We start from the raw sequence: 144,179 nt of genomic DNA on the forward strand, positions 1-144,179 counted from the left end.
TGAATACCTAGGAAGGCTTTATATTCCTGGCAGTGAGGTAAGAAGAATTTCAAAGAATGTGTTATCATAGGTAAGGAAGAAGGAACCTGGCCACATCCCTCCTCTCCAATATTGAGGTGGAGATCAAAGCAGGACCACCTTGGTTGTGAGGTAAAGAAACGCATACTCATAAAACATCTGAAGAAATCCATCTGCACAGTATGCACTCAACCTATCTGTATAAATTTCCCCTGCTTGTAGATATAGCCTGGCCCTCCAAATTGTCCTGACCGAGGAAAGAAGGTCCAAGCCCTCTCCATTGAATCCTCCAAGTTCTTTTTTTCTGAGATGGGTAAAAAATACACTGGGGCTTTTGCAGCCCTGGGTTTGAACAAGGAGGAAAAATTAGTTTGGGCTCACGTTTCAGAAGATTAAGTCTTTGTCTATTGGCCCTGTTACCCCCACGGAGTAGCAGAACATCATAGCAGGTAACACACACCAGAAGAAAACCGTTCACCTCATGGAGGCCAGGAACAAAGAGAGAGAGAGGAGCAGCTGGGGAACCAGCATCCTCTTCGAGGGCATGCTCCCAATGGCTTCACATTCTCTAACTGGGCCCCATTTCTTCAAGGTTCCACCAGCCCCAATAGCTCCACAGTCTGGTGAACAAGCCTTTTAGTGTATGGGCTGCTGGGGGACATTTAAGGTCCAACCTATAGCAACTTCTTTGTGTGAGTTCCCAAAACAAAGACCTTCTGTAACTTCAAGTGGCTCATGCAGGCTCCCTGATATCTCTGAACACTCTCCTGGTATGCGGTCTTGCATCCACTGTGGTGAGGTATTCTTTGGCCAAAGAGAGATGATGACTCGGAACACAGAAAATGTGTATATAGACAGGACCGATCCCAGGGAAAAAGCCGTACTCAGCTCCTTTTGTTGAGGTGTCCTGAATACTCTCTAGAGTCATCAAAGGTTAGCTAACTGGGTGTTCACTCTTTCCCTCTCTCATATATTCATAAAAGGGGAACTAGGTTAAAGGGAGCATTTAAACTGTTCTTAAAGATAAAATGGTTCATAAAGAGTAGCCTCTGGGGGAAGTGGAAAAAAAGAGGAACACAGCCTCTTCCTTGCCCCTTAACAAGAGTTTCTAGAGAGGGAGGTTATGGGAGGTTATGGGCCAATGGCATGTAAAGCAGTCTCGGTTCTCTATAAAGACAAGCTGGGAAACACCCTCTCCTACCTAATCTTGTGATAGCCTAAGTCACCCAGGAACAACTTTTACCCCAGCGAAAAGCATGGTGCCACCAGGGACTGCCACTTAGTGCCTTACCAATAGTTTTGGTACTAGGACACCCCCTCCCTTTAACACCCAGAAACCACCTCTGGACTGTGCATTTCCAGATTCCATATCAAGCTCACCAGATGCTTTCTTCACTTCAAAGGAGTGGCAACAGGTAGGGAGACTGTAACTCCAGTTGCTAACATGACAGATATCTATAGCAACTTTCAGATGTCACTTCATGCCTCCAACCACCCCTGTATATGTGCAAAGTCCAAAGTAACTGTAGATAACCAATCTTCAATGCAAATCCATGAAATGTTTTATTCCTTGAACCTCTTAAGAATACAACAACATAGTAGAGAGAACATTAAGAATGGTAGTGGAAAGAACATTAAGGATTCTGATCCTAACTTAACCTTTAGGTGACTCTGGAAAATTACCTATTTCTTGACTCTAAGTTTCTTCATCATAAAGCTGGTAAAGTTTTGCTTGTTCCAACTACTTGATAGCATTTTGTGATAGTCACATGGATAGCACAGACCACATTTCTTTGCAAAGTGTCAAATGCTGTATTAATGTTATTATTGGGCCAATTGCTATTTATTATTCTTTTTTTTTTCGTGTCAGATGGGTAATGTGCCCATATCATAACAAGGTTTAGAGGGAGGCACATCTCACACAAAAGCGTGAACACCTAATCATCACTCTTATGAACCAAAGGATCTATTATTCTTAATATCACAGGAGTATGTGACCTTTGTTGCTACATCCACCCCTACAGTTGCCAGTGACACTGTAAAATTCGTGGACATTCAATTAAACTAACTGTATCACAAAAAAAATATAGAGAATATATTGATTTTCAGGAACCTATAACTTCTAGGTTGATCTAAAATATGTCAAATAAAAAAATGCATTTTTCAGACATTTATTTTCCCTTGATGATATCATGCTATATCTAAAATATCAAGGATGATGTCTCAATCTAACCTTGGGTGATTCACTACTCCATTTTCTTGTTTAATCTTCAAAATAACAAGCAGATCTAATGGTATAAATTATGGTTATGGATTAACAGAAAATCATAAGGAAGTAAATCTTCCAGGCAGCAGGAATCGTTTCTAATTATCTAACCCACTCCATTCACCAACAGGCACTGAGAGTCATCTGAAAACCAGAAAAGGTAGAACACCCAGAATGCTTTTTCCTGTAGGTGATTTCTTCAGAATTCATAGACTTATCATACAAAGATTTTTGTTGTTTTTTTTTTAAAATAAACAAATTCCAGACAACCCAATTTCACTGGGCCTCAAGTGTTTTCCCTTCGTGCCTAGGCAAGCTGTAGACTGCAGAACCCACAATAGCTGCATAGGCTTTAAGTCACTCACAAGACAATAAGAACTCCTACTGCTGCCACTGTTGATTCTTCCACTCTGCCACTCCAAAAACTCACATAAATAACTACCACTTGTTGGAATTTTCTTTTTTAAAAATATATATATTTTTAGATGCTGATGAACTTTATTTTATTCATTTATTTATATGCGGTGCTGAGAATCAAACCCAGTGCCTCACACATGCCAGGTAAATGCTGTACCATTAAGACACAACCCCAGCCCCACTTGTTGGAATTTTTTATGTGCCTGTCATTATAATAGGCATCTTTTATTTATTATCTCTGATACTTAACAAGTGAAAAAGTTAACTGTAAGCATTGCCTGTGAAGAAACAGAAGTTTAGCCAATATAAGCAACACTTTTGAGGCTTCCTGGCTACGATAGAGTCAAAACCTGAGCCCATTGTGAATCCAATATGTGTGGTTCGTTTCACCATGATATAACACAATAATGACCACCTGAGCAAAATCTTCAAGTCAAAGTCTCTCCTATATTAAGTGATTCCAGATGGGTTACATGGTCCATGTGGTGTTTCTATTTATTTGCTGTTTAAAGAGATCACAGGGCTTGGCAGCTTGAGAGCCCAGGTTTTAGAGAACTGGGCAACTGGGTCTGTAAGTGTATTGACATTGATTAGGAAAGAGGTTAAGGAGTTTGCTGGTGCTTCCTCACAGGCTTCTACCCAGAACTGATCAGGAAGTTACACGATCAATATCAACAAATAGGGTGTATAAAGGGAACAATCTTTGCTGACCTAATAAGAACTGTCTCCTGCTTTACAGAATGTAACATCAATGGATGATTTTAGACTATATGATATTCACTCAAAAGGGAAAAAAAACGTATAGTTCAGATGTGTAATGGACAACATCACTGCAATAAAATTAATGTCATGTAAAGACATGAAGTTTACTTATTAGTTTTGGTATTGTCTCTGCTTTATCCAATGTCTAATAATTATAGTGAATATTTATTGAGCATTTATTACATGACAGGCATTTTGCATACTTGTGTTAATTAATCTACATACTGTACTTGTGAGAGCTGTAACCTAATCAATCCACCCTCGTTTGTTTGAATGAACAGACTGGATGGTAACTAAGGCAGGTGGGGAATGGTGGGGGGCAATGAGTCACTGGGGGCATGCCCTGGAAGGGTGCATCTGCCCCATGCTCCCATCCCCACTTCCTCCTGTCATGAGGTGACCAGCTTCCCTCCATCACTCCCTTCTGCCATAATGTTCTGTTTCACCTTGGTTCCAGAGCATTGGCCTCTGTCAACCATAGATTAAACTTCCAAAACCATGAGCCAAAATAAACTTTCCATCCTCTAAGTTATTCTTGTTGGGTATTTTGGTCACAGTGACACAGAGCTGACCAACACAGTACTTATCACATAGGTACTGCTTCATCTACAACATTGCACAGATATGGCTGTGTAATGGTCCAAGACCACCTGGTTTACGAGTGATAGGGGTTTGACCTTAATCTTTTGGTCTTTGAGTCCCACTACGGAGACACTCGACCTACCACGAGAGCAGGGCTGTATTGCCAGAAGTTCAGATTTTGGGGAGCAAAGGTGAGTGGAATACAAGTAGCTAATGACCTTGCAGTTTATGTCATTATATGGCCTTGAACAGGAATGACATTATTCTGATGTTTTAACAGGATTATTCTTGTTGCCATTTTGAAAACAGATTCAAGTGGAACAAGAACTGAAATCAAAGAGTAGTTAGAAAACTATGGCAAATCATCTACTCAAGAGAGGATTGTAGCTTTGACCAGGGTGGTAGCGAGCAGTTCTGAGAAGTCAAACTGAATTTGTTTTGAAAAGACAGTCAACAGGATTTTCTGGAGATTGGATATAGGAAATCATAGAAAGAATGACTTAATACATTTCATGTATGAAATGAAAAGCTATCAGTTTCTAAAATGTGGGAAATGTGAGAGAAATAGTGTAGTTAAGGTTTAGGAAATCCACACTAGGTCACATAAAGTTTGAGGTATCTTTAAAAACTCCAAGTGGACATGAGCCCAACATTCAGGGAAGAGGTGTGATGTGGACATTTAATTTGTGGGTGATCAGCACACATATAACAAAAAGCCCGCATGACAGTATGAGATCACCCAGGAGTGAATATAGAGAATAAACAGGAGTGGTCCAGAGACTGAGCCCTGGAAAATTCCAAAATTTATGTGGGTCAGGAAGAAAGAAAATGAGAACGAACCAGAAAAATGGACGGAAAGAGAACAGCCAGAGAACCAAAAAGAAAAGTCAAGAACTTTGGTATCCTGAGAGGCATGTGAAAGAAGATTTTCAAGTGCTTCAACTGAGAGCCGATTACATTACATAAATGCAATCAGCTACCTTTCAAAATAGTATTCCATTGATTATATCTTACATCCTTTTGAATAAACACCAGATAACTTAGTGGAAATTTTTGTACCAATATGTAACAGAACATAGATTTGGAAGGATTATAGGAAGTTATTTAAAAATTTTTGAAACTTCTTAAGCTAGAACTATCCGTATTTTTCACAGAGTCCATATCCCAAAAAGAAGTGTCAAGCTTCATCAAAGATGGGGAAGCCATTGATTATTACAAAAGAGATGTGAAACTATGACCTAAAGCAACGATTTTGTCACTTTATGGAAATAATGAGGAAATATTGCAGTTAAAGGGGAATCCCTCTATCATTTTTAGAGCTCAATGTTTCTACTTCATTTGAAATTACTTCTGTAAATCCCTACAGCCTATCTTCTATTACAATTATTTCAATAAATCTTCAAGTTGAAGGAAAGAACAAGACTATCAGTTTATCATTAGGAAATCTAGCAGACCATAAGTACTTACAACTTTTTGTTGAATACATGAATGAGTGTCATATTAGCAGGTAGTGAGGAATAAAGTGAAAGAATCAAGAAATACAGAAAGAAGGAGGGAAGGAAGGAAGGAAGGAAGGAAGGAAGGAAGGAAGGAAGGAAAGAAATGAATTTGTTCTATCAGTCCTTAGAATTAACAGTGCTCAGATCTATTTAGGAAACAATTTTCATAGCTTCACTATGGTTAAGGATACTTTCTTTCAGCTCTAAATATCTACCACATTTAACTAAAATATTTTTCACCTTCATTATCTTTTTGCCAGAAGAATTACTAAACACATGCTTGTTCCTTTGATATAAGAAGCATCGAGTGTTCCAAAAATCACAGTTTAAGATATAGCAGAAACCCCATTTAAGTTGCTCAAAGAAAATGGAGTTCATGGTGTCCTTCATCTGAAAGAATCAATGTAATTTTAGAAAATGATATTCTGCCCGCTATGTGCAAGGCAGTGTTCCAGAGACAGACACAAATAAAGCACAGCTTGATGCTCACAGAGTTCATAGTTTATGAGTAAAAAAGGGCAAGCCAAGCTTCAGAAATACCTTCTATGCAAGTGTGCACAAGTGCTATAAGATGTAAAAGATAAACAAGAGGGTGATTAGGACTGAGAGGATATGAAAAGCTCTATCCATTGAAAATGGACTTCGAATGATTGATTTTGAGGCAAATGAGAGCTAGGAAGTTATTCTAGGCAGAGGGAAGAGTTTGAGTAAGGGCATAGAGAAACATTTCTGGTATTGAAGGGACAATCAGCAACTTGGAGAAGAAAATCAGAGGAAGCCAGGCAGGGATAAGCAGCCATCCTCTTACCTAGTCATGGAGATAAGAAAATAGAAAATTATCAATGTACGACTTCAAAAATATATATAATTAACTCATCTATGGAGAACAAGTAAAGCAAGAAAGGATACTATGCTCTGTGGAAACACCCAGAAGAAGTCTCAGGGTTTTGTTATGTTTGTTGTTGTTGTTTTTGTTGTTTGAAATTTACAATTTGGAGATACCTAGAAGGTCCAGGCCTTTAGGAAAACAGGAATTAATCTACTTTTCACTGTTCTTCAGATTCGAGGGCTAAACCAACATAAGAAAAGGGAGGAAGAATCACATGATGAGCTGAAACATATACGGGTAATGACAGAATAAATAATTAGAGGAAGTCTGAAGAGAAATGAAACTTCAAGAGAGAAACCAAAGAAAAAATACATGTATACTGAATGCTTGCTAAATATATTATTACAGTTATTCAAGACATTTCAAGACTGAGTTTTCAAGTTAAGGATAAGCAACAAAAAGAGTATTTTACTATAATACTTTAATATTCAACATTGGAAATTTTCCAAAGCACAGGTTTTGTTTTAAAAGATTTTTATAATTTTAAGAAACTTTTTTGGATTTTATACCAATAAAATGAAATATGGAAGAATGTAGTAAAGGAAATCAAAGATCAGGGATCTAAATTTAAACTCTACTAATTCTTACACTTCCTTTTTGCAAAGTTACTGTAAAGAATGACCCATTTTCTATCTCAGCTGAGATGGAAATCCGTGGGATTTTATTTTAAAATGTACAACTAAATACTCAGCTTATCATTTAAAATAACAAGTAATAAAATAATATCATATAATAAACATGTTTTTTTCTGAGTTGTTTTAAAATTTTATTTTGTTTTTATTTTTTCCATATTTCTATTGGTGCATTATAATAGTTATAATGGTGGGATTCTTTGTAAGTTATTTATATAAGCACACAATATAACAATAAAATTTGGCCAATATCATTCCCCAGTGGAAATAGATTTTTTTATAATTTTTAAAATTTGTTCTAATTAGTTATACATGACAGTAGGACACATTTTGACACAACATCCATAAATGAAGTATAACTTCTCATTCTTTGGTTGTACATAATGTAGAATTACACCAGTCCTATAATCATATAGGGTGATAATGTCCTATTCATTCTACCATCATTCCTACCCCTATATCCACTCCCCTCCCTTCACTCTCCTCTGTCTAATCCAAAGTACCTCTATTCTTCCCTAGTCCCACCTCTTATTGTGAATTAGCATCCATATATCAGACAAAACATTTGGACTTTGGTTCTTCGGGATTGGTTTATTTCTCTTAGCATAATATTCTCCAGTTCCATCCATTTAGCAGTGAAAAACCATAATTTCATTCTTCTTTAAGGCTGAGTAATATTCCATTGTGTATATATACCACATTTTCTTTATCCATTTATCTGTTTAAGGGCACCTAGTTTTATTCCATAGTTTAGCTATTGTGAATTGTGCTGCTATAAACATTGATGTGGCTGTGTTCCATTATGTATAACATCAATAGTATCAATAACTTGTATTTCTTATATACTGACACATAGAAATCATCAATATTAACATTCTATTACCATAGAAATGAAAAATAACATATCACTCCATTTAAAAAAAATCTTATTTAAATTTCTAGATGTAATAGAAAAAGATGAAATAAACACAATAAATAGTTAAGAGCTAGTCTTAACTAAATAAACAGAATAGGAAAAATTATAGGTGCTAAAAACTATCCTTCTTGAGGAGGAATTGTTAGTAGTTCAAGAGACTAAGTTTAAGCCAAATGCAATTTTATTTTGTTATTTTTATTATCAACTATTTGATTACTGCTATAATTTGGATTTGGAAATTACTGATATAGTTTGGATCTCCCAAAGATCCATGTGTTAAAGTTTTGATTTCCAGCTCTTCTATTGAAAGATGTTGGAAACTTTAAGAGATGGGACCCAAGGGAAGGTCTGAGGTAGTTGTGGGTATACTACCTTCCAAGAGAACTGTGGGATTCTGGTCTCTTTCTCCCCTGCACCCACTTCTTGGCCACCAGGAGAGCAGTTTGATCTATCATATAGTCCTACCATGATGTACCACAAAAGGCCCAAAGCAATAGAACCAACTGATCATGGATTGAAACCTCTAGAAAATAAATATTTGTGAGTAAAAAAATAAACCTTTTATCTTCATAAGTTGATTATCTCAGGTATTTGTCAGGGAGATAAGAAGCTGACTGATACAAACCTGTAGAATTACAATTCATCCACCCGGAGTGAAATGCCAATTGGTAATCTTTGTGTTCTTTTTATATTTTTCATCAGGAAAAAAATATGGAAGGAAATTGTTCCTGGGAAGAGAGCAAGTAGTGTGTTGCAAAATGATCAGTGACTGAGATCAGCTCCATTCTTCCCTTTAGAAGCCACTTGACCTTGAGCCTGTCACTCAGATCTTCTGTGCTATGTTTTCCTGAACACTCATCTTCACTATTTTATAGGAGTCTTAGTAACTGCTGATAAAATTATTATGACACATGATAATAAGCCTTTGTCCAGAGCATCATGTGAGATATGTGATGGGATTTACAAGATTAAAACGAGTAAAATATGGAAATACACATTATAAATTGCAAACCATTGGCCAGGCATACTGGTGCACATGGGAAGTTGAGGCAGGATTGCAAGTTCAAGACCAGCCTATCCCAAAAGATAAAAATTTTAAAGGGCTGGCAATGTAACTCAGTATATGATTCCCCAGGTTCAATGCACAGTACTTCAAGATAAATATACAAGTAAATAAATAAATTGCAAAGTATTTATCCAGTTTCTGGTACATAGTTGATATTTATTTTATTAGTGAATAGAAAAAGAAATGTTTCCCCTTGGCTGAATATGGTGCTGCACACCTGTACTCCCAGTGCCTCAGGAGGCTGAGACAGGAGGATCAAGAGTTCAAAGCCAGCCTCAGCAACATTGAGGCACAAAGCAATTCAGTGAGACCCTGACTCTAAATAAAATACAAAATAGAGCTGGGGATGTGGCTCAGTGGTTGAGTACCTATGAGTTCAATCCCCAGTACCAAAAAAAAAAAAAAAAAAGAAAAGAAAAAGAAAGAAAAAAATACTTTTTATCAGTTCCTCAATAATACTAAACATTTTGAAGAACACACTCAAAACCTAAGTTATAAGTAGATACTATTTTTAAAGTATTATTATCCATAAAATACGTTATTTAATAAATGAAAAGTCACATAGAAATTAGCTTCTATTTAAAAAAAGAAAGTAACTTCGTTATTGCAAGTAACCCATTTGCATGAATAATAATCCATTGCATGATTAATAAAGCACAGATTTCCCAGCCAGGCTTTTGCTTCTACCCACCTCCCCTCAATTTGACTTTCTTATTTGTCTTGCCATTTAGATCATACACTTAGGTTAGGTATGATCTTATCTCCACAGAATGTCCTGCTAATATAATATCAAACCCACTGAGCACAGGATTGTAGTTACTTTTGTTTTTCCTCTCAGAGCTCAGGATGAGATGTGACATTTCCTCACCATCTTTCTCTGCTTCTGGTGGATTATTCTATCCCTGAGAGATAGTCCTTTGGGGGCAGGAGAGGATGAAATTCACTCTCACTCCCCACTTTGAGTTATGCCTGAAGACTTCTTCTCCCTAGGGACATTTTTCAGAAATTCAACCTTGCATCTTTTGTCCAGAGGGATTGGGTAACATGTTCTCTATATTCCTATGCTAGAATAAGACTGTCCCATTAAATAACTGAAGAGAAAGAAAACTTTTGTGACAAAATTAAAAATTATGTGTGAGGCCTTAAAGAAGACATAATTAAAATCTTTCCTCATTGATAAGTTCATTACAGATCACAGATGTTAAGAAAAATTCCTTTTACCAATGGAACATCTAGGTTTATCAAAAGTTACCATTATTATCATCATAGCTTAAGTACAGAATCTGATTAAGTTTTATGACTTTATTAGGCCAAAATTGAATTAGGGTGTTGCTGAGTTTTGATTATTCAAGTTTGCTTATGATTTAATTAGTTTCAAAGTGAATCACTGATGTATTTTCCTCTGGCAATGGCAGTAAGCGATATTAAGCATCTTTTATATTTTACATAATATATTTTTCTATTCTAAGTAAATATATGAAAGTATAATGTCCCCTTAGATGATTAAAATATATGCACATTTATATATTAATGCAAATATAGATATTAATGAATAAAATGAAGCACAGAGCAAAGGATTAGGGTTAGACCAGTAAGGAATTTATGAATGATAAGGGAAACCTTTGCTGGGTGGTAACCTAGGTAAGTAGTTTTAGATGTACACAGTACCTTTACTGTATTTATTTTTATGTGGTACTGAGGATCAAATTCAGTGCCTCACATGTGCCAGGCAAGTGCTCTGCCACTGAGCTACAACCCCAGCACTGGGTAAGTTGATTTTTTTAACCATATCTGCTTCCTCTAGCTTTAAAGACATATGAATCCTTCATTTGTGCCTTAGAATTACACAAAATAGTGAGATTCACTGTATTATTTTCACTAATGTAACATGACTTAATTTGGTTGATTTCATTACCCAGTTCTTCCCTTTTCCCTCCTGTTTCCTAAATCCCCATCCATACTCTACCTGTCTCCTTCCTATTTCCATGAAGTCCCTTTTTCTCCCTTTTTTCCTCTTTAGCTTTTACATGTAAGAGAGAACTTATGACCCTTGACTTTCAGGGTCTGGCATCTTTTCACTTAACATGATGTTCTCCAGTTCCATTCCTTTTCCTGCAAATGACAGAATTTTATCTTTACAGCTGAAGAAAATTCCACTGGGTATATATACCACATTTTCTTCATCTATTCATGATCACCTGGACTGGTTCCGTAACTTAGCTACTGTGAATTGCATTGCTATAAACATAGGTATGCACATATCGCTATAGTATTTTGACTTTAGTTCTTTGAGATGAATAATGAAGAGAGGGATAGATAGCTGGGTCATATAGTGGTTCCATTCCTAGTTTTCTGAGGATCTCTATACTGCTTTCAAGAGTGATTGTACTAGTCTGCAATCCCACCAAAAATATATGAGTAGACCTTTTTCTCCACATTTCCACCAGCATTTATTGTTATTTGTGTCCTTGATGACTGCCATTTTAACTGGAATCAGATGGATTGTCAGTGCAGTTTTGATTTGCATTTTCCTAATTGCTAAGGATGTTGATTGTTTTTTTTTTCATATATTTGTTGACCATCTGCATTTCTTCTTTTGAGAAATTCTATTTAGTTCATTTGTCCTTTTATTGATCACATGCATTTTCTGCACCTTATGAAGAATCACATTCAGAGTCCTTCCTATATAATTTCTCTCTACTAACAGTACCTCATATGAATTACCCTTCCTTTAAAATTCTATATGAGACTTAGAAAAATTTTTACATGAGGAAATACTCAGTAAATACTGTTGGTACAAGATTAAAGCAGGTTTCTTGTAAAAATCTCCATCTACCAATTCATAGAAAAGTTAATAATCTCCAATCATTCGGTTAGTTAAATGTGCCAATATCCAAGAAAGGCTGAAATTCAATAGAAATATATTTCTACCAAAAGCAGTGATTATTCATAAATGTGTTTGTTCCAGTTGCATTAGTTATTGAAATTATGCAATAAAAATTAAGTATTTTACAAGATAATTAGCCATGGATGCCAAAAGAAAGAAAAATGATTATTTTGAAAAAAAAAATCCTTTTGGAAAGATTTGTCAAAGGTAATGCAAGAATGTCAGTATGGATGTGACAACTCAAAGTGATTAGGGGAAAATAACCATTAAGAACTCAGATTTAATTCTCAGATTGTTTTACAAATATCTGTAAATCCATGGACACATTTAAAATAATTGAAACTGAAATTTATAGATGTGGTAATAGAGGTGTGGTTTATAAAAGCTTTAATAAATGCAACTCCAGTCACTTCAGGGAAAAAAGCTTTCACCAAAAGCTCTTAGTTTCAAACAAGATGTTTAGATTCATGTAACCATTACTGTACGATTCTTCACTGTGACCAACATTTTCATTTTTCCAATTATTACTGGATTGAATCAAATCAGGTATGTAGATTTTACTGTACCACCTTAGGACAATACGCAACACAAACAGTAAGTAATGTAATATGCATGTTTAAATTGTTTTAATTTAACCTCAAAATCTACAGTTATAATTTCCCTTATCATATATTTAGTCACATTACTAAGATGTCCCTGAAATGAGAGAGCAGCACAATACCCAAAGAAAATCTTTTCATTCCTATCACCTAAGGCCTGGGAAAAGAAAAGAACAGATTCCTACCTAGTCCATCTTCTATGCACAAAATCAGAAAACCTCCTTCCTGGCGAAGGTTAATAAATTTTCCCTCAGCAGATAATTGAATTACTAGAAACATATAAAGACTGAGAACTAATACTGCATGGATAAGGAACAAAGAAAAAACCTTGTAACTTGAAAGATAAATTCAGTAAAAAAGTCGATATTTCTTGGAAGATTAGGGAAACTAATATTCTAAAAGACATCTTACTCAATTTTTTTATAAGTAGACTCAACAGTCCATGAAAGGGGGCCTTATTTCACAGAGAAGAGCTGATGCTGTCAGAAAAACGGTGATTTCTCAACTTCCTCATATTGACTTAACTTGTTTTTCTGGATTCCACCTTGGGCTCTCCTTGGCGCCCAAGGAGGTCAGTTTGGAGCAAACAATTGTGTGTTTGCTGTTGACACAATAATCCAGGGTATGTGGTGATTTCTCAAAAGATAACTGGACCTGCCATTTCCTGGGTTTCACAGAAGCATCCTGACTTGGAGCGAGCTGCCATGACCAGCCAGTCCCAGGGAATCCACCAGCTCCTTCAGGCAGAGAAAAGGGCCAAGGACAAGTTAGAGGAAGCCAAGAAGAGTAAGTATTGCCAGTGAGGGGGTTTGTCACAAAATGGGTGAGGCTGTGGGAAGCAGGGACATGAGCATGGGCTTCCAGGTCAGGCCCACCTGAGTTTAAACCCTGGTTTACCATCCTCCCTGTGAAACCCAGGTTGTTCATTAAAACTTGTATTTTTATAGTGGGGATGAAGTTTCCTAATATAAATCCTTCTGAGAGGCCATGTGCTAAGTGGAAAAAAAAAATCACAGATTTTGAGGTTATGGAGATGTTGCTTAATGCCTGGGTTCACAGCTTCCTTCCTGCCACCACACCTTGCGTTTCCTCAATTTTGTGCAAAGGTGAAGAGATTGACAACTTCCATACTGAGTCTCCCTACTAGACAGCAAACGTGCAAAGTTTTTATCCTTTTTAAGCGTCAGTTTTCATTTCCATGAAATTGGGATCATAACAGTTTATAATTCATTGTTATCCCTCTCTTGATAGCTTTTGATTCTCAATATTTTATTATTATTATTATTATTTATTTATTTATTTATTTTTAGTATTAGAGATTGAACCTAGGGGCACTTAACCACAGAGCCACATCCCCAGCCCTTTTTATTTTTTTATTTTGAGACAGGGTCTCAAAGTTGCTTAGGACCTTACTAAGGCTGGTTTTGAACCTGCAGTTCTCCTGCCTCAGCTTCCCAAGCCACTGAGATTACAGACATGAGCCACCATGCCCTGCTGATTCCAAATATTTAAAAATATTTCCATTTTATTCTCATTTTCTATCCTTTTATGTAGTCATGTATCTACATATTCGCAAGTGAATGTCCTCAATAAACTTCAACTTTTTTCCTACTCTTTGATATTCACGAGGTGTTAATGTTACTCATATTTTGAAACAGAATTTATGATATGACCACAGCTATATTTTAAAAAGAGAAAATATGGTGCCAGGCTCCATGCTCAATATTTATCTTGTTTACTACTCACTATGACCTTTATTGCAAAAGGGGAAAGTGATGCTTTGAGAAATTATGCAATTTACCTAAGGTCACAGGGAGGGTAAGTGGTAGAGACAGCATTGGATGAGGTCTGATTCCTCAGTCAAGATATTAACCAATGCACTGTACGAATTTTATCCATTTTTATAATGAAAAAACTAACAATTTACAGATATACAGCTTGAATTAAGTTCCCTTAGGCCCAAATCTGTATTTTTTTCTACTATTCTATTTTACATCACTTCATTATTTACTTTATAATAATTTGTAGAGGCATTCATCTTCTTCATAATTGTTTTGCCCAACTCTTCCATTGGAGCCAAAGTTTGGGGAGGTAGGAATTATATCTTAAAATTGTTGCTTCTGTGACTCTTTTGGTGAATGTAGGGGTCAAATTAGAATAAAAGCTTATTTAATTACTAAAAAAAAAAAGCTTATTTAATTGTATTGAGCAAGTGGTGGGATAGTTCACTATGATGCAAGAGAGGCAGTCAGGAAGGAGACAGGCACTACTCTGTTCACTAGGGCTTTCACCCATGGTAAAATCTTTCCCTTTATGAAGATAAATTCATTATCTGAACTCTCAGCAATATAGACACCAACAGCACAAATAGAGAAGATTCCAGCTAGAGATGAGAGGAGAGGAGAGAAAAGGAAGGAGAAGGATAAAGAACACATGCTTTACCTACTTCCCAATTTCCTCTTCAACAACAAAAATACAAATCATTGCAAGATGATATGAATGCAGTAATTTTATAGAAAAAAAAAAAGCAGTTCCATACTGGCTGGTTGAAAAAAAAAATCTCCCCTACCTTTTGTTGAACTTTCTGTTAACCACATTTAAAATTTCCAGAGGAGAAGATTAAAATAAAGATGTGACAATTAGGTTCTTTGCTTCCTCATAGAGAAGAAAACATAGGACAATATCGAGCCCATATATCATCAATATTATTGTACAATTCAAATCGTTCTTGCCAGTTATTTTTTTCTCCTTTTTCAAATTCAGCAGAGAAATATTACTAACCACGTAGGTTGTTTGGGAGTGGGAGCCACTAAGGACAACATGGCTTCAACTTCACTTGAAGATAAAGCCAACCTTTCTCTTGCCTCTTGAGCATGTGCTCTCCTTGGGCAACCTCTTCTCAGATATCAGTATTAAAAATGCATAATATATTTCTTCTGTACAAAATGCTCATTTTATTTTCTAATACTTAAAGTACATGCAGGCTTTTTTTTTCTTAGTATACCATATCTTTGTTCATGAGTATTGAACCAATAACAAAGAATAACCCAGGCTTTAAAACCATCTTGGAGAATATTTTAACTTTCAACAATTAACTCATACACTGAGTTTCAGAGAATGTCAGTGGGTTATCTTTGCTTTATTACACAGGATTTAGCACAAATTCCACTGAATACAGTTTTCTTACACAGCCATTAACAGGCAGCAGTGTCTGGTCACAACAGCACCCATCCTACCTGACACCCCAAGCATGCTGTGGCAAAGGGTGTGTTGGTATGTTGTAACTTCCCTTACGTTTCAGTAGTTTTTGTTTTCATTCATTTATTTTATTCAATAAGAATTGACTGAGTGCCTTTCAAGTTTTGTGCCACCTTGATGTAAGCACTAATGTGTACCTGAAGATTCTTACTTAACTCTCTAGTGAAGATAAGTACCTAAGAGGCCGTTGATATAAGAAATGCATAATGACATGAGTGGTATGAGCAGTCATCGTTTTTACAAAATCATGTTTTTACTTTATTTTTTTCTATAAAAAGATTAATTAGAAAATCTGGTATATCAAGGCAGAAGAGAGATTCAGAATGAAGGTTAATAAGTCCCAATAGTGAAAACCACTGTAGAAGTTCTGTATCACTTTCTCTTTCTTACATTCATTTATTTGGAAGTCAGAAACTTAGGAGTCTGCTTGAGTAGGACTCATGAGTATGTATTTTAAAATGAAAAGAAATGCTTGGGAAGAGAAAAGAAAACCCACCCAAGGTAATTCAGGCAATTCATTGTTAATTGTTTTAGGAATAAAAGTCCAAGACAGACAAGGTGGCAATGTTTACATATTATGTTGCAAAAATATTAATATATTTCATTATTGAGATCTGTCTCAGATCCCAGTAAAGCTGTTACATAATACAATATAGAGTACAAACATTTTGCCTTAGGGAATACAGACAAGGGAATGTGGTGTGATGTTATCAGGAACTCTCCTGAAGGCCAAAGCCCATCAGGCCTGTAGAAACAGAATATGCCGGTTCCTGCTCTCAAGGCCCTCAATCGCCAGACACAGAGGCACTGAGAGGGAGGTAGACAGGGCTGTGGACAGGCTTGAAAGTCAGCATGGGAGGCATTACAGGAGAAGGAATGTTGGTTTAAGTTTAAAACCTGTTTCTTAACATAGGTTATTTAGCATTTTTGAACTTCAGCTTTCCTTTTTTAAAATAAATAAAAATACAAGCTATTATCAGTCTACCTAATAACCAAGATGTTTAAAGAATATGAAAATGTACATAAGATAGTGAATTTGAGTTCAAACTAAGTACGTGGAGATATTTAATATGTATTTTATATATATATATATATATATATATATATATATATATATATATATATATATATATATAGTTATAAATAATAACAACACAAGAGTAAGTAGAATAGAGAAATCTAGTTTCATTCTTTGTACCCTGGTCCTTTGTTTGGGGTCTATATTTCCTATTCCAAGGGAGTCCTTGACTATTTCCAGTAAGTTGACGAGAAAGGTTTAGATATTCATTTCTATTCACTGAATACAGACTAATTATATTTATTAGTTAAAATTCTCATATATATTTTTACGTGTGAAACAGCCTTAAAGCAGTTAGATGGAATCACAATAGGTTTGTACTGCTTTAAACAATCTTACTAGGAGTTAACATTTTTTTGCCCAATAAATTGTTCATTAATCAAAACATAAAAGTAGGCACGTTGCTCCAAGACAAGTTACATTTTTACAACAGAACATCATAGAGTTGCCCTGGAGGTCCATTGAACTGAAGATTGAACTGAGCCTTCAATCAGAATCATTTCACAAATTCACAGTATCGCCGTCCACACAAGGAAAAGAGACTGTGTTTCTGTGCAATATGTGACAATTTTGCTTTTAGTTGTGATCTTTTATGAAAGCTGCATGCATTGCAAACTTGGAAAACTGCAGCTCTGCATTAACACTGTTGGAAATGCTCAAATGCACGAGACTCAACATCACACGAAGGACCCATATTTCTTGAATCATTTCCTAACATGCACTGTACCCCTTCTCACAAATAAACACTCAAGTTGTCTCATTTAGAATCTGTAGAAAACAATGTCTGAATTTAACTAAAAAATTATAAATCGCATTATAGGATATGCTGTGTCAGCTAGTACAATAATGCAAAAAATAGTTTTATGGTATATACAATATCAACCACAAATAATTTTTTTCTTACATCTGCAAGTTACCTTTTGTTTCCAAATGTGCAGATATTCTGAATTATTTAAACAGGCACCTTGATTTAATAAATTCTTGACTCTGCAAGTGCATATTCTGGGTTCATGAAGACATGACTTTTAATAAACTAGTAAAATAAAAGTTGTTATATTAGAATTTCATGGCCTTGTCTTATATGTTTTGTAGGCCTGTAAATACTTCCTCTTTCTTTATAGTCTGTAGCTTAACAGGGTATTTGTAAGTATACTGAACTTTCATTTCTGTGAGTGGGTGATATTAAATTATAGACCATTTTTCTGAACTAATAGCATTTGGTTATATTTAATCCAAGAGCTACACAAAGCTACTCATTGTGATCTTTAATCAGGAAAATATAAGTAAAAGAAAAGCCAAGGAAAACATCAAGGAAGGGGATGTGAAAGGGAACTAGATTAGAGTCAGAAGAGAAACTCAGTGACAATCAACTTCACCAAAGGAGAGGTGGGCTTTCTTTTTATTTTTTCTTGTGACTTATTTCTTTTTACAGGGATTGTAATTGGTGAGAAAAATAATAGCATTCTTTGAATCTGGTTGGTTTTATGGTAATACTAATGATTCCCCCAAACCAAGAACATGTTCTTCCCCTTAAGTAGTAGGTGTTATTAGTAACAAATAGAAATCTCCAAGCATCCCCAAATAATCCTTTGCTTTCAGAGCAAATCAAGGTGGCCTCTGTTCTGATTGTCCTTATTTTTGTCAGGTGACACATTCATCCAGATACCTACCCTTTCTACTTTGTGAGAGTACCTGTCTTAGCCTCTGCTGTCTATCTGATGTTATCATCTCTGTGCTCCTCACTACTCTTTATGCATCTGTTTCCTAGGGCCACTGTAACAAATGACCACAAAGTGGTTGAGTTTAAACAACAGAAAGGTATTATCTTACTGTCCTGGAGACCAGAAGTCCCAAAGCGAGGTGCTATCAAGGTTGGAATCCTTCAGGCTGTGCTCAAAGAGTACTGCATGCCTCTGTCCCAGTGGGCACTCCTGGGATTGTATCTCTATCATTCTTTTGTCTGCCCCCACAATCATATGTCCTTTTTCACTGTGTGTCTGTTTAGTCTTTGAGTCCTTGTGTCCAAATCTCCCTCTCTTTACATGGACACCAGTCATTGAACTTAGGACCCACTTTAATCCAGTACAACCTCACCTTAACTTAATCACATCTTCATAGCTCTTATTCCCAAATAAGGTCATATTCACAAGTACCAGAGATTAGGACTCTGACACGTCATTTTTTGGGGGGGTAGGTGTAGCGAGGCAGGAGGTACAAAATTAAATTCACAATATCCTCTAAGTGTCAAGTTTATTTGGCCACATTGATTCCTTATCTTACTTTCTTTGCCCCCGTTAGTGGTTAAAAATTCCCAGATAAGTGCTTATATTCCCTATGCCTATAATCTTTTCATTCTATTTTCCTCTGAGCTTTTATTCCTACAATTCTACCATACCTCCTCTTGCCAAAATGAGCCATGTTTCTAAACCTGATGCATTCAATATCTCATTCACAATTAAATTCCTCTTTCATCTTTAAATTCTTCTTCCATTTGACTTCAGGACACTACATTCATGGTTGACTTCTGGATCTTCTCAGTCCCACTGAGAAGACCAGCACCCCACTGGGGACCTATTCTGTACATCTGCAGACACTCCGTAGGTGCTCTCATCCAATCCTCTGACTTTATAATCCTGACTCCATGTAGAGGATCCCAAATTTGATCGTTCCTGCCCCAGCTGCTTCTCTGATCTCGAAATTCAGATGAACATCAGCTTTTTCAAAATCACTACTGGATATTTGACATCTCAACAAAATTGTATCCTAGACTCCACCTCAAAATAAAATGTTGAGGTCATCACTAACTCATCTTTGTCTCTTACACTGATCAATCAACTCCTCCAACTCCAAAGAATGTATAATCCCTTCTTGTCAACTCTACTACAACTTACCTCCATGCTACTCCCTTAGCCCGAAATCTTTTCTACACCAGCCAAAAACTCCTTTGAAATCATGATCAGTATTATGTCGCACCTTAGCTAAGACTCCTTCATGAATTTAGTGTCTCAAAAGACACGCCTTGTGAGCTGTGAGCTGTGAGCGGCACCTGACCTGGCCCCACTACTAGTACTATGGTCATCTCCTAACACTAAACTGTCCTGTTTTCTTTGCCGTAGCAAAGAGGTGGTGTTTCTGCAATTCCTGGAACATGTCAAATGCCCTCCTACCATGGCCTCTGAACTTGCTGTTCTCTCCACCTTGAACGGGCTTCCCCTTCGTCTACCTGCATGACCATCTGTCTTTTTCCTTCAAGTCTCTGCTTTGCCTTTCATTTTATCTGAGGGAACTGATCTATCTAAATTAGGACCTATCACCATTTCTCTCTATTCCTTATGCTCCTTTATTCTGCATAGTACCCAACATCCTTGTCCTATTATGTATACATTGTCTATTTTCTATCTCTCTCCTGAATTGCATCCAAAAGGCAGATTCCATAACAACGGGAAGTCTGTGGGATTTCCATACATCCAGAAAAGTGTGTGGTACTTATTAGACATCTGAGAATGTTAATTGACTAAGTGGTCCATTTCAGATTTCTGTAGCATTTGATACCATTGGCTATAGGCTGCTTGGGTTGTTCTCTTCACGAGTTTAGCGTCTTTTTAATTTCTCTTCCTCTCTGCCTACTACTATCAGACTTCTCCTGAGGATCCACTTCCGTTTCTTGAACGTTGATATTCCCCCAATTTGAGACCTTATCCCTCTTTTCTCCTCATTCTTTATACTCTCCCTTAATTTCTGTCCAAATACCTTTGCTATGACTAGCACACACCCAAACCTGGATGACTGACATGTAAATCTTCCTCCATTGCAGTCCTTTCTCTAAATTCCAGACTTGTCTGTCCTGTTGGACTATGATTACCTCTCCTAGGATATCCCTGGGGAAGGCCTGAGGACTTTTCCTTAAACTCATGCCTCACTTATCATTTTCCTTCTTAACAAGAATTGAACCTGTTTTCCTAAGATTAAAAACTCATTAAATAACTAGTTCAGTTTCTTTTCTAATATTTCCAATAACTTATTATAAGAGATTATTAGCTCTGTTTTATAGATAAGAAAACAGACTCAAATTCTAAGTAACATGCTCCAAGTTACAAAGCTTATCATGTCCTGTTCTGGTGGTACCAAGTGTATAATTCTGACACATTTCTGAGAAAATAAATGAAATATCAGTTTTACCATCAGAAATGATTCCAAAAAAGCTTAGCAGCCCAAGCAATAGAGTTGCTTTCTCTGTGTCTTAGGGCTTGCATCTTGGGCCATGAAGTTCACTTGTCCAGTTCCAGAAAGAGCAGAGCCTATCTTTGAGCAAAAAGATCTTATCTTTGAGCATATGTGGAATTCAGCTTTAACTTGCCCCAAATTGATTTTCTAACTCTTTCTCCACAAAATACCTGAAAATCAGGTCAAGATTTCCCCTTTTTCTCTTCACAAAACAATTCTGTAGAATATATCTCAACCATGACTTGTTAAATGTAGATGTCCGCATAATAAGCTACATGTCTAAAAATGAATGAGGCTGAACTATTTAGACTGTCCTCAAATCTATCTTATAAAGGATCTTCTTGTCCTTTCGTAGTCTGTCCCTTCACTCTGTCCTTGCTGGTACATCTACTCAGTCTAGTGTTTCCTTCCTCAGAGATTTCTCCTAACCCCCTCCAACAGCCTCCTCACAGTCCCGTGATATGTGTCCGGGTGAATTTGTTTACATTGGGGGTTACTTTTTTAATGTAAGACATAGCATGACTATTGGAGTAGAGGCAAACCATGGACTCTCTATAGAATTTTAGTAGCATCGTTTCTATAAGCATTGTGATTTTTTAACTGCTCCAGAACAAGCAGAACAAAGGTTTATGTTTTAGCTTTTTTACAATTGCTTTTTGTAGGCAGTTTGCCATTTTGTTTTACAATTTTCCTCTTGGAAGCTGGAGCAGCATGCACACATTTCCAAAGTATGTGAAATTTATGTCATCTGGAAGCAAGGACCATGCATTGTGTACTTCTCCTCTGTTGTTCACTGTATACTTATATAGTAGGTGGTCAGTAAAATTGAAGTGAATAATGGAAGAATAAAGTAAAACCCTCCTTTCCTACACAACTATACAGCATTATTTTTAGCACTATTTAAAATCACAATGCATCAGATGAACACAATTTCTAAACCAAAAAATCAAGACACTCTGCTTGATAATCCTGTGTCTTTATAGGAATTTGGGGGATTATATATTCAATTATTTATATAGAAAATCTGACTCTCTCATATGGTTACCCCTGTATTTGAAACAAAGTGTACTGATATTAATTAAGAATATGAACCTCTTTTTGTCCACAGTCACCATGTTTTTGGTGCTTCAGAGTAAACAAGTACAATTTCAAAATTTCACCATCTTCCTACACAGAGCAAGAAGCAAGCTGGAGGTTAAGATGAGTGGATTTGACACTTGCATGTGCTTCACCTCTAACCAAGCTGTAGGCTTTAGACTTCTGTTTCTTCCACTGGAGTAAATCAGGTGTAGTACACACAGCCCCTTGCTCGGTGGCAGCTGCTGAGTCCACCCAGAAAACTACTGTGCCAGCAGCGATTTCCCTGTGGCTCTCCTATTTAATTGAATGAGAGCCAGCAGGTGACTGGTGCCATGACCTGGGAATCACAGACACACACTGAGCCTGTCACAGGGTGTTGGAGCTTATGTGCATGGTCTTAGTGGATCACAGGATCCTGCTCAGAGGAAGGGCATGCAGTGTGTGTCCCATTATTATTACTGTTATTGTTATTATTATTTTATCATTAATATGTGCTAAAGAGTATGACTTTGAAACCAATCGTTTTAGATATTATGCAACTAAACATAGTGATGGCATGTGTGATTTATTTTATAAAATATTTAGAGGCATTGCAACTCATTATTGCTATGAAAATGTTCATACATTACCATTTTATATTGTCCTGATGTTAAAAACAGTGATAAGAAAGTAGTCTGTGGATCAAGGAATCGGCTTCCCTACCAACACTTCTATTTGTTCTGTTCACAGAATCTCTGGGAATAGAATGTGTTTGGTTCCACAAAATGGTAAGAACCATAGAGAACAAAGGAATCCGAATACACAATATGAGCATTAGTTAACTAGGGAGAAGGTAGGCATTAATGTAGCAACCACTAAGCCTCAAACACCAGAAGAACATTCATTTTTACCAGATGAGGATTTTCAACACAGTAAAGAAAGTTAATTACCTATTCTAAGTGAGGTTTCACCAGTTCCATTCAAGGATGGTAGACATTAAAAAGGAACATTTCAATTTGCAAGTCAGTGCATCTATCCTTATTTCAAATACATACTCAGTGACTAGCAAAGCCACTCAAACCTAGCAGGGAAATTTAGCAACTGTCTACATTTGAATGCTACAAAGATATCAATAACATACACAGATGATAGACAAAAGTTGATATGAAGATTTTCTTCCGTGTTACTTAATAAGAACATATTATGTAGTTCAAAGTCTACACAATGTAACAGTTGACAAAAATTATAAACAAAATCTTGAGACATGATAAATCATACTAAATGGGCAAAAGAAGAAAGGCATTTTACTGAAATGGAAAGATAGGAGATGCAGAGAAAAAAAGAATTTTCATAAGGTTCCATTTCTCTACAAGTTTAATTATCACAAATCCTTAGTACCTAACCCCCTGAAGGTGGTGGGGTCATAGTAGCAATTAATATTACATTAGTTGTCCAAAACTTTGTGTGCTTAGCTGATTCTATTTGTCTCAAACTTTCATCTCATATGATGTCTGGTGGCTGAAGGCTGCTTAACGAAATGTCCTAACCATTAAAAACAATTGGTTTTACAACCACTTTCAAGTCCCCCTCAGAGAAAGCTACTACAAGAGAAAGAAAATCTACTTTGATGTGCTATGGGGTTTAATCAGACAGTCTAGATTAACAAATGGTAAGAAAAAAAAATCCCAATAAAATGTCTAAAAAAATTATAAGTCAGTTTGATAGAGCCTGAGTTGCATGTTTGTCGTGATTTTGGAGACCTGCCAGTAGCAAATAGGATCCAGTTGGTGTGGACTGAAGGATTCCTGGCAGCAAATCAGGACAGAAAATCTGACCAAATGATGTCTTTTCGAGTAAGTGACAGCCAAAAGCTGTTCTCTGGCTGTTACTGCTGTGAGTAAACGGGCGGATATTTTATTTAAACATGTAAGTGTGAAAGAAAGTTGTCATTGCCATGTTCTAAAGAATCCTATAGAAAAATAAGAAATTTTCAATATTATTTTTTTGCAATGAAGTTTGACATTCTAGGGGGGAGGAGTCTAAAAACATGGAGAAATCATCCATGTTTTAAAAAATCAAATTTGAAATCCCATGCATATCTAAAAGAAATATCATTTCTTCTACGCCACTGTGAACTTCCAGGAAAGGGGAAGAGACTGAAGCAAGCTAAGGAGGAGGCAATGGCTGAAGTGGACCAATACAGAATGCAGAGAGACCAGGAGTTTCGACTTAAACAGTCTAAGGTAAGCCAGGATGCCCACACTGATTTATGCTGCATAGAGGATAAGATATTAATATTCATAAGGCATAAGGAGGAACCTTAGGAGAACTATGCTGTGATTCGGCAGGTACAGTCTACACAAGGCTAAACACCAAATTAGATCTTAAACATTACAGAATTACCAAGTTTACCTTTTCAGTTTCAAGGTGTTTTAAATTTGTCAGACAATATGTCTCTGGATAGTTGTTGTCTGATGTTGACTATGTATTAAAAAAATCATAATCTCAAATATACAAATTGAAGGAACTAAAGTATCATTGCTACCACAGATTATTGACTGACACCATTTAAAAAAAAACTACAGAAAACATTTTGTTTCTTTAATGTTTACTAGTAAAATTAATTTTTAAGTTGCATGATAAGATATAGAATGAACTTGTCAAATAGAACATGCCCCTGCCACAGGAACTTTACACACCCCATGTTACTCCCTGTAATTCTAATCTTTTGACTCATTCATCTTTCTTTAATATGTGATCATGAACTTCCTTTCCTGATGACCTTATCTAAAATTATCTCTCTTTTAAAAGTAAAGGAAAGCAATACTCCATTACAGTCCATTCTTTTTCTTCATTGCATTTATCACTGTCTGATATATTAAGTATTTATACTTTTTTCTTACTGCCTGTCTTTCCTTCTCACTATAAGCACCAAAATAGCAGATTCGTTGTTTTATTCTCTGTTGTTTTCCTAGGTTTTAAAACAGTCTGCCTCCTAGTAGGCATGCAATAAACGTTAGTGGAAATAATGAATAACTAAATATTTCCTCTGTGGCTTTATCTTTCCCATTGGATCCTGTTATATTAAAATCTGATAAAATAATCATCCTTCATAACAACCAGCTTTGATTATCATATGTAGGATATCTCTGAAAAGATAGTTGTTATTTCTTTTTTTTTAAGTCATAACAAATCTGACCATAATTTCTGCAAGTGGTTGGATTAAACCTCTTGAAATACTATTTCTCCTGAAGAATCCTATCAGATGTAAATCTGGTTCAAGATTTGTTCACTGCTTTAGACAATAATTAAAACTCTTTCTTGCTCTCATAATTGGAGCTCCAAGCCAATTTTACAGCTAGTTGATCAAAAGCTCACATAGAAAAGTCATCATGTTTAAGCCTCTTGCTACTTCAAGCATAATGTAAAACCATTACTGCAGATCTTTCCTTGGCATGACCTCCATATGTCAGGCATATTGCTATTCCCATTAAATCTCGTCATCATTAACCCAGGGCAATTAGGAGGTCTGGGAGGAGACCCAAAAAAAACGGTTTTATGCCTGCTGTGGGTATTGTACCCTGATGTTTCTTTTTTGGTTGTTGCCTTTTAGCTTTTGTTAATACATATGTTTCTTCGAGTCTTCTTACTTATCAACACAGACAGGTTATTCAAATGTGGGTTATAGTTATATATCCACTGGTACCACTTTATTAATGACTTGTTTATCCCTTGCTCATCATTTCTACCTAATGTACCATCTACTCCTGAAGAGATATGGCATTGCTAAAAGGAAATATGGACTACAGAAAATTAAATCTATTGTTAACATAAGTAAAAGTCAGATAAGCTACGAATCCAAACAAAAGGCCCAAATAATGGTTTCCACAAGCACACAGAAGTCTTTTATATTTTTTACTTCTGAATTCATATCTTGAGAGCATTTTGTTTCCTTGAAGTAATAGAAAATTGAGAATCCCAAACTGTTTTTGCTTAAGATTGTGGGTCCTGAAGTTCTGCTATCCCTGAAACTGGAGCATTTGAACAATTGCTAAGGAAAGATACTCAGTGTTGAAAGATCTGACTGTCAGTATCAGTCATTAGGTTGGAAGTCTGTGCACATCACTCTCAAAGTTGAAGTTTTGAAAAGTAGAAAAAAGTCCTAACGTGTGGCACCTTTTGAACAAATGGATCATGACATGTTACAGAATGATCAACTTGTAATGTATATAGTGTCCCAAATGTTAACAAGATTCTGCAACAGGAACAACACAACACAGGTAATGAGTTCTCTGAAACATCTGGAGATTGGAGATATGGTCATTCTACTCTGCTTAACAAATATGTACCCAGAATAGGTAATAGTCTCACAACACTTAAGACATTGGATTTAGGAGAAAAAAAATGTTTTTCAATTCCTTAGAGTCCAAAATAAACCGGTAAATTTAGAAAGAAAAAAAGTTTGAATTGGGTAGAATTATTTTTAAACCCCTTAGTAAGGGGAATTTGGACCATGTGTGTCTGCTTCCTGTATACTCATTTATGAAAATATTATTTTGTAAAAGTTATTTAGTGTCTCAGAAACTGCATCTTCTCAAAATTATTTTCTTTGAACTGGAATGCTCTTGTTGCCTGGATTATAAACAGAAAAGGACTGGAGCTCAATAGCCTCAGTTGCATTTGATTTGAAGCTTAGGATCCAGAACAATGATGGGGGTTCCAGATGTTAGAACAGTCCAGCAACCCTGAGGAGGAAGTCATGATTAGTGGAGCTACTTAGATCATACCAGATGCACCTCTCCCCTTAACACAGAAGAGGAAAATGAGGAAATCCAGCTGTCTTGTCTTAATGAAACCACATTTAATAATACAAGGGGGAGAAATGAATGACAGTAGAGGGGGTAGAGAGAGAAGAGGGGAGGGGAGGGGAGGGGGGATAGTAGAGGATAGGAAAGGCAGCGGAATACAACAGACACTAGTATGGCAATATGTAAATCAATGGATGTGTAACTGATGTGATTCTGCAATTTGTATACGGGGTAAAAATGGGAGTTCATAACCCACTTGAATCAAAGTGTGAAATATGATATATCAAGAACTATGTAATGTTTTGAACAACCAACAATAAAAAATTAAAAAAAAAAGAAAGATCAAGTTCACAGGTAGATGAATTAAGAGTTGATTGTTTAGCTAAGATTGACTTTCAAAGTGTCTCAGTGCAGTTTTCCTTTAGAATAATAACTCTCCCTGCAAGATAAGGATTTGGTCCAATCACAACTCATGGCTGTATAAGAAACTAAGAGGATAGAGAACATGATGCAAAGTGCTAACAGCCAATTAAAGAGTAATTAGAAAGTTCTGTTCAACTGTGGCTAAATTGATAATTTGATTAAATAAACAAGCATATCTCAATTTGAAAGAATTTCAATTTATACCAAAATTCTCAATAGTGTATCTATTAGCCATATCTTTCTCCATAGGCATGTAAAAGCATTTGGGATGTATATTTCAGCTGTATCTTCCCAAGAATCAATGAAGGTCAGATAATGTATTTTAACAAAAATAAACCCAATAACCAGCTCTTTAAAAACTAGCCAAAGTGGGCTTACTGGTGCCTACCAATTTTGTTTTCTAGACTCGTAATTCAGAAAATAAGCAACAGGGGAGATGTGAGATCAGAATGGAAACTAGTACAAAACATGAGAAATGTGATGAGAAAACTTCTGAGCATAGTATCATGACTGTAAACTGGTTTGTGATTTGTACTGCGTGGTCATCAGTTAGAAGTGAAAAAATAACCTGTTATGCCATTTCCATAGCAGGAAAGTCCATCTTCACACTCATGGTCTTAGTGTTCTAGTCTGTCCTCTGGGGGAAAAAAATCTGGAAAAAGAATAGATAGTGTGTGTTCCATAGACCAATCATCAATAAATAGGTTACGGTTTATAAAACCACAAAATTTTAACATGACTATGGTGTGACAATTCCATCTCTTGTTTCCTAGATAATGGGTTCTCAGAGTAATGTCTCCTACGAAATTGAAGAACAAACACAGGGAAAGATTCAGGAACTGAATGGGAGCTACAACAAGTGTATGGAGGATGTGATTAAACAGCTCTTGATGATGGTCTGTGACATAAACCCAGAAATCCACATGAACTACAGAACCACCAACTGACGTACCTAAAACAGTTCCAAGGAGTGGTGTGTGGATGCCTCCTGCTTGCTGGTAGCTTCATGTTCGCATTAAGAAATTTAAAACATTGATCTTGTTTACTGAACATTTATAAAATTCAGTGTGCATGAATTCACAAATGGGCGCTTAATTTTAAAAAGTAAATAAAGCTATCATTTTATCTTTCCCGGTAATAGTCATTAAATGGTGTTGTCATTTAACTGGGAACAAGTCAAAAATGCAGAGTAACGTACTTTTGACATTGAAAGGAAACTGACTTTCAGGATGTCGCTTTTTAAAAAATGTCTTCTTTTATCAAAGCAGATAAGCTCTTGGGAGTGGTCATTAAAAACTAATTTTTAAGGGGAATATGACTCCTATACACATCTAAAATGAACATGTCAAGGATTTTAATTCACTAACCAATGAGGAAACCATAAAATGTTATCAGTAGTTAAAAAAAAAAGATTGCATAAAAAGAAGAGAGAAACAGATAGAGACATGGTAGATTATGCAGTTATCTTAGGAGAAATGGGTCCCGGAACTATTCCATTCACCTAATTTCAACTAGCCACATATTATTCTCTTTCAAGTATTTTTTTAAACAACAACAACAAAAAAATGACAAGTGACTCCTTACATAATGAGTTCATATACCATTAACTTATTCTCTCAGCAATAACTAAGCAAAATTCTGAAGTGCTAAGTACTTTGTTAGTTCGATGCATAACTCATCTCAGTCCTACTGTGGGGACAGTGTTATTGCCTGCCTGCTTAAAAATGGTAAGGAGTATAAGGAACTTTCCTGGAGATGCTTGGGGAACAGTGGCAGCCGGGAGCTTCACCCTGGCAAGGGAACTCCAGTGTCTACTCCCTTCTCTTCTCACCAAACTGCCTACCCAGAAAGTTCCTATATATACATCATTATAATCACAGATACTAAATGTCTTTGATTTTCAAATAATATATGGAGGCGAATTCTAATTCATTACAAACAAAAGTTAACTAGATTTAACCGTTATTGTTTTGCCACATATTTTAGTATTTCATACATAATCACTTTTATATTCACATTAGATAAATGGAAAAATATTGTAATTCCAGTTGTTTCCCTACTTTCCCTAAAAAAAGGAAAACCATTCAGGTCAGTTCAGTTTTATGTGGTAGACAGTGCACATTAAGTAAAGTTGTCTCCCCAAAATAGAACTGTCATGGGGGATTTCCACTTCAACACAGATTCTAAGAATTCAACTACTCCAGCCTGCAGACCTGAGATATTAGAAAACATGAGTAAAACAGCCCATGTAAAAGATATCAAATGAAAATAAAATTGTGAAAAATTCCTGAGCCTGCACAGGACATAGGATTATATTTTAGGTCCAAAACACTTTAGAAACACATTAAAGTCATTATAGGATTTTTCTCAGATATACAGTGGTGCCAAACCCCAAAAAAGAAATGAGAATTGGGTGTAATAGTGTATCTATTAGCCATATATGTCTCCATAGGCATGTAAAAGCATTTGGGATGTGTATTTCAGCTGTATCTTCCCAAGAACCAATGAAGGTCAGATAATGTATTTTAACAACAGGAAACCCAGTAACCCAATAAGAGTTCAAGCAAAACAGGGCAGACCTGTGACTGTTAAGACTGTCATCTGACCTTGCTGTGCCCAACCTCTGTGCATCCCTTTGGCAAATCCATAAACCTCCCCAGACCTCAGATTTTGTTTGGTGTTTTAATCTACAGAATGGTTTTGAACCAAGGGATCTCTATAGACCCTTTCATATTTAATTTGACATGCTAAATGGAATCAGTTTCAACGAGCAGTATTCATTATTTTTTCTTCACTATTAGAGTATCTGTTAATTTCTCAAAGAACTCATATCTATTCCGAATACTCTATTGTCAGCAGTATGTACTCCCTCCTAGACTCTCTGTTTTTCACTTATTTTTATATTCAAATATGGTTTCATATCATTACATAACTGAATGAGTCATCTTCCCAGAACTCTCACATTCTCATGGATGATAAAGTTGCCAAGTTGTACTTTCACATATAAAAAAGTTCTGAATTTCAGTGACAGGTCCTCTATTCATGAGAACTTCCTCAGTCACACCAAAAGGCCGACTTCTATGTACAATGTACTTATCCTAAAAGGTTTTGTCTGTTCATACAGGTCTTCACACAGAAATAAAATAATTTGAGTATGTTTTTATTTCTTCTCTACTCCTGTTTTTGCACAATCAGAAACTACAAAAAAAAAATCGCTGCATTAAGTTCTTAATTATTTCCATTGCACCTGAAAACAAAACATGCAATTTGCAGAACTGTAAAGGAATAGAAAGATTGCAATTTTTTTTCCTCTATATCAGCACATGCACACAAACCCAGGGACTGCCACCAGGGCATCCCCACTATTATTTTCTCAATGGAGAGAGACAGTGGGTAGTGTGGGCCAGAGTTTGCAAAGCTTCTACCTTTGGAATATTCCAGCTCAGGCCATCCTAGAAGAGCAAACCCCCAACATGTAAGGGCAGCATTACATAACCTTCAGCCGTAAAAAACCAGTGAGCAATTCAGAGACCTATTAACCACCCAGAAGATCCACAAACTCATCCAGTATGAGATTTATGAGGATGTGTTAGGAAGCAACAGCTGGGATGCCCTTTAGATCATGTTCTTTAAAAAAGAGAGGGTGATCAACCATCTTTATTGACTGATACTCAGAGTTCAAGTAAAACAAGGCAGACCTGTGACTGTTAAGAGTCGCATACTATTTGAATAGAGAATGCGGAGAGGGAGCAACCATAGATAACTATGAAACTATACAAATCATCAGAGAAATGGTGCCATAGCTTGAAGGAAATGTATCTGGCATGGTTTTGTTTGGAATAGGAACTATTAGAGCATATTCATATGCTTATTGAAATTCCACTGGAGGAAAAAAACTGATATGAAGATTAGAGAAGAGAGGTATTGCAGACGCAAAGGGACCGGGAGGAAAAGAAGCACAGGAATCAGATCCCCAGGGACAGAGCTGGCCTTGAATACAAACAGGCACTCCTACTAACAGGAAGACCACAGTGGGCATGGGTGACTAAGAAGTGGTTCTGTTGATTAACAGTAGGAAGATGAAGATTTTCCTACCTCATTACTCCGGTTTTCAAATTAAATATGAGAAAAATGATCAGCTGAGAATGAACAGGTTTTAGGAGACTTATCAAGACAAGCAAAAGGGTCAAATGGTCATTTTAGGAAGTGAGAAGATGATTATGCTAGTTAAGTGTAGTAGGATTGCCAAAGTGTTAAATGCCCAAATGAGACCTATTACCACACTTTGCTCTTGTGAAGGGTATGTCCAGGTGCAGGCAGGGAGAAGGCAGAGCCTGCTTCCACCTCCAACAAAGACCTGAGTTAGGCTCCTTGTCCTGCATCCTCTAGTTCTAAAATCGAGCTAGAATGTTTCTCAAAAGACCTACAAATTTATGTCCCTAAATTAAATTAAATATATATATATATATATATATATATATATATATATATGTGTGTGTGTGTGTGTGTGTACTGAAAATAAAACACTAAGAATAAAGAAATATAAGCACAGAAATAATTAAAATGTAATGATTCTGCTTTTTCAGCTTGAAATTTCATTACTGCTCATTTATAGGTCTCTCCTATTTCCTATTTTCCTAAACAAGTAAGTTTGCTACTCCTCACCGTCATTTTATCTGTTCTGAAGCCTCTTGTGCTACACCACTCAATATTCACTCCTCTTTATCTTCAGCCATCTCGAGGAATGCAACTGACATACTCAATGGTAGAAAACAGAAGGTTTTTCTTCTAAGGTCAGGTACAGACAAGATGTCCTTCTCAACACCTCTCTTCAACATAGTGCTAATAGTCCTAGCTACATCTTTAGGCAAGAGAAATAAATAAAACATCCAAACCAGAGAAGAAGACATAAAATTGCCTCTGTTTGCACATGATATGATCTTACATGTAGAAAATACTAATATCTATTTAATAAAAAAAGTCTCTCATAACTAATAAATTGAGCAAAATTGAAAAACAGAAAATCAACATATAAAACTCAATGGTGTTTCTGTAATCTAACAATGAATAATCCAAAAAGAATTGAGAAACAATTCTGTTTAAAATAGCATAAAATTAATAAAATATTTAGGAATAAACTTAACTAGCAAGGCAACATTTTCAACTTCTAACCAGCACAGAGTTAACAGGGAAATGCCCTAACACACTGTCATGAGCATTTGCTGAACAATTAAGAAGTCATAAATAAATAAAAATATATCCCTCATTCATGAGCTGGAAAGATTAATATTGCTCAAATGTCAGTAACTAACAAAGTGATCTACAGATTCAATGTAATCTCAACCAAAATCCCAATGGCATATTTTGAGAAATTGAAAAACCAATTCTAAAATCCACATGAAATCATAAAGCCACCACTAAACAGCCAAATAATCTTGAGAAAAAAAGAATAAAGCTAAGGACTCCTAACTTCAAAACATATTAAAAGCTATGGGAGTCAAAGCAATATGGTACTGGCATAAAATAATGCATATGTGATCTGATGATCTTCAACTAGATGCTAAAACTACATAATAGGAAAGGGATAACAACTTCCGTAAATGATGATGGGAAAATGGATAACCACATCAAAAGTAATGTGATTATTCTTATCTTACAGGACACACAAAAATCAACTCAAAGAGGATTAAAGCCTTCCATGTAGTATCCAAATTCTAAAACTGCTAGGAAAAAAAACTGATAAAAAAAACGCCTTACAACATTGGTTTTGCAAGGATTTCTTAGTATGACATCAAAACCAAAAGCCATGGAAATAAAAATAAAAAAGACAAGTGATACTAGATCAAACAAAAATCTCCTGCACAACGAGGAAAACAATGGAGTGAAGAGGCAACTTATACAGTGGGAGAAAATATTTTCAAACTATACATCTGATAAGGGGTTAATAATCAAAATATGTAAGGACTATCAACAATATACTATCGAAAATATTAAAAATGTCCAAAAAAGATTTGGTTAGAAATTTGTTTAAAGAAGATGTACAATTGACTTACAGGTGTATGAAAAGATGCTCAAAATCACTAACCACTGGGTAAATGTAAATTCAAAGCACAATGAGATGCCACCTTACACTTGTTAGATGGCCATTACCCACCCTCCCGAGAAAAACAGAAAATAAAAAGTGTTGGCATGGAGGTGGAGAAGTTGGAACACTCCATACCATTGGTAGGAATGTAAAATCACTCAGCTGACATTGAAACCTTCTTCTCAACGAATTAAAAATACAACTTCTATATGATTCAGCAATCACACTTCTGGGTATTTATCCAATGATTACAAAATCAGTATATCAAAGAGATATCTCTCCTCCTTTGTTTATTGCAGTAACCAAGAGGTAAAAACAATCTGTCCACTGAAAAATGAGAGGTTAAAGGAAATATTGTATGTGGTCTATACATACAATGGAATATTATTCAGCCTTAAAAAAATAAGGAAATCCTGACACATGCTACAATATGGATAAACCTGAAATAAGCCAGATGCAAAAGAAGAAATGTTGCAAGATTCCACTCTTATGAGGTAACTAAAGTAGTCAAACTCAGGAGCAGGAAGTAGAATGGTAGTTGCTAGAAAATGGGGAATTGCTATCCAATGGTTACAGATTTTTAGTCATAAAAAATTAAAAAAAAGCTCTAAAGAACTATGGAATAACCACGTGTCGGCAACTGTGCACTTGTCTGGTTGGCAAAGCAGATGTCTGAGTCAGACTTTTCTTAGGTGAGACCCCAGCTCCATCACACCTCATGGGTTAGCCCTTGGCAAGTTGTCAAAACTCTCCAGAACTCAGTTTGCTCATTTAAAAGTCAGCGTGGATAGTACCCAACTCAAATATTTGCTATCAATATTAAAGTAAAAACAAAACACACAAAAAAAATTTAAAAAGCCCCTCCACAAGACATTTCCACTTTCTCGTGCTCTCTTTCTAGAATTCTTTCCAGGATCTTAGAACTCTGCTTACTTTCAACTCCAGCACATGTTTTGTTCTGAAGTTTCTGGTCCCTTCCTTGTTTTTTGTAGCTTCCAAGTTTTATTTTTACAGTTCAATCTTACCCTTCACTCTGCCATTTTCCTTTCCATGTCTGTTTCTTGACTGGTCAAGTGCTCTTTTTCTTTTTAAAACAATTGTTTCTTCTCAAAAGAGTTCTCAATTCCCATTGGTTATAACTCCTAGGAAATTAAGTACAAAATTTGATCCTGGACGACGACGACATTCTTAAAGTTAAATCACTTTGTTTCATGAAACAGTTCTATCCTGGTCATGTTCAGTATTCTTGCTCTGCTTTCTAAGACATGTCATAGCTATTGGGTGTCACCAAAATGTTCCCATCACTGCAGCATAGAAAGTGGTAGTAAGAGTCAGGCAGAAAGAAACAGGAAATTTGCTAAGTTTGGTAAATAAAATTCTCTATTATATAGTTCTATCTTCTCTTTTTCTGCTTCTTTTTTTTCTACTCCCTCTCACATTGTTATGCAACCTCTGATTTCAAGAAGTAATATGTGCTTCCTTCATTTCAATTTTCTGATTTCATTTTTGATCTTATTTGGTCACAATTTAAATAGTAAAAAGTCTCACTAAAATCCTCCATAGATTTTTTTTTTTTTTGAGTACGGGGAATGGAACCCACGGCTGATGCATACTAGGCAAGTTCTCTACCATTGAACCCTACAACATCCTCCCCACATATCTTTAACAGTGTATTTCCATTTCCAAATTCATTCCTTTAATAGTATAATATATACCTTGAATACCATGCATAATTTTAATAATACTAAACTTTTAACATTTATTCAACTTTACACATTTACTAGATTTTCTTTATTCCCTCTTAGGAGTTTGACATATTCACTCCTCATCTCTTGTTTTTGCTGAAGAAATGCTGTCCTTTATTTGGAAAGCTATTATCTATTTTACAAATGAAAAAAACTGAAGCTCCAAAAAGTTAAACTTTCCCCAGTTTACATAGCTATAATTTTGTGGGGCTGGAATTTAAGCTCATGCCTATCAATTTCATAACCCAGTACCCACCAAGTAAGATACCCTCAGAGATGGCACTCTACCAGAGGCAAGCCTGGAGCACAGGGAAAGAAGAATGCTCCTCCCAGACGCCCTCCCAGAGTATCCCTGGCACAGTGAAGAATGTGCATCACCTTGTGCTCACTCTTCCTTCACTAGGCTCTGTCCAGGTCTCAGGACCAGGCACAGTGGAAACCTGACCTCTTTGAGAAATAGTTGGAGTCATTGTAGCTATGAAGAGTCAATCAACAGTAGAAGAGAGAAAATGTGGTTCTGGTCAGTCTATTGTGAACCTTCTGTTGGGTGTGTGGGAGACCTTGCCTTTTGGCTTTATTTCCCCCACCGCGTTTCTCCAGCTGAACTTAAATTTGTCTTTTGAAAAGAACATCACGTAATCCCTTTCCCCTCCCCCTCCTCTCCCGAGGGGCCAAGCCAAAGGGCGCCAAAGTCAAAAGTTTCTCAACCAATCCCCGCTGGCCACAGTGTACGCTTGCCCAGTCCTGAGTCACCCAGCCAATCACCACCGGCCACGTCACCAAAGCAACCCTTCTTAAGCGGAAGCTGGCAGGCTCATTCCCGCTGCCGCTCTCTCCCTCTCCTTTTCTTCCCCTTCCGGCAGCCCCCCATCCCCCCAAAAAAATCTCTTGGTTGAATTTCCATGTCAGGTGAGTCACTTACCTTTCACCTTCAAATATTCATGATTCTAAATGCATAAAAGCCAGCATCCAGGATCCTGTCAGGAAAAATCCTCACCTCATTTGACCTAGATAAACTTGAATGTGTTTTCCACAATCATCCTGTATCTGTAAGCTTTTGTTTAGAAATTCAGCCAGAAGCATAAATATTCACATTTCAAAAAAGTACATGAATTCAAATACTCAAATAGTTTAGGAGCCCTGTTCATATTCAAAGCCATTCCTTCCTCTGTTGGGGGGGGGGGGGGGGAGATGGGAGGGAGGATACGGCCAGGTGCTGTCATTCCAGTTGGGGACACAACAGGGAAAAATAGTTCCACTCCTTCACCTCATTTAGTTTATATTCTAGCAAGGCGAGAAGACATTTTAAAAATAATAAAATAATAGTATAAAAAGTACACTTTAAAATTAAAAGGTGATGAGTAATGTGAGAATGCTTGGAAGGAGGGGAGGCGGGGCAGGTGGTTTAATCAAACATGGTGGGCCTAGCTGTGTAGTTGAAATTTCAGCAAAACTTGAAGAAGGAGAGAAGTTGGTCAAGGTGCTATTTGGAGTATGATAGACTACATTCTTGTGCAAAACATATTTGACATCTCTTATTGATTAAGTCCCTGACTAATTGACATCAGAATTGACCACAGTTTTTAGCTAAAGAAATGTGAGTGAACTAATGTACCATTTCTAAGAAGCTTTAAGAGCCAGGTTCTTTTATGTTTTTCTATATTTCCTTTTTCTACCATGAGACTGATAATGTTCAGATATTGGCTGTTCTTTCAGCCTGGGTCTAAGACTAGCTCAACTTTAATCAATGAACACATACGTAACACTGGCAAAATATAGATCTTTGTTTTTATACATCGCACAGACACAGAGTTCTCTCAAGTTGCCTGGAATGTAGGAAAGAGTTTCCAGGAAGAGAAGACAATTTAAGCCAAGGCCTGAGGCTGCAGCATGATTAAGGAACAGAAATAAGTCAGAAAAGTAGAAGCAGAGCCAGGAGTGGGAGATTAAGAGAAGCCTTCAGAAAGGGAACCACATCAGCTAGTGCCTCAGAGCCCATGGGAGGGGATTTGGGATTTGTCTGAAAAAAAAAAAAAATGGTGAGTCATTGTCAGATTTGGGTAGGAGCGTGAAATGATCTAACTCCAGTGTGCCAAGGGTGACTCACTTAATTAAGGTTAGTTAACACTATAGGAGAGAAGAGATGGCTGTGGCTTAGACCATGGGTAAGAGCAATATCAGAGGTCATGAATCAGGAGAAATCATTGAATTTTAAAAATTTGGTCTTCTCGGTGCTTGGCCTTGTAGCTAGAGGTCCTGAGTGGTAGCTGTCATGTCTCCAGGGGGTCTGTTCATCATGGCTGAATAAAGCAATAGTTTGCCTAGAGTACCTGAGCACAGTGAAGAGACAAAAGGACAAGGCAGGTGGTCTAGGGCTCAGGGCAACGCTGAAGGTACAAACAAACCCAAAGTTTAGCAAGAAACTGGAATAAATGTGTAAGGATTGAACCATCACATGTTTGGAAAGCTAAAGGAAAGCCATACTGGTATAGAGTTGGCCCGGAAGTCACTGTGGGCCAAAGACTCACCTATACCCACCAGGACTCACCTTTCCCTACCAGAACTTGCCCAATCCATGAGATACTAAGATGTCATAGTTATAAAAGCTCTGGATTCCACCTCTGCTGCTCTACAGCATAGAAATTCCCAGCAGCTTTGGTGTCAAAGCGAATATGACTTGTCCTTGGTTGTCTAATCTCAAATAGAATAAGCATCCTTCCAAAAATCCTTTTTTTGGGAAGCTCATGATTTCTCTCATGATCATTCATTCAATTCACACGCATCACACTGGGGATATAGCTCGGTTGGTAGAGAGCTTGCCTCGAGTGCACAAAGCCCTGGGTTCAATCCCAAGCACCGCACACACACACACAAACAAACAAACAATTCACAAGCACTAACCAGTAACTATAATTACACCTAGTCTAGGGGCTGGAATTAAGCACATAAACTTGGGGGGGGGGAACCCCTGCTTACCTATCTTGAGAAGTTCTCTATCAAATGTGAAGCCAATATGTGAATTACAAATGATAGCACAGGAGAGTAGAGAGACCCCAGTGGATACCCCTGCAAGGAGGAAAGACCTCTCAAGGAGTTAGTGGCTGAGTAGTTCCTACAAGACAAGGAGGAATTTGCTGCTACAACATAAGGAGGACACATCAAACCAGAATGGATGTCTGAGGTCACCCTCGTCATCGTGTGAGCCCTTACTTATAGAGATTTTACAAGCAAAATCCAACAGAAAACTGAAAATCAATATTTTGCCATGTCATTGACACCCACCTTTTATATTCTCTGTATTCTTTTTAGAAGTACCATTTTCTTTATCAATGACTATGTCAATCATTTCACCTTTTCCCATTTATCTACCACCAGAAACTGAATTCTCCATTAGTACTTGTACTTAGTGCATAGAATCCAAAATGTTAACTTTGGAAAACACCAGAAAATAACACCAGAAAGCACCACCCCCGCCATCAATCCCATCAAAAACCTACTTCCTGACCTGTGCTGCTTCTGCAGACTTTGATGTGGCATGAACACCTTTTCCCCTCCCACCTTTTTCTTGCTCTTGAATAAGGTTCTGAAGAACTTCCTCTTAGTCAGAATTTCTCTTCCCCTGTGTCAGTTTTAGTCCTATTGACTGATCACCATAAGTGCTCCAGGACTTGAGGAGGCTCTCTGTGTCCTTAACTGCACTCTTTATCCCCATGTCACCTGAACCTTGACTTACAGGTATTTATCTCATTTTGTTATTTCTAATACAATTTATATATCAAGAGGAGTTTTTAAAAATCAGTGCATTCTAGGAGTCACTTCAGCAACCATTTAGGTTTATTTCATTCTTTAAAGTAGTTAACTTCCCTCCTTTCTAGATGAGCTTTTAATCTTCATGTTTCACAGCACAGCTGTTTCTTAACACTGTTCCCTGGAATAGAGAAGAATGAGCAAGACTTCTGATTTGTGGATTATTTATATTAAGGTCATCTACTTTTAAGAGAAAAATCACTATAGGTTCAAAATCACTATAGGTTCAAAATCTCTATAGGTTCAAAGTTTTCAAGTTTTTAAAATTTTTTAAGTTTTTTTTTTTTTAGTTGTAGATGGATGTAATACCTTTATTTTATTTATTTATTTTTATGTGGTGCTGAGGTTCAAACCAGGTGTCTCACATGTGATAAGCAAGTGCTCTACCACTGAGCAACAACCCCAGCTCCAAAGTTTCCAAGTTTTTGAGACACTAGTTTTTGAGAAGAAAGCATCTTCCACTGTTTTTACCATCTGTCCTCCTTGGCCCACTCTCCTTTCAATTAAAGGGGCCCCTTTTCTCCCTTTCTCTTAATTTTACATTGGAAAATTCATTCTTAGCATTTCTTCAGGAACCAAAACATATCAAGTTTCCCTTTACTCATTTTAACACACATGAGGTTGTGTTTGTGTGTATAACATAACTCAACCTAATGAGCATTTCCTAAACATCTTTAGTAAATTCCAGTGAAACTAGTAATATGGATGGTATTGTGTACACTGATGAGTCACAGTTTGGACTGTGAGTTTTCAACTGTATTTATATAATCTCAAATGCCAGAGATTTCAGTGGTTATCTTTTCTTTTATATCTTTCACATCTTACTACAGATATAATGAAAAAGATGAATTTGGGATGCTTGGATTCACGATGCTAGAAAAGATGAAGATTGTCAAAAAAGCTGAGAAGAACCAAAAGAATGATAGAAACCACAGGTGTGTGAAAACAAAATGAGTGTTGTTAACTTTCTAATAAGCACACAGATGTTCGGATGTTGAAATCTCCTTTACCTTGCAATAACATTTTAAATAGTAATCGTCTTTCGATTGCTTTGCTCTTAAAAATGTGTCAAATGGGAAAATTTCTTTGTCTAGTTGTAATAATTATAATGCATTTTACACATATCCCCACCAACACTCACAAATGCACGAGTTTTCACTTGTCTTAATAAACAGAAACATAAAATAGGTTGAATAATTTATTACAATTATATGCCAGATTTAACATATACCTGAAAATAAATAGTGATCAAGCTCACTTCAGACACTGGCAAATATTTAAATCTGCAAATCACACTATTTCTATCACCCTTGCCCCCACCCCTTGAAAACTTTCCCACATCTTTCCAAAAAGAAAAACAACTTCTCATATTTCTTTTCAGGTCCTGACACTCTCTCATCTTTCAATCACTTCCATGAAATCACTTCCATGAAAAATTTCCAATCCAGGTCTTATGTTTAGCCTCATGGTTTGGTAGAAAGAGCCTGAAGCAGGAGTGTGAAGCTCCCCATCCTGGTCTGATGCTACATTTTCAACACTATTCCTACAGTAATGACAGTAGCATCATCCTGTTCTTTAGATCACTTAACCTGTCATTTGCTGGGCATAGAACCAAGTTTTATATGCATTAGTTTTTTTCAGTCTTCATAACAATCCAATAAAATCTCATGCTACCCATTTTAGAGCTAATGAAACTAAAGCACAGAGAGGTTAAGCAATTTGTTCAAAGTGACAGGGCCAGTAACTAATATAGCAGGGACTTGAACAAAAGTATTCATAATTCCAAAGAAAATCATCTACGTTGCTTTATTAGCTCTGTGCTCTGTGACCCTGCAATTTCCCTTTCCTCGTTTGGAAAACTAGCAACTATCAGGGCAGTGTCCTGCCTATTCCCTGCAGTTGGGAAGATTCAGTATTTGACATACACTAGGTGTTAGAATGTCCAATCTGTCATCCTGTAAATGTCTTTCATATGCAGTTTTGTAAAACCTTATTCTGATGGTAATCCTGCCCAGAAGGCCCCTTCTATTTTCACCCACTTAAAAATCCTAAATCCAGGACCTAGGTCTAAAATAAATTTTATTCCTGTATCCAGCTTTTGATTCCTATTAAGACCAGGTTTTTCTGCTTTCCAGGTTTCAGAAGCTGCATTTTCTAGTTGCTCTGTGCTTAAGTATTAGAATATATTTCTATGTTCAGCTGCACTGGCTCCATGTTTGTGAAATTTTAGTTTCAATTCTCAGAAGCTTCACTTCCTTTCCACTTCTTAGGTGTGAAGCGCTACCCAGGGCTGAGGCCAGACAGCTCCCCCCCCTCTCTCAGAGCAGAGACCCATCTGCAGAAACCTTTTGTTCTCCTTTCCCTTTGCTTTCCCTCCATTCAATTCTGTGCAGCTTTCCCTCCTCTTGGCTTGTGTGGGATTCGGACAAAGCCCTCTCTCATGAAGTGCTAATCTTCTTCAGCCAGGTTCTCTCTATAGTAGCTCTCTTGCTTCAACCTCTTATTTACCCTCAACTACTGTCTCCATTTCCCCTTGTTATCTTTACCACCACAACCAGGATTCTAGATTTTTTATTCCTCCCACACATACACTTCAAAAATACCCCTTCTTCCTGCTTTCTTTCCTCTTTCCCAGACCCAAGCACTTCCCTGCATTCAGGCAGATTGATGGAACCTGCTATCAGACCCTTTCATCCCAAGGCCTGAAGAGGGCACAGCTGTTTCTAAATCACTCTCCTTAGAACAAGCTGTGGGGAAATGTGTCCCTTAAAGGTTACAAACAGCATCAGGTTGACAAGGGACTTACTGTCTACACCCAAATCACTTCTCAACAGTACAGCAGCTCAAATGATGACAACCTCACTCTCAGCTGGAGCATATTTGGGGCTATACCCTGTGAAAGTCAGAGCCCTTCCATTTTCTTAACTGAATAGTATTTATGATTAGTCACTCGGTGCACGCTGATTTCTCTCCCTTGGCTACTGCTACTTTTTTCCTCTTTCTTATTACTTCTCCTTACTTGTTGTTTTTCTCTACTGGGTTCCCCCAAAACTAAGCACCTTAATCCTTGAATGTTTTCTGGGACTTGTAATGGGACTGCAAATTTCCCTCCATATTCCTTAGTTAAGACTGATTTGCTGTACATTAATTGGAGGTTTTTTTTTTTAATTATAAAAGAGGAACTTGTTGTCCAAAATCCCTCTATAATCTAGAAGAAGAACTCTTGGGGCAATTGCTTTGCTGTGCCTTAGGGACTGGACCTTCTTCCAGGACATCCTGTCTCATTACACACTCTGCCAAGAGGAGGTGTGTGTCCCTGGCTCTTGACCTCTTTTTGTTTTCCATCCCATATCCTTCAAGACTTGGCTAGGAGAAAAAAAAAAAAGAAATACATATTTATACGTGTGTGTGTGTGTGTGTGTGTGTGTGTGATTTGAACTGAGAATTAGGGCTTATCAAATATGGAATGTCCAGTATAGTTATAATTGGGGGGGGAAGACAGAAGGAACTAACAGCATAGAAGTTGAATAAAGTAGAACTTCACTTTTTTCAGTTGAAAGATTTTTAAAGGTGCTCTTGGGAGGTTGTGTTCCCTCCGCCACACACTGGGTGTTTTACCGCTTAGCCTACAACCCCAGCCTTTTCTTTGGAGACAAGGTTTCACTACTTTGCTGATGCTGGCCTTCAGCTTATGATCCTATTGCTTCAAAAGTCTCTTCATTGCCTCTGAAAGACAACATTCTTAAAAGGCATTTTTTAGTAAAAGTTTCTGAGTTTTATATCTCATCCCAATCAAAATATCTCTTAATATTGTGATCACTTGCAAAGATACAGATGTAACCCCCAAATACAATATTCTTCTGTGATAATATATGCATTAATCTGGGATGTGTGTGTGTGTATGTGAGTGTGTGTGTGTGTGTGTGTGTGTGTGTGTAGTACCGGGCATTGAAACCAGGGGTGCTTAACCACTGAACAACATCCCCAGTCCTTTTATATTTTATTTAGCGACAGGATATCTTAAGTTGTTTAGGGTCTTGCTAAGTTGGTGAAGTTGACCTCAAATTTGTGATCCTCCTGCCTCAGGCTCCCAAGCTGCTGAGATTACAGGTGTGCACCACCATGCCAGGCTGTTTTTTTTTTTTTTTTTTTAAGAGAGAGAGAGAGAGAGAATTTTTTAATATTTATTTTTTTAGTTTTCGGCGGACACAACATCTTTATTTGTATGTGGTGCTGAGGATTGAACCCAGGCCGCATGCATGCCAGGCAAGCGCACTACTGCTTGAGCCACATCCCCAGCCCGCCAGGCTGTTTTAATAAGGCAATATGTTGAAGTGATACAAATTAGAAAACAAAAATTGAACATGAGTTTTTTCTGGCATTTATCCTTTAGCAATATATTTTTTAACTCAGCAACAATTATTAAAGCTTATATAAGACATTAGCACAGGAATTTGAAAATACTAGAATTGCATAAAATTTAAACTACTTTCCTAATTTGCATCATATTTTGACAATTATTTTGTGATACTTTTAAAAATAAAATGTATTTATTAAATCTTTAAGATGAGTTTCTGGCAGATTATCACTTTGGAACAATCCCATACATGGAAATGCTTCTCAATAAATGGCAAGTTGCAGTTTATAAAAGCTTACAAGTCATGAAAATTTAATGTGCAACATATTAGTGTGGTTATTCTCTAAAGTAGTTAATTGATTATCAAGTAAGTGTTGTTATGGCAGTCATTCTAAAACTGCTGTGATAGCAAATATTTTGAAACTGTATTAGTCAGACAATTCATTTGATATATGAAAGGTTTCAGTACTTTAGGCTCTCCTTTAATGATGCAAATAGCATATTTTGGGTTGAATTTCATGACCACATATAAGAATTAACGGATGGCACTAGTCAATTTTTCAGGTATTTCAAGCAGCCATTATTTTCAGAATTTCTATCAGAGTGGGCATTATCTATCTAAAGCCCCCTGTGCCCTCCCATATTCTGATTTATGTAGACATATGTGGTTAGAGGAAGCCTTTCCACATTCAACTCCAAGGAGACAAATATCAGCCAATCAGTACTTTCAATTCTTGGCCACAGATACTGGTGTGCTGTGATAATGTGACCTAACCCTGCCCCCTCAGTTATTCTCAGTTTTTGAACAATGTGTATTACAGTAGACATAATGCCTAAAATCAGTGAGGCAACCCACCTGAAATTAAAGCCAACTCACAGAGGACTCGAAAGACCTAGAAATCCTTAGAGAGCCAGGTGAGAGCCACTGTGATGAGGCTGGCTCTCCCTCTGCATTTACATTTATGTGAACCAACAAATGATCCTTCTTTTAAAAAATGGTTTGTTTGTTTTTTCTTGTTTGCAACCTAAAAAAATGTATACTTTTGGGCTGAGGATGAGGCTCAAGCAGTAGCGCGCTGGCCTGGCATGCGTGCGGCCCGGGTTCAATCCTCAGCACCCATACAAAAGATATTGTGTCCACCAATAACTAAAAAAATAAATAAATATTGAAATTCTCTCTCTCTTTCTCTCTCTCTCTCTCTCTCTCTCTCAAAAAAAAAAAATGTATACCTGAGACATCTCCTGTGTGCTTAGAATTCTCCTAGGGAAACCACAGGAGCTACATGGTACCCAGTCTCAAGAACTTTATTTTTAAAGTGCCATGATCTGTACAATGCTAGCTTTTACTATGGAAGTGATATAGAATTCAGATCTAAATTACTTAATACTGAAGATGCTCAAACACAAAAATGTTCAATAGAAAAGAGATCAAGGATGGCTAATGCTTTCTCATCAAGAATGGCTAATGTTTTCTCATCAAGAATGGATGATGAAGTACCTTGTCAGGTCTGGGTCTGGAAAAATGGGTGGGATTTGGATACAACGAGGACCATGTAAATAGAACAGAAATTGCCATGGGGTACCTGTGGGCTAGTGCAGCTGTGACTAAAGCATGGAGATCTATCTTGGAAGAGAGTAGGAAAAGTCAACTGGGTTATCTTCAGTAGTCTGAATTCTAAATAAAGAGTGTAGAAAAATCTTGCATTCAGCTAAATATTTATCTCAGTTTATAATACCAGTATAAATATTTATCTCAGTTTATAAATCTCAGTTTGAAAGATTGTGAATCAGAACTAGGCAGACTAGTGGGAGGGGAAAAAAAACACACATTGAGGAATTTTGAATAACATTGATGGCTATGAGTCATGACAAAAAGAGAAGTTGAAGATGACTAGGAATGGGAGTCTGATTATGTAGAAAAAATGATATAATTATGAAAAGAAACTTTTAAAGAATATAAATATAAATGGCTTTCTTTTAAACAAACTGTGAGGGAAACCATGTCAAAATAATCAAGTGGAAATATCTAGTAAGCAATGAAAAAGTTAGACTAAAATTACTTAGGAAATAAAACTGAAATGCTATTAATAGCTCCTAATTAATTTAGCTTATTCTCCATATCAATCACTGTTTAAGTTCTTGATTTAATTGAAGAGAAAAAAAGCATACAAATACAGTACAGCCTCCTGAATGGAACAAAAATGGGACATCTCTGGATCTGATAGCCTGAGACCATAGTCACTTAAGGACTCCTAGGAGAATGGGTGTCACTCATTTTGTACCCATGTCTCATTCATTCAAGATTAAAAATCAGAAATTTCTCCAAAGGAAAGTCAAAGGGATGTTGTGGGAGCTGGAGGAAAGAACACCAGGCACGAGGGACAAAAGGTGATTGTTCCAGTAATGGTAACAGCTGAACTTCACCCAGTGCTCTCTGTGTCATGTGTTGTACAACTGATTCATGTTCTCACAATGAATTTCTGATTTGAGTCTCCTAATTGGTTTGATAGTGCTTCCAAAGCAAATGACCACAAACTGAGTATCTTAAAACAACAAAAATTTCTTTTCTCACATTTCCAGGGACCAAAAGCCAGAAATTAGCGTTGCAGCAGGGTGGTCTTCCCAGAAGGGCTGGAGGCTCTAGTGGGGAATATTCGTTGCCTTTTCCAGCTTCCAGTGACGGTTGGCATTCTACAGCTTCTTTTTTTCCCCATGTTTTCATTAGTGCATTATAATTATACATAATGGTAGGATTCATTGTTACAAATTCATACATGAACATGAGATAATAATTTAATTTGGCCAATATTCCATGACTTTTTTGGTTTGTGCCTCTGTCTTCACATCATCTTCCCTCTTCTATGTCTCCCCTTCTGCTTCTTGTAAGGACATTTGTCATTGGATTTACATCCCATCTGCATAATCTAAGATGATCCTATCTCAAGATTGTTAAATTAATTACACCTGCAAAAAAAAAAAAAAAAAAAAAAAAAAAACCCTTTTCACAAATAAGATCACATTCATGAGTTAGTGACTGGGACAGTTACCTGAATTTTGGAGAACACTGTTCAACCCATTATAGTACTGTGCCATCTTAATTATAAAGAAAGTAAATTAAAGCTTGTAAAAGTTTATGAACCTGCTTGGTCTCACCACTATTAAGCAAGGATAGAGCCACATTCAAGGCAAGGCTAGGCTAGTCTGTCTAACTCCATCATCTGGGGATCTAAGCCACTATACCATGGCATGATAGACAGAGGATAGGAAAGGAAATACTGTGAAAGAGTAATCAACATCAGAGATCCAAGAGAAAGGGATTCTACTAACAGAGAAAACATCTCTTCACCACAGCTGGCTATGGATGTCACCAGTTTTTTAATGAGAAGACATCAAGATCACATGAATTCATTGATTTTTTTAAAAATCTGAATTGTTTGGTAAACCATCCACATTTAAATTCACAGTATGAGATGCCAATCTTTCAGTTGTATTTATCTTAAGTTTTCCACTGAGAGATCAGCCCCTGGCATAGACAGGCCTCACCCACTACAGCTTTAGTCAAGAGTGTGGTCCACAGGAAAGGAAGGCTCTTTGCAAAGTGGCACCTTGACAACAAGAATCCATCCTGAATCAACCAGGTCCTATATCCATCCACGGACTGATGCCTCGTTACATTACACAGTGTTACACTTCAGGTTGTGATTGTGTGTGTGTGTCTGTGTACATAGGATGGGTGCACATATGTGTTTTCCTCTCCAATTAGATGGTTAAGATTCTTAAAAGCTTACTTCTATCCCCAGAGTGTAGCATAGTACATTTCCTATAAGATAGGACCAATCGACATTTTCTGAAAGACTGATTTCTTCATCTATCACCAGGTATTTTTTACATGCACTTATCATGGAGCATATGGGTTTCACATAAAACAAAAGGCAACATCCCCGTCCACCTAGAAGTTATGGTGTAGTTGGCCTTTCATTTGTCCTTCTCAAAATCCATACTTTCAAATGTAATATTCTCCAAAGATCAACCACCTCTATATGACTATAACCCTTTTCAGGACCTACTTTAATTTTAAAAAGAAATATTATAGTGCACTTGAAATTAAGTTTGATTGCATTACTAGGAACAGAGGTGTTACAAATTCAACTTAAAATTAGAAGGATCATATTTATAGTTGAAGTTGATTAATTTCACAAGACAATTCTATTTTAATTTTTTTCAGTTTTGTTATGTGAAGTTCATTTTACTTTTCTTAAGTTTGTTCTTATCTATTTTTTTATATTGTGTAGTAGACTTTGACTTTATTTTAATCATTCAGTATTGGTTCACTAATTCCTATTCATGAAAAGTCACACGATTTCCTTTTTAATTTTTTTTTAGTTTTACGTAACACAATACCATAAAAGGTTCGTGCAAGGCAAGTGCTCTACCTCTGAGCCACAATTCCATCCCCTCCTTTTATACTAGACAGTAGTTACATAGTAGTGTCTTACTTATTTTTATTTTATTTTTGTATTATCCTTCTTTTCTCAATAGTAAAATCAATTCAAACTAGAAGATGTTTTCTTAAGGAATGGTAATATTGACTGTGAATTAATGTCTCAAACATCATTATTGCAAAATTCCAGTAAATATAACATTACATTATTAATAATGAGTGTACCTTTACAGGACATGGTCAGTCACAGAATTCCATGCCAACCTGATAGGTGATTATATTTTGGGGAATTTCATTTCTCTTGTCAATGCTATCTAAGCCCGCTTATAGAGACCCAGGCTAACCTTTTTCATGGTAAACATGCTATCACAATGTTCTCTTCTTAAAACATATATATGTTGATTGTTTTCCTGTTTTCCCATTATTCAACTACATGAGCTATTCCCTTCCTAAATTAACATACCAGGAGATCTTCTTTGACCACCCCCCTCCCATGTTATATATCCCCTTTCCCCAAACACCTTGCTTTATTTTTCCCATATGCTTTCCCTACTTAAAACCATCCTGGTCACATCTCTGCTTACTTGCATTACCTGCTTTCATCTTTGTTATTAAATTATTCTCAAAGTAAGGACCTATGCCAGGCACATACTAGAGTCTCAATAAAAACTTACTGTATGAATTAATGGATAATTTAATCCAAACTCTTGTTTACAATTAAAGTCCTGTGTTAATCTCAGGCTAATAGTAGACAGAGTGCACCTTTGCAAATATTGAAAAGATCTGTAAGGAGCAAAGAAGGCTTAAAGGGCATCTTATAGGCTTAATTTTCATTTCTAGGAGGATTTTTTTTCTGTAGGTCAAACATTTCCCTGGAAATCTTATAGTTCTTTTTAATATTTCAAAAGGTAACAGTGTCAATTTTAATATTTCAGAAGAATAAGTTTCCAATAAAAGAATAAGGTTACCACAGTATTTGTAAGAGACATCACATTTTAAATTCAAATTTCTAATAAGAATCAGTGATACTTTTGGTTAGTCACAATCAATTAGAAATGTATCATCAAGCATGATGCCCACCTCTGTAACCAAATGAAGGTCTTCTCATTCACTTCTAGATTCTTTGCCAAACTATGAGTTGTTGTCTGACAATTGTAAATCAACTATTGTATTGTTATTGCCGAGACTGACAAACAGATTTAGCCTGTGTTTCTGTACGTATTCTGTGCATTTTCTGAAGCAGGATCTGTGTTCATATTCTTTACATCTTGATTCTCTGCAATAACCACAATCTCTCAGCATATAAGTTTCTCTTTCTCTGCACAAAGGAATGGTCAAAAATAATTGCCAGTTATTTCTTTTGTTCAGGCACTGTGTTTGAATCTAGAGAAGCAAAAACATGTAAGGAACAGAGCTGAGTGTCCAGGGAAGGCACAGCTGAGAAAACGATCTTTGGTTGTACAATACAGATGTCATAACCATAGAAATAGCAACACTGTAGTAGAACATCTGGCTGCATTTAACCCAGTCTGGTCAGGAGGTGGTAAAAAATACATGTTTAGTATGTTCCAGGTACTAGACCATCATTATCCATTATTTAAAAATGCATATCAAAAATGCAAACTACTCGACTTTAGATATTGCTTTTACTTACCTAAAAGGCAACTAGAATCTTTTTCCTGCCAATTCATGGATCTAGAGATAATATCAGAATGATTTTTTTTCAAGGACTATGGATACTGAATATAAATTTTTTTCCTATTCCTTTCTCCCGTTCTAGCCAGAGTAATAATGTTAGGTCATAGCTTCATTTATCCCCCCACACCTCCCTCTCCTCCTCCAACCAAGGATTGAATCCGGGGGCACTTAACCACTGAGCCACATCCCCAACCTGTTTTATTTTTTATTTTTAGACAGGGTCTTACTAAGTTGCTGAAGTTGGCGTTGGCTTTGGCTTTGAACTTGCAATCCTCCTGCCTTAACCTCCTGAGTCGTTGGGTTACAGGTGTGCACCACCGCACTTCTCTTAATACATGTTTTGAGGCCTTGTGCTATGTAAACATGTGAAGAATTGAGGCGATTCATCTCAGAGCCCTGGAGATAACTGCACCCCTGATCTCCTGAAGCATGTGTTCAAATTGGAGATACATGAACAAACACACAGGGTAATTTCAGCCAGCAATGAGAACTATGGACAATTCAAAGCAGGAAAAACTTATTTAGAGGTTGGGAAGGGCTACTTCAGCTAGGTGGTTCAAGAAAGCAGCCTTCCCAAGAGGGAGCTTGGGACTGCAGCCTAAAAGGTAGAGGGATACTGCAGGAAAGGAAGCAGCAAGAGCAGAGATTCTGAGTCAAAAATAGGAATGCTGTGATGGAGTGATAGAAATAGGACTGGTGTGCCTGGGTTATGACAGAGAGGAAAGAAGGGTGTGTAGGGAGGGGAGAGAAAGAGACATGAGAAGATGGTGAAAAGGTGGGCAGAAATCAGTTCCATTTTTTATCCCAAATGTAGCAATGCATTACAACCATCTCAATAAGTGTGCAAACCTGATCCCTAATACCTGTATTCAATAAATAGTGTCAAGACAGTGGAGAGAGTTAGAGGGGATACTCTTCAAAAATGACAATAGTTCCATCAGTTCCTTGGCATCCCACAAAGAAGCTTACTACACCCCCCTGTTGTTGATTGTCCCCAAGATGGTCACAGACCAGCTTGTCACTCCTCTGACATGACAGCATAAGGATTGTCTGCTACCCTTAAACCCTGATGTTATCCAATGCCATTTTCCACATCTCTGTCACATTACTGGTCCTAAACATCATAGGTTTAGGGCAATCTGAGGTGATAAAAAAGCTTAGTTATGACCATGTCACTCATGGTCTGGGGGTTACCTATACACATCACCTGGAAATGAGACACTGGACTCCTCTGCAATTAGATCCCCCCAGACCCAGCCACAGATTCTGTTCCTTAACCTGGAAAACAGACAGGGATTAGATTAAGCACAGGAAACTCTTAGTTCTCAAAAATCAACAAAATCAGTTTTCCACCTCCTCTTCTTCTCTATCTTTGCTGTGCTGAGACACCTGTGTAATCTTAATGAGATGCATTGCACTTGTATCAAACCTTCCACAGAATGTATTGTGTGGTCTTTTCCCAGGACTCACATCCATTTCTATGGTCTGAATTGTAAAAAACAATAGCCAAGTAAAAATTCCAGTGTTCAGCTCTTCCTGTTGTATTATTTTTTCCTTGAGTAGATAAATGCCTAGGAAGTCATGCTGCAATAAAGCCAAAAATTACAAGAACACATTGGAGGAAAACATATTAATATTTCAAAATAGTACACTATCATAGAGCTATATAGACGGCCATCCCTCCAAAGGGGACCATTGATGAATGTCCCAATTTGAAAGGATATATTAATGTTTTTCAATATCTACTCTTTGAAAAACAGCAGTAATTTTATTCTTATAGACAGAGATACAAAAAACAGAAAGTAAGAAATAAAGGAGATAGCAACATCTCTAAAGCAATTTGTAGAAATGTGGTGAGGTCACATTTTCAGAAAATCCACTCTGTGCCCCATATTCAACTCACAATATGTTTTGGGCAATAGAATGTTATCCTCCTATGCAGAGTTAATAACTTACTAGTGTTCTCTTAAATCTATATACATGGCTCCAAGTCCTCTTCAAGCCAAGGTAAATCCTTTCTTGACTAGGATTAATATTCCCTAAATTCTTTTCTCAAAGAGTTGGCCTACAACATAAGGTTTTCTTTGTGTTTCTAAGAGAGAATGACAATCAAAATAGTTGACAAATAATACTCTTTGCTTTTTCCTCTCTCACCAGTCATTGGGCTCTAATAATGAATGTGATGGGTGTAACTAATTTGTCACAGACAGTCAACACATTATCTTTGGAGTCGGGCACTTTCTCAAAAAAGGAAGCAGTTTAGTTGAAACTTTCTGTCTTGTTTCAATCTAAGAACTTTATATAATCCATTTCTAATTTAATTTTGGAACCAAACTGTAGAGTAGACATGATTATCTCCATTATTCAGATAAGAAAAGTGTAGAACAACCTCACACAGTAAGAGAAAAAGCTGGCAGTTGAACCCATGTCTTTCTAACACCAAAGCTTACATTCTTCTTCCTCACTGAAAGACTGGATGTCTGTGGAAATGCTGAGATGATTCGGTTGTGAGCAGAAGAGATGATCCCACAATAAGTGAGAATATGGGAATCTGTCTGGAAATGTGCTAAAGGAAGGTAAATACAGAATTGATGTCTGAAGTCACCAGAGGTGTTCAAGTAGCAAAACTGGCATCTTATTGTAACAATGGAAGACGGAAAGGATCTGAGATGAGGCAGTACATTTCTCAAATCTTCCCAAGATTTTCAGAAAATCCACTCTGTGCCCCATATTCAACTCACAAGATGTTCTGGGCAATAGAATGTTATCCTCCTATGGGAAGAAGATTTGAGAAATGTCTCTGAGAGATGGATGGAGACACTGCATAGCAAAAAGCCACCAGCTGAGCAACCCAAGGTGGCTTTCCCACTTTGACTTCTTGGTCCTACTGGGATCAGGGACCTTTCTTAACAGTATACATCAGTGTTAGTTTTTCTTATTTGCTAAATTTTTTTAAATGTATAACAATTTTGTATAGAACAACTAATTCACGCTATGGAATGTTAATTAATCATATGATTAAGTCTATATATTGTCTTAGTTCAGGCTGTTACAAACAATCACCATACATAGGGTAGCTAAAACAACAAATGGCTCAGCTCTGTAGATGGGGAAGGCGTCTGCAAAGCCCTGTCTGGCCATGGCCTACCTGCTATATTGTGGACAGCTACCTTGGCAGAGGACAAAAAGACCTATCCTCCTTCTGTGTGTTCATGTGTGTCTCTTCCAATTTTGTCATTATTTATTCATTTAAAATGGACAAATAGTAATTGTTTACAATTATGAAATACAGTGCGATCTTTTTGTACATGTGTACATCATAGAAACAATAAACCAAGCTATTAAAAATTCTATCACCTCACCAACTTATTGTGTGTGTGTGTGTGTGTGTGCATGTGGGTAGTGAGAACATTTAAAATATATTCTTCCAACAATTTTGAGACATGCGATACATTATTATCAACTGTGGTCACTATGCAGTTACATAGGTCACTAAAACTTTTGCCTCCAAGCAAACTGAAAAGTTGTACACTTTTGCCCAACGTCTCTCCTTTTCCACCCCAACCTACAGCCTCTGGTAACCACTCTTCTACCCTCAGTTTCCCTACGATCAACTTTAAAGTGAGATCATACCATATTAGTCTTTTCTGTGCCCAGCTTATTTCACTTACCAGAATGTCCTTCAGAAAATTAATATTATTGTGTGGGTACCACCCTTGTGACTTACTTCAATTACCCCCAAAAGTCATTGCCTCCAAATACCATCTCACTGGGAGTCAGCATTTCAAAGTGTGATCTTTGGGAAGACACAAACTTTCAGTCCATAACATATGCCAACCAAATACTAGTTATATTTTAATTAACTGTTCAGATATAACTACACTCTAGTCCTGTTCTTGGATGACAATCTTCCCTCAATGAGGTGAAACCTTTAGCCAGACATATTTTAGAAAAATATTTTAGTGTTGCTCCTGTCTAGTTTTTCTTTTGCTGCCTGTGCACACATGAACTGTTTTTATGTGGTTTACACTGGACAACCTTCTGCATTGTGTCATCGTAACTGGGCATTTTCCTATGTCTGTCTGAATGTGTTAATTATAGGGAGCTCTCGATCCTTCAGTCTGTGGTTACCAGTGCTCTTCAACTATGGCATTTCCCTAGGTTGATTTTTATTGTTGTTTGCTTTTCTACTTTCTACTACATAAATCTATGCAGATGTGGGGACCTGAGAAGGCACATTCTTACACAAGTGCAGTGGGAATCACCTCTTCACATACTATTATTTTAAGCAAGATTTTGTATGCTGGCGTGAATTTTATGAATTTTGATAAGACAAGAACAACTTCAGGATTAATGTGTCCTCCATAAATCCTGCAATAAGAAAGAAAAGGAAAGAAAGAAGGAGAAAGGGAAAGAAAAAAAAGAAAGAAATGGAATGGAATGAGGGAAGAAGAGGGTGATAAAACCCTGTAAATTTTTCCTGGTGTTTATCATCAAATATTTCTTACACCTACAATAAGCGTAATTACATAAGTCTGTGTTTTAATTCTTTAGAATTTGCTATTTAATCATTGCATACCAACTTATTTATAGGCAATACAAACACACACAAAATAAAAAGTTAGAATATAGACCTGAACCAATGTTTATTTTCATTCTTTCAAAATTATTATTTACTTTTAGATTAAATTTTCATTCTATGATGATAGAAAGAATAAAAAGCTATCTTTCTTAAAATAGAGTTGGACTCTCTAATTTTTTTCTTTTTAGTGGTAGATTGACACAATACCTTTATTTTATTTATTTTTTATACAGTGTTGAGGATCAAACCTAGTGCTTCACACTTGCTAGGCTAGGACTCTACCACCAAGCCACAATCCCAGCCCAAATTGGACATTTTTGATTGTTCATAGAAAAACTAAAATATGATTAAGAAAGAATGGATGACCCAACATTCATAGGCATGAAACTTGCTTGGGTATTCATGCTGATACCTGAACAAATTACATGATTTGCACATGCTATGCCATTCCTAAAAGATTCTTTATTAGTCCATAATATTCTCTTTAATTGTCTCTGCCCTAACTTATTTCAAAAAGTTTTTATATTGCTGGTATGTTTTGCAAATTTATTTGTTTTGCGAATAGCTATTAAGCAGATACGTCTTGCATGGCTCTACGCTAAATCCAACTGATGCAATGATGAATGGATTTCCAGAATCTACCACAAGGGTCAGAATGACATAAATACATTGATGGTTTAAAATGCTCAGTGCCAATGATGATTTTTTGGGTAATGCCCTGTGAAAGTTTAGACAAGACAGAAGTCTGATATTTTTAGCAAAGCAGAAAAATACAAATTAAAATAACTTGATTTTTTTCCAGAAGCAGTCAAATATGATTGTTTTTTTAGCCCACTCTGAATCACAAGTTCCTTCTAATATTTTGTGGTCGCAACTCACTTGGCACCCGCTCACTTTTTCTGACAGCTCAGCCAAGGTATTCTGGGCACTTACTATAAATGCTTATGCTGTGCTGGGGGACCGAGACTCTGGGATGGAGGGCCACCTGGGTGTGGACAGATATAGCTCTGTGCCACCAAACACAACAGCTAAGTCAAATGCAGACTGGATGATAAAAAGTAAACCCAGTCAAACAAATATGTTCTAACTGCTGTGGCAAATGTTTTCCTCCTTCCGGCTGCCAGCTTCTTTCAGAATGATTCCCAAAGGCTTTCTTCCTTTGTTTAGAGGGGGTCGGGGTGCGGTAAATTAATTCAAGACTTGTTGTTAATAGAAAACAAAACAAAGCAAAACAGCAAATATCTCTTTCCTTGGTATTCCTCAAAATACCCACAGGAACCCACCCAGTAGGATAGCCTGGAACAAAACACTTTTGTTCAAAGCCAACAGGGCTGGCAAAGCTGCAAGCTCTGCCCATAGCTACCCCTATTATGGGCAACCGCACAGAAATATGCAAACTGGCAAACTAGGCACATTTTATTGTTTTACAACAATATGTTTTATTGTTCTCAGGCTAAGTTCTTTGCCAAGGGCAAGGAGTACTGAAGTAGCTAGTAGCAGCCCAGTCCCGGCTGTCAGCGTGAGCCTTACCACTTCTGGCATAGCATTTTTAGCCAACAGGCATGGTGATTGCTTACCAATAAGTGGTGATGAGTTGATAATGCAGGTAGACTCAGTCATAAATGTTTTAACATTTAAGCGTTTTTTTTTTCATCCACAGCAACGCAATACTACAATGGGAAAATATTTTCTCTTAGGATGGGCAATCAGGGTGTCGATAGAAACAACTATTAAAACATTCATGAAAATAATAAAATGACTTTAAATTGAGTACATCAATAGCCAGTCTATAATGAATAAAACAAAGCTCTACTTAATTTTATCACATTTAAAATTTTTATTATTTTAGTATTTTTGCAAAGCATTTAAAAAATACAACTTTGTAGCTCTAACTATTAAAACAACAACAACAAAAATGCTCTGAAATGAATCAGAATGGAGAGGAAAAGGAAAAAAATTTTGATTTCGAGAGATTAGCTGTAAGTCAGGTGAAACTACTCAATATGTTAAAGAGTCTTCATACTGAAGTTTATCAACTCTCTAGGGATTTTTAAAAAATATGTGATGATGATTAATATTCCATTTAAGGATATTTCATTCAAGTTAGATTGTTAACAATTGTTATAATTATTCTTGTATTCTTTAGAGAAGTATGACCTTTTGAGTTATAAAGACTCATATAAACTCTGCATAAAGCTCTCAGGTTGGCCTGGCTTGCCTGGTTTAAGCAACCCTCCCTCTGTCCAGTGCACTTTATTCTTCCTCCCCTTTCACTTACTTCCAGTACCCGATCCTTTTCTTACTGTCTCACATATGAGCTCTCAAAACTGCACTAAGGAACAGGAACAGGGCAGGATAGGAGATAGATTTTGGATGCCAATTCTGCCATTCACTGTAAGATGGGGCTTATCATACTACAGTGTTGCTGGCAGATGAAATGACCTAAATAGGTTCTTTTAACATTTTAATGTAACAGAAAAATTTAAATATTATTATTGTTCTATTCCCCCAAATTATAAATACGTCATATTTTGTGCCTTGATCAAAAATGGTCCCAAATTCAGAGTATGTTGACTGTGCTTATTTCCCTCATAAAATTTTTATAAAATTTCTGAAAAATGTAAGTACAATTTTATACAAGAATGGAGGACACTCAAGACAGAGCTGTTTGATAAACACATGCTTCTTTGTTTACTTGAAGTGGGAACAAAGTAATCCTTCCATGTCTGTGAGCTGTTTTTTTCTCTTCAGGGAACATTTTTCTGCTTTGTGTCTTAGCTGCAAACACATTCAAAGAATAGGTAATTCAGAATTATATGACATAAAATAATACCTGCCCTCAGATTTCTATATTTCACATCATCGTGTTTGGGTGGGTTGCAAGTTTTATCATTTATCTTGGGCTGTGTTGTTTGTTTTTATTTGTGTATTCATTTCATCCTTACTACTTTTAAAAGAAAAGGGACATGTTCTGGTTATGTTTGGGCATTCTTTGCAAGCTATATGTTAGTCAATGATTTCTCACAACAGTAAGCATAATAAAATTTCAATACCCAATTGACTACAAGTAGTAATCCAAAAAGAGAAAATGCTAGCCAGAACCAGCCAGTGACTCATTCAAATAGAATGGACTGTGCTGTTTTTTCACAGCCAATGCCTGATTCTAAATTTCTCCATAGTTGTTCTGATAATTCTATTTTGAACACTAGATGGCACTATGAATTCACTTAATTTGGAACAAAACCAGCCCATCCATAATTTCAAAGAGAAAAAAAGATGAGAATTTTCCTTAACTGATTTGATAGTCTGACACATATTCTTAAGGAAGTGAATTTATATGATGTAACAGTTATTTCATTAAGTTTCAGTGGAAAAAAAATCCTCTTTTGGCAAGAAAAATGTGACTGTTTCTACAAACACAAACCAGTCAAATCAGCACTCAAAGTCTAGTCAAGACAAAAAAAAAATCAGACAGGCATCTTGGCTAACTTGACTGCGTTTTGACTAGCTTAAATATTTTCTTGACTAACTTGACAGTCAAAACAGTCAAGCCAGTTTGTGTATGTGCGTACAGGCTGTATTTGCACCTTGTGAAGTGAACATCTATGTTGTTAGATTTCTTTCCTGCCTCCTTTGTAGTCTGGCTGGTTAGCTCAGTTGGTTAGGGCAGTCTACTAATGAGGCCAAGGTCAGCTTGGTTTCCACCTCTGCCTGGAGGAATAAGTTATCCTCACAGGGGAAGAGCTGCTCCTTGGCTGGGAACCCTGTCCTTAACTGGCCAGCTGTCTAACAGACACCCAATCTTAAAGCATTACTTCACATGGAAGTCTAGATGACTGGAATAAACATATCATTATGAGAAGATTAAAAACAACTCCCAATGTACACCCTAATAACAGCAGATCCATGAAGCCATATTTCTGAAGAAGGAACTCAAGAGAGCTTCTAAAATCAACCCCGTTAATAGCAAAGTCTTATTCCTTGTCCATCTGCCCAAATATATTGTTAAGAACCTACTCTATACCAGGCAGGGAACTAGATATTGAAGGAGAGAGGAATGAGGAAGAAATAACCAGGATCACAATGACTTCACAATGTGATTATATCGATAAACAGGCAAATATGAGATCATGTGATAAATACCATAAGAGAGGTATATATCAACTGCCAAGGAAACACTTCTGAAATTAAAAAGAACTTACTTGATTTTGTTTAGATCCCTACCTTACCAACTCAGCCTCTGCCTCTCACCACCACATACCCAAACTCTAGGCACAGAAAATACTTGTATGTTCTAAACACATAACTCCTTCACGTATTTCTGTGTCTTTATCTGGAATGCCCTTGTCCTCGTATAATAGTTGAACTAATGACAGTCTTTGAGATCTAGCTTATATGAATGTCTGAAGCTAGACTTTCCTTTGTTTTCTTGGTAGTTTCCCATGGTGGCCGAGTAGCTGTGGAACAATAATCTCAGCACCTGTGTTAAAGAATGTCTCCTCTGTACACTGTAGGCCATGTGGAGGATGTCGCCCAGAGTGGTCTCACCCAGTGGAATTGCAAAAGTCATACCAAATCCAAGTCTTCTGAGTGCTGATTCTGTTTAACTGAGTAAGGACAACTCAATAGGGACTAGGAATATGGAGGAGTGTTTTGGGCACCCATGAAACCAAGAACATTTTTAATATTACCCAAAAATAACTGTATTTTTTCTAGATTCATTTTTGCTCATTCTGCAGCTAACATTGGCAATAAGGAATACCATCAGGGCACTACTCCAAGGGCAAAAGCACAATGTTCCCACTAGGAGCAACTGGAGGTAAAGAGCATTCATTTCCAGAAATACTTATTGGGCAATGCTCAGTGAAAGTTCATTAATACTGAGAAAACAGACTACCTTTAATTATAACTCTCAATACATTTATGTATTAAATTTCTCTACATATTTGGTATTTTTTTATTTGTTGGGAAGTTTCATTCATGTAAGATGTTTTATAAAACTTGTTTATTATGATTTGAGTCAGTGACTTTGAATTATTTTGGAAATTATTTTGATAAGAAATATTTTATATTGTGTTTCAGTAGATAAATTCAAAGAGGTGCATGCATATCCATTTATTTAAAGGCAAAATTTCATGAAACAACACATATGCCTTCTTCATGCAATTTATTCTATTCTTGTTAATTAAATGCTACTGAGAGCCACAATATTATGTCAAAACTTACAGTCTGAATAATATTGCTTTCAATATTGATTAGCTCACAAAATATACCCATGGTACTATGCAGCTAAAATAATTTTTTAAAATATTGTGTATGTGTTATATTAAAATAATTCTAAGTATGTAATTAGGTGAATAATACATTTTATTAGATAAAATAATTAGATGAACTTTCCTAAGTTACACAGTCATACACTTTGATAAGCATCCAAGTCATTTTAACATGCCTTAGTAATTTTTATTACCTAAAAATCACTTTAAATATACTAGGAGCAACATTTTTTAAAACTTGACATAAAATTTCCATAAAGTAGTAATATTTTACAGAATGTTTCAAAATGAATATACAAAATTTTCTAAAATTATAATTTAATAAACATTTAATAAATGCATACAATGCTTATTGATTTTGATTTTATGAAACCTGTCTAAATGACATGGGCCTAATTATTTAACATATATTTTCATAAATATATTGTAAAAATGGACAATATATAAATGGACAGATTATGATGATAAATAATATATCAAATTATAAAGTTATGCAATTATTTTCTTCAGTGTAAATGTGAATCTTGCTTTACTTAGATAAAAATCCTTGAAATTAATATTTTCTATTTCAAAATAAGAATATCAAGGCTTCTTTCTTGCTTTTCTCCTTTCATTTCCTCTTCTCTCCTATTCTCTCTTTTCTCTTATTTTTTTCTTCCCTTTCTTCCTTCCCCTTTCTTTCCCATACACTGTAATCTAAATACCAAGGGGCCAAGAAAGTTAGGCATAGGTTGGGAGGTAGGGGTACAGAAACATTGGTAGCCCAGAGTGAGATTATAGGAGCTGAGCAAGAGGAGGAAGTTGTCCTTGATGGGCATGGGGGTGAAGGTACATTCAGAAGAGGCCTTAATTCAAGATGTTTTATATCTGAGTAGGATGAGGGGGATATATAGGCAAGGTTAAGGGCTAGCAATAAGAGATTAGTTATAGATAGTTTCTTGATGAGATGAGTAAATATATTGATGATGATGATAATGCTAATGTTAGAGAAGGAGTTACAAGTATGGAAGAGGTAAACAAATAAAATAAACACTGGTATTGATTTGAAATTGGGAATGTTGGTGTGAACTCATGTTCATTTTAGTATATGTGGGCAGAACTATTGGTAAAAATGTGTATATATGTATTAATGCATATTTGTATATACCTAGCATTCCCTGGCTTTGTCTACTGATGTAGCTTTGTCTATTGATATGGCAATGGGAAAAGCAGTGTAGTGTCCTCATTGCAATGAACACAGCCAGCTGTCAGATCTCAGTTTCTAAACACAGCGGTTCTCATAGCTACCTGCAGAAATGGCAGATTCCAGCATCGGCACAACAAAAGTGACAGATGAGCCTGAGACATTTAGTTTTGCCAGCAAGTAAGGAAGTAGCCAAAATATGATGGAAACATAACATAAAGACACAGAAATCACTAGTATGGCAATATGTAAATCAATGGATGTGTAACTGATGTGATTCTGCAATCTGTATATGGGGTAAAAATGGGAGCTCATAACCCACTTGAATCAAAGTGTGAAATATGATATATCAAGAACTATGTAATGTTTTGAACAACTAACAATAAAAAATTAAAAAAAAAGACACAGAAATCAGCTTGAAGAGGTTCCCACTGGCAAAATCTAAGCTAATATGAACTTGAAAATATGATAACAATCCAAATAGTTAATAATCTGTTGAATAAAATAATCCATGAATGTACACTAATATTAATTAATTAAATTGGAAGATTAGGAATGGGATACTTAAGTCAAAAGATAGTTCAACAAAATTTTTAATTGAAAGGAGAAGACTTTAACTTTATTACGAAGAAGACTAGAAGGATCACTTGAATCAAGTGATCAAAATCAACATCACTATCATGGGACAAGCTGACATTTTGAGAACTCTGATAGGATGTGATAAGAATAATCCAGTATCATTTCTGCCTCATTTCTGCCAAATATACAAAATTTGAAAGTGATCATTAGAAGAACCTGATATATTTACTTGCCTGCTCAATCTCTCTATATGTAACCAATTCTCCTAACTGCTGGACACTTGGTTGGGCCCTACCCTGTGGTCATCTCCTCAGCCCCAAAGACCTGTAAGTCCACTTTCCTGTTGTATTATTAACTTGAGTGATTTTTATTTTTATTTTAGTTTTATCAAATATTTCTATTGACAGACGGTGACAAATATTCATTGTAGATACTTTGAAAAATGTAGAAGTTGCTGTTCCAAATTAATTGTTGCATTTTACTATACGATCAATTTTTCTGTATTATTCTTGATAGGTGGAGAGATATTATGAATGGGATCATAATGCCCATATCTTACATCAGTAAGTGCTGTGTTTTACTGTTTTCTCAATATTCCCTATTTTTATGTTAATAAACATTCTTCTGTGTTAGCATTTTAATGTTTGCATATTACTTCCCTTGTTATGTAACTTATCTCACTTTTTTTTTTTACCTTTGATGGTGTATCCAGTATTATTTTATTCTAAAACTCAATGTTCATAATTTCCTTATGATACAGAATTTCTGGGACAAAAGATATTATATTTATAAGATTATAATATTTGTCATCAAAATGCTCTCCAGATGTATTGTAGCCCCAGTAGAGTACAGAAGGGCCTTCCCCACACCTGTTCCACACAAGCTATTATAATTTTTTAATGTTTCCAATTTGTATTTTTATTTGTAATGATTGGCTTTGATTGTGGGAGATCAATGATTTTTAAACATATTTATTGTCTTCTCATATTTCTTTCTTCATGAATTGTTTGTAACCTTTCTAAACTTCCTTTACAGAAGTGTCTCTCTTAAAAATACATAATTGTTCCCTGAGTTCACTATTAATCCTAATCAGATACTGCTTTTCTCTACTTCAATATATCAAAGTAGTAGTCTGAGGATTATCATTTGGACCTTGAGAAACTTACAGTGCCATGGGAAATGCAGACAAACTCCAAAAGTAGGATATAAGATAAATCCTTTTTGATCAGGCACTTGCAAAATTCTGTGTGGGAATATACACAAGGAAGATATTAATTCTCCCTGTAGGGTCAAGAAACAATTTCAGAAAGAAGGTTATATTTGGGCTGTACTTCAAGGAGAAATGAGAGCTTGCAAAGTGGAGAAAACATCTACAACTAAGAGATAGTCATGATAGGACATCTGAAGCCACAAAAGCAAATGGTATATTTAGGAAACTGCAAAAGCCAGCTATGACTAGAATTTCAGATATATGCCTGGTTCAACACACCCAGGAACACACTTTCTATCTGCCCATCTCTCTAGAAAACATACTCAAAATTTTCCATTTTTGCCATATGTAAATATGAGATATGTATATTCTATTTTATTTATCAAATACTGCATAAAAATAATGAAAGTGAAAGAGACATTCTCCTAATTACCACTAAGGAAAGCATTTTCAACTGAGTTTCTATTTTCACATATCACCCCAAGCCTTAGAATTTGGTGATCCTTTATTCAAGGTTTTTAATATTAACCCATCCATTCCTTCCATTTATTTTTAAAATGTATATAGAGAAACTACAATGAGTCAGCAATAAATTTTAAAATTCACAGTCACTTTACATTAATTGTTTTTAGCCTACACATGAGATTCTCATTTAATTGGCCACAAATCCATGTATATTAAGATGCCAGTTATCCAAATGGAACAAAAAGTAGAAGCTATATTTCTACCAAAGGTTTCACACAGAAAAAAAAATGCTAATTCTGTAAAAGACACTCAATTTTTAGTGACCCAAATTATTTTTATGTTTCTATTCTTTAAGACTATTACATTAATCCTGTTCTTTAGCACCTTTTAATATACTTGAATAGGATCTTAGTTTAATTTTAAAAAATGAAATCGGTTTCCTAATGAATATCAAGCACCCTGTGTGTTCCTTTCCTAATTTTGAAAATGTGTGCTACATGCTACTTTCAGCAATACACCAAACATGCACAGTATATTTTAATCAAGTTGAAATTTTAAGGCACAAATCATAACCTTAAAAATACTTGTTTTATTACAACTTTGAACTCCTATACTGTGAAGGCACTTGGAAGATATTATAAGGATTTTAAAGCAAAATACAGCAATGAGAACAGTTTACAACTGGAAGTCATCACCAATGATTAAAAAATTCAATTAAAAAAATTAAATAACAATCAAAAACATTATTCCAAAGTTGTAACAAAACAAAATATGTTTAATTGCTAAGTGTTCTGAATAGCTGAGATGTATTAAAATTTCAGACAAAAAGAACTAAGAGTAGAACCAGAATGTCTTTGGAAATCACCTTCTCCTTAGTTTCCAGAAAATACAGCCAATGGTCCTCATAATCAACTATTAAGTCTTTCCCCATCCTGCCCAAGATATTTCATCTATTTTTTTCTCTGCTACCTCTTTCCACTGCCATGCCCATACAAAAATTAGGCAGCTTAAATGACAGTGATGCTCTGAATGTCCTGAAACATGACATTGGAAGATTTTCAGGTTTTGCTGACCACACAATGGATTCCACCATTTTGGCTGAGTTAACAACTTCCCGTCAATTTATTCAAATGGATGAATTACTTGCATATGCTCTTATACAGATATTTACTCAAGTGAGATACTCTGAATTTCCCCCTTGGAAACCTATGCAATGCCCATAACACTAGCACCCACTCAACTCTGTGGGGTCCATGACATGATTCTGCCAGGATTAGTAAGATAAGGTTAGTTCTAGGTTTTCACCTGGCACTACTTTCTAACTTCATTTCCTTTCAATGTGAACTCAATCTCAGTGTTCATTACCATAATTATAATTGGATACATTTCCACTCCAGACTAATTCTGTACCCAAAAAAAGAGATAGGAATAACATTTTGATATGAAAAGCTAACAATATTAAAGAATTCTTAGATTGAGGATCATATTTAAATCAAATTATATCAGTTTTATGATAACACACATTTGATCCAGAAGTACAATTTAATTTTTCTTTGAAACCGACATTATCAACTCTATTCAATAACCCAATAATTAACATTTGGGGATCTATTTTTATATATCTCTAGACATTTTTCACAAAATATTGTATGTGCATACACATTGTGTGTGTGTGTTTGTGTTTGTGTGTTCCCCAAATAAATGAGTAAAACTGATCATAATCAAGAACCAAATACAGTTATTATTCTGGATGCTGGCAGAAAAATTATAAGCAATATTTTGAAATCAGGGGAGCTGTTATTCAGATGTCTCAGTAGAAGAAGTCAGGGGACATTATTCAATTAGTTATAGATGCCAGAGAAACTCTTATAGGCAGAAACTTTATTAGCTAAATAGATTTTTCCTTCTCACATCTCATAATCTAATGCATTTGGCTCAGCCAGGTTTGCAACTTAATGCCATGCTGGAGAATTTTCCTCTACACCCACATGGAAGGTATTTTATAAAGTAATCAGCAGGGCTCAGCAGAGGGAAGGCTACATGTTCTGAGGATATATTTTCATGAATTTAGCAACTGCTCTGCAGAAAGCCAAGGTAAACACTGGGTCACCTGTCTACCTTATCTGCTTTTAGATAGAACGTAGTTCTACATAAATAGCATCACTCTACCTCATTTTCTTGACTTGTAAAATGAGTGACTGCTGAGTGGAACTGTCATTTTTTGGAGGCAGCCAAGCTTAGCAAGGATAGAATTTCCAGCACTTGGTCAGAATCTTTACTATTTGGTTTTTGTTCTGTCGATTCAATGAGAAACTACAGAAAACAATCCAACCTTTGTGCATCTTCTTCCTTTACTTAAGTGAAAATAACCTTTGCTTCCTCTAGCAGTACCCTGATGACACTGAATTTTTACTACACATGTTATCTGGTAAGAATATAATGATTAGCTGTCTTATTTGTAATGTAATTCTCTTAGTGATTTTATTGTTAGAGATTTTAATTTTTGACATTTATTTTCTGTTGTTTTACTTATATTAGACTTATATTAGAAAATCCACAGACCATGTTCAAATTTTAAGAACTATAGTACTTCTCCAGTGTACACTATTAGCTTCTGTGGAGAGAGAACACAGAAGCAGTTGAAAAGCAACAACCTAAAAATGAGGGGACAGCATATTCTCTCCACAGCAACATGAAAGAGAAATACAGACCCAAATCGCCAATTAGTTCACAGGAAGTATTCAAATTCTTGTGTTGTTCTGAATCGTCAAGTTCATAACGATACTTAAGATAAATGTCATGTATGAAGAGTGAAAATTGTACAGGGCTAAAGGTGGAGCTCAGTGGCAGAGTGTATGTTCAAAGCTCTGGGTTCAATCTTCAGTGTAACACAAAATTAAAATAAAACAAATGTCATAAAGTAAGGGAATATTGTTAATAATCTAATATAATCAATTATTTTATAAGTGATTTCTTTTTAAAAGCAATTTATTTGGGAAAGCTCAACTGAAGTCATACCTATTGCCTCAATTTTCTTCATGACTTTTCTCTGAAGTTGTTCCTAAAATGTTTTGAACCATGAAAAATGAAATGTATTACTGAAATCTACTAAATGAAAAAGTTCAGAATCCAGTTTACAAATAAATTTGAATATGTAAGAAATAGAGGCAATAATATGATATATTATCAATTTGCCTATGTTTTAAACAGCTTATTATTGATTTGAGTCTCTCATAGAATTTTTTTTAAATATTTGTTTTTTAGTTGTCGGTGGACCTTTAATTTTTATTTGTTTAATTATGTGCAGTGCTGAGAATTGAACCCAGTGCCTCATACCTGCTAGGCAAACACTCTACCACTGAGCTACAACCCCAGCCCTGTCATACAATTTTGATTGCCAAAAAACCTTTCCACCTATTTTTAAAACTAATATATATCTACCATAATATCCTACAAAAGATTACATTTGCTCTCTTTCTCCCAGTTCTCTTTCTTCTCTAAATCTCTTAGTCCTGCAAATAAATCTTGAACATCATTTGAGCTACATTATTTCGATCTCCAAGGGTGATTTCAATTCCAACTTCTATTTCCAAATATGTATTTAACTCCGGACCATTTATATTAGCTGAAGTATTAGATAAGATGCAAATAGTTGCATTTTCTTCCCTTTCAGATGCCTTCAGTCACCTAAGGACATCGCATAGCTGTGGAGACTGCAGAGGGTGATCCATTGCTGAAGGAACACTGGAGCAAGTGAATATCTCCATGGGAACAGCAGAGCTAATCAGGAACCCATTGATGTGTCTGAAAGGTTTTGGTAAAGGAGATTTAAAGAAGTTCAGTGTATATTAAATAGATGCAACTACTTACTTGAAAATGATATTTGCTATATAAGATCATTTTGCTACTTTGTCTTAAAATATGCATCACATTGATTCAATTTTTTAAATAGTATATGGTCATTATTTCTGTTAATAAATACATTGATAATTCATATTAAGGGTATTAACTTGGAAGACAGACAAGTCTGGGTTTGTATTCTGGCACTGCCAATTGTTAATTATGTAATTTGAGGTAATATATTTAAAACTCTCTAAATCTCACTTTCTTTTTTTAAACAACGATGGCAATGACTTCATAGAGTTTCTCTAATGACTCAGTAAAGTCTGGCAAAGTAGCTCAATGGTAGAGCACTTTCTCAGCATAAAGGTCCCTGGGTTCTATTCCTAGCACTGCAAAATAAATAAATAGAGAAAGAATCAATGAGATAATCTGTTTTGAGTACTTAGCATGTTTTTGAACCTTGTTCCATAGTTAATGATACCTACATTAATTAGGAGACCTATGCCAATCCCCTCCAATCAGAACCAGACCTGACCTGTGTCTGTTTGGAGCCCTTCAATTATCATATCACAGTGCTATAGTTATACTTCTGTAGTTTGTTATTGTTTAAAGATCCCCACGTTCCTTATTCACTATCAATTTCTGGTCAATATCTGACAACTAGCAGTTACAGCTAACTAGTAAGTTTCCAGATTCACTGAGGGTATACATTTGTAAGCAAAATATTTATCTACACCCTTCACTTTAATGCTACAGGCTTAACTATCTACCTTTACAGCTGTGAGCAAGAGGGAAATCTCACCAGCTGCTACTGAGGAGGCCCAACTGGTGCTTGTAACCTAACATGGTTGTGTCTTATTACATTTACAGAACCATTTCTGCCTCAGAGTATCCTGGGTATGTCTGGTTTAATCACTAAAGGCATCATTAGATGGCATCTGCCGTAAAATGCTCCCCAGAGGATCAAACAGAACCAACTACAAAATGCCACAGAGCAGACCCTTGGCCTCAAACATCTATGATTCAAGGTTTTAATTCTCAAGCAGTTTCTAACATCGATGACACAAAGCAACCTGTAATTGTTCTACAACACGGATCTGATGGCACCAAGACTTTCCAGGTATGACGGGTGGAATGAGGTGCTTAACTAGCAAGTGGGCCCCACAGCAGCTATAGCATCTCCTGTTTTTGTCCATCCCTCTCCATTCTCATTCATGCATTTATTCTCATTAAGGGTCTTTAAGGCTACCTAATATTTTTTATCTTGCTAATTTATATGCTTTATATAAAAATTATATCTCTAAATAAAATTCAAGAAAGTCTGAGGTATATTCTTCAGCCATATCAAGTGTCTACTCTCATCTTCCAAAGGTAAGGCATTGTCTAATGCACAACAAAATTATTTTATAACTACTTCTGATTCCTAATATCAAAATATGGGTTTTACAGTGAGTACTTTCACCTCAAATAATTTTTTTGCTGCCAAAATAACTTTTTAATAGCAACATGTTACTACTTCTATAGTGTACAATGCAAACTAACCTCTAAGAAGAGCTAAAACATTTCCTGTTTACCTAAATATAAATTCCTCTCTCATAGGTAACACAGACAACATAGCTTAAGCTAGGATGACTTATGCAAAGACACAAGACTGAATTCAACATTTTAGAGGGTTTTAAAAAAATACTTTTTAATCATAATTTCAAAAATTAAATTGTCTGAATTTTACACCATTTTAATGGAATGGTTTGATATTATACATTGGTCTGAGTTTCTTTGTGGCTGTTATGATTTGAATATGAAGTATCCCCCAAAGCTTTTATGTTAATACAGTAATGTTCAGGGTGAAACGATTGGATTACAGGAGCTGTAGTCACTCATCCTAGTTTGAATGGACTGACTGGGTGGTAAATGTAGAGAGGTGGAGTGTGGCTGGAGAATGTGGGTCATTGGGGATGTGCCCCAGAAGAGCAAGAGGGTATGGCCCCTTCATGCACTCCTGCTTCCTTGCTGTTTTGAGGGACCAGTTTCCCTCTGCCCTGCGTTTCTCCATGATATTCTGCCTCACCTTGAGCTCAGAGCAATGGAATCAGCCATGTATGGACTGAGTCACCTGATACCATGAGTAAAAGTAAACTTTTCCTACTCTGAATTGTTCTGGTCACGTATCTTAGTCACAGGAGCAGAAAGCTAACTAAAACAGTAGCCGTACTCCAAAAAATCATGAGAAGCTCAAATACTTTTCAGTCATTCTTGCCATTCCTAAGGAGTTGGCTTCATTCATAAGGTCTCAAATGACTCACCACTAAGTCACATCTCTACCATCAGAAAGAAGTAAAGAAGGGAACAACATGTCCCATCTCCTTAAACCCAGAAACTGCACACATTACACCTAGTTACATCTTATTGTCCAGAATTCAGTCACTCTACTTACAAGGAAAACTGGAAATACAATCTTTACTTCTACTGTGGAAGATGTCAAGGGATGGTCACGATGTCTGCCAACAGAAAGCAATTTTAAATGTCAAAAAGTATAAGTCAGGGCAGGGGTTGGTGCTCAGTAGTACAGCACTTGCCTAGCACATGTGAGGCACTGGGTTGGATCCTTAGCACCACCTAAAAATAAATAAGTAAAATGAAGGTATTGTGTCCATCTACAACTAAAAAATATATACATAAAAAAGAAAGTAAATTTTTTAGATACTTTATTTTGATGATTATTCATGTGTTTTTAATTCTAAATATAATAAATTTGGAATACATGAAGATAATAAGTGGTTACATTAAATACTCTTAATTTCGGAAACTAGAGGTGTTCACCCCTCTCTCTCAATAGGCTTGGGCTTATTTTTTAGTGTCATTTGTGTTTCTCAGCCTCCTTAATCTTAGGAGTATCACTTAATTTCATGGGTCCCAATTTCCTCTGTGATAGTGAAGATCAGAGAAACAGTTCAAGGCGGTTAGGAATATGAAAGGAGGGTGGACATATTCATCATGTAAACAAACAGCAGAAATGATGGAATGATGCACCATGTATACATCTTGAATGTTAGAACCATTTGTGACTCATATATAACCTGATGATCTGTACACATTCAGTTCACAAGAAATGACATGAATTGCCTGAGCGCACAGCACCCAGCTTGTAGCCTCAACATCTGCATCATACAGACAGAGAAAATACAAGTGCTAATGTGACATTTGTCCCTAAACATGTCTACTATTGGACTCCACTTTATCCCATGCTTCACTCAAACACATTTCAGGAAAAGATTTGGGAGACTTGAACACAGATGAAAACAAAGTATCCAAAAAAAAAAAGGAAGAAAGAAAGATGAATAGAGTAGAAATTAAATATTTAAGTTTTAGAGGCAAGAGGAAGAAAATAATAATTAGATAAGGTAGATGAATATAAATAATGGCTAGGAAATTCTCTAGCAAAACCCCAGAAGTGAAAAAGGTTTTTAATGAATAATTTCAGCAAAAAGCTTCTCACCAATTTTAGCACAAATTTTAAATTCTGGTGTTGTTGGTGATTAATCAAGATTATATGTGTTGACACTCATGTTTATTAAAGAAGCTAAAATTCAATCTGCTCTAATAAAAATGATAGAACCTACTACTGGAAGACAATAAAAACACCTTTATGCACATAAACACACACACACACACACAAATTGAAAGAAGATGCTGCAAAACATTATTTTCAACAATTGTGGTAAGTAATTTGACCAAAAGCCAAATGTTAGAGTGAAAGACAGAGTTAAGGATATTATAAAAGGGTTGGTCTCTTTGCCACATTCCATTCACATGAACAATGCAGATTTGACAGACAGGAATTCTTACTAACCAGGTGGGAAGAGGTGTGGTGAATGGCCCACTTACCACATTTTTAAGTCTTTCTTTGCTCTTTCTTTTTTCTTCTGTAGCCTTCGCAAATGACCTTGAGAGGACATTTTCCAATCATTTAACCTTTCTTTCCATGAATAAATTTTCTTGAATGATGGTATTGATATACTTTGCCATTTTTTATGAGTCTGCTTTTTGTTTTTTAGTTTGACAGTTGCCACATTCTACATTGTTATATCACTATTTTCAAACTGTCACAGAGAAGTATTCATTGAATGACCAAAACCTAACAGCATCTCTATCCTTCCTTTATTCCTTTTTAAAATATGTATCGAACTGTCTATCCAAAAAGCACTATCTTAATATGTCCTCAATTATTTTTTCTTCCTCAGTTATGATCTGGTACATAGCACTACCATCCACCCATTTTGAGGCTGACACCATTATCTCACATCCTTAAGTCCCAGTTTCCTCTCATACTCATTTCCCAGCATCCCCAAATCAGGTCAGCTTGGCCTCTGATGTGTATCCTGAATGGGTGATTTCCTACCCTCTCCACCTCTGAAACTCCAGAGGTGGCCACCACTGTTGGGAGAATTTCCCAGCGGGATCCCTTGCTATTCCTCTTGCTAATTTTTTATCTTCTTAGTGATCTTTTAAAAGTATAAATGGCTCATCCCTGATTTAAAAAATAAGATTAAAACTCTGTGTTTGTGTGTTATGCTCTAGTTCGGAACCCCCAAAGGACCACCAGAGACCAAGATCCTATAAGCAGCAAAGAGGTGTTTATTGCGAGCTAACTGGGTCTCTCTGCACACAGCAACTGGTGACGCTGAGAGGCCCCAGCCCAGGGTTTGCGGCAGTTTTATACACTCTTTGGGGAAGGCAGGGACTTCACATACATCATAACATCTCTTAGCAAATCATCACACACCCACACACCGCAGGGAAATCATAAAACAACTCTAAAACATGATTAGCATATCAAGTGGTGGGAAAGAATCTGGAAAGGATTATTGGTCAGTTCAAGGGGTTGACGCACTTAAAAATGATTGGTTTAAACCATGAGGGTGTCACAAGGGGGGTACTGCCAAGCTGCAAGGCTTCTGGTTTAGATATTGATCACCACACCTAGGTGGGGGCCATCTGGAATTTCAGATATTTCAGTATCTTGGCCTATCTTAGGCAATCACCATTTGCTTTGCACAGAGCTTTCTGTGGTATTTCCTGACTTTAGGACTGCAGTAGGTCAGAGGTTAAGTTTCAGGGTAAAATGAGGTTGCTTAGGTCTTTCATGTGTGCCACTACACTTGAAATACAATTAATTCCTTCATTTACAAAAACTGAGTGATCTGTCTTTCTGACCTCATCTTCTGTTGTCCCTGTGCCCTGTTGGATTTGTTCTTAGTATTTGGCCCTTTTATATGTTCTTCAAACACACAAATCTTACTTCTTTCATGGGGTCTTTGTACTTTGTTCCTTGTATTTGAATTCTTCTTCCCAAGGTGGCAGCCTGTATGGTCCACTTTCTTCCTTTAGGTCTCAACTCTAAAGTAACTATCTCAAAAAAGTCTTCCCTGATCACCCTAAGAGTTGGATGCATCTCACTCTACAAGTAATGTCACCCACAGTCTGATTCAAATTATCACAGCTCCATGAGAATTCTTTAAAAAAAAAAATGATTATCATTTGAGAAGATTTATGTTGAGGAGACCAGAGGATCAAAGTTGGAACCAGTAATGAGACACAGTACTGTAGAAAGAACAAGGTTTGGGAGGAAAACTGATCAGATTTCCCTGATCAGTCTTTCACTTACTAACTTTATGGCCTTCAGGAAATTACTTACCACATTTGAAACTTGGTTTCCTCATCTGTAAAGCGTGCATATAATATCAAAAGTATTTGTTTGCTTTAAGATATATAAAATAATATGTTTACCTGAAATAGAGTAGCTATTTACTGGGACCATATTTTTTGGTGTTGGTTCTTTGTTCTCATATTATAAGGCTTTCAATCTACATTTTTTAAGCATGTTGTAATTTCTCTGAAGGAGGAAGCAGTTGACTACAACACATGGCTAAGGAAGCTAGGATAACAGTGGTTCCCTGTTATTCTTTATTTTTTAAAAAATTTAACCTTTATTTTTATTTATTTATCTATTTATCTATTTATTTGTTTATTTATTTGTGTATGTGTAGTGTCAATGATCAAACCCAATGCCTCACACTCTACCACTGAGCTACAACCCCAGCCCCTCTGTTTTTCTATTTTTCCTTTTTTTATAGTTGTAGATGGACAGGATGCCTTTATTTTATTTGCATATTTTTTAAAAGACATTTGTCAAAGTCACCACACCCAATGTAACTTCTAGACTGAATCACACTTAACATGAAAAAGCAAGAAAAGGGAAAAGAAAGGAAGGAAGGATGATTTAGAAGAAGAGTAAGGATTACCTTCCTGAGTGGCTCAGTATTTTCAATTTTGAAAGTAATTTGAAACATTCCAATTGTATAAAAATGTGCCTGTTTATTTAGTAATTCAACACATATATAGGGGGCATCAGTCACTGCTTAAAGTATTGCAAATACTGCATTATAGCAAAGGACAAAACAAAGCCCTCTGATTTTGTGACTCTTGTACTGCTCAATCCCTCATCTTAGAATCAAATTACATTTTATCTATTGCCATAGTATTCTATACCCCAAATGATAAACTTGGGGTCAGGGACTTGGATTCTACTATGAGCTTTACCCATCCTTTAGTTTGGGGCTAGTTGTCAGATTTTCTAAGTCTTAATTTCCAAGGCTATGTAACCTAGCTCTAGTGTTAAACTAAATATGGCCTGAGGCTACTTCTGTGCTTTGAATCCCAACATAATTAACTGCAAAATAACTTAGTACATAAAATACCTGCAAGTCTAAAGTAAGGAGTGTAGCTTTTGTGATAGCTAGCTGGGTTTGAGCCAATCATAGCAGTACACTTCACACAGGCAGCCAACCAATCAGATCATGTTCAAAGAAGGCAAACTTGGAGCTATAACTCAAAAAGCAGCCTGTGGCCCTCACTTCTCTTTCCTATCTATATAAATGCTGTCTGAACATGTTGCAGAACAGAGTTCTCTTGGTTTCTTCTTCTTGGTTTTGAGGGCTGATTGATTTTCAAATTGCTTCTTTCTCAAAATCAATTAAATTTAATTTTCTTTTTCTTTTGTGGTACTGGCAATTGAACACAGAAGTACTTTACTAGTAAGTTACATCCTGAGAAACAGGGTCTCACCAAGTTCAGGCTGGCCTGGAACTTGCAGTCTTCCTGCCTCATCCTCTTCCCCCAGGGTAGACAGAATTACAGTCTCTACAGTTCCAAAACATGATTCTATGCTGATATGAAACATTACACTGTCCTATTTTGTCTGCAGCTTATTTCCCATGTTAATAACTAGAATTGAGCTGAAAAGATGAAACCTGTTTGGAACACAATCATCTTTTCTTTTGTACTGTAAGGGACGGCCCAAGATTTTCTCAACTAAACCTTATATTTGCATTTAAGTTGTCTAAATTTTAATATGCATATGTTTCAGGGACATTATAATGCCCCAAACTTTCTTTTACCAAGCATTTCTGCAAGATCAATTATATAAATGAATGAATGAATGAATAAATAAATAAATGAAAATACTGTTTTCTATAAAAACATGCATGCATTATTATCACTATGATTATCTGCATTGATGTCCCAGTACATCCATTTGTTTCAGATGATTCATTTTTATACAGTTCAATGCATTCGCCACCATGGAGATCATTGTCAAACAGGTGCTACGGCGCATTCTCTTATGGCTAAAGAAAACATTTTTTTTTGTATTTATATGGTATCCAGGTTACATCTTTGATAATCATTTTAAAACTGAGAGTAAAAAATGGCAGATGGAATATCATTGTTTTTCTTTTTCTTCCCCATCTCCCTTTATTTCTTTACATTGTCAGGATGGCTCCATCCATTCAGATGGCATGGCTGTTGTGAATGAAGGCAGACCTGCACTTTCAGCGATCCTCTCTCCAGTTCAATTATGGTGCTTTAGCAGGGCTAATTAGCATTCCTCAGTGCTGGAGCTCTTTGAGTGACAGGTAACCATGGAGAGTCACACTCCTGTAGGTAATCAGTAAGAATCTAGCTTTTCTTTCTAATTACAAATTAGAAAAGCCTTAAAGAAAAAGCATTTACTGATTTATGCCATTAGCCCAAGATTGCCATGTTAGAAAGGATAACAGGAGTGTCAGAAGAAAGCTGATGTTTTTTCAAAAGGAAAAGAGGGAAATACCATGATGGTCAGATACAGGAAAAAAATGTTTATTGTCTGATAACAGATACCCAAAAGGAAAGCATAAAAAAGCAAAATGTCATCTGCTCCTGAGGATTCATTTAGATTCTCCCCTTCGAAATTTAAGAAATAATGTAGTATTTACTAACGGTGTTTTCTTTTTCTGTCATTTAGAATGCACTAGAATCAGAATGTTGAAATAGTAAATGCAGTGATCAATGAGTAATGCATATTTGATAACTGTTGATTGTGACTGATGAGAAATATAACAAAATTAAAAATTGAGAATATTGGAAAATCCACATGATGCAAAAATATTGAATCTGATCTTGGAATTGATGTCAGTTGGCAGAGTGCATCTTTCCAACAAAGTGAATATTATAAGTAGGCCAGAGATGTGCATTAAATATTGTCACCTTAGCCTGGTAGCATAGTTTCAGGAAAAAAATGAACAGCAATTTTATAACATCTTAAGATCATATCAGGATAATGTTTCCATTCGAAAACAGGTAAGTCCATAACAAGAATGATCAAAGTCAATTTATATTTTCCCAAAACTGAAAGGAAACTTCTCATTTTTTTTTTTTTTTGGTTCTCTTCACCTTATTAAAAATTTAATTTTAACATGCCTCTCCCTTTCCTGTTTTTACCCAAAAGTAGAATTATTATAAAAACATTCCCTGGTGTTATTTCTGGCCAGCATAAAGCCAGGAAGCTCTTACAGTCTTGTGGGAATGCCTAATCCCATGAATTTACCAGTCTTATTTCAACCATGAGGGTGGGGAAGGATACAAACCAAGTCACACAGAGTTCTTCAATTGTTACTTCAGAATAATTTCTATTATGGGAAGAATTCATGATAACAGAGAATGATAAAAATCAGTTGCATTATTTATGATCTTACTTTAACTTGGTTCATGTTCCAAAAATTAAGATTTGTCTTCTCAGATAGAGGTTGAATGAAAGAACAAAGTTTAATCACAAGCAAATGTCCCCAACAATATGCAACCATGGTCATTATAAATTGGGTCACTCATTTAATGTGCTATTTATTTTAATGTTCTTTCTTAATAAGCATAATTCTTCAATTTTCAAGATTTGCACAAGAAATTTTCATAAAATATATTATCTCATATTTCAGAAATCAAGTAAATTTAGCTTGCTAATGGCTTTTAACTTTAATGCAAAGATAAAAAGAACAATTCTGTACCAAAATCTGAAACTATTTTTAGTTCTTCAAAAAAATTTTGCATCCAGTAGAATTCTGCAAACAGGGTAAGGACCATCTCATTTTATAGTATGAACAGTTCTATTCTAAAGCATTTCATTTGGAAGTTCACTATGTTTCAACCATAGTGAAGGGAGGTACCAGTTGGTTCCATCTCACCTTCTTTGATATTTACAACTTTTCTTCCCAATGGTGAAACCAAATCAGTACAAATGCTTAATTGAACAGAAAATACTGCATATTTTAAAACAAACCCATTAAGAATCGATGTTCCATAATACTGAATGGATTTTGAACATTGACTTCCTTGGCAATTTCCAATTTTTTTTTTAACAAACAGATTGACTTATTGAACATTAAGAACTGTTTTTATCCATTTCCAATCCTGAATATTTACAGACAAATCCTTTTTAACTCTTCTGCCTACATTTTTTCTGTAGACACTGAATGAGAAATTTTGCAAGCATGAGCTATTTTATAATAGACTATACTTAATTAGTGAATATGAGGCAGCAGTGGTCTGGTGTTCTGAACAGTTTGTATAGCTGATCTCTAATTGTTTTATGTCTTCTTCATAACTTTCACACTATTAGAGAGAGAAGAAATCAGCTCATGACTATGACTATCATCCCTTTTCAGAAATGTTGAGATCTCAGAGGGTGGCTGATATACCAACATAGCACATTTTGTTTTGTTTCCCGGCTACATGTAGTCTTTCTGATTTTACACAGTAATTCCCTAGAATCACAAAAGTTCAGAAACATAAAGCTTCCTGTTGATGTAGTTTAATCTTCTCATTTTACAGATGAAGATACTGGAGAGAGAGGTTCCTGGCATCCAGCTAACTAGTGTCAGTGCTAGAACTGGACCTGAAACTCAAAGTTCAGAATTCCTTTATCAACAAACTTCCTCTCCTGGGGTAATTTCATGCCATGGGGCCTTCTCATTAGATTCCATGTAGATTTGTCAGGAGCTGACTCAGAATTGACTCACAGAGTCAACAATTAACACAAAAGTCCTGTCTTGCAACAACCTGCCATAAAACACCCTTGTGTGAGTTCCAAGACCTTGCTTACTGCCATGTCACTGCCTTGTGAAGAGGGTGATTGGCCAACCTGAGCTGAGGTGGTAGATTCTTTACCTTTGTGACTGTGACAGTCTGATATTGCCTTTGTAAGTACTCTACATTTGCCTTTATTTCATCCTAAAACATTAATCTTTTGAAAGGGCTAAAAGATATTAGTCTTTCTGATCTCAGATGCTACCATTTTATATATGTTAGCAAAACTAAAGAGAAAAACAAACAAAATAGTCAAATCAAAAAATTTTAAAATATCAGGCATCTGCTAAAAAAAGTAGACTTTATTACAAAACCAGTAAAAAAAAAATACTTTATTTGAAAAAGAATGTCTTTGAAAACATTTTTAACTCTACTATATTGAGAATAATATAGATTTAGATTTTTTTTCTCTATTTAATAGACACAGGCAGAAAACCCAAAACATAAAAATAACAATCATATTTTCATTCTGTGTAGAAAATACTATATTATTAAGAATTTTTGCCTACTAAAGTCCTTTTTTTTGTTCAACTTTTAGTAACTTTTATAATTTATTCTGTGCATTTTTAAGGTTGGATTTTACTAGATGCTCTCATGAGGGCTATATGTCAAATATTGTCTATTTTTAAAATATGAGTAAATCTGTAGAGATTTATACACATATAACATTTAAATTACTATGAACTAAATCAATCATTTTGGTTTCATTCTGGTTGCCACACTCAAATACCTTTCACAGAGGAGTACCATATGAGCAGAGAAAATAAAAAGGAAGAAATATGGTTTTAAAATAATTATTATATGAGAAAAAAATTGAAAAAATAACTGTATTTATGTTTTTTAAAAAATGATAAATGGAGGACATAATAATGTCCTTTGAAAATAAATGTAATATATCAATGTGTAGGCAATTCTAGTCTTTAGTCTTAATTTTCAGAGTTTTCTCCTTTATCAACATCCTTTGTCTTACTTCACAAAAGTAGTTACTTTTGACAGTTTTTATGCACACTTCTAGGATATTTTAAAATATCTGAAGTGCTCACTTTTTTTTTTTTTTTTTTTTTTTTTTTTGTACTGCAGGATTTGACTCAGGGACACTTAACCACTGAACCACATTCTCAGCCCTTTTTTGTATTTTATTTAGAGACAAGTTCTCACTGAGTTGCTTAGTGCCTCACTAAGTTTCAGAGGCTGGCTTTGAATTTGTGATCCTCCTGCCTCAGCCTCCCTGGTTTCTGGTATTACAGGCCTATGCCACCATACCCGGCCTCACTTATTTTTAAAAGAACAAAAAGTATTGCTTATTCTGAGTGACTGCAAGAGAAAAAGTAGGATGAGTAGGCAGGAGACACATAGGAATACAAACTGAAGTTCAATATAAGGAAGATCTTTCAATGGAGGTTATAAGCCCCATAAAAGATCTTCTGCAATAGGGCAAATTGTCAATCAATGGTAGTAATGAACAAAATCTTTTATAAAAGCATTCAAACATTAAATGAAAGCTTTTAGGTCTTCTCCAACCACAAAGTCCTATAGGAATTAAAACAGACTATATACTATAAATAATGTTTAAAAGTGAATGTTTCATTTGTATTACTTTTATTGGGGTTAAGTCAAAAGTGTCTTTGTGACTTCAAAACAACCTTCTTAGTACAGTAAATCACTTAGAAGCTTAAAGAAATCAAACTACAGACTGTTGCCAGATTTCCTTAAAAACATGAAAAGATGGAAGAAAGGAAAGAAGAAGGAATTGAAGAAATAGAAAGGGAGGGAGAGAGAACGAATACAAGAAAAGATTTTGAAATGCCAAAATAACTTGGCTTTTCAGTGTTTTCAACAGAATTTTAATATTATTATATTAATTCCTAATATAATAATAGTTAAATATAATTGACTCAAGCCAGATAGGAAAAGCACAAGAGTAAACTGAGTTAAATCAGAAAGAGTAGGAGAATGAAATAAGTCTAATTAGAAAACACAATGGAAAGAAAAGCAAGGGAAGGGACGTTGGGAAATGGTGGGGTTTGGAAAACTTTCCCATAACTGACAGCCTGTCCGCTGGCTAGTGACATTTCCTCAAGATAATAAAAAACTTTGACAATTTGTCTCCAAGAGCCATCCAAAAACCACTTATTTTCTGAAATCAGTTAACTATTTTTAAAAATGGTAATGCAAAAATAAATAAATAAATATTACCCCAAAAAGAAAATTTCATCTAGAGCTAATTTCAAAATAAAAAATAAATAAATAAAAGTAATGTTGCCAAATTTCCAATGCTTTGTCTCTCAGATTCCAACTCATAGAATTTATTGAAATGTTTTGTTCTGTAGAATACATTGGATCTTGCTTTTTTCTGATAATTTTTCCAAGTATTCAAAGAATATGGTTTTGATTATATAGAACTGCTGAACTGAAAGTGTCTAAATTACTGTACATGACTAAAAAAACGAACCAGACTTTTAACATATGCAATGCTTTTTACCAGAAGTTGAATAACGTCAGCGTCTACGAAACTACTGAGTTTAACTTCTTAATCTCTTTGCTGCTAAACAGCCCACTAAATCTGTCTGTTAAACTCACACGTGCCCCATGTGTCTGCTGTGTCCCAGCATATCCAAGAATGGATTTTCCATTGAGCGGTACTGCCAAATCATTTTTTTTTTAATTTTGGCATCAGTAGTAGAGACTGAAATATACATATAGGCTCCAAAGATAAAATATATTATAAACTTTAGCATCCAAGAAAATGTGGGCAACGTGTAGTATATTCAATTTGTATAGACACTTGAGTTGGTCTAATTTCACAAATTATCAAGAAACAAGCACATTCAATTTACCTCACCTTTTCAAAGGTGTAACGGTTACCAAAAATCATTGATCCATTATATAGTTTTCTTCATTCCATTTGACCAAATAAATTCTTTACCCAAGCAAGAACTTTCTTGAAAGTAATCTCTGAAGTGTCTGCAATTTGAAAAGTGGTTTAAAAGGCACAGTTTTATTCTGACCACTACTCTAAAGTGACTTGAAAATTGCCTTAGAATTAACCTATTTCACCTGTCATTCTAGAAAGCATGAAATGGTTCTTCCAACTTGATGAGAACCCTGCAAAATGTCTGCAGAGCACTTCTCTCTATAATCTCTTGGACGAGATAACATGCCCTGCCTCTCAATTAAGCACCAAGTACAAGCACTGTGCTATATGCTACAAGTAGAACTGGTACAATGCATAGACAATTCCTGCTACCTGGGATCTTACAATTTAGTAACGGGATTCAAAACATATATTATGTATAATGCATGGACATATATATAATACAGAATATGCACATACTATGTGTTATATGTTATTTATTATATACTTACTCATGATTCAAGAAAGAGCATGAGAAATGTCTTGAGGAAGACTTTTTTTTAAAAGTGTTTTATTAGCAAGACTGAAAAAGAATGTGTTTTCTCGGTGTAAGATGAAAAAGCGGTGGGAAATAACAAAATCTTTATGGAGAAGATGGCATTTGAGTTGTCTTTTCAAATGGGTGTGGATCTGACTGGTGAAAAGAAGGATTCTAGGCAGAAGGCACAACACAACAAAATTCTAGTAATAGAGACTTGGGACCCTCCCATGCCTTAGGGAACATCATGAGGGATAGAAGGTATTCACTCTGAGCTAAAGGGTTAAATTTTATTTTGTCTGAAAGAAGAAAGCATCCAAAAGGGAGTGAGAGGATGTGACCATATCATTCAGAGATGTACACTTAACACATTCCTCTTGTTATTAACCCCTATAAGGGGACTATAATGCTTTAAGGTGTGAACTATGAGGCTTCCCGAGAGTCCTGGCCCATGGCCTGACCTGTTTACAGCACTATCTTAAACTGCTCCTCAATGCTGCCCATCCCACCTACAGTCAGTCTGTAGCCTTTCCAGGCTAGAGGTTCTCAGGGCATCTCCAGCTGTTTTGTGGCTCAATTCTTTTGTTTATGATGTTTCTTCCTGGAATACCCTCTTCCTTTCCGACTCCCCCATCTTCTTTTCCAGCAGGCTAACTCCAAATTATTTTTCAGACACCCTCAACTGGATCCTCCCTCTTTCTTAATCTACCACTTTGATCATACCTTGAATATAACTCTGTTGGAGCACCCAGTCAAACTCTCCTAAAAATATATGACCTTGACCAACATATCCTGACTCTATTCAATGCCTTAATTATATACTAGGTTCTGGGATTCTTTTTAAAATTCTAAGTTTTAGTATTTGATTTCTTGATATAAACAAATAAGATCTGCCAGCAGACAAGACTAAGCCATTTTGTAATAACATGTAGGCATACTTTAAAAGGAATAATTATTATTCTGTCTCATTAATTATCAACTATACCTAGGATATTTGCCACATAAATTTGCATTCAATGTAAAGGCAAATAATGACTGTGAAATCAGTCATTTATGCATTGAAAATGTACAGTGTAAGCAGAATAACTAAGGTTGTTCTTCCACATGAAGGGAGGGCTCTCTTGTGCGTAAAGATTTTTTTCACTTCAATGTGTTATTTCTAGGTCTCTTTGTGACCATAACCCATGGGTTCATGTAAATAGTCAGGGGCTGAACTGAGCAAATCTTTTAGTTGTTTTCAAAGAAGACATGAGATCCAGATTAAATGATTCAAAATTATTATTGGCTTCAAAACCAAGCCCGTTTTCTGTAATCATTAAAGTAAGCACTATCTTATGTTCATGAAAACTAAAAGACATCAAGGCAGGCTAATGAATATCAGAGTGTGAGTTTGATAAAAACCAGGCTGCAGCTCAGAAATCTATTTAAAATTCCCTACCTCTGCTTCCTATTCCCCTTTTTATTAGGTGTTTGTGGAGAAATGCTGTCTACACAAAATTCTCAAGGATTTGAGAGTGGGGAAGAAAAAGAAGTCAATGATTAGGTGTTCAAAGTTTCTCAAGAAATACTCTGTTTTAACTTTGACCCAATCAACAAACACCACTATTTCTCTTATGCAATAAAGCCCTAACTGGGTATTTGCACAGTCTGTTCTCTATCTTTTTCTTCTTCTTCTTAAAATCTTTCTACTTGATAGGAAACTGAACTTTTGAAAACAGAAATTGAGAACTATTGGATTGGAACACTTGTACTAAGCAATTGTGAAGTTTTCACATGTATATAGAACCCAGGAAAGTAGGACCAATGAATCAAACATTCTCAAGATGTATAAGGGTGCACAGGTATAAAATTAACAATTTTGGTGTTGCATACTGATGAGTTCCATATATACAACATTGTTCTCTTTGTCAAACCTCTCCTTTTTAATAATTGTATTCCAGCTTTTGTTTGAAAATTTTTTTGTCTTCCATGTAATTCAAGGAGAATTTGAATCCAGGCCTCTAGCTCAAGCATTAATTAGTTCTCATGAGAATGTTTTATCTTTTGTCCACGTTGGTTGATTTATGATTAAGCATATGGACAAAGTCCTATGAATCAGAATTAATCCTAAAACTCCTATTAACTATTAGGAAAAGTAACAGAATAGTCCAATCATTTTATCAACCTTAAAATGATATAAACTTAGGACTTTAAAACTGCTTGCAGCCACCATCCAAACAGAACCATGAATGAAGCCACAGAGATTAGTAAGGGGAAGGGTGTGGTGATCCAAGGGAGATGGAAGAAGAATAGAAGAGTTGATAATGGAAACTGAGCTTCTATATCTCACCATATCAAAATCTATCCTTGTATTTTTCAGTTACGTTATCTTTTATATTAACAAGTATTTGAATTGATTCATTATAATTTGTAACTGAATGAGCTCTTTGAAAGTAAACACCCAACAGAAATGAAAGACAAAATAATCAGATTACCAATCTTAAAATGATATAAAGCTGACAGATGTTATGCTCCTAGACCTAATCCTATGGATAAACAGAAGGAAGTATAACTTGGTAGCTTATGATATTATTAGTCACTAAGAATTTTATAAGCCATATAAAATTTTGATGCTTCATTTGGGTTACACCTTAGATTGTACAAAGTTTTCTACATTTATATTTACTCACATTCATTTCAAGCTGAAAAAAAACTCCTAAAAATTTGAACTCTCCACCTTCATGGAGTGTACACATTGATATGAGTATCTGGCAGGTGACACATCATATTTATATTTTGTTTGTAAGAATCCAAGTTACAGCATTTTGTATACATCGGTATTATGATAATTTGATTTTTGACTGGACTGCTCTGCATATTGAAATGTAACACCGATAAGTAAAATAAAAATGGATATCTTTGGAGAGGAGAAATGACCAGAACATGAACAAATAGAAACAGAATGATAATGAATCCATTTTAACTGTCACTTTTCTTCTACTGAGAACCTCAAATGCCTATCGTCCTGTTCTTTGACAAGTACTGATGTGAAACTTCATTTTTCTAAACTTAAAATGAATGTTAAAGTCAAGAGTTTTGCTGTTTTTAAGTATGAAAACAATAAGTATTCATTCATTATTTTATTCTTTACTAGTTCTCATTGTAAGAAATCTTACTTCAACATACTGTAGTGATGCAGGCACATCAATATTTAGAGCAGCATAATTTGCATTAACCAAGTTACAGAGCCAGCCCAGATGCCTCTGGATAGATGAATGGATAAAGAAAGTGTGGTATATATACATAATGGAGATTTACTCAGCCATAAAGAAGAAGGAAATAATGGCATTTTCTGGTAAATGGTTGGTACTGGAGAACATCATGTTAAGTGAGATAAACCAGACTGAGAAAGTCAATGGTCAAATGTTTTCCCTCATATGTGAAAGCTACAACAAAATAAGAGAAAAAGTGGTGGGGGGGAAGAGGTGGAACAGGAAAAGAGAAACTGTGGAATAAAATTGACCAAATTATCCCATGTACACATATGCTATATCACAGTGAATTCATCTTTATGTATACATATAAAGCACCAATTTAAAAAAAAAACTATAAATATATAGAAGGACGATGAGTACAGTAGAGAAAGGGGAATAAGTGAAGGAAGGAGGTAGAGGGGGTGAGGAAGCATGGGAGACTAAAGTAGAACAAATGATATCTCCATGCATGTATGATTATGTCAGAATGAACCTCACTATTATGTATAACTCTAATGCACTGAAAAAGAAATATTACTTTCCAACAGTTTCTTACTATATTAGTATGTATTCCAATTTCTTTTTACAGAGAAACCACCACAACAAAAATCTATGATTCTATGTATATATTATTGCCATTATAATATCAGTCATTTTAAATCTGGTAAAGTAAAACATAGGAGGAACACAAGAATGGATTCATAAAGAACATGTGGTCAGATTTTTCCTCTGGCATTTTGCACTGTTGTTTTATCCACTCAGGAGGTCTGGTAGGTAAGAAGAAAAACAATAACAAACAAAAAATAAAAAACAGAAAATGAGAAACAATTTTCCCCCCAAACTAGTGTCAATCTCACATAAACTTGGTCAGTGGACTTCTTGTGGGAGAGACTGTGAGAAACAGGATTAAGGCCATTTCATACTTAATTATCCAAGATCATTTCTGAGTTTGGTCCTAGTTTGGTATCCAGAAAATCTGTGTCAGTCAGTTTTCTGTCATAATAAATTATAGGAGGTGATCAATTTATTGAAAGAAAGGTTTTATTTTGGTTCACAGTTTTGGAGGTTCCAATCCATGATCAAGTAGCCCCCTTCACTTTGGGGCCTACTGTGAGGCAACACATCAGAGTAGAAGTGAGTGGCAGAGCAAAACTGCTCACTTCATGGCCAGGGAGCCAAGAGAATGAGGAGAGGGCTAGGGTCCCACAATCTCCTTCGAGGACATTGCTCCTATGACCTGAAGACCTCCCACTAGGCCCCACCTCCTGGAGACTTTTCCACCTGCCAACAGTGCCACTGTGAAGACCAAACCTTTATCCTGTGGACTTTGGGGAGATATTTGAATCCATCAAAAAGTCCCATAGATTTGATACCTACTTAAGTGTTTTGTGAGGGAGCCAGACTAGAAGGGAGCAGTTAGTCACAGAATGGAATGCTTGAAATCAGAGGTTTTGGAAGGGAAGCAATGGCCCCTGGTAACAAGGCCCAGAAATTGGTCAGGTTGGTTATGGAAGTTAGAAGTGGAAGAGAGCATGAGATTCTTTCTTCCTTCTTTCCTTCCTTTCTTCTTCCTTCCTTTTATGTGTGTGTGTGTGTGTGTGTGTGTGTGTGTGTGTGTGTGTGTGACAGAGAGAGAGACAGAAAGAGAGAGAGAGAGAGAGAGAGAGAGAGAGATGCTAGAGAATGAACCCAGGGCCTTGTGCATGCTAGAAAACTGCTATACCACTGAGTTATACCCAAACCAAAAAAACATTTTGAAGGTAGGATTAAAAAAAAAAATGAACATCCATTAAATAGATCCCCTAATGCAGAGACTGAAATTCCTAAAAATGACCACATCAGAGCTCCAAAATAAGGCAGCGGATGAGAGACTAAACTCTTCATAATAGTTGGTGAAGAGATGGTAGACACAGCTTCCAAAGAGCTGGGAAGGGAGAATAAGCAATTGAAAAATCCAAGTCCAACCTATCCCATCTTCTGACCTTGAAAGTCTGAGAGGAAAAGGCACCTCTCCTTTGCAGGAAAGAAGAGGTTCAGGAGATTACCAGGTTTCAATTAAAGTCAGTTATTTTTTAAGGAATATTTAGAGAGGAGGGTGGTGGTATAGATGGATTTATTAATTAAGGAGTTGGAGTTCCAAAAGTTTGGGGGAGGAGGGAAGATAATGGGGTAGATTAGTTAGATTAGTGGAAGAGCTAAGAGCTTCCCTGAAAATGAAAATGTTCATTGAAAATGAACAGCATGATAACAGATCAATATCTACCATTGAGTTTCTGAACACAGAGATGTGAGACATGATGGTAGAAATAGCAGCAAAGGTGTTTGGGTAAAGTTCTTACCAATGAGACATCTAGCTGATCAACATCAGAGGGCTATAAAAACTTAGCCCCAGTTGTCATGCACTCCTGGTATCTTCCAGTGGGGATCTCTCTTTAAGTCTCCTCAACTTCCTGAATTCATAATATGCCTTTGTTCCTAGATTATTTGAACTAAAGTTTGTAACATTGATTTTTAATCCTACCAAGGTTTATAATGTGCAGTATCAAAGAACTCCCTATAAGCCAATTGCTTCTGTCACTTTAAAGACAGCTGGAGTTCCTGTAAAATTTAGGTTGCTGCATTCAGCATGACAATCCTCCTTAGCACTTTTAGGAGAGAAGTGGGTGCATACACTTAATACCAAATCCACAGAGATAAAATCTCTAACACAGAAATGCAGAACTATTTCAAGAGAGGACTAAACAGAACAGAATTCCATTTTCACTCTTTGGACAAGACACTTCTAATAAACATAGTTAAAATCTTCTCAAAGGGTCCAGGTTTGACTCACCCACCCTAGTTAATCAGCAACATAGACTGATCAAGTACCTAGACATCAGTAAACAAGGAACAACTGACCAGAGGGGACATTCTGCCTTCAGTATTTACATTCCACGCTTGCTGGCCTTCAAGTTTCCATCTCTGAGGGCAAAACCTTCTAGAAGATATTGCCCCTGCTACCTCAAAATTGAATGAATGACAAAGTTTTATTCTTAGTTGACTCTAGATGTATGATGTCCTCTCTAGCTTATCTACAAAATATAAACAACGTCAGTGAAGCAAAATGAGAATTTAGAAGTTAATTTTCTGCAGTATGTTTGAAATTGGTTACAAAGGGGAAGCTCTAGAAGCAAGGGCATGTCTTTCTGGGTACCAGTTGTAGCATGAGGACAGATCTTCTGGGGTGGTTTCTATGAGGTAAAACTTAAGACATTTTCAGCTAGACTTTAAGAATTTTTTATGTCAACGTGCTTGCATTTTCCTTGACTACATGAAAAGGAAGCTGATTTTTTTTCCAGTGCTTTTCTACTTTTCAAATATGAGCCGGGCCGCCGCCAGCGCCCGGAGCAGGCCCAGCAGCTCGCCAGCGTGGTGACGCGTGACCCCAACTGGAGAGGGGGCGGAGCGGAGCCACCACCCGCACCCGCAAGGTGGGCAGACCCGCGACCCAGTGGTACATGGGCGTGGTAGGAGGGGCAGGGCAGAGCCCCCGCCCGCGCTTGCAAGGTAAACAGACCTGTCACAGACTGGCGGGTCAGGCCCAGTGGCCTGCCAGTGTGGTACACACATCACCCCAACTGGAGTAGGGGCAGAGCAGATCCTTCTCCCATGCCCGGATCAGGCCCTGCAGGTGTGGTGGCCACGCAACCCCAATTGGAGTGGGGGCAGAGCGGAACCGCCACCCGTGCCCGCAGGGTGAGCAGACCTGTGACCAACCTGCAGATCAGGCCCAGGGGTCTGCAGGCGTGGTAGGAGGGGCAGGGCAGATCCGCCACCCACGCCTCCAAGGTAGGCAGACCTGCGACAGACCGGCAGATCAGGCCCAGGAGCCTGCCGGCGTGGTACACACACCACCCTAATTGGAGTAGGGGCAGAGCAGAGTCTCTGCCCGGGCAAGGAACAGGCCCAGCGTCCTGCAGGCGGGGTAGTCACGACACCCCAATTGGAGTAGGGGCAGAGCAGAGCCTCCACCCGTGCCCGAAAGGTGGGCAGATCTGCGACCGACCAGCGGGACAGGCCCAGTGGCCTGCCGGTACGACAGACACGTCACCCCATTTGGAGTAGGGGCAGAGTAGAGCCGCCACCCGCGCCTGCAGGGTAGGCAAACCTGCAACCGACCAGCGGATCAGGCCCGGTGGCCTGCCGGCGTGGTACACTCATCACCCCAATTGGAGTAGGGGCAGAACAGAGCCGCCGCCAGCGCCCAGAACAGGCCCAGTGACCTGCCGGCGTGGTAGCCACGACACCCCAATTGGAATAAGGAGAGAGCAGAGCTGCCGCCCGCGCCTGCAGAAAAGATATGCAAGCAGTATGAAAAGACAAGGAAAGAAAGGACTACAAGCAATGCAGGTCAACGCAACTTTAGAAGAGGTAACAGCTGCAGCAGATGGAATGTCAGATAAAGAATTCAGGATATACATGCTTCAGATGATCTGGAGTATCAGGGAAGACATTAGACAGCAAAATCAGACAATGAAAGATCACTTCGACAATGAATTACGCAAACAAATCCAGGAAGCAAAGGATCAACTATACAGGGAGATAGAGGTTATAAAAAACAAACAAACAGAAATCCTAGAAATGCAGGAAGCAATAAACCAACTTAAAAACTCAATGGAGAATACTACCAGCAGAGTAGAACACTTAGAAGATAGAACATCAGATAATGAAGACAAAGTATTTCAACTGGAAAAGAACATAGACAGCTCAGCAAGACTGTTAAGAAACCATGAGCAGAACATCCAAGAAATATGGGATAACATTAAGAGACCAAACTTAAGAGTCATTGGGATACAGGAAGGTACAGAGCTCCAAACCAAAGGAATGAGCAGTCTATTCAATGAAATAATACAAGAAAGCTTCCCAGACTTGAAGAATGAGACAGAATCCCAAATCCTAGAAGCCTACAGGACGCCGAATGTGCAAAATCATAAGAGATCCACACCTAGACACATTATAATGAAGATGCCCAACATACAGAATAAGGAGAGAATTTTAAAAGCTACAAGAGAAAGGAAGCAAATTACATTTAGGGGTAAGCCAATCAGGATAACAGCTGATCTTTCAACACAGACTCTGAAAGCTAGAAGATCCTGGAATAACATATTTCAAACACTGAAAGAAAATGGGTTCCAACCAAGAATTGTGTATCCAGCGAAAATAAGCTTCAGGATGGAAGATGAAATTAAAACCTTCCACGATAAACAAAAGTATAAAGAATTTGCAGCTAGAAAACCATCTCTTCAAAACATCCTCGGCAAAACATTACAGGAAGAGGAAATGGAAAATAACAATGAAAACCAACAGTGGGAGGTAGGACAGTAAAGGGGGGGAAAATAATCAAAGAGGAAAACAAACCATGTTTAGTAACAGAAATAAACAAATATGGCTGGAAGAACAACCCATATCTCAATAATAACCCTAAATGTTAATGGCTTAAACTCACCAATTAAGAGACACAGGCTAGTAGAATGGATCACAAAACAAGACCCAACAATATGCTGCCTACAGGAGATGCATTTGATAGGAAAAGACATACATAGGCTGAAGGTGAAAGGTTGGGAAAAATCATATCACTCATATGGACTTCGGAAACAAGCAGGCGTGTCCATACTCATATCAAATAAAATAGATTTCAAGCCAAAGTTAATCAAAAGAGATAAAGAGGGACACTACATACTGCTTAAGGGAACCATACACCAACAAGACATAACAATCATAAATATTTATGCCCCAAACAATGGTGCAGCTATGTTCGTCAAACAAACTCTTCTCAAGTTCAAGAGTCTAATAGACCACCACACCATAATCATGGGAGACTTCAACACACCTCTCTCGCCACTGGACAGATCTTCCAAACAAAAGTTGAATAAGGAAACTATAGAACTCAATAACACAATTAATAACCTAGACTTAATTGACATATATAGAGTATACCACCCAACATCAAGCAGTTATACTTTTTTCTCATCAGCACATGGATCCTTCTCAAAAATAGATCATATATTATGTCACAGGGCAACTCTTAGACAATATAAAGGAGTAGAGATAATACCATGCATCTTATCTGATCATAATGGAATGAAACTGAAAATCAACGATAAAAGAAGGAAGGAAAAAGCATACATCACTTGGAGAATGAACAATAGGTTACTGAATAATCAATGGGTTATAGAAGACATCAAGGAGGAAATTAAAAAATTCTTAGAGATAAATGAAAACACAGACACAACATATCGGAATCTATGGGACACATTGAAAGCAGTTCTAAGAGGAAAATTCATTGCTTGGAGTTCATTCCTTAAAAAAAGAAAAAACCAACAAATAAATGATCTCATACTTCATCTCAAAATCCTTGAAAAAGAAGAGCAAAACAACAGCAAAAGAAGTAGAAGGCAAGAAATAATTAAAATCAGAGCTGAAATTAATGAAATCGAAACAAAAGAAACAATTGAAAAAATTGACAAAACTAAAAGTTGGTTCTTTGAAAAAATAAACAAAATCGACAGACCCTTAGCGATGCTAGCGAAGAGAAGAAGAGAGAGAACTCAAATTACTAGCATACGGGATGAAAAAGGCAATATCACAACAGACACTTCAAAAATACAGAAGATAATCAAAAACTATTTTGAATCCTTATACTCCAATAAATTAGAAGATAGTGAAGGCATAGATAAATTTCTTAAGTCATATGATCTACCCAGATTGAGTCAGGAGGATATAGACAACCTAAACAGACCAATATCAATTGAGGAAATAGAAGAAACCATAAAAAGACTACCAACTAAGAGAAGCCCAGGACGGGATGGGTATACAGCAGAATTTTACAAAACCTTTAAAGAAGAACTGATACCAATACTTTTCAAGCTACTTCAGGAAATAGAAAAAGAGGGAGAACTTCCAAATTCATTCTATGAGGCCAACATCACCCTGATACCTAAACCAGATAAAGACACTTCAAAGACAGAAAACTACGGACCAATATCTCTAATGAACCTAGATGCAAAAATCCTCAATAAAATTCTGGCAAATCGGATACAAAAACATATCAAAAAAATTGTGCACCATGATCAAGTAGGATTCATCCCTGGGATGCAACGCTGGTTCAATATACAGAAATCAATAAATGTTATTCACCACATCAATAGACTTAAAAATAAGAACCATATGATCATCTCGATAGATGCGGAAAAAGCATTCGACAAAGTACAGCATCCCTTTATGTTCAAAACTCTAGAAAAACTAGGGATAACAGGAACATACCTCAATATTGTAAAAGCAATCTATGCTAAGCCTCAGGCTAGCATCATTCTGAATGGAGAAAAACTGAAGGCATTCCCTCTAAAATCTGGAACAAGACAGGGATGCCCTCTCTCTCCACTTCTGTTCAACATAGTTCTCGAAACACTGGCCAGAGCAATTAGACAGACGAAAGAAATTAAAGGCATCAAAATAGGAAAAGAAGAACTTAAATTATCACTATTTGCAGATGATATGATTCTATACCTAGCAGACCCAAAAGGGTCTACAAAGAAACTATTAGAGCTAATAAATGAATTCAGCAAAGTGGCAGGATATAAAATCAACACGCATAAATCAAAGGCATTCCTGTATATCAGCGACAAATCCTCTGTAATGGAAATGAGGACAACCACACCATTCAAAAATCTTCAAAAAAAATAAAATACTTGGGAATCAACCTAACAAAAGAGGTGAAAGACTTATACAATGAAAACTACAGAACCCTAAAGAGAGAAATAAAAGAAGATCTTAGAAGATGGAAAAATATACCCTGTTCATGGATAGGCAGAACTAACATCATCAAAATGGCAATATTACCAAAAGTTCTCTATAGGTTTAATGCAATGCCAATCAAAATCCCAACAGCATTTCTTGTAGAAATAGAGAAAGCAATCATGAAATTCATATGGAAAAATAAAAGACCCAGAATAGCAAAAACAATGCTAAGCAGGAAGTGTGAATCAGGCGGTATAGTGATACCAGACTTCAAACTATACTACAGAGCAATAGTAACAAAAACAGCATGGTACTGGTACCAAAACAGGCGGGTGGACCAATGGTACAGAATAGAGGACACAGAAACCAATCCACAAAACTACAACTATCTTATATTTGATAAAGGGGCTAAAAGCATGCAATGGAGGAAGGATAGCATCTTCAACAAATGGTGCTGGGAAAACTGGAAATCCATATGCAACAAAATGAAACTGAATCCCTTTCTCTCGCCATGCACAAAAGTGAATTCAAAATGGATCAAGGAGCTTGATAGCAAATCAGAGACATGCCGTCTGATAGAAGAAAAAGTTGGCTACGATCTACAATCGGTGGGGTCGGGCTCCAAATTCCTCAATAGGACACCCATAGCACAAAAGTTAATAACTAGAATCAACAAATGGGACTTACTCAAACTAAAAAGTTTTTTCTCAGCAAAAGAAACAATAAGAGAGGTAAATAGGGAGCCTAAACCCTGGGAACAAATCTTTACTCCTCACACTTCAGATAGAGCCCTAATATCCAGAGTATACAAAGAACTCAAAAAATTAGACAATAAGAGAACAAAAACCCAATCAACAAATGGGCCAAGGACCTAAACAGACACTTCTCAGAGGAGGACATACAGTCAATCAACAAGTACATGAAAAAATGCTCACCATCTCTAGCTGTCAGAGAAATGCAAATCAAAACCACCCTAAGATACCATCTCACTCCAGTAAGATTGGCAGCCATTATGAAGTCAAACAACAACAAGTGCTGGCGAGGATGTGGGGAAAAGGGTACACTTGTACATTGCTGGTGGACTGCAGATTGGTGCAGCCAATTTGGAAAGCAGTATGGAGATTTCTTGGAAAGCTGGAAATGGAGCCACCATTTGACCCAGCTATTCCCCTTCTCGGTCTATTCCCTAAAGACCTAAAAAGAGCATGCTACAGGGACACTGCTACATCGATGTTCATAGCAGCACAATTCACAATAGCAAGACTGCGGAACCAACCTAGATGCCCTTCAATAAACGAATGGATAAAAAAAATGTGGCATTTATACACAATGGAGTATTACTCTGCATTAAAAAATGACAAAATCATAGAATTTGCAGGGAAATGGATGGCATTAGAGCAGATTATGCTAAGTGAAGCTAGCCAATCCCTAAAAAACAAATGCCAAATGTCTTCTTTGATATAAGGAGAGTAACTAAGATCAGAGTAGGGACGAAGAGCAGGAGAAGAAGATTAACATTTAACAGGGATGAGAGGTGGGAGGGAAAGGGGGAGAGAAGGGAAATTGCATGGAAATTGAAGGAGACCCTCAGGGTTATACAGTGGAGGGGGTAGAGAGAGAGGAGGGGAGGGGAGGGGAGAGGTGGGGAGGGGGGAGAGTGGAGGATGGGAAAGGCAGCGGAGCACAACAGACACTAGTATGGCAATATGTAAATCAATGGATGTGTAACTGATGTGATTCTGCAATCTGTGTATGGGGTGAAGATGGGAGTTCATAACCCACTTGAATCAAAGTGTGGAATATGATATGTCAAGAAATTTGTAATGTTTTGAACAACCAACAATAAAAAATTTAAAAAAAAAAACAAATATATTCTACAATAAAAAGTAGAAATTAGAGGTTTAAAGTCAATGGTCTTTTCTCAAAATGTGGCAAGGTTTTTATTTGCCCAATGCTTACAATCAATTTTATCTTTTTGCTGCAAATTAAAGAGCTTCCATTTTAAATGGAAAAAAGGTTAGAAATTATAATAGGTGGCCCAAGGTTTATTTGTATCTCTTGTTTCTTGTTGTCCACCATCACCATAATTAAAATTTTCTTTCTCTGATGAATTATTGATTTCAAGGCACTAACATCAATAAACTCATTTGATTCTTAAAGTGATTCCCCCAGGTTGGAAAGGCTGGGATTATTAAAAAAAAATTTCCCCTTTTATAAAGAGGAAGAAACTGATTTATTTTAAATGTTTAAAAGGTTTAACACTTCCAAATGTTAAAACTGAAACTCAGATTATCTAAATTTAAAACTAGTACTCTATAGTAAGTTACTTGACTTTCTCATGATAATGTCTAACTCCACTTTTTTTTTATTTCAGCAAATATAATATTCAATAATATGTATTCTTCGCATCTTTTATTCTAAAAAGCCTAAAGCTTAGATTAATACTGTATTAGTTTCCTGAGGCCGCAGTAACAAATTTTCACAAACCCAGTGGCTTAAAACCACATAAATTTTTTCTCTCATAATTCTGAAAGCGAGAAGTCCAACATGAAGGCATTGGGAGCCTGCGCTCCCTCTGAAGGCTTTTGGGGAAATTCTCTTATGTCCTCCAGCTACTGCTGGCTCTCTGCATTTGATATGTCTGCTCCTTCCTGTCTCTGTTTCCTACTTCACATGGCCTTCTCTGTGTCTTCTCCTTACTCTTCTTATAAGGATATAGATCATTGAATTTAGAACTCACTCTCATCCCCAATGACCACTTCATCTCCAGATTCTTAATTTAATTACATCTGCAAAGACTCTTTTTTGAAATAAAGTCACATTCATAGCATCCAAGATAAGGCCTTATCTCTGGTGGGGGGGGGGGTCACCATTTAACTCAGTCAATATTGGTGTTGATTCCTGAATAATATTAAGACAGAAAGTATAGTGTTCTTATATAATAGCAGACAGCATTAATTCAAAAATTTTAAATAAGTAACGTATTATAGAACCCATTTTGATAGTCACTTGGAGTCTAGGTAAGTAGAAGATGTAAGCTACTCCCCAAAAGTTATTTTAAATCCCTTAAGTACTTTTGAGTTAATAAGCATTCAAAATTTGTCAGCTAGTATTAAAATAGTGGTTTTTAGAAAGCAGAAATAACATGCTTCTAGTAGTTGCTGCTAAGGAACTACTACCTGAACCAGTGTTCCCGTTCCTCAGGTCACAGAGTCAGGATATTTAGTAGACATGACCTCTGTTCACCAATAACTAGTTTTCCAGTCCTTCTGGGTATGTAAGAAAAATATACAACCCCACTTCCTAGAAGCTAGATATAGTGGGAGATTATAGAAAAAAAATTAATTATGGGCACCCACTTTTCTCTGCGATAGCTATTGAAAACCTAGTTGCTAGGGGGGATAGCACTGGACCCTCAAGTGAAGACAATTCAGCAGACCTGAATGTTTTCTAAGAGCATAGTGGGCTTTGCATGAGAGAGAAATAAATCTTTTTGCTGTAAGCTACTGAAATTGTGAGTCCTTTGTATAGTAAAATTAGAGTGTCTGCTAACGATTTTGGGAGCAATTGGCAAGGTCTGATAAAAAGGAAAAACACTTTGGTTACCTAACCTCTCTCAGTCATGAAATGGACTCAGAAAACGGCTTATTTTTCAAGAAAGGCTTCCACCTAATGTCTATTACAGATGTTACAAAGGAGCATAGGGATGAATTGAGCCTTCTGGACAGTGGAGCAAGGCATCACCAAGAATGGTAGGCTGTCTCCATACCAAGAGGAGCTACTTTCATATCTGATTTCTAGGCACCATGCCAAAATCTTAGACTTTGTGCTGGATGAGGAGTGTGGAAGAGATCCTTGGATTATCTCTTTTTCAGAGGGGTTGAAGGTAGGATTGAGAAAGAAGGAAGGAAAAAAACAGTAATCAGAAGAGACCTCTAGCAAACTGTATAACTATTTATCAATATCAATGCCTTCTCCTTCCAGGTTCCTAAGATAATTGTATTCCCCTCCAGAAATTAAAGGAGAAATGATAAGTGTAAGTTCTGGGTAGAAGTGTTTAATTGTAAGTACGTAACCTTCTAACTCCTATTACCTACCGTGACAATTTTGGAAACTTATATTAATAAACAGGTGCCATGCTAAGTAACCAAGTGGAGGAGCCACTGCTGCATAGAGTCCCAAGACCCATACAGGAATGATAAAAATGAGAAATCACACCTGCCCTGAGTCACTGCTATTTCTTTGTTACTGTAACATAAGTTAGCCCATCTTGACTAACCCAGGATGAATACTAAAACTGGAAGAAATATGGGCCCCAATTTTCTAGCTTCAAAAATAGTGAAGTTATTTTCTAAGGAAGTATTATACTTTTAAAAGAAATTATATAACAAGACAACCTAAAAAATTATAGTTTTAACCTGATACACAATATGGTATGTTATTTTATATCTCATTAATCTTTCCTTCAACAAAATACATTAAGAGCATTCAAATAGTTTAATTTTTAAAAAGACAATTGCATTCTAAATTCTTTTAATAAGTAGTCAACCTCCTCAAAACAAGAGAGAGAACGAAAAACCCCATAGTAAGAATAATCTTTTCAAGTGATTTTTTTTTAAATGACCATGCTTGAAACTTTAATGCCATTAAAGTCTGTTTTCAGCATGAATCCATCTACCTCAAACCCCAGGCATTTTACTTGATCTGGTGAGTGAAAAAGTTCTGTAGACCAAGAAAATTACTTAGCTATAAAATATGTGAGAAATACTTTGACAGTTCTTCCTATCATTTTTCCCCCTAGCTATATAATGCATTTCTTCTCCTCCCCAACTCTGCTGTCACTTTGAAAACCATCCAATAAATTGGTCATACCTATCATAGTTACCCGAAGGCAACAAAAGGAGAAAAAAAAAAGAGAGAGGGAGAGAGATTATCTCATGAATTAAGATTAAGCTACCTTTCTTTAAAGCCACATTAACATTCTCCAAGGCCAAATAAAAATTGCAGAATTATCTCCTTCCTAATGTAACTGAATCAAATGCCCTGCAAATTCATTGTCGTATTGCCAAAAAGAATAGATTCCACGGAGTCTTTTGTCAACAAAACTCCCCACGATATTGTTTGTTACAGATGGTCTATCTGTCACTGTCAGCTCAAGCTAAGAGTTTAGGCAATTATCCTTTAGTTTATCGATGGGCATAATCAATGGTACCTTTTTACTTACAGCTGTATTTTCAGGCAATTCACCTATGGGACCACCATTAGGTACCTGCTAATAAAGGTTTGTGAGACCTGCCAGCAGTAAACCAAGTGGGCTCCCAGCAGAAGAGTATTTACATCTTTAAGGACAGCCTAATCTTGAAGGCTCACATATGGATCACAAATGTCCAGGCGTGCATGTGTGTCCCAGGCCTAGCGTGGACCATACAGAATCACGTCCCAGTCCTTTGATTATGTACTGTCTTGTCCCTATCTGGATGACTTTTCAGAAGCTGACAGAGCTTTTACAATTTAATTGGTGTTGACACCTTTTGAAGCCATGCCTTGAGGCAGTGAGGGTCATTGTCTGCTTTCTCTGTTTCTGTCCAATGCCTCCACTTGGCTACCTCACAGCCTGTGGTGCCTGGCTGGCCCCTGCACTTTTTATTCTTGTTCATACTTGTTCTGGGTCCTGTTACAAGAGCCCTTGTTAAACGCCCAGCAGGCAGCAGTGAATGGAGATTTTGACTATGTGGGATTTGAGGCCTCTGGCAATAATGGAGAATAAAATAAATATAAAAGTATCCCTGTCGAGGACTGTGTTGTTATCACCAAAGATTTATTCCAGAGGACCTCAGACCTGAGTTAGTTTCTGTGCATGCTTGTGGCAGCAGGCCTTACAATTAGGTTTCTGCTTTTCCTTCTTAGCATTCTCAAACTATGGCTTTTTCTCTATCATTGCTTCCAGTGTGGTATCTTCTTCCTTCTTTTAGAAAGACATTTTCATTGTCATTGTAGGGAAATCATTAGTAATGTGACTCAGAATCCAAACTTGCTCAAGTTCAGGAAGAGAAAAAGAAAGAGTGACTTGTACACTGTGTTTGAGGTTCCATTATGCAAAGGATGTCTCCCCCCAACACAGTTATGTTCATAGACAACTTAGTTCTTAGGTCCCAAGGAGTGAGCAGGGTGAGTAGCTATCAATTTTCATAGACCTTTGCTCAACTTGCTATATTCTTGAAAAAAAAATCAAGATTTTGCAGAGTCAGAGTAATTAACGGCCTATAAACTTTCATACTATGAAAAAAATTGTGTGATCACAAGCCTCATTAAAAGTATTCTTCCTGTGTAACTGTTAAAATTTCTCAAAAGGTTTTCGTTTCACCTTATTTGACCATCAAATTTCTATAGTCTACTGTGAATATAATAAACCAGATGTTTGAATTTCTAAAAATAGATTTTAAAAAATGACCACTGCATTCCATACTACATTGCTATTCTACAAGATAAAATACATCAGAGAGACCAAGTGCATTCTGAATATATTTGTGTGGATGATTATACAAAATAACATGGATTAAATAAAACATATCAGTGCATGTTCATATTTATACATAAACCTACCCAGTTTCTAGGTTATTATAATAATCAAGCCATAAACAAATAAAATATGAATATTATCAGTAAGAATTTTCCAGTGAACTACATAACAAATTTTTTTTCAAATATGAACACATTATTAAAAATTATACAAGGCTTTTTTTTCCAACACAAGATTGAGGTAAACATCCTTTGTTTCAACACAAATTAATTAACCTTTCTCAAAACTAAAGAGACAGCTTTAAAAAAACAAAAAGCAAAAAACAGAATCAAAACAGAGAGGATGGCTTATGTGGATGAAGAGATAATTGAAGAGTGAGTTCATTATTCCATCTTTGAAAAGTTCTTATGAAATAAAGATAACCTATTATTCTCCCAATGTACCAAAGCTACGGAAAGATGAAAGTATTTCCACTTATATTTAGTAACAAGGAGCAAAATTAAAAACAATTATGAAAGATACAAACAGTGTTAGCATTTGCAGGGCTGAAAGAGGACCTGTGACTCAGGCTTGTAGCCCTCTGCTATGTATCAGGTATGGGAGACAGGAAAAAACTTTCTTTTGGAGTTTATGTCAAGGATCAGGGTTCCCATTGCCCACTCTGCTATTTATAAGTCCTATGACTTGAGGAAATTATTCATCTTTTCTGTGACTCAGTTTCTTCATCTGTAAAATAGAAATATCAACTTCACTATGGTATTGTGAGTAAAACATAGACATGCCTGAATCCATTATATATCATTAGATTCTTGTTTTTAATTTGGGTACTAAAGTCTTTGTTTATTGCTGTTTTGAGATGGGAAACAACATTTTAGCTTTTGTATCACAAAAGAATCCATGTGTCCTGGGATTACAACTTTAAAACATGCACCACCATGGCCGGTTTATCCTTCTTGGAGATTTGGGGAAAATATTGGGTCACCCATCAGGAAACAGATTCTGGATTAGACATTGATTGGTTCAATATTTTGGGAAAAAAATTTTAAGCATTGCTTCAGAGGTATACCTTGTCATGAGGAAACTTACATGAACATACAAGGAATCTCCAGAGAAGAAAAGGGTTTTTTAAAGGGCAGATATACAATTATGAATAACATAAAATACTTATGGGTAAATTGAGAGAAATTTTCCATATCTGGGGGAGTAGAATAATGAAGAAAAAAATCTAGCCAATAGGAGTCTTTTTTACTCTAAATTCCAGGCTAAATAGTAGTTTGGTAATTTTTTTCATTATATGTTATATTATATATTTTATTATTTATATTATATAAATTGATCCTATTCCTTGGAATTCCTATTTTCATGTCCTGTAGTTGAGTATATTAAGAATAATAAAACATATTTTATGACCTTGAGCTTACACTCTAGTAAGCACCTTTACCCTGTTCACCACTACTGAATCGCAGGCACATAGATATCTATCAAAATCACCTTGACACTTATTGAATATATTTGATTATTGATTATTCTCCTCACTAGCTCTAATGTCCATGGAGAGCAGAAAACATATTTTATTCATTTTTGCCTCTCAAGCATGTTAACAGTGCTTATTATCAAGTGAGTACTCAATAAATGTATGAATAAATGAATGAATGGAAGAGTCATCCTTACATGACTCCACAGTTACTACTTGAAGTGACTCAGGGACACATCCCCTACCAACACTGAACTGCTGGTTATGTCCACATTGGAGATATTTCTTGCATTTTTTTTAAATTTTATTTTATTTTTCCATTCAGCAATTTATTACTGGTCAGTAGATAAAATGGCAGCAGGAATCTTGCACTTTTGTTCTCTACCCTATCCCCAGCACCTAGCCAAGTGCCATGTTAGAGGAGCTAAAGCAATGTGCTAATGAATAAAATGACTACAATAGTACACAAACACTTCAGACCATAGTTTAGAAGAAGAATCAGAAAGAGTTCAATTGAGGGTATGTAGAGTTTTAGATAAAAGCAGCACAATCAAGTGAAGATACCCAACAAGCCGCTATAAGGTTGGTTCTGGAACTGAAAAAAAGATCAGAGTTGAAGCCTCGAGTATATAAAACTGGGAATCATCTGCTCAGCTCAGCTCAGGATTTGACCCACAGCAGACAATAAATAAGTGTTTGTTGAAAAGTTGCTGAAGTCAGAAATTCTTGGGAGAAAGGCATCAGGAAAATAAAGAAAGTATTTTATTCCATACTATCCTATCTTCTTCATTACTATAAAAAAAAATCCCAAAAGTCCAGAGTAATAAGAATCAAAAATAAATAAATAAACAGAAAATGTGAAAGTTTGCCTTTCAACATAATTAATCGAGATAATTTAAATCGACAGTGTGGGCAACCCATTTTTAATATTTTTAAAAATTTCGTCAAAGGACTTTATTTTTGAAATAATCACCGGTTGAATGAGAGCTTTGCTTAATTTTTTTTAAAACCACCTTCTAGCTGTGATTGTTCAATACTGTATGAATACAGAGGCCATTAGAATTTAAAGTGCTGGAATAGGCTTATATCATTTCTGTAAGATTTTCACTCCTCCCTTTTGATACCTTTATAGATAGTTGAAACAAGAAATGTCTTTTCATTTTACTTTTGCAATATTGTACTGGAATACTATAAAATCATAGAGCAAGAAAACAAGAAGGAAACAAAGATTGCTTTGCCAAATGTCTTCATTTTACAGAGAAAATAATTAAGCAAAGGGAAGAAAATAATCATTTTTGCCAATTTTTCAGTGTATTTTCTCTCTGGGAACCATCTCAAATACCTCAATAGGTTTTTCCCTTTATGTATTTTTTTTAATTTTTTTTAGCTGTAGATGGATACAATACTTTAATTTTATTTAGGTTTTTTTTTTTTTTTTTAATGTGGTGCTGAGGATTGAACCCGGTGCCTCATGCTTGCTAGGCAAGGGCTCTACCACTGAGCCACAACCCGAGCCCCTATCTTTAGTTTTTAAAAAACCTTGGAGCTTTGTAGTCTATGTACATCTCTTAAAAGCCACTGGGCATTGTGCATTCCTGGTGAACTATACCCTGTTCTTTAGGAAAAGCCACAAGTTGTGACTTAATCAATGAGCCACTTTAGTCTATTTCAAAAGACGGCAATGTACCTAAAGAGAAGTTCAAAGTACTAATTACTCGTAGAATAATTATATTTAGCTCTTGATTTTGGGAACATAATTTTGTTGTTTTTGTTTTAGAAATGTATCCAGCAGAATATTAGATACCACAGTATCTTTTTGTGATTGGTATAAATAACAAGAATAAGAATTTTATTTAAGAGTGTACTGTTATAATGTGTTCAGCTAATGGGAGCCATACGCCCACTCTTAACAACAACAACAACAACAAAAAACTCTAGAAATAACTGGGAAATATTATAAAATGTGTGTTTTTTGGGGAAAATGTCAACATTGACTCTACTACCTAAATAAAGTTAGGATATCAGCTGGAGGTAATCCAAGTTATTCTTAGTAATATCTGAAAAGGCTTAGTCTCACAATTACTGTGAAGAGTGTAGGACTGTCTATCAAGAGAGGGGACAAGGAACATTCTCTTCTGACAAATCAACATCATCCAAGGTACCTCCAATATCCTGGAGATCAATCAGCAAGCTAGATGAATATGCAGTGCGCACCTTTGTCTCTGTGAAACTTTCGCTTAACTTCTCCAGCCCAATTTCTTTATTTTTAAAATGAGATTATTAATAGTAACTTCTTCATAATATTGTCATGGATAATTAATAAACATAGCTTTTTAAACAGTGTCAATATGACAGCTATTAATTATCATCATTACTGTTCTTTATTAAGCATCAGTTATGTAGAAGGCACTGAGGTTCTGTGATTTAATAATATGGCTAAAATAGTGTAAGTAGTATCTTTGACTTAAAATTTTTAAAAAGGCAATAAAAAAATCCTAGAGTTTATCTAGGAAGAGGAGTCTTCTGATTTTTGGAAAATTAATAAATTCAATGCAATGACATTTATTTTATGAAAACTTAGCTTTAAAAATACAGATTTAGAGAAGTTAATGCCTCACACTGAGCTAGAGTAGTCTTTAAAGTTTCTGAAGGAAAGAAGAGCTAAAGATGGATATGAAAAATAACACTGAGCTATTGTTTTATAATGAATTGATTATTTGCAGGCTATCATTTTATTTTTTTATTTTCAAGAAGAGAATTTACTGAAACTGAAGTTCCACTAGTAATAAAGAAGTCTTACTTTTTGATCAGTATAGAATATAAGACATTTTATCTTCTATAAAATTTGAAATTTTGTAATTATTGGCCTATACTTCTCTTTTAATTGTAATAATATGTTTGTTTAAGTAACCAACACAAGCCAGCATAGTGGTGATTCCTATAATCTCAGCAACTTTGGAGGCTGAGACAGCAAGATCCTAAATTTGAGGTCACCCTGGCCAACTTAGTGAGACCCTGTCTCAAGATAAAATTACGAAAGTATTGGGTATGTAGTTCAGTGGTAGAGCACCCCTGGATTCAATATCCAGTACTGCAATGAATGAATAAATTGTCAATACTTCCAGAAGTAAATCATGATTTCTCATTTAAAAGGGATTACAGTTTGTAACCATAATAATAACAGATATACAAATATAATAAACATAATTATAATAACATAATAATAATGCTCAGACAACCTATGGCATTAGAACAGGGGGGGAACTGGGTTTGCCACTACTTCCAGAAAGACATTGCCTCCAGAAAAGCAAATCAGATAGTGTTCATGGTATATTACTAAACTCTCAGCCACAATTATAAAACAAATGAGTACTGAATACTTAATGTTCCTAGACACATATCTGTAAATCAAATAAAGACTCTGATTTCATGGAGTTGCATTCTAGTAAAGATACACACACACACACACACACACACACATCATGTCTGGTGAACATAATTGCTAAAAAGAAAAATAAAGCAGAATAAGAGATAAGAAAATGGAGAACCATGGAGAGAGAGAGAAGCAGGCGATGTTCTAGATGGGGTGTCCAGTAAAGACGTCCATAATGAGGTAACATTTGCAGAAAAACCTGTAGGAAATGAGGAAGAAGCCCCATGAATATTGGGGTATGGGAGTCCTAAGCAGAGCAAGGACAAAGGCCCCAAGAAGGAGAGCCTTTGTACATATGAGGAATGGTAGGTCAGTGGAACAGAAGCAGAGTGGTCATTTGGACAGGGACTAAGAGGATCAGGTCCCACAGGGCTCTGGAAACCATGAAAAAGACATGGGATTTATTCCAAATGCAATGGGAGCCATTGAGGGTCTTGAAATAGAAGAATGACATCATCTGACTTCTGTTTTAGAAGTTATTATTCTAGCTACTATGAAAAGAATAAGTTGTACAGAGCAAGTGTGGAAACAGTGGGACCAATTAAGAAGCTATTCGAACACTATTGTAATCGTCCAGGTGAGGACAATAGTAGCTTGGGTTTCTCTATCATTAAGAGGTCAGAAAGATGAGGAAGACTAAGCAAAGTTGACTGAGAACAGCTGTCTCGTGCTGCCGAATGGCTCAATGCAATGAGGACCTAGAAGTGACTTTAGGATTTGCAAAAATCATTGGCGACACTGGCTAAGTTTAGTATCAGTAGCCATGATAAGGACAACCAAATGCTTATGCCAGCCATTTGTTTTGTTCTCAGCTGCATTCTTACTTTTGTTATGGTCTGCTCTGGACTGTGTGGGCTAGGGTTAGACAATTTACATTTCCCAGATTCTTTTGCCAATGGAGTCTCTGTTAGTGTCTGCAAGTAGGACTGCACTGATCAGGAGACTGGAGGCAAGATAAGCTCCTTATTCCTGACTCAGGTACTTGTTGCAATTGCTGACAGTTGCTGGAGGTTGCTGTGGCAACACTGAAGGTAGGATGAAAAGACAAAAATCTCATTAAGGGTTTCAGCCTTCCTGGAAGCAGCATCTCTTTAATGAATGCAGAACTGACAGGAGCAGACCCTTCAGCAACAGGTGTAAATACCTGGGTTCGGGCGCTGGAGAGTCAGAACTTCTTTTTCTTTTTATTAATAACTTCAGAATTCTCCTTCCCACTTTTGTTCTTTCAGCTCTTTCAGCACCTTCATTAACCAATTCTGAACATTAAATTCCTTCTGGTTGACGTATGTGAGTGGTTCCTGATTTTCTGTCTGGATCTTGAAATCTTTATTAACTTTTTAACCATATTCCAGACTATGTGCTAAGAGAATATCTAGTAGCAACATGATAATCCCCAAGTTGTCCATGTAGAATTTGAATCCTAAAGAGCTGAATTAACTTGCCTGAAGTCACATAGCCAGCAAGGGAAGAAATGAGAACTTGTACTAAACTTTTCTTGACTCTCGAGTCTTTGTTCTTGATGAACATTCGATATTTTGCCAAAAGGGAAATTTCAGTTGATTTGCTTCTTTGAGTGGATTGAAACTTTCAGTACCTTATAAGAGGAAAATATTTAGTAATGAACTACTCATCAATTCAGAATTGGAGAATCCTGTCTACACTCCAGTCTAGAGTCCTCTTCATGTTGTTGCCAGGTGATTGCTTTGTTTTGAATACTTATAAGATTAGGGTGTTAGTAATCTAACCTTTCAGCACATTTTTACTTTGGGACATTTCAAATTACTAGAAACTTCATCATGACAACATCTGCGCCTACCACATCCATTTTCCCTACTGAGAAAAAAAAATAGTTCCTTTTAGGTCATCATGGCACTGTATACCTTGTGATTTTTAAATTCTTGCCATAGCTAATAGATTGCTGCTTCAACCAAATAACAGCTATGTTATCCAGACAGCTAGATAATATGATAGAAGAACTCCATCCAATAAATATAGTTTTACTGGATATTAAGTGAACTGATAAAATCCTTTCCTTCCTCAAGTTTAAATATGCAATAGATGTGACAAACAGTATGGTGGGCAGAAGTTTTAGGAAGAACAATAGAAGGTATTAGTTTGAATATAACAGAATAAATTAAGCATAAGGAAAAGTTATGAGGCAGTGCATGCAATGACTACACAAATATGGAAAGAAAAGTAAAGATGTTGTTGGATAACAGTAGTGGAAGTAGAGATTGAGATTTGCTAAATCACCCTAGGAATTGGGATCAATTACTCCTTGATTCTTAGAGATGGGAAGATTAGGTCCTAACAGTATTGTGTATCTAGGAAGAAGATTCAATCCTTCATGAAACTTGACTATGCAACTGTGATTGTAACCAAAAAACAATTCTGTGATTATTGAAATTTTCCCACCTAATCTTGTTTCCTTTCTCATGAACTATCAGTTATTTCCATTTCCTGAGGAAGTCTCTGTTCTTTGAATCTCAAAGAACCAAAAAAAAACAAAAAACACACCCAACAACAACAAAAGAACTTTAAATAATGCAGAAATTGTCTTATCTAAGAGCTCCACAAGTAATTAAATAGAGCTAGATACACTTCTTAGTTTTTGTCATATTAAACATTCACATAGCATATATTTGTACTTTGTAGAAACAGATTTCCAGCCTTTTCACCATTTGGTTGGACTGTAATGTGTAAATGTTATTCTTGAAATACAAAATTCGATGGTAATATTTTTAAAAATAGTTATTGAGTATTTCTTTCTTATAACTTTTTTTCCTTCTCTTCTTCAGCCATTCTGCAAGATGAGCCCCATTCTATGTTTAACCAGGGTGGCTTATGTGATGAATATCATATAGCAGGAGTATTGATAAATCACAGAGTGTACATTTTTAAAAACTCCAGCTTTAGTTTTGGGCTGTCACTTTTTCTCCCTCTTTCTAAATCCAGCTGTCAGATCGTGAGGACATTCAGATCATTCATGGAGAGTTAAATCTTTGGGTAAGGAATTATCGCAGTGCTGGCCAATATCTTGATGGCTTCCTTATGAGGAACCCTGAGCCAGAACCACACAGATAAGCACCATGTGCGTTTCTGATTCTTAGTAATTCTTTTAGAAACTCTATTTATGGTTTTAAGCTGCTAAATTTGGGGGCAATTTTCATGCATCAGTAAACTAATTCAGCTTCCATAATATATTAGTGTTGCATTCTCCCTTAATCTCTCTAAATTCCATCTCAACTCTGCCTCTGCTTATTATTTAAATATTGACATTCAGTAGAAATACTACTCTCACAAGTAAATGGAACAATATACCATGTTCATAGGTTGGAAGAATTAATATAGTTGAAATGGACATACTATGTAGAGTCAATGCAATCATTCCAAAATGCCAGTGGCATTTTTCAAAGCCATATGAAAAAAAATCTGAAAATTCATGTGAAAGCAATAATGACCTTGAATAACCAAAGAAATCATAAGCAAGAAGATAAATCTGGAGGTAGACACTACTTGACTTCAAATTATATTACAGAACTGTGGTAATCAAAACAATATTGTACTGGAATAAAAAGAAGACACAGACAAATGGAGCAGAATAGAGACCCCAGAAACAAATCCATGCACTTATAACCAACTGATTTTCAAAAAATATAATGTGCCAATAACATATAGTGGAGAAATAACAGTTACTTCAGTATATAGTGCCAGGAAAACTGGATATCCACATGCAGAAGAATGAAAGTACATCCCTACCTAACTGCATATAAGAATGAACTCAAAGTGTCTTAAAGACTTCAATGTTAACAACTGGAATTCTAAAACCACTAGAAGAAAAAGGAAAACTTTAAAACATTTAGTATGGGTAATGATATTATTAGATATGACCCTAAAAAGCACATCAGAAAAAGGAAATATAGACAAAGGGAATTGCACCAGAGTAAAAAGCTGCACAGAAAAGGAAACATTAAACAGAATGTAGAGATCACCACAATATGGGAGAAAACATTTCAAACCATATACCTGGCAATGGGTTAATATCCAAAATATGTTTACAACATAGCAAAAACAAAACAAAACAAAAACAACCAACCCACCCACCAACTCACACACAATTTTAAAATGGGCAAAGGATTTGAATATACATTTCTTGAAAGAAGGTATACAGATGTCCAACAAGTATATGAAAAAATTTTCAACATCACTAACCATTAAAATCACAATGAGATACCACTTCATACCTATTTGTCTAATATCAAAAAGGCAAAAGGTAAGCGTTGGTGAGGATGTGGATAAAACGAAATGCTTGCTCACTGTAGATGGAAATGTAAAGTAGTATAACCATCATGGAAAATTCTTAAATGTATTAACATTATCAAAAATGGAAACATGGTTTGTGTAGCAGGATTTGTTCTTATCGGCTTATTTTTACATTAGCTTTCATATTGGAAAAATTCCAAGAAAATATGTACTTTTTGTAAAGGAAAATATTTAGGCAGAGGGTGAAGAGGAAGAATGGAAAGTCAGGGACACTTGGGCATAAAAGATGGAGGTGGAGGAGAGTCTCCATTTGGTATTGGAATATGAATATGTGGAGAGTCACAAAGTCAAACTTTAACTTCTATACAAACACTGGAGATAGCAGTTAGTACTTTTAGGAAGAAAAAAAAAGTTCTTTTTCCCTTTTCAAAATAGAGAGTTAGGAAGGAGACACTAGATCAGCATTCCTCAGAGTTATCATGTTTCTAAATTTGTTTGAAGGCCCAAAGGCAAGAGATCGCCAGCCTGACCTATGGATTTATGAGACTCATCTCAACATCTTGTGGCTGGGATTTCAGAACAGGCTTGTTTCACTCCTGGCTCTAGTGACTTGCACACAGTCAATCTCTGAAGTTTGCTCCCTTCAGGCTTAGTTTCCGAAAAAGAAAAATAGAAGGGAAAAAAATGCAAAAAGTTTCAGGAAGTTCACAGTGCCTGCAGGAGCAGGTAAATTACACATGCAAACCCACCGTCTTTGTTGTGTATCACAACAAAATGTGGTGCCATTTCTAGTGGGATGTCACTACAGGGATGACCTGCTTATTTTCATTTCATTATTCAGGCCTCCACTGGAGCATAATTCAAGGTTTAGTGTTGTTTCTAAGCTTTAAGAGAAAGCAACTATTTTCTTTCTACAAAAAATAAAAAATGAAAAATAAACTCTCTTGAGTAGCTGTATGAATATTATATTGTCTTTTCATAATGCTTTTTAAAAATACTCTAAATAGGAGCACAACATACCCAGCCTATGAGAACCCTCCAACCCCCTGGTATGGAAATGTATATTAAGAATATTATAGGTTTTTGAGACACTTGTTTTTACCAAATTCTATAGCCTTTTAAAATTAGAAAAATGAGTTCTTGAGTTTGAAAATTACTCGGTTTTAAATTTAAAATAAGATATGCGGCTACAGGTTTTATTTTTTATTTACCCAAGGCAAAAATGAAATTCTCCAGTATGAAATATGAAGAAGACTTCCCCCCCCCACCTTTGTCTTTTGGGGTTGCTTAATGAACAGAATAACTTCTCTCCCTTGTGAGCCATTTCCTGCCACCCCTGTGGGAAGTGTAAGATAAAGAAGGAAAAGCAAGAAGAGAAAATGGAATAAAGAAGAAAGCTATCCAAAATACAACTGTAATAAAACGACTTTGAATATAACAATGATGCAGAATTCAAATCACAATGCAAAACAAATAAAGCTACCTGTTTATGGCCCTGTAGGTTGACAATGGCAAGAATTCTCTTAACAGTGCTACAGAGCAAGTCAACATTTCTTATTACAATTTGGAAAATAAATGCAATCTAGCTTTCTTTTGCCTGTCTCACTTTAAAAAAAAAATCTAACAAGAGAATAACTGAATCTTATTAAATAAAATTTTTTTTGGGGGGAAATATAATATATGACTTATATGAACAAACAACCTCCTGATATTCCTTAAGACAAACAAAATGTTTCTTAACATTCTAAATTGCTTCTAATTGGACACTCCAAAACATTTGAAAATAAATAGAATAATTATTTTCAAATGCACTTATTTCAACAAGAATATAATAAACTGTTATTGTATCAATTTCTAAGTGAGTAGTTAGGAGAGAATTATTTGCTGTTAACATATTGACTTTTTTAAAAATATGAAGTATCTTTGTTTGGCCTATTTGGCTTTAAAATTAAACAAGGATTATTTAGACTATAGGTTAGTTTATTGAACTTGCATATGCAGAGGAAAAGTGCATTTGAGCCTGGAATATTTGACACTTTACAGATTTTAGATTAATGAAATCTGATTCAATAAGCTCCCGCTGAAATCCTACATGTGACTAAATGAAGCTAACAAAATTAATAACTATGAAAAGTATGCATCATCATCTATAAACACAGAGGGAGACTATGAATGTTTGTAAGACTTATATTTCCCAAATGCTTCCCAGGAACTTTTTCTTGTTTACAATTAAATTAGCATTTTACTAGCAGCATGAGAGTACTATTTTGCAAGTACTCATTAGCCCTGAGTATTATTTTTTTAATTAATCTTTACCATTTTAAAGGTACCCAAATGATGTCACTGTTGTTTTAATCCACATTTGTTAAATAAATTAGATATGTAGATGTACAATAGCATTTAGAGTTTACTTTTAGACTTCTATTATATGAACTTAAAATGTGAAAAGAATGATATGATAAATTTTCATATACCAGGCCAGGATTTAACATTTAACCATATATTTAGAAGATTTTTTGATCTCTAAAAGATAAAATCTTTTTTCAATAATAGCATTTCATAACCCCAGTATTATAGTAATTTCTTAATGTAATCTAATACATAGATCACAATTCCCCCAGTTTCTCAACAATATCCTCTTATAGTTGGTTTGTTTGGATGAGAGTCCAAAATGCACCCACTGCCCTTGGTTGAAGCAAATCTTCTGTCTCCTTAGGTCTGTAAAAGTGGTTTCCTTTTTCATCAATGGTTACTTATTAGAAAGAAATGGCTCATTTGTCCTGTAATAATTCCCCCATTGTGAATTCAGCTGCTCATCTCCTTGTGGCATTATTTAACATAGTTCATTAGTCCCTGTATTTCCTGTGAACTGATCATTCATATCTAGAAATTTGATTGGTTTCAATTTGAATTTTTTGCAAACACTTCTTCAAAGATGGTGCCCTATGGGGCTTATGGCACCACATCAAGAGGTGCAATATTGTATATTGTCTGAGAACTCTACTTTGAATGTCCTGTATTTTATTTCAGCTTTATTTTTTTATCCCCATGCACTGTTTTTACTATAGCTACAATTCTTCCATAAATAACAACTTTCTCTCAACAACTCTTTGTTGCCCTGAAAAAAATAGTTCATAGAAAAGGTAATAAAACTGCTTGAAACTTTCTCTTTATTTATTATTTTTCCCATATGAGTTGGTGACAGGGTAAGCACCAAAAGTGGTTAGATTTTGTTTGATTTCTTACAAATTCATGGAGTTTTATGTATTTTATTTCTTACAAATTCATGGAGTTTGATGTATTTTATTTGATAATCATTTTTAGTGTTTTTTCTGCTTGATGTTGAAATTATCCCATCTTTGATTAATGAGGATGCCCACATATTGACTGTGTGTTTTGTTGCTGTGGTTTTATCTTGTTTTGTTTACATTATCCCAACAGTATATGATAACTTCCTTGTCATCAGGAAGGTTTATCTTGTACATTTCCTATTCCTGGTTACAAATCAGCCATTCTGCAACAATTCCTGGTTTCTTTTAATGCAAAATCATATTGAGGGACTATATCTTCACATTATGAATACTAATTGCTATAGGCTTATTACTAATTCTAGACATTTTAATGAATAGAAATATGACATTTAAAAAAATTTTTTAGTTGCAGAGGGACACAATATCTTTCTTTTGTTCATTTATTTTCATGTGGTGCTGAGGATTGAATCCAGTGCCTTACATGTGTGAGGCAAGTGTTCTACTGCTGAGCCACAACCCCAGCCCCAGAAATATGACCTTTTTATAGATAACACAAAATAAATCCTGAGTTCATTCCAATGTTTCTAATTCACATTAAAAATTATCAGGATTTTACATAAAACTTTATATTTGGTCTTTTCTTCTTCCATGATCTCTAAAGTGTTAAAATAATTATATACTTGCTTTATTATAATATAGTTTTCCCAAATAATAGTGCTAACATTACTACCAGCAAGCGAGTTCTTGGATTGTAGTTTAAGATTTCTTTTTTATCTTGTTTTTAATTTTCTACCATTCAAATACTGTGTTTTAAAACAACTTTAAATAATTATTCCCTGTGTAGTTATTCTGGTAACTTGCTATACAGTTAGGTTCATTTGCTTCAATTTATTTTTGCTTTGGGGAAAATTCTTTGGTTTTTATTTGATTTGATTTTAATTCCATAAAGCATTAAATGGCTCCCTATTCAAAGCTATTAAACAACATACAGAGAGCTCTAGCTGCCCTCTCTCCATACTTTTGTAGATAAAGAGTTATATCACTGTTGGTTTATTATTTCATTGTTTCTTTCAAAATACAGACAAATAGCTATAAATGTTCATAGTTGCCCCTTCTTACACAACATTCAGCATACCATATAGTCATTTCTGTTCCTTATAAATGTATTTTTATAGTTGGTGCATTTAAGTCAGAGTCTAAGCAGGTCCAAGCCCTGCATTTGGTTGATATGGAATTAAGAATTCTAAGGATATAGTTTGCTGGATTTTCATGTGTCTATAGTATTAGTCTTTCCAGCCAGGTTCTAAATACCTTCAGTGCAAAGATTATGTTTTACACTTTTACTACTCTTTTCCAAACTATCTATCTAGGTGCTGAGTGCACAGTAAGTACTTAAATAAGCTATGTTTATATATGAATTACAACCAGATTTTAATATTCTGATGGTATAGTTGAACTTACCATCTTCCCTTTTATAGCCCTATATTTCCTGATTCAGATTGTAACACAATTTCTATAGCATCATGTTTCATTTCTTTGCTTACCTCTCTTTCTTCATTGTACAAAGCAAACCCTTTAAGTCTAGAGGTTAAGTACTACAATTCAACGTTGGTTCCTCTGACTTGTTGCAGATATTTAAAAGATATAAGCTAAATTAAACTGAATCTACAGCAGCTTAGTACCATCCCACGAAGACTCAAAAACTGACTTTTTCTAAGTTCTTATTTTAATTTCTTACACATTCCAACATTACTTCTGCATTTCTTATATTTCTGTGCAATGGGAAAGAATAGCATATATTTTCTTCAACTGGACATTTTTTAAAAATGGTGCTCATCCAAGAAAATCATTTAGAAAAAAACAGTATCTGAATTCTCTAAAGGAGGCTTCTAATAAGATTATTTGATAATTATTACAATCTGAAATGCTCTCCACTCATGAAACTATTTCTCCTTTTAAAATACAACAAAATTATGCATACAAAGTATTAAAAGAGAATAAAATCATGGCATTTGCAGGTAAATGGATGAAGTTAGAGAATATAATGCTAAGTGAAGTTAGCTAATCCCCAAAAACAAAATGCCAAATGTTTTCTCTGATATAAGGTTGCCATCAGGAAAATGCAAGTTAAAACTACAATTAATACCATCTCACCTCAGTAACAATGGCCATTATAAAAAAAAAAAACAGAAAATGATAGATGCTTGCAAGGATATGGAGAAAAAGGAAGCCTTGTACACTGTGGGTAGGAATGTAAATTAGTAACACCACTATGGAAAACAGGGTGGAGGCTCCTCAAAAACCTAAAAACAAAACTACCATGTGAGCCAGAAAGTCCATTTCTTGGTATATATCCATTTGATGGATAACACAAAATAAATGAAATCAGACTGCCAAAGAGATATTTATATGCCCATGTATGTTATGGCACAATATGGAACCAGCCTAGGTGCCCATCAACAGATGAATGGATAAATAAAATGTGATATATATATATATATATATATATATATCTCACATATAGATAGGTAGATATTTTTTTCAGCCATAAAAAAGAATGAAATCCTGTAATCTAAAGCAAAATGGAGGGAAGTGGAGGACATGGTGATTATCAAAATAAGCCAGACACAGAAAGATATCTTTTTACATGTGGAAGCTTAAAAAAAATTCAACCTGAAATATAATAGTGATTACTAGATTGGGACAGGTGTGATCTTGGACACACCCTGGACACAGACAGGACTTCTGAGAGGATTGATTGAGTTAGTAGTGGACAAACCAGTTTCTCACAGGTTCCCTTTTAGTTTTGACAGGTCTCCTAAAGGAAAAGCTAAACAAAAGCTTTGTCAAGAGCATTTTCCAGCTGAGATGTGCTTAGCAGAGTACCTACCACTTTATGTAGAAGGGATACATATTTTGTAAAAATAACTGAGGTCTCATTTCCTCCAAATTATAAAGATCTCAACAGAAGGCTATAGTTGAGGGGTGTGGATATATGTTTATAGGCACACTTAAAGAGATCCAGAACTACATGAGATCATATATAAATTGAATAATTTCTACCTATATTACTTAGTCTACCAACTAGTCAACTCTGTAAGGTTTCCTCTCATGAAACCACTAGCACTTCTGTACACTGAATTAATATTATTATATCCCAAAGTCTACCACAGAAGCACACTGTGGTTGTCCCAATGTCCCACTAGCAATACTACCAGTGATATTAATAATTAATACTAATAAGGCTAAAAATCAAAGCAATCCAACAGATCCCCCAGAAAAATTTCCCTTGTGATTGTACTAGAAGTTATTTTTAAAAACCTTGGTGTTAATTGTGACAACTGAGGACATGCTCAGATTAAAGCTGTGTGGAGTCACCTAAGTTTTCTGTTGGGGTTGTCATTCTCCTTGCAAGATTTTAGTGTCCCAAACAGTGAACCCAGTGTTCCCCAATCATTTGAGTGTCTTCCTGTTTCCCCATGTTATTCAAAGTCTCTGGAGCTCTCTCCATGCCTGGGTATAAAAGCATACCCTGCTTCTTTCTTGCTGTATTGAAATGTATTAATCACAATTTATATTCTATCATAAATCTGAATAGATTTTGTTAACATGCAGAAAGAAATTTCATCAATTCTTGCATTATGTGATTGATAATATCTAATTTGCTACCTCTTAAGAGTAGTTGCAATTATACAGGTTAACTCAGAAAATACCATGTATTAAGTAAACAGCTATTGACAACCTACAGCAAGATCTTATCTCGTGCTGACAGCTAAAATACATGCATGCATTGTCTCCATTTCTGAAAGATTTAGAAAAATGGTACCAACAGTTTGAGGAAAAATTATATAGGAGATTCGTGGCAGTAAATCTGCTGGCATCAGGATCAGATTGGGACTAAAATACTATTATTTTATTATGCCACTTATTGTTGGAATCCCACTCAAAATATTCAGGTCTCTGTCATCTTCTTGGGAAGGTGTACCATGATCACCATGCTTAAAAATTATAATCTTCACCAACTCTAGTCTCCCCCTTTGCTTTACTTTTTTTTATGGCATACTAAGATTAATTTCCAAAGTGTAAAGGACCCAAAACGTTACCATGTATATCTGTGTAGTTCTATAAACACACTGTCAGAATAATAAAACTCTGGATTAGATAAAGACAGACCTTTGTTCATGTATTCATTGTCTGTGGCTATCATAGAAAATGGCCACAAACGTGTTTGCTTAAAACAACACAATTTTATTTTCTCCTAGTTCTCAAAGGCGTTCATCCAAAGTCAAGGTGCCAGCAGATTCTCACTTCCTGTGGACATTCTTGGAAGAATCTGTTCCTTGCCTCTTCTAGCTGCTGGTGGCTCCAGGTGTCCTCATTTTGTAACTGCATCACTCCAATCTCTGCTCCAATGGTCACTTTGCCTCCTCTTCTTTGTCTCCAAATTCCCCTGCCTCTCTTTTAAGGGTGCATGTGATTAAATCTTGGGTTCATCCCAATAATCCAGGATAAGCTCCTACTCCCCAATTGTTAATTTAATCACTTTTTTTTCATATAAAGCAGCATCCAGCCTTTTGTCAAAGAAAATCATATTCATAAGTTCTGAGATTAGGACATGACTATCTTGTTGGAGACTACCATTCAGTCCACTACAGGCGCAAGAATGCTGTGCTTGTTCCCCATGAGTTGACCTGACTGATGAAGACCTAAGTTCACTGTAGTAATAGTGTAGCACAGGACAAGAACTCAGCTCTTAGGAGGATGGGAGGTTATGTAAGATGGCAGACACAATTTTCTCAGGACAGACAGCAGTCTTTGCTATGGACTGCAAACAGATCCTCTCTGGGGAGCAGCAGGGACCATTCCAAGGTTTTCATTACCCTGAAGTATAAGCAAATAGTTCCAGTGAGGTTTCATTGTCCATAGAATGTAAATAAATGGCTCCAGGGGAGCAAAGATGAGCAAATGGATCTCTCCAGAGGTGTCTGTCTTTAGGACTGCTATTCTACCCTCCCTTAACCCAGGTTTCCAGTAACTAGGGTTCAGAAAGCCTCCACTATGTAGAAATAGGGAAATATTCATGGAGCATTTTTTTCCTGATAGTCAACATTTAACATACTAGATATTTTGTTATTGATCTTGTTTATGGTTTAACTATAATATATACTTCACGGGGACAGGAGATTCTGTTTGGTTTACTGCTGTCTCCAGAATCTAGAACTGTGCTCGATACAAAGAAGATTCTCAATAATTTGTTAAATAAGTGATTAAAATATTGCAATAAGAGGAGGGAAGATGGCGGCGAGGGGAGTGCATTACCCCCGTGTGCTGCTTCACTGTGTGGGAGTGTGACAAGTCAGGACGGCTGAAGGATATCTTGTTGGGAATTTCCAGCAATAGTGGGGTGCGCCGGAACCTGGAGGAAGGATTTCCATCGCATGAGGATCGGCTACGGGGACTCAAACGCGAGAGGTTTGTCGCACGGAGGGTAAAACTGCTTATTCAGCGAATCGCCCCGCGGCTGGAGTCTGCAAGGCGCGCTGGGATAGAGACGCAGGGTTACAGCGCTGCAGTTTCTGCCAGACGCGCAAGCACCGCACTCAGGGCTGAATTCTGGGTTCGAGACGGGGAAGGAAGCGGTCCATCTCGGTTCTCCACACCGGTCAGACCACAGAGGAGGCCAGCAGCCACCATGTTGGTAAACTGACGTCACCACACCTGTTTTTGACTGACCGCAGCTCATTCAGCCATAGAACAGGTAATTTCAGGCTGCAATTCGCCTGCGGCTTGCAGACAGATTGCTAGGGTTCAGCGCCTGGGGGCTTCTTAAAATCTGATCTTATCGGAGTGAACACGGAGCGCGGGGCGGCCGAGTTCCGGCTCCCGGAACCGTCCCGGAACCGCCCTGGCTCCGGGCTGCGGAGCCTGCGGAGGCTGCTTCTTGGACCCTGCTAATATCAGAGCAAACACGAAACACCAAGAAGCCGAGTTCCGGCTCCCGGAACTGAGCCCGCGGGGACTGCTTCTTGGAGCTTACACTTGTAGGAGCTTACACCGAGCACAGAGCGGCCGAGTTCTGGCTCCCGGAACCGTCCCGGAACCGCCCTGGCTCAGGGCTGCGGAGCCCGCGGAGGCTGCTTCTTGGACCCTGCTACTATCAGAGCATACACCAAACACTAGGCGGCCGAATTCCGGCTCCCGGAACTGAGCCCGCGGGGGCTGCTTCTTGGAGCCTACACTTATAGGAGCTTACACCGAGCACGGAGCGGCCGAGTTCCGGCTCCCGGAACTTCCCTGGACCGGGGCTGGGAGCCCGCGGAAACTGTGTCTCGGTCCGGGTCCTGCTGAGGGCAGGTCAGGACTCACTCATTGCTTGGGTTGCCTGGCAAGGGGAACGAAATGCTGCCATTCGCATAGGATACCAACATGGCAGAGATCTGATGTCAGCAGAAAGCGGTGGAGGAGAGATCTTCATCAATACCAGCGGTGACATAAGCAGTTGGTCTCCTGGTAAGGGGGGTGAGGCTCAGTCACCCGAGTCTCCTCAATTTGTCCCCGAGCCAGAGGGAAGGAGCCGGGCCGCCGCCAGCCCCCGGAGCAGGCCCAGCGGCTCGCCAGCGTGGTGACCGCGTGACCCCAATTGGAGAGGGGGCGGAGCGGAGCCGCCACCCAAACCCGCCAGGTGGGCAGACCCACGACCCAGTAGTACATGGGCGTGGTAGGAGGGGCAGGGCAGAGCCGCCCTTCGCGCTTGCAAGGTAAACAGACCTGTGACAGCCTGGCGGGTCAGGCCCAGTGGCCTGCCAGTGTGGTACACACGTCACCCCAACTCGAGTAGGGGCAGAGCAGATCCTTATCCCACGCCCGGATCAGGCCCTGCCGGTGTGGTGGTCACGTGACCCCAATTGGAGTGGGGGTGGAGCGGAACCGCCACCCGTGCCCGCAGGGTGAGCAGACCAGTGATCAACCTGCAGATCAGGCCCAGGGGTCCGCAGGCGTGGTAGGAGGGGCAGGGCAGATCCGCCGCCCGCGCCTTCAAGGTAGGCAGACCTACAACAGACCTGCGGATCAGGCCCAGGAGCCTGCCGGCGGGGTACAAATACCACCCTAATTGGAGTAGTGACAGAGCAGAGTCGCCTCCCTTGCCAGGAACAGACCCAGCATCCTGCAGGCGGGGTAGTCACGACACCCCAATTGGAGTAGGGGCAAAGCAGAGCCTCCACTCGTGCCCGAAAGGTGGGCAGATCTGCAACCGACCAGCAGGACAGGCCCAGTGGCCTGCTGGTACGACAGACACGTCACCCCAATTGGAGTAGGGGCAGAACAGAGCCGCCACCAGCTCCCAGAACAGGCCCAGTGACCTGCCGGCGTGGTAGCCACGACACCCCAATTGGAATAAGGAGAGAGCAGAGCCGCCGCCCGCACCTGCAGGAAAGATACGCAAGCAGTATGAAAAGACAAGGAAAGAAAGGACCACAAGCAATGCAGGTCAACGCAACTTTAGAAGAGGTAACAGCTGCAGCAGATGGAATGTCAGATAAAGAATTCAGGATATACATGCTTCAGATGATCTGGAGTATCAAGGAAGACATTAAACAGCAAAATCAGACAATGAAAGATCACTTCGACAACGAATTACGCAAACAAATCCAGGAAGCAAAGGATCAACTATACAGGGAGATAGAGGTTATAAAAAACAAGCAATCAGAAATCCTAGAAATGCAGGAAGCAATAAACCAACTTAAAAACTCAATGGAGAATACTACCAACAGAGTAGAACACTTAGAAGATAGAACATCAGACAATGAAGACAAAGTATTTCAACTGGAAAAGAACATAGACAGCTCAGCAAGACTGTTAAGAAACCATGAGCAGAACATCCAAGAAATATGGGATAACATTAAGAGACCAAACTTAAGAGTCATTGGGATACAGGAAGGTACAGAGCTCCAAACCAAAGGAATGAGCAGTCTATTCAATGAAATAATACAAGAAAACTTCCCAGACTTGAAGAATGAGACAGAATCCCAAATCCTAGAAGCCTACAGGACGCCGAATGTGCAAAATCATAAGAGATCCACACCTAGACACATTATAATGAAGATGCCCAACATACAGAATAAGGAGAGAATTTTAAAAGCTACAAGAGAAAGGAAGCAGATTACATTTAGGGGCAAGCCAATCAGGATAACAGCTGATCTTTCAACACAGACTCTGAAAGCTAGAAGATCCTGGAATAACATATTTCAAACACTGAAAGATAATGGGTTCCAACCAAGAATTGTGTATCCAGCGAAATTAAGCTTCAGGATGGAGAATGAAATTAAAACCTTCCACGATAAACAAAAGTTTAAAGAATTCGCAGCTAGAAAACCATCTCTTCAAAACATCCTAGCCAAAGTATTACAGGAAGAGGAAATGGAAAATAACAATGAAAACCAACAGTGGGAGGTAGGACAGTAAAGGGGGGGGGGGAACAATCAAAGAGGAAAACAAACAATGTTTAGTAACAGAAATAAACAAATATGGCTGGAAGAACAACCCATATCTCAATAATAACCCTAAATGTTAATGGCTTAAACTCACCAATTAAGAGACACAGGCTAGTAGAATGGATCACAAAACAAGACCCAACAATATGCTGCCTACAGGAGACGCATTTGATAGGAAAAGACATACATAGGCTGAAGGTGAAAGGTTGGGAAAAATCATATCACTCATATGGACTTCGGAAACAAGCAGGCGTGTCCATACTCATATCAAATAAAATAGATTTCAAGCCAAAGTTAATCAAAAGAGATAAAGAGGGACACTACATACTGCTTAAGGGAACCATACACCAACAAGACATAACAATCATAAATATTTATGCCCCAAATAATGGTGCAGCTATGTTCATCAAACAAACTCTTCTCAAGTTCAAGAGTCTAATAGACCACCACACCATAATCATGGGAGACTTCAACACACCTCTCTCGCCACTGGACAGATCTTCCAAACAAAAGTTGAATAAGGAAACTATAGAACTCAATAACACTATTAATAACCTAGACCTAATTGACATATATAGAGTATACCACCCAACATCAAGCAGTTACACTTTTTTCTCAGCAGCACATGGATCCTTCTCAAAAATAGATCATATATTATGTCACAGGGCAACTCTTAGACAATATAAAGGAGTAGAGATATTACCATGCATCTTATCTGATCATAATGGAATGAAACTGAAAATCAACGATAAAAGAAGGAAGGAAAAAGCATACATCAATTGGAGAATGAACAATAGGTTACTGAATGATCAATGGGTTATAGAAGACATCAAGGAGGAAATTAAAAAATTCTTAGAGATAAATGAAAACACAGACACAACATATCGGAATCTATGGGACACATTGAAAGCAGTTCTAAGAGGAAAATTCATTGCTTGGAGTTCATTCCTTAAAAAAAGAAAAAACCAACAAATAAATGATCTCATACTTCATCTCAAAATCCTTGAAAAAGAAGAGCAAAACAACAGCAAAAGAAGTAGAAGGCAAGAAATAATTAAAATCAGAGCTGAAATTAATGAAATCGAAACAAAAGAAACAATTGAAAAAATTGACAAAACTAAAAGTTGGTTCTTTGAAAAAATAAACAAAATCGACAGACCCTTAGCGATGCTAGTGAAGAGAAGAAGAGAGAGAACTCAAATTACTAGCATACGGGATGAAAAAGGCAATATCACAACAGACACTTCAGAAATACAGAAGATAATCAAAAACTATTTTGAATCCTTATACTCCAATAAATTAGAAGATAGTGAAGGCATAGATAAATTTCTTAAGTCATATGATCTGCCCAGATTGAGTCAGGAGGATATAGAAAACCTAAACAGACCAATATCAATTGAGGAGATAGAAGAAACCATCAAAAGACTACCAACTAAGAAAAGCCCAGGTCCCGATGGGTATACAGCAGAATTTTACAAAACCTTTAAAGAAGAACTAATACCAATACTTTTCAAGCTACTTCAGGAAATAGAAAAGGAGGGAGAACTTCCAAATTCATTCTATGAGGCCAACATCACCCTGATACCTAAACCAGACAAAGACACTTCAAAGAAAGAAAACTACAGACCAATATCTCTAATGAACCTAGATGCAAAAATCCTCAATAAAATTCTGGCGAATCGGATACAAAAACATATAAAAAAAATTGTACACCATGATCAAGTAGGATTCATCCCTGGGATGCAAGGCTGGTTCAATATACGGAAATCAATAAATGTTATTCACCACATCAATAGACTTAAAAATAAGAACCATATGATCATCTCGATAGATGCGGAAAAAGCATTTGACAAAGTACAGCATCCCTTTATGTTCAAAACTCTAGAAAAACTAGGGATAACAGGAACATACCTCAATATTGTAAAAGCAATCTATGCTAAGCCTCAGGCTAGCATTATTCTGAATGGAGAAAAACTGAAGGCATTCCCTCTAAAATCTGGAACAAGACAGGGATGCCCTCTCTCTCCACTTCTCTTCAACATAGTTCTCGAAACACTGGCCAGAGCAATTAGACAGACGAAAGAAATTAAAGGCATAAAAATAGGAAAAGAAGAAATTAAATTATCACTATTTGCAGATGATATGATTCTATATCTAGCAGACCCAAAAGGCTCTACAAAGAAACTATTAGAGCTAATAAATGAATTCAGCAAAGTGGCAGGATTTAAAATCAACACGCATAAATCAAAGGCATTCCTGTATATCAGCGACAAATCCTCTGAAATGGAAATGAGGACAACCACTCCATTCAAAATATCTTCAAAAAAAATAAAATACTTGGGAATCAACCTAACAAAAGAGGTGAAAGACTTATACAATGAAAACTACAGAACCCTAAAGAGAGAAATAGAAGAAGATCTTAGAAGATGGAAAAATATACCCTGTTCATGGATAGGCAGAACTAACATCATCAAAATGGCGATATTACCAAAAGTTCTCTATAGGTTTAATGCAATGCCAATCAAAATCCCAATGGCATTTCTTGTAGAAATAGAGAAAGCAATCATGAAATTCATATGGAAAAATAAAAGACCCAGAATAGCAAAAACAATGCTAAGCAAGAAGTGTGAATCAGGCGGTATAGCGATACCAGACTTCAAACTATACTACAGAGCAATAGTAACAAAAACAGCATGGTACTGGTACCAAAACAGGCGTGTGGACCAATGGTACAGAATAGAGGACACAGAAACCAATCCACAAAACTACAACTATCTTATATTTGATAAAGGGGCTAAAAGCATGCAATGGAGGAAGGATAGCATCTTCAACAAATGGTGCTGGGAAAACTGGAAATCCATATGCAACAAAATGAAACTGAATCCCTTTCTCTCGCCATGCACAAAAGTGAATTCAAAATGGATCAAGGAACTTGATATCAAATCAGAGACGCGCCGTCTGATAGAAGAAAAAGTTGGCTACGATCTACAGTCGGTGGGGTCGGGCTCCAAATTCCTCAATAGGACACCCATAGCACAAAAGTTAATAACTAGAATCAACAAATGGGACTTACTCAAACTAAGAAGTTTTTTCTCAGCAAAAGAAACAATAAGAGAGGTAAATAGGGAGCCTACATCCTGGGAACAAATCTTTACTCCTCACACTTCAGATAGAGCCCTAATATCCAGAGTATACAAAGAACTCAAAAAATTAGACAATAAGAGAACAAACAACCCAATCAACAAATGGGCCAAGGACCTGAACAGACACTTCACAGAGGAGGACATACAGTCAATCAACAAGTACATGAAAAAATGCTCAACATCTCTAGCTGTCAGAGAAATGCAAATCAAAACCACCCTAAGATACCATCTCACTCCAGTAAGATTGGCAGCCATTAGGAAGTCAAACAACAACAAGTGCTGGCGAGGATGTGGGGAAAAGGGTACACTTGTACATTGCTGGTGGGACTGCAGATTGGTGCAGCCAATTTGGAAAGCAGTATGGAGAGTTCTTGGAAAGCTGGGAATGGAGCCACCATTTGACCCAGCTATTCCCCTTCTTGGTCTATTCCCTAAAGACCTAAAAAGAGCATGCTACAGGGACACTGCTACATCGATGTTCATAGCAGCACAGTTCACAATAGCAAGACTGTGGAACCAACCTAGATGCCCTTCAATAGACGAATGGATAAAAAAAATGTGGCATTTATACACAATGGAGTATTACTCTGCATTAAAAAATGACAAAATCATAGAATTTACAGGGAAATGGATGGCATTAGAGCAGATTATGCTAAGTGAAGCTAGCCAATCCCTAAAAAACAAATGCCAAATGTCTTCTTTGATATAAGGAAAGTAACTAAGAACAGAGTAGGGACGAAGAACAGGAGAAGAAGATTAACATTTAACAGGGATGAGAGGTGGGAGGGAAAGGGAGAGAGAAGGTAAATTGCACGGTAATGGAAGGAGACCCTCAGGGTTATACAGTGGAGGGGGTAGAGAGAGAGGAGGGGAGGGGAGGGGAGAGGTGGGGAGGGGGGAGGGTGGATGATGGGAAAGGCAGCGGAGCACAACAGACACTAGTATGGCAATTTGTAAATCAATGGATGTGTAACTGATGTGAATCTGCAATCTGTGTATGGGGTGAAGGTGGGAGTTCATAACCCACTAGAATCAAAGTGTGGAATATGATATGTCAAGAAATTTGTAATGTTTTGAACAACCCACAATAAAAAATTAAAAAAAAAAAAAAAAAAAAAAATATTGCAATAAGTCACTTTAAAAGGACCCAAAGATTAGTCTGGGACAAGTCACATGTCAGCTGGTCCATAGAGGCCTCCATAAATCCACATTGAGTTTACCAGGAACAGTACCCCGGCCATCATAAGTGACATTCATTCATTTGAAGAGGCAGCAGGAAGAAAGCAGCACCTGCCACAACTGTCACAGCAGGAAATCTTTTCTTCATCCTTCCTTTCTGAATCCGAGATGAATGATCAATCCACTTCCTGAAGCCACTAACATCCATTGGAATTATGTCTACTTAACCAGAAACAGGAGAGACTTGAGATTAGCTGAGTAGATCAGATCCCCTGAGCCCCTATTTTGGCATTATTTCATCATATTTAGCCTCTATATTTCGTGTCTTTACCACTTACTGCATTTGCCAGGTCATTGTTACTTTCCCTTTCCCAATTATGTCTTGGAAAGAGATTATCTCAAGGAATGAGAAAACACGCACACACACACACACACACAAATTTGTTTCAAAGCAGATTGAGATGGGAGATCAAATGTGAAGCAGAAAATAAACCCAGATTCTCTGAGAGCAACAGAGGGTATTTCCAGCAGGTCTTCTGCCTCTGGATTTCACTGGTGAACAAAAGGATCTCCTCTACTCATCAATCCCATTCTGAAGGATCTAAAACTTGAGATATCTACAGGAAGTTCCTGATGACAGCTATCAACAGCCCTATGAAGGTCAATTGCCTAATTCATTAGATACTAGCAAAGCACCAGGCTCCCCTTCTTCATACCACTAACCACTCTTACTAACCAGAATACTTCAACCTTTACTTATGAGTGGTTTCTTAAAGTGTAAGTTCCATGGGGGACTATCTCTATTTTGCTCACTGTTATAAATCAGATACATATTTCTATGGCTGGTCCATAACAAGTACTAACAAACTAAATGTGGAAGAAAGGAAGGAAATTGTTTGTGCCACTCCTTTCGTCTTATCAGAGATAATTGTAGCTGGCTTTTCCTCAAGTTTAAGAGTTGATCTTCTTTACCAGATTCTTTCACTGGGTAACAACCTCCTTGCCATGGCAGAATCAGAGTTCGAAAGTTGAATGTCTGCTTAAAACTTCAACAGGTGTCATAATTTTTCTCTCAATCCTCGTGTATCTGACTTTCTTTGAATCCAGGTATCCTGATCTATAAAGAAAAGGAGAGAAAGGCCATTTGCTCTATAAATTAAAAGTGTGCAGCTTTTAAAGCTCATGGTTTATATAAATGCTGTTGTGGATAGACTAAGCGAAAACATGGTTGAATTTATTTTGCTTCTCAGCAGCCACATCTTGCTGTCTAGTTCTTCCAGAGGTGTACTTTGACAAATGGTACCCCAGTGATGCTGGGGATTCATTGGTAGCCAGAGCTGTGAAGGTAGTAGCCTGCCCTGCTACCTGGGTGATGGATCTACCAAACCTGAGTGTGAGGGACCCAGGGTGGTAACTACAGTCATCTTTCTCTTTTATGATTCCTCTTTTTTTCCATTAGGTTTGACATTTTTGAGCTGGAGCTTTGTAACTAACTATTAGCCCAAGGCAAGGACTGGGAAAATGAGAACTTGCTGAAAAAGTGACCCCCACACCCAAACACAAAGTGTGAACAACTGTACTTCTGGCCTGCCATGAAAGGAACTCAAGCTCGGATTTATGTCCAGATATTGTAGTTGATTTGATAAAGTGAAACCAGCACCCTCTGCACCTGCAGGCAGACCTAGGGATTTTCAATTTTTTTTCCTATTATTTTTATCTTTTCGTGCTATAGTATTTGAAATGAAAGTTTGTGCCCATTCAGTCTCCACTAGAGAGTCCCATTTGCCACCAATGATGAGCTTGGAAGTTAGATCATAATAAACAAGACTAAGAGAGGGAACAGCAAGCTAAAGGTGCTTTGTGATAAGTCTGGGCTCTGTTCACACAGCCTGCTCAGGGGCACTTCAGCCCATGATCAAGGGTGAGCATCCCCCAAAACAGCTTTCATCATGTCAAGAAAATCATCCATTCTCCAAACAGGTGTTCATTTTTTCAGGTAGAGTCCTCATTACAGCTGTTAAACTTGGAGCTTTGGGTGACAGGTAGAATGAGTTTTATCAGAGTTTTAGCTTCAACTCAAAGGTTTTTTCTTGTGCCAATCACAGCTCCTGCAAGGCCCAAAGTTTATCCAAAGACATGAAGAGCACAACCTTCTCCCAAGAAAAATCCTACCAAAAATTCCTACGAAAACATTGCTAGCCATTACCTCCGGAGTAGAGGCATGTTCCTCTAATTCCTTTGTGCAGGGATAGAATACCTCCATTCAAGACACCATTCCTTTACTCAGGAGAAAAAAAAATAGTCTTTACCCAGGCCAGCAAGTCTCTAAGCAAAGAGCTGAAAACAAGAATTCCCAGTCATGAGGTCCGAGGGACCCCAGGTGAAAGAGAAAGCAGTTTCCTTGTGAAAATAAATTAAGGAAGTTAACAGAATGAGAAAGAGAATTATTCCTCTTTAATGTGTCTATGCAGCCTCCATGGTACAGAGAGTATATGAAAATTTCTGAAGGGAATTAAAGCTCATGTGCATCGATCATGTGCTGTGCTGTTTCCTTCTTCCACCAAGGACCAGAAGACTCTAGAACTTCACACAGATTGTTTACTTATGGAGAGACTATTTGAAGAAATCAGTAATTTTGCCATTAAAGTGCAATGTTAATTTATAATTAAACAAGTGATCTTTGTGTAAAAAAAAGATATCATTATTAAGAATTCTCCCTTCAATCTTGAATACTCCCCTTTCTCTCTAGAGTACACAGTTTGTTCTCTTTTTTTTTTTGTATAAAAAATGACAAGCAGAAATAAAAGTGAAAACTTTATACCAATTCTTTGAAGGAGATTAAGGAAAAATGTGTATGGAGATGAATATTTGAGTTAACTTTTAGACTGTATTGATATCATAGAAGCTTGTGGTGGTGGAGAAACAAATGAGGAAACAGAATGTGTATTTTAAAATATTTTATCAGTATTTTTGCTAAATAATCACTGAGTTTTTTCAGGTTAAAAAATTATAAGAGGCTCGTAATAATGAATGAACCATAATGGTATTTATTTCATTGCTAAAATATGTGAGCTCCTAGTTAGACTTTTAAAAATATATTTTTTAAAAAAGAAAACAAATAGATCTTGTCTCAAGTGGCTTAAAACTTGAACACACAGAAGGCAACTAATCTTTCTAGAAAAATGTTGGATAAGGTATTTGAGCAGTAAGTGATGACATATCAAGTGAGCAAGATCAGGACTGATCAAGAGAATGTTTTGTGTAGCACATGGAATTGAAGTTAGGTTTGAGAGACAGAATAGGCCTCAGTGAAATAGTGATTCACTTACTGCTTTTTAATTAAAACTACCCTATAACTTAGGTTAAATAATAATGAGTATTAAAATAATTAACCCATGACTGTGGGTTGACTGGGCTCATGACAAAAGTTGTTCTGCTTTACAAAGTATTTGCTAGAGTCACATGCTCTGCTGCATTCAGCTGGTTGGGGCCCTATGTTGAAAGATCCAAGGAGGCTCCCTTCTCCCAGATGAGACCTCTGTGATTCCACCTGTGACTCCTTCACATGAACACTTGAGCTTCCTCACAGTATGGTGGTCTCCAGGACTTCAGTGTATTTAAAAAATAGCTTCTAAAACTAAGAAGGTGAAAGTTTCCAGCCTGCCTTAAGGCTAGTCTCAGAATTAGCACATCCTTATTTTTGCCACATTCTGTAGTCAAAATAAGTCACAAGGCTATGCCAGATTCAAAAGAAGAGGAAATGAATTCCACTTCTTCATTTGCTGGGGCTGGCAGGAGAATACCACAGAGGAAAGGAAATGACAATAATATTTTTGTTTTGTTTTGTTTTTAAGACTACCATAAGCAAGAAGAAAAATATGAGCTATAATAAGGATTCTCCCTTGCATATTTATCTCTGAAAATAAAAACCTTTGTATATATAATTAAAAGGACGGAGCTCTACTTTGTGTACTCTGCCCTGCACCTCTTCAATTGTAACTTGCTACTACTAAAATAGACACTTTTGGGATTTTTAAGGAGAATAATAATAATAATAATAATAATAAAGGTTTTTTAGAGGTTTATGTTAAAAGAGAATTTCTATGTGCCTAGCAGTATGCTAACCATAGGTGGGAAAAGAAACTTATGGTTCGGCACTACAGTTCAAAGAGTTGTCAATCATTGTGTTGTTATTGTGACTCCAGGATGTTTTTCATATTAGTTCTTATTTCCAAGAAACATATAAAGATAACCAAAAAATAAGCCTTCACTACTTAATTAGATTCAAAAATATATACTGGAAATTGTGTCTGACACATAAAGGTTATAGACAAGTAGGAAAACATTGGCATTCAGAATGGTACACAGAGAACTTGAGGTGTATTTCAGTTTTAAAGCTTCTATTTTCCCTAAGGTGAGAATTTTTTTGAAGTTCAATTGCTTTCCTTGAGAGTGCCAGTTATCCTAATTTAACATTTGAATCTGAGTGCATGTGTCTACCCAAATCAGAAAGGCACTTGATGCAGCAATTCTAGATTATGAACTAAAGGGACAGAGCTCTGCTTGGTGTACTCTGCCCTGCACCTCGCCAGTTCTAACTTGCTACTATTAAAATAGACATCTTTGTGATTTTTAAGGAGAATCAAAATAATAACAATAATAGAGGTTAGGAAAGCAAATTCAATAAAGTGGCACTGAAAACACACAATAGAGTAATCACTTCTGATTCTGATTCTTTAGCATAGAAGGCAACTAATAGTTAAAACAATCTATGATACACTCCAAAATGACTAAAAGAGCACAATACTCCCAAAACATAAAATGATTAATGGTCAAGGAGATGGAAATGTTTATTGCCCTTATTTGTATACATTGTATACATGTATTGAATTGCCATAAAATACCCCATAAATAAAAATAAAATAATACTACTGTTTTCCCACACTTGAGTTCTAAATGAGCCCAACAGTAGAACGGAAGTAATAGGCCAAGGAATAAAAATTACAAGCTTTATCATAGATAAAGGCTACGTCATGATGCACAGCTCAGTTCTACAGCAATCACGGGCTTCCCAAAGCAGAACTTACCTGTCTCATTTCAGGGGCATGACCTGTAAAACTTCCTGCACAGAAGAAAAGACCAGACAGCAGTTTTTGGAACAAGGCAAACTCCTGGAATGTATGTCTACTTTCCCCTTCCAAATATATTGGTAAGCTCACCTTTCTCTAAGGAACAGAAGTGAATGAGGAGGTAGGGCAAGGGGCAAGAATATGTAAAGAAACTCCCTTCTTAAAGAAATCTTACGAACAGAGATTATTTATCTCTATGCATAAGAGAAAGAGAGAGAGAGAGTTTAATCAGAATTAAATAAATAATAGATGCTGATAGTATGCCTATTTTCCATGGTTCACTTTCTTCCACCACTCTTCTAAATCCAGAAAAATTTGCCAAGTTTTAAAATTCAGAGATAGAACCAAATAATCATACAAAGGGTAAAATTTTTTAAATGTGAATTAAGAATATCTTCATAGTGGTCGGTGTCCTTAATACAAAACGCCAAGGAAAATGCAACTGCATCTACACCTAATTGGGATTCCTAGCATTGAGAGAAAGATACATGCACTTTATTAAAAGTAGATCTAGTTTGGATAAAAGAAAATAGATCTTCCCCCACATCCTATGATGGCAATGATGGCATCAAAAACTAACAAAATATCCCAAAGTTTTAAACCTGTGTGACAATTGCAACTAATGTTCTTTGAAATCTGATCATTGATTTTTATAAACCAATTTCCCAGGTCCTAAAACATCATGATCACTCAGACCCTCTGGGTGCCACAAAGTAGAGTTTGCAGAATTGAGAACTCTGTGGGTTGAGTCCATTGACACAATCCCAAATTTACACCTATTCTGCTGTGGGATTTGGGCTGGTGGTTTTTCTTCTTTTCTTCTCAGCCTTAATGCTTATGTCCCCACTCTCAGAGTTAACCTGTTAATGCCCAAGAATATGCCACACTGTGGTCTGTTCCTGCATTTTATAGTCTGACAGATATTCATCTCTGGCTCACAGCTTGCAGGTGGGAGCCTCAGCCGAGGAGCCTTGGTGTCAGGAAATCAGCAGCTGCTCGTATATCACACTGGTCATTAGTGGAGGATCATTCTGGACCTTTGCCCACAGCTCCTTGCTATGGCAGGAGAAGGGCTATAAAACCCTAGGCCCTGTCAGCCGTTGTCACTTAGGTGAGAATTTATCAGGTCTCCAAGTGCCCTCTGACTGGATTATTATGAATAATGAATGAAGCTTTATGCTACACTGAAGCATTAATAAGATGGGAATGACTGGGAGAAATTCTGTGCACCATACAATCACAGTGGCTCTCTAGGTTAGCAAATCCACAGCTGGTGGGCCTGCCCGTGCAGCCGCTGCCGAATCTGTGACTGAAGCAAGGTCCTCCTTTAATTACGGAGCCAAGCTTCACAGTCTGAGTTTTAGCCTGTGGGTGGTAATAAAGAACCAGGAATGACACTGTGTGAGACTGCACTAGTAAAAGTAGGTGAAACAGATTTTTAGATTTGGTTCATGTAAAAAGAAAAAAAAAAGGAATGTTTAATGTCAATCATCTATTTGACTATCCCCCTAAAGCAAGAGTCTATTGTTGAAATATAGCCATGTAAGAAATTTTCATGTATAAATAAAATCTCTTTTGTGACTAAGATATTTGGAATTGGAAGGGATGAATGCTGCCACTTTTCTAAGTGTGGCTGCTCCTGGGTGAGTCTCAGAAATCTGCCAATGGAAATGAAGAAAGGTGGCTTGGAGACAGGAGAGGAGCAAAAGGTGTCACTGATCTGACTGAGGGAACAGTGTGTCCTGGATATATCCTAAAAGACATCGTCTTCTAAACTTATGTCAGAGTAGACCAGCCCATTACAGAACATTGTGCTCACTTCCAGCCAGGGGTTCTAACTTTTTTTTTTTTTAACAATGACCTCCTATAATATTTATTTATTTATTTACTTGGGTGCTGGGGTTTGAACCCAGGACTTCACAAATGCCAGACAAGCAGTTTACCACTGAGCTATATCCAAGACCCTCCCACCCCCCACCCCCCACCATGTTTTATTGAAAAGAAGAAAGTTATCTGATTATAGAGCTCTGGAAAGCATTGTTTGGTTGAAATAGAGAACAATCTAAGCATTTATTTTACATTTCAATCTCTCCAAGTTTCAAGGGCCAAGGCTTAAACCATGTGTTTGTTTGCCTTCACTAACTTATCAGCTCCCAATCAATTCAATTCCATTCTTTTAACATTTTTTGAGTCCCTAAACGTTTTCAGGACTGCGGTGAAATTTAACAAATTATCTTTTAAAAATAGCATTTCCACAATGATAATCCAGGCATTAATACCACAACCTTCTGACAAATACTGATATGCAGGTCCTCTAACACATGATAAAAGGAGGAGTTTTCAAGCTCTGGGTCAATCTCAGGCTCTGAGACATCCTCTGAACTTCTCTCATTCAAAGGAGTCTCATTTGAAGAATGTGGAAATGATCCCTGAGGTCTCCTCTAAGACATTCTAGGACCCACAATTAAAGGCACTTGAAATATAGACACTCCCTTGTGCTGCGAATAGGAGAAGAAAAAAGTCTGAGCCTAAAATATATTCAAAAAGTGAACTGCAAGCAAATCTTCCCCAACTCTTGGTACTAAGAAATCAAATTATTCCCTAGTTTTTCATGTAAATGGAAGTTATGAAGATAAATCAGTTAACATTAGGTCTTCTGATGACCTGAATTTGCTTCCCAAAGTGTTTTTTCCCCTTTCTCTTCCTAGGTGGAATCTGGATGGAACTGTTTCTTCACTCTTGTATTCCTAGACATTTCTGTGGTCTAAGATTACAGAATCTCTTAAATGGAAGAAAATTTAGAGTTGGTCAAGTAAATCTCCTTTCATCTTCTTCCTGTGAGGGGGAAAAAAAAAAAGAAAACCTGCCTGACATGTCAATCACCCCAGTAGTCTTATCTCTTCCTTTTTCTTCTCTTCCCTTCCCTTCCCTTCTCTTCTCTCTCCCCCTTCCATCAGCTATATTGCATGCTCCACTTATTTGGTACTTAAATCATAACTTGGATAATTCAATATTCATGTGTAAAATTTGTCTTCCTAAGATTGCTCAAGATAAACATTAAGTCATACAGATTTTAGAAGTTTTCATAGACTCTAGCAGTGTCTTCCTCATAACACTTATTGAACAATAATTTATTAGGCATCTACTGGGTGTCATTTCTTGTACCGGCGCCTATAGGTACAAAGATGATTGGCACATATGCTCATTCTCAAGAACTTCACAGTCTGGTAGATAGTTAATATTTATGCAACACTTTTCTTATGGTCAAGATAATATCCTTGGTGGAAAGATGAAGTGATATGGTCAAATGGAAGAGGCATTAGTTAAGAAGTTAACAGGTTAAATTAGCATATCCAAAGGGCACTGAATAGTCAATATGCTGATATCAATCTTAAGCAAGTCTCCAGTGCTATAGGATTAGTCCGTGGCCGGTTTCAACATCATCTTCCATGATTTGGATGAAGATCTAGAGGACAAGCTTATTAAATTTGTGGCTTACAAAAGTAGTTAGTTCCTTGAATTGTTAAGTTAGGATTCAAAAGGAATGTCTGAAGTTGAAATGATGGTCTGCATCTAGGAAAGTGAAAATTGAAATAGTCTAGTTTTGAATATTCCAAACAAATTTTATGAAGATAAAATACAGGATAATAAATATAATTATTTGTTATTCATATCTTATATAAATAATTATCATAATAAGTATATATAAATATAAAATATACTATCACCAGAGGGCACATACAACATATTCTTCCATACACATATACATACACACACATACATACACACATACATATGAACTTAGGTACAGATGTCACAATTTATAAGAGGTATAATATGGGGAAGGGAAAGAAGACCCCCAAATGGCTCAAATGTCACAAGAGGAGAGATGGAAGGAACTGAGGTGGTTTTACTTATTGAAGATCTGTGAAAGAGTGATTAAAATTGCTCTGCGTAAGGTCAAAGAGACATTGGGGAAATTCAGGAAACAAAAATTCAGCTCACTGTAAGAATGACCAGTCTACTAGGTATCTAAATAGTCCTGGGAAGTGGTAATGTGCAGAGGGGATTGAGGGAAACCCCAACTTACCAATGTCTCCTCTCTGCCAACCTTTCAACTCCTATTGTAGCAACTACCTCTGTTTCAAGAATGATGTGGAGATATTGTTTATGAGTATGAGCTTTAACAATTACATGTATTAAGTAGTTATTTGTAGCATTCCAAATACATGATATCACAAATATGAAAATCTCACCTCTATATACCCCCTTTGAAAGCTGACATTACAAAGTCCACTACCTAAATATGTTCTGAAGGTGAAGTGCAAGTAAAGAGCTGAGCTGGTGCCTCAAGGAAAGTTTTCTGTAATTTTCCACAGAGAAGCAGAGAAATAGGACAGGAGGTCTGTGGCCCTACTCAGCCAAGGGGAATGTAAGAAGTCCTTTTGGCTACCCCCACTCCCTCCCAAGCCTCCTTCACCAACCCTCTGAACTGACAGAGGCACCTGGGGGCAGCTTGCCCACCCCTTCAAGTCTTGGCCTTTAATAATGTGAGCTAGCTTCAGGATAAAAAATTAGTTGCATCAAAGAAAACTCTAGGAACCAAGACTGGTGGACTGAAATTCTGTTCTCACTGCAATACAATGAGTTCCCAGTTACTTGCTGCATTCAAAGCCTTTGGGGTTACATGGGGGAGGGTTCCTTGGGGTCCTTACAGAGGGCAGACTCTGACATCAAGCAGAGGCTAATCATGCAACAGTTAAGCCTCTCCAAATTCTGGGACACTGGGTTTGAAATGTCCTGCGCTATTGTGGCTGATGAGTTTATACCCTTCATGCCTAGATCGGTGTGAGTGTTTCCACATACCTTAATAGGGATTTTTAAATGTTTACTAAGCAAAACAGATCCCTTGATTCATTGACAAAAGCCTAGACATTGAACTGAGCCACCCCTCAGTGAGCAGCATTTCTTGATCATTGCCATGAGGGTGTTGTGCAGACAAGCTCCAGGAGCATAGGCCCATAGAAGTGCAGGCATGTGTGCCTGTGCACTCGGAAACACATCCTCTGCTAAGTCGTGTTGTCTGCCGGAGGGGACCCTCCACTGAGCCGACACAAGTCTGCTGTGCTACAGTTTGGCATTGGCAAGTTTTCCTACCACCACTAAACCATAATCTGGCAGTTACGAGGGAAAGCCATAATCTGGCAGTTAAGAGGGATGCCGCAAAATCCCAGGGTTAATTGGGAACAAGGCTGGCAACACCATCTTCTTCCAGGACATTGTTCAAGCTTAGAAACTCTGTAGACGAAATCTACTTCAACTATGATGGACAAAGGAATTAATTACCTGAACTCTCGAAAGTGAAGAAAAGCAAGGGCAATTTCACCCAAATATAAATCCTTTATTTTTAAATGTTAAAGAGGTCACAAAGAGTTAACTGGCAAATCATACATTTTGCCAGGTAAGATTCACAAACAGGATGGAAGCCCATAGTCATGGAGCCACACACAGGCACTTTAGACATCCCTGAAATGGTTTTCCATTCTGACATTTACAGGGTCTTCTTGCCCCTAAAGCTTGTTACTCCCTTAATATTCAAACTTAGACAACTTGTTTGGGTACAAGATTGATATTTTCAACAAAACTTGAAAGACAATTCATATAAGTCAAGGGTCAAATGATAAAGAAGGGTTATATACATAAGATCTCTTTAATTCACTATGTAAAATTTTCCCTCTATAAGAAGATATTAAGATGAACAAAGGAGGGGTAGGTGAGCAAAGGACAGTATAGCATTAAACACAGGGAACATTTTGTGGTAAAATAAACATGGAGGAGAATAATAACTAAGGAACTAGTGGATACCCATGAAATAGAATGAAAATTAAGTTAGGATCAAGGTAACATGTTTGAAAAAGAGAAAAGGAAAAACATGGGTGGAAATAGGGAAATTAGAAAACAACAGAGTCATGAAAAGATAAGTGATAGGTAATACATGAAAGGAAATAAGTTGAAAAGAAGTGGACAGGAAAGAACAAAATTATTTTTTCAAAGCAAAAATAAATATAAAATCTATTATAATCAGTGGTGCTGCCTTTGCCCCTCAGAGCTCAAACAAACGCAGATGAGACACCCATAATTATTATTTATTCATGCCCCTGGCTTCGGTGGGGTTCTCCTGGCAAAATTCCAGCAGCTTTGCCATTTTCAAGAATAAGGACTTGAGAGTGTAGCTGCTTTACAGATTTGGTCCTGTAATCTTCTTTAATGTTGCATTGCATCAAAAGGTCATCTCAATTCAGATGTTCATAAAATTGAAATTAGTTTGAGGTCCCTTGGAGATCTAAAGCCCTGGGAGACAGGAGATGCCTGTAAGGGGTATCATTCCCAAGACTTAAAGAACTCTTTTAAAACATACCATTTTGTCGTCTCCTGAGGTTTGATAATCATGCAGCCACACTGAGCCTGCCTTGTCCATACTATTGCATACATCCTGCCACAAACTGAAATTTCAGTAGCAACCATCATGACTGAGTTGAAGAGCTCAGTGTTCCACCAGACATGGTAATGGAGAACATCTTTTGCTATTTCAAATAAGGTTTGTACACATGCTTAAGCATTTGTACATATTACATTTTTAGAAGTAGATTGATGGGTCAAAGGGATTGTTCATTTAAAAACTTGATAAATGCCACTCCCAATTCACTACTGATAAACATCCAATTTTGTAAAAAAAAAAAAAAAAGAAAGAAAATATATTGTCATTAAAATCCCAGCACATATATCCTTGGGAACATGTAGAAGTTTTTCTCAAAGGCAATTCCCTACAAATGGCATGATCTTGTAAAAGGGTAAGTGTTTTCAATGTTAGAGAGACTTGTGGAAAAATCTAGGAATCCAGGGAATGAGTTATGGGAAGTACACAGGAAAGGGACTATAACATGAAGCCCACCTCACTAATGCTGCAGCCCTGAAAGAAAAACATGTGGGGACATATCCATGAATGTGCTTCATTCATTCAAACACCACCCAGTATCTGTGTCCTGAAAGCAAACAACAGTGCATGATTGTTGCTTTAAGCTACTAGCAGCTATTTGGAAATAGGACTTTGAGATAGTGGGTCACAAAAATTAAGTGAATTGGGGAGAATGTGGGGCCAAGAGGAAAGCCTGGAGGTGAGCGGCAGCGGTGCTATGGGTACTGAAACACAAGGAGTTGGCACTGAGGGGAGAGGAAAGGCAAATGGAAGGCAATGGAGATGATCATTTTATGAGGACAGCTGGAGCTAACTGTTCAGTCACCTAACAATACAAGAGAGGTGGGGAGGAGAAGGAGTTGAAATTCTCTGGCCACAAGAGGTCAAAGCAAAAATTCCAGAATACTTCTGTGAGCCCTTGTGAAAACACTTAGTAAAATGAGGATCCCCAAGTCCTTCCTTTTCTCTCCCTCAAACCTTTTGAAGGATCTGCTTTGAGAAATACAACAAACCAACACTTGATGTCATCGTCATTCCATGTCCTTCTGGTAGGTGCTATAAGCACCAGGCCACTATCAAGCTTCTTTGCCTCTGCTCACCCTCCCCATGCCAGCATTTCCACAAAGTAAAAACCAATCCTCTTTGCATTTCCGGACAAGAAGGCTCTTCTGCCAACCTGTTGTCCTTTTTCTCTAGGACAACTCCTAGCATCCTTAAAGTCTAAGCTTCCAAACTGTTCTTCTAGACTGCTACCCTGTCCCCCAAGCTAGCAGTTTCTCTTGGCTGAAATATTTAGACTAAATATTTTGAGTGCTTTCCACCATCTATCAAATGGTGATTAAACAAACATATGTTTAATTGCTTATTTAATTCCAGTGTCTAAAAAAAAAACATGAGAGGAAATATGCCTACCGTGAGTACCAATTTATCCATGGGATAATATAGTACCTAGCACACATTGGAAATAGCATAGAATGAATGACCAAATGAATAGATGGATGAACAGACAGATAGCTGAAAAGCAGTCATCAATGAGGTGAGGAATTAGACCTATGGACTTGAACAATTCATGAACTGGAAAATAAATTTCTGAATAACTAAGAATTAGCTAATATTCTCAAACTGTCTTGATAAAAATTTTGTACAGAAAAACATTCAGAACTCACCATTGAGATAAATGAGTTATGAATAATAACAAATCCTTGCTTGTGTAGTCATATAAAATATTTTTGAAATAAACATATCATAATTTACCTGTTCATCAAATGGTATAAATGCATTTAAATGTACACATATTTAAGTTTCACATACTAAACTATTTTTTCCTGAAATAAAATTTGCACAAAAACTGAAAAATTACTTTTAGAACAGTGGAGGGTTGAAAATATTTTGGGATCTTTTATGAATTAGGGCAAGAGACTATTTAAAAGATTAAATCATAGATTTTAATTTATAAGAGACTTACTTAACACTAACCTTCCTGAATGACACAGACTTGATTTGATACGTATTTTAAAATTTATCTTCATTTTCAACTCTTAAAGTTTATTTACCAAAACTATTTTATCTAAGGTGCCCAAACATATTAATTGTAAATAAAACATTGCCTTTCTGATAAACATGCAATTATCCCCTCCATTCTTATTAAACATGTATACTATATTATTTACCTGAGAAGTTGGAATTATTCCAGAACTCTCTATGTAATTGCATAATTAGGTGGTTTCTTAAAATGAGGATCATGTCCTAAAACAGAAAATGTCTGTTTACCATTCTAATATATAATCAAACTGTAGACATTCCAATAAAATTCCTGCCAAAACTCATATAAATGTACTGAAAGCATACAGGAGATGCCAATTAGTTTCGGCTAATGGGAATTTGGTAAACATTACATCAACTAACTTTATTAGCAAAAAGACCCACCTAATATGGATAAATCAAAGGGATTATGTTGGTGATGAAGTAAAAATAAATCTCTCAAAAGCATTAAAACATTGGATCAATCCGAACTGCTAAGTTTTTTAGGGAGGGTCTAACTCCTGGAAGTGTATCCCATTTGACTTGAAACTAGTCAAGTCATTCTCTTACTCTCCAACTAATTTTTTTTTCAAGCACCAAGGATTGAATTATCTATAATATTTTTGTAAAAGTGGATTTATTGAATCTATTCAAGATTTTCTTTGCAAATTAAAATTTATTCATCTTAACAAAGCTATTCCCTTAAAAAAATAATTCACCTTTTGAGTTAAAAGCGGTACCAATTTAATCTATTTTTAAGAACTTAATAAAAAAGCAATTCAGAGTTTTTATATTTATTGTTTTTAAAAGCAGGCCAAAACTTGTGAACTACAATAAGTGTCACAGTATTTAAAATCTATTATCTATGCCCTACTGAGTAATCTATTTGTTTTCATAAAGAGCAAAACCAAAGCACCAAGCTAACAGTAGATTTCTCTTACACTAAAGAAGAGTTCGTATGTTGTCACTTCCCTTCTTTCTAACATTCAATGTTCTTATCACTGTAAACTCATTTGGCGTGAGCTATTGATCAAAGGAAGTTATGCATGACAGAGTATTTTGGTTGAGGAATGAGGGTCTGTCATGCCCTGAAACATCTCTGTGATTTATAATATATGAACTCTATGTGAAAAGAGGCAAATAAATTAAAGCAATTTGAAAACAGAGGGAAAACATGATGTATATACAAGTGATTGGTCACACAGTCATGGATATTATATTCTAATTCCATTTTAATTTCTTAAAATAGTTAGATGACATGGGAAGAAAACTGTCCTAAATATATGCAACAGTGCACACACATACACATGCACAAAGATCAAATACAATATGGGAACACTGGAAAAATCATTTTCATGGTTACATCTTTTAAATAGATTAGATGCTTCCATGTTCTCATTGGTTAATTAAGTAGGCTGTTCCTTTGTTAGTACTTTTCATTTTTATCTTTAATTATTGAAAGAAGATTAAAGACAAAACATTCTGTCTGCTAAAGCAGGAAAATTTTAAACCACACCCATGACACAAAGAGAGAGATTGAGACTGAGCAGGATCAAGAGTCAGAGAGACAGAGACACAAGAGTTCAATTCAGGCTGCATTCCTACATCAGACTGAAAGAAGGAGTTACGTCTCTCCTTTGTAGAAAAGAGGAAGGTGAAGAGCAGAGGGCAATAGAAATTGCTGGGGTAACTCTGCAGATATTCCTAAAGTCAGGGTTGCTCTTTGACTTAAAGGTTGGTTTTGAAAATTTTTGAATGAGAACTCAAATGATCTCATAGTCATCAGTGAATGTTAAATTTCCTATAAACAAGTTATTTGTGGACTGCTTGTATTTTAGGATAAATTTGTGCAATCTTCCTTTCTATTACTATGGAAAATCATGTCATTTTGGATGGTAAAATGAAAACTCTAGGAATACTAGTAATCAATGGTAGGCATTATAAGTTTTATGTATATTTTTAGATTAAGGAATTGTCCTCAAAGTTTCACTGACCAATCCTCCTTATGAACTGGTTCAATTTTTTTCCAAAGAGAATCTGAGATGGTTTACTTTTAAGATGCAATCATGCTAAAAATATAAATAACGGAAAAAAGTTGAATGAAAAGAAAAAGAAGGTAGAAAAAGGAAATGAGACCAGTGCCAAGAATAATATATGCTGTTAATCATAACGGTTTTGTTTGTTTCAAGAATTACATTGTGAATTTGATTCTAAGCTTACTGGAATCCAAAGAAAAGTTACTATTCAGAAGTATAGATTTCCCAAATTCTGAGAAAAATTCTCTCCCTCGTTCCTCATAAAGGTGACACTATGAGACATGGGAACTTCTCCACAAGGTCACAAAAGTCTTATTTTAGCAATATTCTTTAGGAAAGCCAATGTAGAGTGCCAACATGCCATTCAGTAAAACAATTTTTCATAAGGGTAAATTTTTCTACTTGTAACATTCTATTGAACTGGATGATTAAAGAATGAATTATCAACCATCAAGAATTTTTAGATTGAATATCTTTTAAATGAGTTTCAAAATCTTGCAACCAAACTCTTAAGAATAGGAAAGAAGCAAAGAGACAATTCAAGGGTTGATTCCGTAGGTAAAATCCCTGTGCCAATTAACAATAAATTTATGTGTTTGATAACCATCCAAAGAGTGGGTAGGAGTTTCATTATCCTCTTAAAAAGGGAAGCCTACTGACTCAGATGATGTGAAAGAAATGGCTACCCAACTTCCACAGTGCCACCTGATGCTCTTGTATCAATTCTGAAGTATTGCATTATGCATTAATTCTGACTGATACATGACATTTGAAAATACTAATACACCCATTTTTAAAGGAGTCATGTAAAATGACAAGTTTGCAGATGTGAAAAAAAAACACAATTTTTAATGGTCAGCACTTGGGAATTTTTCTGTCTGCACTTGCAGGCACTTGAACCTTGACTATAATAGCATTTATCACAGGGTATTATAAATGATTCTGCACTTCCACATCTCTCTTTCCACATTTGTAAGCATTTGAGCCTTGCCTATCATAGCACTTATCACAGGGTATTATTTCAAATGCCTCTTTACTTCCCTGTTTGCACCACAGGCAGGAGCTCTCTGTCTCCTTCACCTCCTTGATGCTGGCCACAGTGCCGGCTCCTGACAGGATTAGTAGATATCTAACAACTGAGTGAATACCTCTAGGAATAATTGTAAGAACAAGGGTAAAAAATGCAACAATGCATAGCATGTGTTTAGTAAATGTTTATATTCTTAGGTTTTCAGCAATGAAAATATAGGAAACTTTTAAACAAAAACATAAAAGCTTTCTCAAGGCTCTGAGAAGGAGGAGCAGAGATACCATCAAATATCTCATGTCTTTCACTTAGTATTTGGCCTGAAAGTTTGTATTTTCTGTATACGGTAGAGCTTTGGACTCAGATCTTGGTTTCTAAATGTAGCTCAGACACTAAGTCTGCATTTTCTCATCTGTACAATGTGAATGTTATTGGTACCTAGTTCTAAATGAAAATTAAATGAGATAATGCATGTACAGCGCATGACACACAGCACATCTTCAATGAACATTTTTTACTGTTGTCCTGGCTCCTTGTCAGCAGAGCTGTGGCTGCTTCTACAGCTTCTCAGGCTGCTGTTTGCTCTCCAGGCTGCCCTTGGCTCTCTCTTCTGGATGAAGTATATCTTGACAATTGATCAGGAACAGAACTAGGTCAGTGCAGAGATATTCTAAAGATATAAAATCAGTTCTTAGAGGTGGGAACTTTTGTGTTTGGATGGGAAAAAAAGATGAAGGAGATGAAATGGCTGAGATTCTGCTCATAAAAGTGGTGTACAAGTAAACAAGACGTATAGGAATTATGCAAAGGAGAGCCCTTAGGAATTTCCCCTGCATATCAGAGGCTTCCAGTTTCATTTGTCCCTTCTTCTTTTCTCCTCTCCTTGAAGAATATACAGAGAATGAAAAAATCCCCCCACACACACATTTCACTAAAAACCATGTACTACACAAGGGTGGTATTTCTGTGCAAAATTAATTCCACACATGTATTCACTCTCTTTTGTTAAAATAACTTAAAGTTTGTTAAAAGTATAACAAAGCATTTTCAGCCTAAACAAAGTTTCAGTTTGAATACTTAATTCTTTCTGTTCAACATTTCAGAAATATGTTTATTCCAGAAAGCAAGATATAATTGACTTATTTTACCCTGTTGAATTTATCTATTATTAGTTATAAAATCTGCTTTATACTTCTAGAACAAAGTATTTCTACCAGAATATACCAGGACAGCAGCTGGAACATGAGCTTGTGTTTAGCTAAGGTTTAAAAGGTGGTATCTGCCTCCCCAGTAAGGTGAGGTGGGGTGACAAATGACTGAGACATCTGAGGACAAGAGTAATTTTATCCTTACAGGATTTGGTACAGTGCCTGCCATGTTTCAACATGCCATTGTTATTTAACTAAACTATTAATAGGAATAACGGAAGTAGAACTTTCTGTAAGAGGTATTATATAGTCCATGTCTCTCATTTTATTGATGGGGATCTAAATTCTTTCAGGTGACTTGCCCAAACTCCCATAACTCATCAGCTTGCAGGCATAAATGTGGTAGACAGCCCTCCATGCTCCTTGCCTACTGGTATTCATGCTCTTGAATAAACTCCCCAAGATTAGACCTGGTAACTGGCATCTAATAAAACAGCACATACCTGATGAATGTCACTATCCAAATGGGCACAAAAAGATCCCAGCTCTGTCTTATTCATTCTCCCTCACTCACCCTTTCTTGCTTTCTCAGATGATGGATGGAATCTAGATGTCATGTTATGAGTTCCTTCTGGAGACATCTACATAGAGAAGAATTGAAAGGTTTCTGTCCAACACCCACTGAGAAGCTGAAGCCCTCAGTTCCACAGCTTGCCAGGCATTGATTCTTGCTAACAATAGTATGAAAGCATTTCAAAGCAGATCCTTCCTCAGTCAAGACTTCAGATGACACCACACCCTACTCATGGGTTATTGATTGGCAGAAATTCTGAGATTATGAATATTTTAAATGATGAAATTTTAGTGTAATTTTTTGGTCAATCATAGATGATTAAAACATTAGGATGAAGTCCTGAGTGTTTGTTTCATTTTGTTGATGGCGTTTCAAAAGCTATTCTCTGAGAATTATTTTCCTCATTACTTTCGTTTTCCTGCATATTTTTTCCATTTACTTTAAAAATCTCCTCTTTGTGATGTCAATCTCTGTCTTCTACTACTAAGAAAGTTTTTTATTTCTTTTACTTCTGTTGGCAAAGTTCAGGATAAGTTCTGTACCCTCTGACATAGATAGTGAAAGTAAGGCATGGTATGTCAAAATGTGCATCCAGGGACTAATTTATTAGATACATATCAGATATATCTATTCTTAGAGATCCAGAAAGACTCAAATAAGCTGCAAAACAAGAAATAGAAAAGGCCTAACACTCCACCCCTGGGGTATATCCCTCCTTCCCATTTTCTACTGAGGCTGTGTTGATTCCCTACATCTTACCCAGACCTTATGTTTAGTCTGGTGGTTTGAGGTTTTCAGGTAGCGTTTTTGGGTTTCCTTTCATTGATTGGGTATCTAACCTTGGGCAAGTCAGTTAGCCTTGCTGTAGCCCTTTTCTACTTTTTGTAAGTAAAAATAAAATGACTCGGGAAAAAATGTAGAAATTCCCAGAAAAAAATTATTAATAAGGAATATTATTTCAGATAAAAAAAAACTAATTATATCATACACTTATCTTTGTTGATTGTATTATTTCACATGTGTAGAGAAAACACGTGTATTCACAATGTTTTACTGTTGTGGTTATAGACACATTCAATTACAAAATCAGTAAACAATTCCTAAATGTGTTGAAAAGGTAACAAGCTACCTATCTGTGTGGTTTACATACTATCTACCACTGTGTCACAAAATGCATAAAGGCAGAGTTAATTGTTGTCTATAATGCTCCAATAAATCACATCAATTAAGAAATCAGAATGTGAGATCATGATAGATTTTGATCAAGGATATTCCAGAAAAATAAATGACAACGTATTATGTAATGTTAATAAGCAATAGAATTTAAAAATTCTTATTATTCAAATTATTCTGAAGTGCCTCACTCAGAATTCGTCATATTCCTTGAAAGTAAAGGTGTGGAGAACACACGTTGCCTTGCTATGAAAGGATATAAGAATTGTTTTTAATTGGATTAAGCTATCGATTCTTTAAAAAGACCCCACTGGAAATACTCCTTCCTCTTCTCTTACTCTGATGACTTCTAGTCTGTCCTACAATGCTGGTAAGTTAAAAAGCACAGTCTCCGATCAGGCAAAAGTGTTTGTACTCTCCTCTGAGCGAAACTTCATTCTTGATCCAAGTGGAAACTTCCCTCTTTCCAATGGGGGCTGCTGTGGCTGGCTCTTCCTGTGGGGAAGGAGAGTTGATTCTTCCTTTCTTCTCCCTTCACCCCCACTGGCAGCTGTGTCTGTCCTAGCCAGGGGCAGAGGAAGGAGAAGGAGTGAAGAAAGGTCTAGCCTCACTGAGACTGTTGAAAGTGGCATCCCTGGTTTCCAGGTACAGTTGTCAATGCTGACTTTCCTGGGTTCTTGGAGTCCCCCTGGCTCCCTGGGGCTCAAGGCCTGATGCAGGCAGAACACAGAAGGACTCTTTTGACAGCTCTTCCTGACACTGTTTCATTCCCTGCTGAAACCTCTTGGCCCTTACTTCTAGAGTATCTCTACCTGGCAGAAGTCCCATCAAATAGGACAGCTTTGTTAACCAGCATAAAATCATTAAGATAGTATGCATGAGTTCTAGTATTCTATATCACCATAAGGTGACTATTGTTGACAATAATTTTCTGTATATTTCAAAATTAGCTAGAAGAAAAGATTTTGATTGTTCCCAATGCAAAAAAATGGTCAATGATTGACTTGACATGTATGCAAATTACACTGATTTGATCATCACATGTGTACCCATGTGGAAATCTTACATGGTACCCTGTCAATATGTAAAGGTAATGATTTGGGGTTTCCTTTCATTGGGTATCTAACCTTGGGCAAGTCAGTTAGCCTTGCTTTATGTAGCCCTTGTCTACTTTTTGTAAGTTAAAATAAAATGACTTGAAATGTAGGAATTCCTGGAGAAAAATTATTAATAAGGAATATTATTTCAGATTAAAAAAATAAATTAATCAGACACTTATCTTTGTCAATTGTATTATTTCACATGTGTAGAGAAAACGTGTGTATTCACAATG

At 36.6% G+C, this 144,179-nt stretch overlaps 1 protein-coding gene, 1 long non-coding RNA gene and 1 other non-coding gene across 7 annotated transcripts; 2 read left to right on the forward strand and 1 right to left on the reverse strand.

The window, feature by feature from the left end:
• Nucleotides 1–1,882: 1,882 nt before the first annotated feature.
• On the reverse strand, nt 1,883–1,984 carry LOC124107183 (small nucleolar RNA U13). The gene has a single exon (XR_006856313.1). It is a non-coding gene; the product is annotated as a small nucleolar RNA U13 (small nucleolar RNA).
• Nucleotides 1,985–13,136: 11,152 nt separating this feature from the next.
• Atp6v1g3 (ATPase H+ transporting V1 subunit G3) lies at nt 13,137–28,521 on the forward strand. 2 transcript variants are annotated; one of them, XM_058586040.1, is made up of 4 exons: nt 13,211–13,319; nt 22,903–22,940; nt 24,295–24,395; nt 28,157–28,521. In XM_058586040.1, exons 2-4 carry the CDS (start codon nt 22,919–22,921, stop codon nt 28,328–28,330), a joined length of 297 nt encoding a protein of 98 aa, XP_058442023.1. In that variant the 5' UTR covers nt 13,211–13,319; nt 22,903–22,918; the 3' UTR covers nt 28,331–28,521. The 2 variants fall into 2 exon arrangements, with proteins under 2 accessions (XP_046320754.1, XP_058442023.1); XM_046464798.2 differs by lacking the exon at nt 22,903–22,940 and having other exon boundaries at nt 13,137–13,319.
• Nucleotides 28,522–38,831: 10,310 nt separating this feature from the next.
• On the forward strand, nt 38,832–78,099 carry LOC124106927 (uncharacterized). 4 transcript variants are annotated; one of them, XR_006856232.2, is made up of 8 exons: nt 38,832–38,948; nt 39,851–39,955; nt 58,535–58,709; nt 58,815–58,917; nt 61,650–61,696; nt 66,482–66,625; nt 67,522–67,771; nt 74,484–78,099. It is a non-coding gene; the product is annotated as an uncharacterized LOC124106927 (long non-coding RNA). The 4 variants fall into 4 exon arrangements; XR_009228789.1 differs by having other exon boundaries at nt 58,535–58,917; XR_009228791.1 differs by having other exon boundaries at nt 58,535–58,917; nt 66,482–66,561.
• Nucleotides 78,100–144,179: the final 66,080 nt, after the last annotated feature.

This window comes from Marmota monax, unplaced genomic scaffold (genome assembly GCF_021218885.2).
Source record: "Marmota monax isolate L192 unplaced genomic scaffold, Marmota_monax_Labrador192_F-V1.1 WCK01_AAM20220418_F8-fsc00099, whole genome shotgun sequence".
Classification (NCBI taxonomy): Eukaryota; Metazoa; Chordata; class Mammalia; order Rodentia; family Sciuridae; genus Marmota; species Marmota monax.

Excerpts from the sequence above, each read along its gene's own strand:
- Atp6v1g3 (XM_046464798.2), top strand. The coding sequence starts at position 13,238 with ATGACCAGCCAGTCCCAGGGAATCCACCAGCTCCTTCAGGCAGAGAAA. Across the intron at positions 13,320-24,294 it reads GTTAGAGGAAGCCAAGAAGA|GAAAGGGGAAGAGACTGAAG; the intron begins GTAAGTATTGCC and ends GTGAACTTCCAG. Across the intron at positions 24,396-28,156 it reads TTCGACTTAAACAGTCTAAG|ATAATGGGTTCTCAGAGTAA; the intron begins GTAAGCCAGGAT and ends CTTGTTTCCTAG.